Source organism: Taudactylus pleione, unplaced genomic scaffold (assembly GCF_031769625.1).
Source record: "Taudactylus pleione unplaced genomic scaffold, aTauple2 ptg000238l, whole genome shotgun sequence".
Classification (NCBI taxonomy): domain Eukaryota; kingdom Metazoa; phylum Chordata; class Amphibia; order Anura; family Myobatrachidae; genus Taudactylus; species Taudactylus pleione.
Window position 1 is genome coordinate 2,431,861 of NW_028284640.1, and position 144,179 is coordinate 2,576,039.

Consider the following 144,179-nt stretch of genomic DNA (forward strand, 5'->3'; position numbering starts at 1 on the left):
AGAGGCAATGGGTGATTGGGGAGGTAGAGGGTGATAGGAAGAGGCAGTGGGTTACAGCAGGAAGCAATGGGTGGCAGCGGGTAACGGAGAAGTAGTGGGGACTGGGGAGGCAGAGGGTGACAGGGAAAAACAGTGGGTGACAGCAGGAGGCAGTGGGTGGCAGGGAAAGGCAGAAAGGGACAGATGGTGACTGGGAAGACAAATGGTGACTAGTGAGGCAGAGGGTGACTGGGTAGGCAGTAGGTGACAACCGGAGGCAATCAGGCTCAGTAGCGAGGGTGGAATGCCCAGACTTTAAGTGAGTTTGGCCACCATTCCTTATGTCCATTTACTTGAAAATATATATAGCTCAATCAATAAAATGTTTCAGCCAGAGAGAGAGAGTCCTGAGTTGCAGTTGTAAAGGAAGAGAACGAGCCATCATCTGCAATACTGTCAGTGAGACTAAGGAGACTGAGAGGAAAACTCATTGGCGAATGAGCAGTAGTGCTGAGAAGCTGTTGCAGTTTATCCATCATAGCTGTTGAAATACATGAAAGTGTATTTTGAAGTGTAGCAATGGTAAAAGAGATTTTGACTGATTCCTATGATGGATAGCATTTATTGGTTCCATGAGATGTTGGAAATTTACATGAGAACATGACATAAGAACTACTAAAGAGTGAAAATGGGTCACATAAGGATACTAGCTGGAAAATAAATTGTTACAGAATTGCAATATACAGTGAAACACTCGGGATGTAGTCAGCATCCCGGCATGTGAGATGCTGACGGGTGAAATACCGGCGCCGAAATCCCGACAGTGTCGGGAACCTGGCATCAGAGTCCCGACCACCAGCATCCCGAAGGTAAGTATCAGGCATTTTGAGGAGGGATTGGGTGCGGGGTTAGGCACTAGGAGGGAGGGTTAGGTTTAGGGTGTGGGGAGGGGGGGTTAGGTTTAGGCACTAGGGAGGGAGGTTAGGGTTAGGCACCGGGGGGGGAGGGGTAGGGGTAAGGGTTAGTCTTTCCTTATGGGTGTCGGGATTCTAACTATCGGGATGCCACTGTTGGTATTTTGACCAGCGGCATCACAACTGTTGGGATCTCATACCCAACCCGAAACACTCATAGTAGGGAACATAACATACAGATTAGAATGTAACCCAGGTTCACTTTCTCTGGGTGAAGTACTTTTCTCTCCAAGAGTTCTATTACTGCTATGGCTGATCTTCTAGGGATAGTGCTTCCACCTAAGTCCTTGTATATTACCAGCAAACCATCAGAGGTTGACTTGGGAAGGACCCCAATTCTTATAGAACTAAGGGGTAGTGATTTTTTTTCCAGTCACTAATAGTCACAAGAAATTAATATGTACCAAAGGAAAGATAATATTTATTACTTAGAATAAGGGTGAAGGGAAAGGTCTATCTAAACTATATACTGTAGCATATAAATTTGATACACATTACAGTTCAGGGTATTGGGTCAGAACTCTTATCCTGAAATTACGATAGGGCCTCAAGTAGCAACTATGACTGACTTCTTACATCTAATATATCAGGTTTACAATAAAAAACCTATTTACTTCCTGATAACAATACACTATTCTATAACCATTTGTCTCTCTTGTGATAGGGTTCCTATTCCTTATAGTAGAGGTTCCCAAACTCAAGCACCCTAATGGTCCTGGTTTTGAGGATATCCATGGTTGAGCACAGATGGTCAATCAAATTGAGATACTAATTAAGTCACATGTGCCCAAGCATGGTTATCCTTAAAACCTGGACCATTAGGGTGCCTGGAGAATCGAGTTTGGGAACCTCTCACTTAAGCTGGCCACACACTAGACCAACTTTCATCCAACCATCCAACTTGTTGATTGGTTGGAATGAAAATCTGGTAAGGCATGAAAGCAAATAACAATGGCTTGGGGGAACACTCTCTGGCACAGGGCACAAAAAAGTCGAGTTACGGCTCTGGTTGAAACATATACACAGAATTCCTTTGGTACCTTATGCATGAATCACTGAGCCGGGTACTAACTCTGCAGGGGAAAGCTAGTAGGAGATAGTCCTTTGCTATGACCAGTCAAAAGTAAATCCTGCTCGGAATGTTCCTGCACTAGCTCAGTGTAATGACTATGGGTCAATGGGCCTGATTCATTACAGATCGCAACTGCGATTACTCGCGCAATCGGCCAATGGTTGCATTCTGCATATGCATCACAGTGCGCGTGCACGAACTAGTCTCTGCGATTGCAGAGATTACGCACACCCATGGCAGTGTGATTGACAGGAAGTGCCATTTGTGGGTGGTGATGGGACGTGGTTGGCGAAATGCTGGCGTGCCAGTGCGTTCGAACGCCGTGCATAAATTATCCACTGCGATGCCATATGCAGCTCGAGTACACAGTGCGTGCGATGAAGTTAGCAATTCCTGAGTAAGGTCAGAGCTTGTGCAAGTGTGTGTGAGGCTCCGATTGTACTCGATGGTTTTGCAGTCTTGCTAAACATTACAAATGTGTATAAGGTAAGGTGGGCGTCCCTATGTAGTGCTGCGACGGCATAGCGATCGCAATCGATTAGCATATCATCGCACACATACAATAAGTTCTGGCCTTTATTATGTTACTGGAGGGGTTTGCACCATGTCTCTGGATATAGAAAACATCACAAATTTTATTAATCTGGCTTCATGTAGCAGGGGATTATGCTGAAATGTCAGGTACTTTAATGGAAAAGTAACAGTTCTCAGCCTATAACTATAATCTCAGGGCTGATTAAGTACAAAAATCACTAATGTGCTGTAAAGTAGGGTGTTACTGGTATTAGATGCTGCTGGAAGAAAACTCACTATAATGGAGGAAATACTGTATGGGAGTACACTGTGGTGACACCCTGTGCTGAAGCAGTTTCTGCACCCAGTCTCTCAGGTAGCACTGTCAGGCACTCTTCTCGCTCCTCTCAGGTAAGGGCTAAGGGTCTGATTCAGAGATGTACGTTTATCCGATGATGAACATGCATCTCCAATGTTTCCGGGTCTGCATCTGCGCAGAACCCGTTCTGCACATGTGCAGAACAGGTCCTGTGATTGCGCTCGAAGACCCCCACAGGCAGTAGCATGGTTGACATGCTGCAGCGTTTCGGGGGTGAAGCAGGGGACACAGCGGTGGGGGTCCCCAACCTCCCGATTTGACCACCCGTGGACCACTTCGAAATTGGGATGCTGGGGAGGGGTGTGCCCTCTAACGGTGGCGCCCCTGTGTGACCGCACTGGTCGAAAACCCCTAGAGCCGGCCCTGCATGGCTGGTCACTGTTCCAGAAAACAGGGGTTGGGCACGTCACCCCCTTTTTCCGGGAGGGACAAGCCCAGGATCTGCGTCAGTGGATGCAGATACCTGGCATCTTACGTGACCAGCAACTGGTCAGGCTGCAGGAAGCTTCAGCTCCAGCAGCCAGACCAAAGGAGCAACCATCGCGACCATCGGTTGGAATGGTAGCAATGGACATCGGTCTCAGTGCTGGGATCGCAAATGCAGCAAGGAGGCGTCTGACACCCCCTTTTGTATTTGCATCAGAGATGGACGGATTTGCACTGTCGCTTGTGTATGACTCTGCAAATCCGTCCATCTCTGAATCAGGCCCTAAGTCTGCATTGAAAAGGAGACAGGACCCTGCTCTCCCCACTGGAAGCCGCCGGACCCCTCCACTCTAGAGAGAGCAGAGGCTCCATCTCTGTCAACAAGGTAACTCAGCTCAGACTGACTCCCTCCTCTTTCAGCCGTTACCTCAGGCCAAATGGCGCCCTGCTCACATCACAGCTATATATCCTGCCTTCTCAGTTGCCATGGAAACTTCTCTTCAAATCGACCAATAACGGTTGCTTACATTAAACCCCTCATTGCTGCCATTAGTACAAATGACAATGGGGGTTACATGAACAAAAAATAAGCCCTTCAATAAGGCTAAAGTCATTACCACAGAATACCTCAGCCAGGGCCGGATTATAGGGAGGGCGAAGGGGGCGATCGTCCCGGGGCCCCCACACATAAGGGGCCCCCACACACTGCCCAGAGTCTCCGCTGCTATTAACAGCATCTAGCTGCCTCTGGCGCCGGCGCCGCTATTGTTCTTGTTGGCGGCTGTTCCCTAACAGCAGCCGCCGAGGAGCTTTCTACAGCCAGAGTCTCGCGAGATTTGACGTCATCATCTCGCGAGACTCTGACTTGTAAGAAGCTCCTCGGTGGCCGCAGTCGTCAGTGACAGTCAGAGGGAGCCGAGGCGCCGCTCCAACATAAAGCAGAGGTGAGTCATGGTTCCCTCTTGGTGCACCTCAGCGGTGCAGAGCGCTGACAGGCAGGTACTGTAGTCCTTAGTGTGTATATACACACACACATGTATATGTATATGGCCATATATACTGTATGTGTGTGTGTATATATATATATATATATATATTGTGTGTGCTTATATATATATAATGTATATAGTGTGCTTACACACACAGTATATGTATATATATATGTGTGTATATACACACACTAACACCTATATATGAGTGTGTGTGTATACTGTATAGTTATATATACAGATATACTGTGTGTGTATATATATATATAGCGGTTACATAGAGGCCCCCACAAGTTTGTTGCCCAGGGACCCCCACAGACCTTAATCCGGCCCTGACCTCAGCACTTGGGTGTTACAATTTCTCGAAAACAAATCCAGCTCCAACACATAAGATGCTGACTTTTCTATTAACCTGTATAATTTATAGTTTCCTGATCTTATCCTTGGAGCCCATCAATTAAACCCCCCAGAAGTTCTCTGATAAAGTAAGAGACCGGTTGTTATAAGGAACTCCTGACTTCTGATATATGAAAAATATCTATACTCTGGTCAATAGGTTAATTGAGAGCATTCCAACCAACACATACCCACATACATCCTTGTCATTGGCGTAACTATCATAGGTGTAAGGTGTACAGCTGCTATGGGGCCCAGAGCTGAGAGGGCACCATCTGCCTTGTCAAGGTTACATGTATTATATTAGGGGGGTGCACCGGCCACTTTTCGTGTTTTGTGTTTTGGTTTTGGATCTGGATCTTTCTTCGTGTTTTGGATCTGGATTGGTTTTGCCAAAACCACCCTTCCGTGTTTTGGGTTCTGGGTTTTGTGTTTTGGATCTGTATTTTTTTGAAAAAAAGCATAAAAACAGCTAAAATCACAGAATTTGTAGGTTTTTCTGCTCCTATGCTATTATTAACCTCAATAACCTTAATTTCCACTCATTTCCAGTCTATTCTGAACACCTCACACCTCACAATAGTGTTTTTATGTCCAAAAGGTTGCACCGAGGTAGCTGGATGACTATGCTAAGCGACACGAGTGGGCGGCACAAACACGTGACCCATCTAGGCGTGATACTGCAGTGGCAGACAGGATGGCAGTTTGAAAAACTAGGCCCCAAACTGTACATAATGCAAAGAAAAAAAAGAGGTGCAAGATGGAATTGTCCTTGCACCTCACACCTCACAATAGTGTTTTTATGTCCAAAAGGTTGCACCGAGGTAGCTGGATGACTATGCTAAGCGACACGAGTGGGCGGCACAAACACGTGACCCATCTAGGCGTGATACTGCAGTGGCAGACAGGATGGCAGTTTGAAAAACTAGGCCCCAAACTGTACATAATGCAAAGAAAAAAAAGAGGTGCAAGATGGAATTGTCCTTGGGCCCTCCCACCCACCCTTATGTTGTATAAACAGGACATGCACACTTTAACAAACCAATCATTTCAGCGCCAGGGTCTGCCACACAACTGTGGCTGAAAAGATTGGTTCGTTTGGGCCCCCACAAAACAAGCTGGCAATTAATGTGTCCCTGCACAAACTGGCTCTACGGAGGCAAGATGTCATCCTCATCCTCCTCATCCACCGATTCCTCACCCTCTTCAGTGTGTACATCCTCATCCTCACAAAGTATTAACTCGTCCCCACTTGAATCCACCACCACAGGTCCCTCTGTACGTTCTGGAGGCTGGTCTCCCTGGAAGAGCTGATAATTAATTTTGATGAACATCATCTTCTCCACATTCTGTGGAAGCAACCTCCTACGCCTTTCGCTGACAAGGTTCCCGGCTGCACTAAACACTCTTTCGGAGTACACACTGGAGGGGGGCAACTCAGGTAAAATAGAGCCAGTTTGTACAGGGGCCTCCAAATTGCCTCTTTTTCCTGCCAGTACAGGTATGGACTGTCTGACATGCCTACTTGGATGCTGTCACTGATGTAATCCTCCACCATTCTGTCAATGGTGACAGTATCATATGCAGTGACAGTAGACATGTCAGAAATTGTTGCCAGGTCCTTCAGTCCGGACCAGATGTCCAAACTTGGTCCTGCCCGCCCTGCATCACCGCCAGCGGGTTGCTTAGGATACCTAAGTTTTTTCCTGGCAGCCCCAGTTGCGGGAGAAAATGAAGAAGGAGCTGTTGACGTGTCACGTTCCGCTTCAGCTGACAGTGTGTTCACCAGCAGGTCTTTGCACCTCTGCAGGATTGTGTCGGCCGGAAAGAGAGACACCACATAGGCTTTAAACCTAGGATCGAGCACGGTGGCCAAAATGTAGTGGTCTGATTTCAACAGATTGACCACCCTGGAATCCTGGCAAAGCGAATGAAGGGCTTCATCCACAAGTCCCACATGCTGAGCGGAATCGCTCCGTCTTAGCTCCTCCTTCACTTTCTCCAGCTGCTTCTGCAAAAGCCTGATGAGGGGAATGACCTGACTCAAGCTGGCAGTGTCTGAACTGACTTCATGTGTGGCAAGTTCGAAGGGCTGGAGAACCTTGCACAACACGGAAATCATTCTCCACTGCGCTTGAGTCAGGTGCATACCCCCTCCTTTGCCTATGTCATAGGTGGATGTATAGGCTTGAATGGCCTTTTTGCTGCTCCTCCATCCTCTGAAGCATATAGAGGGTTGAGTTCCACCGCATCACAACCTCTTGCTTCAGGTGATGGCGGGGCAGGTTCAAGAGTGTTTGCTGGCGCTCCAGTCTTCGGCACGCAGTCGCTGAATGGCGAAAGTGGCCTGAAATTTTTTGGGCCACCCAAAGCGTCTCCTGCACGCCCCTGTCGCTTTTCAGAAAATTCTGCACCACCAAGTTTATTGTGTGAGCAAAACATGGGACGTGCTGGAATTTGCCCAGATGTAATGCACGCACAATATTGGTGGCGTTGTCAGATATCACAAATCCCCAGGAGAGTCTAAGTGGGGTAAGCCACTGGGCAATGATTTCCCTCAGTTTCTCTAAGAGGTTGTCGGCGGTGTGCCTCTTACTGAAACCGGTGATACACAGCGTAGCCTGCCTTGGAACGAGCTGGCGTTTCTGAGATGCTGTGACTGGTGACGCTGCTGCTGTTGCTGCGTAAGGTGATTCATCTACCCAGTGGGCTGTCACAGTCATATAGTCCTTAGTCTGCCCTGTTCCACTTGTCCACATGTCCGTGGTTAAGTGGACATTGGGTACAACGGCATTTTTCAGGACACTGAGGACACTTTTTCTGACGTTTCTGTACAGTCTCGGTATCGCCTGCCTAGTGAAGTGGAATCTAGACGGGATTTGGAACCGGGGACACACTACCTCCACCAATTGTCTAAATCCCACTGCACTAATGGCGGATACCGGACGCACGTCTAACACCAACATAGCAGTCAAGGCCTCAGTTATACGTTTTGCTTCAGGATGACTGCTGTCGTACTTCATCCTCCTCGCTAAGGACTGTTGGAGGGTCAATTGTTTAGTAAAAGTAGTGGTGTTCCTACTTCCTCTCTGGGAAGATGAACGACTCCCAGCAACAGCAGCAGCAGCAGCAGGAGGCGTAGCAATGCAGGATCCTCCGGAGGAATCCCCGATAGGATAGTCAGTCATGCCAGTGACATGGCCTGCAGGACTACTTCCGATCCTGACTAAGGAGGAAATTGACGAGGAGGGAGTTGACGGTGTGGTTTGCAGGCGCTTGGATACAACAGGACAACGGGATTTAGGTGTCCCTGGACTGCTTACGGTCTTAGCCAAAGTTTCTGAACTTGACAGTAACTTATTATGAACGCGCTGCAGGTGCCGTATAAGGGAGGATGTTCCTAGGTGGTTAACGTCCCTACCCCTACTTATTCCACCTTTACATAAGGTACATATGGCAAGACAGTTGTCCGGATTTGGATAGAAATATTGCCAGACCAAAGAGGTGGAATGTTTGGTCTTCTGCCCAGGCATGACCGTGATGGGCTTTTTCATCCCACGGACAACAACTGTCTCCCCCGGAGCCTGATTTAAACAAACCACATCACCATCAGAATCCTCCTCGCCAACTTCCTCCTCAGCGCCAGCTACACCAGTATCCTCATCCTGTTGTACTTCAACAGTGACATCTTCAATTTGCATATCAGCAAGTGGACTGTGGGGCTCCTTTCAGCACTTGCAGGGGGCGTGCAAATGGTGGAAAGAGCCACCTCTTCCCGTCCAGTGCTGGGAAGGTCAGGCATCGCAACCACCACCACACTTGGACTCTCCTTGGGGATTTGTGATATCTTCTTAGAAAGCACAGTTCTTCGCTGTGCTTTTGCCAGCTTAACTCTTTTGATTTTTTTAGTGGGAGGAGGGCTTCCATCGTCATGTGAAGCTGAACCACTAGTCATGAACATACTAGGGATCGACCTTAGCCGTTCCTTGCCACTCCGTGTCGATAATGGCATATTGGCAAGTTTACGTTTCTCTTCAGCTGTTTTAAATGTTTTTTTCAAGGTCATTTTCCTGAACTTTGTCATTTGGGATTGTATGTGCCCTCTATTATGACATTGGGCATCGGCCTTGGCAGACGACGTTGATGGCATGTTATCGTCTATATCATGACTAGTGGCAGCAGCTTCACCACTAGGAGGAAGTGGTTCTTGATCTTTCTCTATTTTATTTTTATCGGAGAAAGTTTGGTCCTCCATTTATGTTATATCGATTTATATCGATTTGATAAATACATGCGGCTAAACACAGAAAATATTTCTTTATTTTTGCTGGAGAGTAGTGCACTTTGTGGGTTACACCAGCCTTTAAGAAATGAGCCAGCCGGCCCTTTACTTATGGGACACAGGTGCACGCTTGGCGCTGCTCTTTTGTTGATGCACGTGCGACTACTGCGCACACAATTCACAAACACAGTAAATAATTTTTTTTTGGTTTGGACTGGAGTGTACTTTGGGGGTTACAGCACCCTTTAACGGTCAAGCCAGCCGGCCCTTTACTTATGACACAGGCGCACGCTTGGCACTACTTTGTTGATGCACGTGCGGCTACTGCGCACACAATTCACAAACACACAAAAAATATTATTTTTTTGGTTTGAACTGGAGTGTACTTTGGGGGTTACAGCACCCTTTAACGGTCAAGCCAGCCGGCCCTTTACTTATGACACAGGCGCACGCTTGGCACTACTTTGTTGATGCACGTGCGGCTACTGCGCACACAATTCACAAACACAGAAAATATATATTTTTTTGGTTTGGACTGGAGTGTACTTTGGGGGTTACAGCACCCTTTAACGGTCAAGCCAGCCAGCCCTGTACTTATGACACAGGCGCACGCTTGGCACTACTTTGTTGATGCACGTGCGGCTACTGCGCACACAATTCACAAACACAGAAAATTATTTTTTTTTTGGTTTGGACTGGAGTGTACTTTGGGGGTTACAGCACCCTTTAACGGTCAAGCCAGCCGGCCCTTTACTTATGACACAGGCGCACGCTTGGCACTACTTTTGTTGATGCACGTGCGGCTACTGCGCACACAATTCACAAACACAGAAAATAATTTTTTTTTTGGTTTGGACTGGAGTGTACTTTGGGGGTTACAGCACCCTTTAACGGTCAAGCCAGCCGGCCCTTTACTTATGACACAGGCGCACGCTTGGCACTACTTTGTTGATGCACGTGCGGCTACTGCGCACACAATTCACAAACACAGAAAATAATTTTTTTTTTGATTTGGACTGGAGTGTACTTTGGGGGTTACAGCACCCTTTAACGGTCAAGCCAGCCGGCCCTTTACTTATGACACAGGCGCACGCTTGGCACTACTTTGTTGATGCACGTGCGGCTACTGCGCACACAATTCACAAACACAGAAAATAATTATTTTTTTGGTTTGGACTGGAGTGTACTTTGAGGGTTACAGCACCCTTTAACGGTCAAGCCAGCCGGCCCTTTACTTATGACACAGGAGCACGCTTGGCACTACTTTGTTGATGCACGTGCGGCTACTGCACACACAATTCACAAACACAGAAAATAATTTTTTTTTTGGATTGGACTGGAGTGTACTTTGGGGGTTACAGCACCCTTTAACAGTCAAGCCAGCCGGCCCTTTACTTATGACACAGGCGCACGCTTGGCACTACTTTGTTGATGCACGTGCGGCTACTGCGCACACAAATCACAAACACAGAAAATAATTTTTTTTTTGGTTTGGACTGGAGTGTACTTTGGGGGTTACAGCACCCTTTAACGGTCAAGCCAGCCGGCCCTTTACTTATGACACAGGCGCACGCTTGGCACTACTTTGTTGATGCACGTACGGCTACTGCGCACACAATTCACAAACACAGAAAATAATTTTTTTTTTGGTTTGGACTGGAGTGTACTTTGGGGGTTACAGCACCCTTTAACGGTCAAGCCAGCCGGCCCTTTACTTATGACACAGGCGCACGCTTGGCACTACTTTGTTGATGCACGTGTGGCTACTGCGCACACAATTCACAAACACAGAAAATATATATTTTTTTGGTTTGGACTGGAGTGTACTTTCGGGGGTTACAGCACCCTTTAACGGTCAAGCCAGCCAGCCCTTTACTTATGACACAGGCGCACGCTTGGCACTACTTTGTTGATGCACGTGCGGCTACTGCGCACACAATTCACAAACACAGAAAATAATTTTTTTTTTGGTTTGGACTGGAGTGTACTTTGGGGGTTACAGCACCCTTTAACGGTCAAGCCAGCCGGTCCTTTACTTATGACACAGGCGCACGCTTGGCACTACTTTGTTGATGCACGTGCGGCTACTGCGCACACAATTCACAAACACAGAAAATAATTTTTTTTTTGGTTTGGACTGGAGTGTACTTTCCGGGGTTACAGCACCCTTTAACGGTCAAGCCAGCCGGCCCTTTACTTATGACACAGGCGCACGCTTGGCACTACTTTGTTGATGCACGTGCGGCTACTGCGCACACAATTCACAAACACAGAAATAATTTTTTTTTTGGTTTGGACTGGAGTGTACTTTGGGGGTTACAGCACCCTTTAACGGTCAAGCCAGCTGGCCCTTTACTTATGACACAGGCGCACGCTTGGCACTACTTTGTTGATGCACGTGCGGCTACTGCGCACACAATTCACAAACACAGAAAATAATTTTTTTTTTGGTTTGGACTGGAGTGTACTTTGGGGGATACAGCACCCTTTAACGGTCAAGCCAGCCGGCCCTTTACTTATGACACAGGCGCACGCTTGGCACTACTTTGTTGATGCACGTGCGGCTACTGCACACACAATTCACAAACACAGAAAATAATTTTTTTTTGGATTGGACTGGAGTGTACTTTGGGGGTTACAGCACCCTTTAACGGTCAAGCCAGCCTGCCCTTTACTTATGACACAGGCGCACGCTTGGCACTACTTTGTTGATGCACGTGCGGCTACTGCGCACACAATTCACAAACACAGAAAATAATTTTTTTTTTGGTTTGGACTGGAGTGTACTTTGGGGGTTACAGCACCTTTTAACGGTCAAGCCAGCCGGCCCTTTACTTATGACACAGGCGCACGCTTGGCACTACTTTGTTGATGCACGTGCGGCTACTGCGCACACAATTCACAAACACAGAAAATAATTTTTTTTTTGGTTTGGACTGGAGTGTACTTTGGGGGTTACAGCACCCTTTAACGGTCAAGCCAGCCGGCCCTTTACTTATGACACAGGCGCACGCTTGGCACTACTTTGTTGATGCACGTGCGGCTACTGCGCACACAATTCACAAACACAGAAAATATATATTTTTTGGGTTTGGACTGGAGTGTACTTTCGGGGGTTACAGCACCCTTTAACGGTCAAGCCAGCCAGCCCTTTACTTATGACACAGGCGCACGCTTGGCACTACTTTGTTGATGCACGTGCGGCTACTGCGCACACAATTCACAAACACAGAAAATAATTTTTTTTTTGGTTTGGACTGGAGTGTACTTTGGGGGTTACAGCACCCTTTAACGGTCAAGCCAGCCGGTCCTTTACTTATGACACAGGCGCACGCTTGGCACTACTTTGTTGATGCACGTGCGGCTACTGCGCACACAATTCACAAACACAGAAAATAATTTTTTTTTTGGTTTGGACTGGAGTGTACTTTCTGGGGTTACAGCACCCTTTAACGGTCAAGCCAGCCGGCCCTTTACTTATGACACAGGCGCACACTTGGCACTACTTTGTTGATGCACGTGCGGCTACTGCGCACACAATTCACAAACACAGAAAATAATTTTTTTTTTGGTTTGGACTGGAGTGTACTTTGGGGGTTACAGCACCCTTTAACGGTCAAGCCAGCCGGCCCTTTACTTATGACACAGGCGCACGCTTGGCACTACTTTGTTGATGCACGTGCGGCTACTGCGCACACAATTCACAAACACAGAAAATATATTATTTTTTTAGCACTTGGGGGGAGCACCCCTGATGGACAGAGCACCCCCTGGACAACACTACAGCACCCCTTTAGGACTGGGACACTGCACAGGACTTTGGAGTGGACACAGCCCCTATGGAGAACTGACTGCACAACACAGTCCAGCCAGCCCCTATGGACTTTGAAGTAGTGGACACAGCCCCTATTAACAACAGCAGCACAGCACAACACAGCCAGCCCCTATGGACTTTGAAGTAGTGGACAACAGCAGCACTACACTACACTACACTACACAGCCCAGCCAGCCCTAACTCCCACCCTCCCTCTTCACTGTCCACAGCCGAGTGAGAAAATGGTGCCGACGCGGGTACCTTATATAGGATCCAAAACCCGCGAGACTCGGAAGGCGGGATGATGACGTTTTGCCTCGATTTCAGATCCGAGTCAGGCGGGAAAAGTCGAGCCTGACTCGGATAGGACTCGGATCGGGGGGGCTCGGGGGGGTTCGGATTTCAGAAATCTGAACCCGCTCACCCCTATATTATATACCTTTTTCACCACTGGGTGGTACATAGGGGACTTTACAAACTTTTGCTATGGGGCCTTCAAATACCTAGTTACCAGAGGCATATCTATAATGGGTGTAGGGTGTGCGATGCCCACACCACACACCCTCCACCCATATAGTCTTATAATTACTTGTACGTAGTGCTGCTCTGTAGCGCTGAGCTGGCGCTGCAGAGCACCAAAAATCACTGGGAAAAGGGACGGAAGCCATTTTCCTGGTGACTCGCACATGCACAGTAGGTTCTGGTACTAAGTCAGAATCTACTGCACCACCAGAGTAATGAGGGGGACCCACACTGAGGCCCTGATTCCGACCCACTCGCTGCTGCAGACAGCTTGCAGGGTCTGTGGGTGTTTTTTTTTCTCCAGGCCGCTCACAGAGCTGTGGGTGTCCACCTACAGCTTGTGCGAGCGTGCTGGAGACAGTTGCGATTATCGCGACCATCGGGCTTGCGACGAGACCCTGGGGTGGGGTCCCAGCTGCCGCAAACCCAAGTGGACTCCCTGCTGTAATAAAGCAGGAAGTCCACTACTGACATCACTAGTGATGTCAGTAGGTCCTCCCACAAACGCCAGGCGTTCCTAAGGGAACGCCTGCGTTTGTGCAGCCACCCCCCCTTACCCGCCTACAAAACAAGGCGAGCTGTCACTCACCATCGACAGCCGCCCCGTCTTGTAGCGAGCCCCGCAGCAACTGAAGCACAGTCGCTCATAGCGGCTCGCGCATGCGCAATCCCGAAACATCGAGCCGCTTGCGAGCGGCTCTGAATTAGGCCCTGAGTCTGCACACGGGCCCCCTCCTCTCCTGAAACGCCCCTGCTAGTTACGCCCCTGATCTTTATTATACTGTACTATCATCAGACTTTATTGAATAAATGACACACACTCTTTATGATCCGGGTCAGTGTACCACCAATGATATACAGCAGCATAAACTGGGACTTGCTTCATTACAATTTACAAAGATGAAAATTGGGAATTATTATACCATCTATAATTGGATGTTTTTTGTGTTCATTCATATGTGACAGTGTAATTTCTACAACAAATCATAACAGAATTCAATCTTACTAAGTTTTTTAATCAACAAAACATTTTTGTCTGGCCCAATATAATTGTGTCTGATGCCACCATACCGATATATGTAAGACAGCATAAGTTTAGGTTGAGCCCTTCTACAAAATTGAAGTTAGGGGAACCCAAGCTGACTCCTAGTGAACAACCTATCGCCTGTTGGACTTCCCACTGCTGTCAGGAGGATGAAGACTCATTTGGAGACACAGTGGCTGCGAATGGATTAACGGTGAAGAGACAGATATCTTCTTTGGTGTGACCCTATCACTTACTGCCAAAGCAGGTCAGCAGGTGTTACATATGCAACTCTGCATCCACACCATTAAGCTTTGCTTATGTTTACCTGAATGTTGTCTATAGCATCCTTATTTAAAGTAGAGATGTGCACCCACACCCATGTGTTGGTTTTGCCAAGACCACCCCCAAAGATTTTGGTAAAATCAGCCTCAAGTGTTTTGGTTCTTTTCAGGTTTTGGTTTTCTGTACAAATTGATAAAAACAGCTAAAATCATGTAACTTGGACCGTGGTTTTGGGGGTGGGTGCACGGTCCAAGAGACTAGCTCTCTCTTGTTGGCGGCCCAAGATCACCACCCGGTTTTCTGGAACCTCCTGGCCATTCCGGAAGAGCAGGCAAGCTTATAACTGTTTCTTCCAAAATGACTGCTTATTGCCTATATTTCATGTGTCGCATTTGATCATTTTACTGTTTCATTGTGATTTCTGCATCCCATTAGTAGTAATGATAGGTACCAGATCACCTCAGTGCATGTTGACTGAGCTAAATTTGGCATGCACAACTCAGAATAGGTAGTAACTCTGACCAAGGGATGTAACTAGGGGTGTGTGAGCGGCACACAGTACAGCACCTCCGTTGCCCAACAACCCCAGTATCTGGCTAGTATGGTGCCGGGGTTGGCATCCTGCAGCCAATATCGCTGCTCCTGTGCCACCCGGAGCTTCCTTTGGACGTTCCAGACAGGCGCTCTGCAGTCTGAACAGCTGACCAGAGCGTCTTCAGGGCTCTACTGGTGGTGTCGGCCCCGCCCCCTCTGTGCGACAAAATGACCTCACGCGTGCTCCGTCATTACATCATGTGCAGTTGAGTCCTATTACGGCCCTGATCCGGACTACACACCCATGGCACATGGAACGTTTCTCCCTTGCACAAAAGTCCTTTTGCCGCACAATTGCCACCTAATAACGCCTATTCAGCCGTCACTAAGAAATGACTGAGATGCCTACGCCTCTGAATTGCTCGCAGGTTATTAAAGTTGCTCCTGGAGCCTTGCGAAGCATGCACAGTTTGATTAAAAAAAAAAAAACTAGTAGATGTGGCCGCTATTTGCGTGCAACTCAGAATTAGGCCCACTATTGATAAAATAAACTTCTGTATACAATCCTGTTATCGTAATATTGCCCAATGCTAAGGATATGTGCTGCGCTTAATTGTAGATTCACAGAATTAATTTCATCTCTTTTTTTTATCTTTTGTCAATTTCTGTATAATAGTTCCACAATGTGACAATTTCCTATAAAAACTACTGCAACGGCGCCATCTGGTGGTTAAAAAGCAGCATAGACGACCTGAAGTTTTGAAACATCAAAACTTGATGACTATTAAGTAGATGAGCACTGCGGATGAATATGTATTATGAAAATTTTTATAGTTGACTCATTTTGTCTTAGGATAGCAGCAGTAACAAAATGTATTTACTATGCTTCCATAAGTACCATCAGTTATATCCTTTATCTATACACTGAGCCCACAATTTCTATTATACAGTTCCTAACTCTAACTCTACTGAATTTGATAATAAACTAAGTAATGGCAAACAAATGTGGAACCCATATAATGATTATGCATTCTGTGGAAGGTAAGGGCAGGATGCATTTTAGCACAGTGGTTAGCATTGCAGAGTTGTAAATGCCTCTTCCACCCAGGAACTTGCACTTTGTTTTCTCATCTTTATTTACAATTTACAATACTAATTATCCATGATTGCTGCCATAATGGCTTCCAGTGACTTCATGGGATACGCCTCAGAGGCCGATTATTGCCTGCAGCCTCTGGTAATAATACCGCAATTGCGCTTATAAGCCCTACAGAATTATTTTGTTCATCTTTTTGGACCGAATAGGAGTGTCAGGTTGCGGCCTGGGATCGCCTGCCTCTCATCTGTGTTCCAGCGTCTTCGATCTCTGAGGTGGTCAGACGCCAGGCACGCGGGTGAGTAGTGGACTGAGTATTCTTCCCAGGGTCTGCTAGGACTTCCATGCTGCATCTCCATGTCATGATCACATTCATGGGCGCGGCCACGTTGGTCTGTGTCATCTGATCTGGCCCCTCTTGCGGTCACTCAGCTGACCTCTGCATCCAATGACCAGCTACCTAAGGGTATTTAAGTCCGACTTCGTGAACAGGAAATTGCCTGTGCAAATTCACTTCTCTATAGTGATTATTTGCTGAGACTGCGTCCTAGGCTACACACTATTCTCTACCAAGATATCATTCCTTGTGTTACCTATCCTTTGCTATACAGCGTCAGGATCACCGGAGCTGTTACCCATCGCTATTCAACGTCTGGATACAAAGTTACCTATCCTTAGCTATACAGCATCAGGATCACCAAAGCAATTTCCCATCGCTATTTAGCATCTAGATTCCCAGTTACCTACCCTTTGCTATACAGCGTCAGGATCACCAGAGCTGTTACCCATTGCTATACAGCGTCAGGATCACCGGAGGTGTAACCCATTGCTATTCAGCGTCTGGATACCCAGTTACCTATCCTTTGCTATACAGCGTCAGGATCACTGGAGCTGTTACCCATCGCTATTCAGCGTCTGGATAAACAGTTACCTACCCTTTGCTATACAGCGTCTTGATTACCGGAGCTGTTACCCATCTCTATTCAGCATCTGGATACACAGTTACCTATCCTTTGCTATACAGCATCAGGATCACCGGAGCCGTTACCCATTGTTATTCAGCGGCTGGATACACAGTTACCTATCCTTTGCTATAAAGCGTCAGGATCACCGGAGCTGTTACCCATCGATATTGAGCGTCTGGATATCCAGTTACCTATCCTTTGCTATACAGTGTCAGGATCACCGTAGCGTTTACCCATCACTATTCAGCGTCTGGATACCCAGTTACTTATCCTTTGCTATACAGCGTCAGGATCACCGGAGCTGTTACCCATCTCTCTTCAGCGTCTGGATACACAGTTACCTATCTTTTGCTATACAGCATCAGGATCACCGAAGCTGTTACCCATCTCTATTTAGCGTCTGGATACACAGTTACCTATCCTTTGCTATACATTGTCAGGATCAATAGAGCTGTTACCCATTGCTATTCAGCGTCTGGATACCCAGTTACTTATCCTTTGCTATACAGCGTCAGGATCACCGGAGCTGTTACCAATCTCTATTCAACGTCTGGATACAAAGTTACCTATCCTTTGCTATACAGCATCAGGATCACCAAAGCTATTTCCCATCGCTATTTAGCATCTAGATTCCCAGTTACCTACCCTTTGCATACAGCGTCAGGATCACCAGAGCTGTTACCCATTGCTATTCAGCGTCTAGATACTCAGTTAAGAAACCTTTGCTATACAGCAACAGGATCACCGGAGTTGTTAACCATCGCTATTCAGTGTCTGGGTACCCAGTTACCTATCCTTTGCTATACAGCATCAGGATCACCGGAGCGTTTACCCATCGCTATTCAGCGTCTGGTTACACAGTTACCTATCCTTTGCTATACAGTGTACAGTGTCAGGATCACCGGAGCTGTTAACCATCGATATTCAGCGTCTGGATACCCAGTTACCTATCCTTTGCTATACAGCGTCAGGATCACCGGAGCTGTTACCAATCTCAATTCAACGTCTGGATACAAAGTTACCTATCCTTAGCTATACAGCATCAGGATCACCAAAGCTATTTCCCATCGCTATTTAGCATCTAGATTCCCAGTTACCTACCCTTTGCTATACAGCGTCAGGATCACCAGAGCTGTTACCCATGCTATTCAGAGTCTAGATACTCAGTTAAGAAACCTTTGCTATACAGCAACAGGATCACCGGAGTTGTTAACCATCGCTATTCAGTGTCTGGGTACCCAGTTACCTATCCTTTGCTATACAGCATCAGGATCACCGGAGCGTTTACCCATCGCTATTCAGCGTCTGGATACACAGTTACCTATCCTTTGCTATACAGTGTCTGGATCACCGGAGCTGTTAACCATCGATATTCAGCGTCTGGATACCCAGTTACCTATCCTTTGCTATACAGCGTCCGGATCACCGGAGGTGTAACCCATTGCTATTCAGCGTCTGGATACCCAGTTACCTATCCTTTGCTATACAGCGTCAGGATCACTGGAGCTGTTACCCATCGCTATTCAGCGTCTGGATAAACAGTTACCTACCCTTTGCTATACAGCATCTTGATTACCGGAGCTGTTACCCATCTCTATTCAGCATCTGGATACACAGTTACCTATCCTTTGCTATACAGCGTCAGGATCACCTGAGCTGTTTACCATCACGATTTAGTGTCTAGATTCCCAGTTACCTATCCTTTGCTATACAGCGTCAGGATCAACGGAGCTGTTACCCATCACTGTTAAGCTTCTGGATACCCAGTTACCTATCCTTTGCTATACAGCATCAGGATCACCGGAGCGGTTACCCATTGCTATTCAGCGGCTGGATAGACAGTTACCTATCCTTTGCTATAAAGTGTCAGGATCACCGGAGCTGTTACCCATCGATATTGAGCGTCTGGATACCCAGTTACTTATCGTTAGCTATACAGCGTCAGGATCACCGGAGCTGTTTCCCATTGCTATTTAGCATCTAGATTCCCAGTTACCAATCATTTGCTATACAGTGTCAGGATCACCGAAGCGTTTACACATCACTATTCAGCGTCTGGATACCCAGTTACTTATCCTTTGCTATACAGCATCAGGATCACCGGAGCTGTTACCCATCGCTATTCAGCGTCTGGATACCCAGTTACTTATCCTTTGCTATACAGCGTCAGGATCACCGGAGCTGTTACCAATCTCTATTCAACGTCTGGATACAAAGTTACCTATCCTTAGCTATACAGCATCAGGATCACCAAAGCAATTTCCCATCGCTATTTAGCATCTAGATTCCCAGTTACCTACCCTTTGCTATACAGCGTCAGGATCACCAGAGCTGTTACCCATTGCTATTCAGCGTCTAGATACTCAGTTAAGAAACCATTGATATACAGCAACAGGATCACCGGAGTTGTTAACCATCGCTATTCAGTGTCTGGGTACCCAGTTACCTATCCTTTGCTATACAGCATCAGGATCACCGGAGCGTTTACCCATCGCTATTCAACGTCTGGATACACAGTTACCTATCCTTTGCTATACAGTGTCAGGATCACCGAGCTGTTAACCATCGATATTCAGCGTCTGGATACCCAGTTACCTATCCTTTGCTATACAGCATCAGGATCACCGGAGCATTTACCCATCGCTATTCAGCGTCTGGATACACAGTTACCTATCCTTTGCTATACAGTGTCAGGATCACCGGAGCTGTTAACCATCGCTATTCAGTGTCTGGGTACCCAGTTACCTATCCTTTGCTATACAGCATCAGGATCACCGGAGCGTTTACCCATCGCTATTCAGCGTCTGGATAAACAGTTACCTATCCTTTGCTATACAGTGTCAGGATCACCGGAGCTGTTAACCATCGATATTCAGCGTCTGGATACCCAGTTACCTATCCTTTGCTATACAGCGTCAGGATCACCGGAGGTGTAACCCATTGCTATTCAGCGTCTGGATACCCAGTTACCTATCATTTGCTATACAGCGTCAGGATCACTGGAGCTGTTACCCATCGCTATTCAGCGTCTGGATAAACAGTTACCTACCCTTTGCTATACAGCGTCTTGATTACCGGAGCTGTTACCCATCTCTATTCAGCGTCTGGATACACAGTTACCTATCCTTTGCTATACAGCGTCAGGATCACCGGAGCTGTTTACCATCACTATTTAGTGTCTAGATTCCCAGTTACCTATCCTTTGCTATACAGCGTCAGGATCAACGGAGCTGTTACTCATCACTGTTCAGCTTCTGGATACCCAGTTACCTATCCTTTGCTATACAGCATCAGGATCACCGGAGCAGTTACCCATTGCTATTCAGCAGCTGGAACACAGTTACCTATCCTTTGCTATAAAGTGTCAGGATCACCGGAGCTGTTACCCATCGATATTGAGCGTCTGGATACCCAGTTACTTATCCTTAGCTATACAGCGTCAGGATCACCGGAGCTGTTACCCATTGCTATTCAGTGTCTGGATAAACAGTTACCTACCCCTTGCTATACAGCGTCAGGATTACCGGAGCTGTTACCTATCTCTATTCAGCGTCTGGATACCGAGGTACCTATCATTTGCTATACAGCGTCAGGATCACCGGAGCTGTTACCCATCGCTATTCAGTGTCTGGATACCCAGTTACCTATCTTTTGTTATACAGCGTCAGGATCACTGGAGCTGTTACACATCGCTATTCAGTGTCTGGATACACAGTTACCTATCCTTTGTTATACAGCATCAGGATCACTGGAGCTTTTACCCATCGCTATTCAGAGTCTGGATAAACAGTTACCTACCCTTTGCTATACAGCGTCAGGATTACCGGAGCTGTTACCTATCTCTATTCAGAGTCTGGATACACAGTTACCTATCCTTTGCTATACAGCATCAGGATCACCGTAGATGTTACCCATTGCTATTCAGTGTCTGGATACACAGTTACCTATCCTTTGCTATACAGCTTCAGGATCACCGGAGCAGTTACCCATTGCTATTCAGCGGCTGGATACACAGTTACCTATCCTTTGCTATAAAGTGTCATGATCACCGGAGCTGTTACCCATCGATATTGAGTGTCTGGATACCCAGTTACTTATCCTTAGCTATACAGCGTCAGGATCACTGGAGCTGTTACCCATCGCTATTCAGTGTCTGCATAAACAGTTACCGATCCTTTACTATACAGTGTCAGGATCACCGTAGCGTTTACCCATCACTATTCAGCGTCTGGATACCCAGTTACTTATCCTTTGCTATACAGCGTCAGGATCACCGGAGCTGTTACCCATCTCTCTTGAGCGTCTGGATACACAGTTACCTATCTTTTGCTATACAACGTCAGGATCACCGAAGCTGTTACCCATCTCTATTTAGCGTCTGGATACACAGTTTCCTATCCTTTGCTATACATTGTCAGGATCACCGGAGCTGTTACCCATTGCTATTCAGCGTCTGGATACACAGTTACCTATCCTTTGCTATACAGCGTCAGCATCACCGGAGCTGTTACCCATCTCCCTTCAGAGTCTGGATACACAGTTACCTATCCTTTGCTATACAGCATCAGGATCACCAGAGCTGTTACCCATCACAATTCAGTGTCTGGATACCCAGTTTTCTATCCTTTGCTATACAGCGTCAGGATCACCAGAGCTGTTTCCCATCGCTATTCAGCATCTGGATACCCAGTTACATATCTTTTGTTAAACAGCGTCAGGATCACCGGAGCTGTTACCCATCGCTATTCAGTGTCTGGATAAACAGTTACCTACCCCTTGCTATACAGCGTCAGGATTACCGGAGCTGTTACCTATCTCTATTCAGCGTCTGGATACCGAGGTACCTATCATTTGCTATACAGCTTCAGGATCACCGGAGCTGTTACCCATCGCTATTCAGTGTCTGGATACCCAGTTACCTATCTTTTGTTATACAGCGTCAGGATCACTGGAGCTGTTACCCATCGCTATTCAGTGTCTGGATACACAGTTACCTATCCTTTGTTATACAGCATCAGGATCACTGGAGCTTTTACCCATCGCTATTCAGAGTCTGGATAAACAGTTACCTACCCTTTGCTATACAGCGTCAGGATTACCGGAGCTGTTACCTATCTCTATTCAGAGTCTGGATACACAGTTACCTATCCTTTGCTATACATTGTCAGGATCAATAGAGCTGTTACCCATTGCTATTCAGCGTCTGGATACCCAGTTACTTATCCTTTGCTATACAGCGTCAGGATCACCGGAGCTGTTACCAATTGCAATTCAACGTCTGGATACAAAGTTACCTATCCTTTGCTATACAGCATCAGGATCACCAAAGCTATATCCCATCGCTATTTAGCATCTAGATTCCCAGTTACCTACCCTTTGCATACAGCGTCAGGATCACCAGAGCTGTTACCCATTGCTATTCAGCGTCTAGATACTCAGTTAAGAAACCTTTGCTATACAGCAACAGGATCACTGGAGTTGTTAACCATCGCTATTCAGTGTCTGGGTACCCAGTTACCTATCCTTTGCTATACAGCATCAGGATCACCGGAGCGTTTACCCATCGCTATTCAGCGTCTGGTTACACAGTTACCTATCCTTTGCTATACAGTGTACAGTGTCAGGATCACCGGAGCTGTTAACCATCGATATTCAGCGTCTGGATACCCAGTTACCTATCCATTGCTATACAGCGTCAGGATCACCGGAGCTGTTACCAATCTCTATTCAACGTCTGGATACAAAGTTACCTATCCTTAGCTATACAGCATCAGGATCACCAAAGCTATTTCCCATCGCTATTTAGCATCTAGATTCCCAGTTACCTACCCTTTGCTATACAGCGTCAGGATCACCAGAGCTGTTACCCATTGCTATTCAGCGTCTAGATACTCAGTTAAGAAACCTTTGCTATACAGCAACAGGATCACCGGAGTTGTTAACCATCGCTATTCAGTGTCTGGGTACCCAGTTACCTATCCTTTGCTATACAGCATCAGGATCACCGGAGCGTTTACCCATCGCTATTCAGCGTCTGGATACACAGTTACCTATCCTTTGCTATACAGTGTCTGGATCACCGGAGCTGTTAACCATCGATATTCAGCGTCTGGATACCCAGTTACCTATCCTTTGCTATACAGCGTCCGGATCACCGGAGGTGTAACCCATTGCTATTCAGCGTCTGGATACCCAGTTACCTATCCTTTGCTATACAGTGTCAGGATCACTGGAGCTGTTACCCATCGCTATTCAGCGTCTGGATAAACAGTTACCTACCCTTTGCTATACAGCGTCTTGATTACCGGAGCTGTTACCCATCTCTATTCAGCATCTGGATACACAGTTACCTATCCTTTGCTATACAGCGTCAGGATCACCGGAGCTGTTTACCATCACGATTTAGTGTCTAGATTCCCAGTTACCTATCCTTTGCTATACAGCGTCAGGATCAACGGAGCTGTTACCCATCACTGTTAAGCTTCTGGATACCCAGTTACCTATACTTTGCTATACAGCATCAGGATCACCGGAGCCGTTACCCATTGTTATTCAGCGTCTGGATACACAGTTACCTATCCTTTGCTATAAAGCGTCAGGATCACCGGAGCTGTTACCCATCGATATTGAGCGTCTGGATATCCAGTTACCTATCCTTTGCTATACAGTGTCAGGATCACCGTAGCGTTTACCCATCACTATTCAGCGTCTGGATACCCAGTTACTTATCCTTTGCTATACAGCGTCAGGATCACCGGAGCTGTTACCCATCTCTCTTCAGCGGTTGGATACACAGTTACCTATCTTTTGCTATACAGCATCAGGATCACCGAAGCTGTTACCCATCTCTATTTAGCGTCTGGATACACAGTTACCTATCCTTTGCTATACATTGTCAGGATCAATAGAGCTGTTACCCATTGCTATTCAGCGTCTGGATACCCAGTTACTTATCCTTTGCTATACAGCGTCAGGATCACCGGAGCTGTTACCAATCTCTATTCAACGTCTGGATACAAAGTTACCTATCCTTTGCTATACAGCATCAGGATCACCAAAGCTATATCCCATCGCTATTTAGCATCTAGATTCCCAGTTACCTACCCTTTGCATACAGCGTCAGGATCACCAGAGCTGTTACCCATTGCTATTCAGCGTCTAGATACTCAGTTAAGAAACCTTTGCTATACAGCAACAGGATCACTGGAGTTGTTAACCATCGCTATTCAGTGTCTGGGTACCCAGTTACCTATCCTTTGCTATACAGCATCAGGATCACCGGAGCGTTTACCCATCGCTATTCAGCGTCTGGTTACACAGTTACCTATCCTTTGCTATACAGTGTACAGTGTCAGGATCACCGGAGCTGTTAACCATCGATATTCAGCGTCTGGATACCCAGTTACCTATCCTTTGCTATACAGCGTCAGGATCACCGGAGCTGTTACCAATATCTATTCAACGTCTGGATACAAAGTTACCTATCCTTAGCTATACAGCATCAGGATCACCAAAGCTATTTCCCATCGCTATTTAGCATCTAGATTCCCAGTTACCTACCCTTTGCTATACAGCGTCAGGATCACCAGAGCTGTTACCCACTGCTATTCAGCGTCTAGATACTCAGTTAAGAAACCTTTGCTATACAGCAACAGGATCACCGGAGTTGTTAACCATCGCTATTCAGTGTCTGGGTACCCAGTTACCTATCCTTTGCTATACAGCATCAGGATCACCGGAGCGTTTACCCATCGCTATTCAGCGTCTGGATACACAGTTACCTATCCTTTGCTATACAGTGTCTGGATCACCGGAGCTGTTAACCATCGATATTCAGCGTCTGGAAACCCAGTTACCTATCCTTTGCTATACAGCGTCCGGATCACCGGAGGTGTAACCCATTGCTATTCAGCGTCTGGATACCCAGTTACCTATCCTTTGCTATACAGCGTCAGGATCACTGGAGCTGTTACCCATCGCTATTCAGCGTCTGGATAAACAGTTACCTACCCTTTGCTATACAGCGTCTTGATTACCGGAGCTGTTACCCATCTCTATTCAGCATCTGGATACACAGTTACCTATCCTTTGCTATACAGCGTCAGGATCACCGGAGCTGTTTACCATCACGATTTAGTGTCTAGATTCCCAGTTACCTATCCTTTGCTATACAGCGTCAGGATCAACGGAGCTGTTACCCATCACTGTTAAGCTTCTGGATACCCAGTTACCTATCCTTTGCTATACAGCATCAGGATCACCGGAGCGGTTACCCATTGCTATTCAGCGGCTGGATACACAGTTACCTATCCTTTGCTATAAAGTGTCAGGATCACCGGAGCTGTTACCCATCGATATTGAGCGTCTGGATACCCAGTTACTTATCGTTAGCTATACAGCGTCAGGATCACCGGAGCTGTTTCCCATTGCTATTTAGCATCTAGATTCCCAGTTACCAATCATTTGCTATACAGTGTCAGGATCACCGAAGCGTTTACCCATCACTATTCAGCGTCTGGATACCCAGTTACTTATCCTTTGCTATACAGCATCAGGATCACCGGAGCTGTTACCCATCGCTATTCAGCGTCTTGATACCCAGTTACTTATCCTTTGCTATACAGCGTCAGGATCACCGGAGCTGTTACCAATCTCTATTCAACGTCTGGATACAAAGTTACCTATCCTTAGCTATACAGCATCAGGATCACCAAAGCAATTTCCCATCGCTATTTAGCATCTAGATTCCCAGTTACCTACCCTTTGCTATACAGCGTCAGGATCACCAGAGCTGTTACCCATTGCTATTCAGCGTCTAGATACTCAGTTAAGAAACCATTGCTATACAGCAACAGGATCACCGGAGTTGTTAACCATCGCTATTCAGTGTCTGGGTACCCAGTTACCTATCCTTTGCTATACAGCATCAGGATCACCGGAGCGTTTACCCATCGCTATTCAACGTCTGGATACACAGTTACCTATCCTTTGCTATACAGTGTCAGGATCACCGGAGCTGTTAACCATCGATATTCAGCGTCTGGATACCCAGTTACCTATCCTTTGCTATACAGCATCAGGATCACCGGAGCGTTTACCCATCGCTATTCAGCGTCTGGATACACAGTTACCTATCCTTTGCTATACAGTGTCAGGATCACCGGAGCTGTTAACCATCGCTATTCAGTGTCTGGGTACCCAGTTACCTATCCTTTGCTATACAGCATCAGGATAACCGGAGCGTTTACCCATCGATATTCAGCGTCTGGATAAACAGTTACCTATCCTTTGCTATACAGTGTCAGGATCACCGGAGCTGTTAACCATCGATATTCAGCGTCTGGATACCCAGTTACCTATCCTTTGCTATACAGCGTCAGGATCACCGGAGGTGTAACCCATTGCTATTCAGCGTCTGGATACCCAGTTACCTATCATTTGCTATACAGCGTCAGGATCACTGGAGCTGTTACCCATCGCTATTCAGCGTCTGGATAAACAGTTACCTACCCTTTGCTATACAGCGTCTTGATTACCGGAGCTGTTACCCATCTCTATTCAGCGTCTGGATACACAGTTACCTATCCTTTGCTATACAGCGTCAGGATCACCGGAGCTGTTTACCATCACTATTTAGTGTCTAGATTCCCAGTTACCTATCCTTTGCTATACAGCGTCAGGATCAACGGAGCTGTTACCCATCACTGTTCAGCTTCTGGATACCCAGTTACCTATCCTTTGCTATACAGCATCAGGATCACCGGAGCAGTTACCCATTGCTATTCAGTGGCTGGATACACAGTTACCTATCCTTTGCTATAAAGTGTCAGGATCACCGGAGCTGTTACCCATCGATATTGAGCGTCTGGATACCCAGTTACTTATGCTTAGCTATACAGCGTCAGGATCACCGGAGCTGTTACCCATTGCTATTCAGTGTCTGGATAAACAGTTACCTACCCCTTGCTATACAGCGTCAGGATTACCGGAGCTGTTACCTATCTCTATTCAGGGTCTGGATACCGAGGTACCTATCATTTGCTATACAGCGTCAGGATCACCAGAGCTGTTACCCATCGCTATTCAGTGTCTGGATACCCAGTTACCTATCTTTTGTTATACAGCGTCAGGATCACTGGAGCTGTTACCCATCGCTATTCAGTGTCTGGATACACAGTTACCTATCCTTTGTTATACAGCATCAGGATCACTGGAGCTTTTACCCATCGCTATTCAGAGTCTGGATAAACAGTTACCTACCGTTTGCTATACAGCGTCAGGATTACCGGAGCTGTTACCTATCTCTATTCAGAGTCTGGATACACAGTTACCTATCCTTTGCTATACAGCATCAGGATCACCGTAGATGTTACCCATTGCTATTCAGTGTCTGGATACACAGTTACCTATCCTTTGCTATACAGCATCAGGATCACCGGAGCAGTTACCCATTGCTATTCAGCGGCTGGATACACAGTTACCTATCCTTTGCTATAAAGTGTCAGGATCACCGGAGCTGTTACCCATCGATATTGAGCGTCTGGATACCCAGTTACTTATCCTTAGCTATACAGCGTCAGGATCACTGGAGCTGTTACCCATCGCTATTCAGTGTCTGCATAAACAGTTACCTATCCTTTGCTATACAGTGTCAGGATCACCGTAGCGTTTACCCATCACTATTCAGCGTCTGGATACCCAGTTACTTATCCTTTGCTATACAGCGTCAGGATCACCGGAGCTGTTACCCATCTCTCTTGAGCGTCTGGATACACAGTTACCTATCTTTTGCTATACAACGTCAGGATCACCGAAGCTGTTACCCATCTCTATTTAGCGTCTGGATACACAGTTTCCTATCCTTTGCTATACATTGTCAGGATCACCGGAGCTGTTACCCATTGCTATTCAGCGTCTGGATACACAGTTACCTATCCTTTGCTATACAGCGTCAGCATCACCGGAGCTGTTACCCATCTCCCTTCAGAGTCTGGATACACAGTTACCTATCCTTTGCTATACAGCATCAGGATCACCAGAGCTGTTACCCATCACAATTCAGTGTCTGGATACCCAGTTTTCTATCCTTTGCTATACAGCGTCAGGATCACCAGAGCTGTTTCCCATCGCTATTCAGCATCTGGATACCCAGTTACATATCTTTTGTTAAACAGCGTCAGGATCACCGGAGCTGTTACCCATCGCTATTCAGTGTCTGGATAAACAGTTACCTACCCCTTTCTATACAGCGTCAGGATTACCGGAGCTGTTACCTATCTCTATTCAGCGTCTGGATACCGAGGTACCTATCATTTGCTATACAGCGTCAGGATCACCGGAGCTGTTACCCATCGCTAATCAGTGTCTGGATACCCAGTTACCTATCTTTTGTTATACAGCGTCAGGATCACTGGAGCTGTTACCCATCGCTATTCAGTGTCTGGATACACAGTTACCTATCCTTTGTTATACAGCATCAGGATCACTGGAGCTTTTACCCATCGCTATTCAGAGTTTGGATAAACAGTTACCTACCCTTTGCTATACAGCGTCAGGATTACCGGAGCTGTTACCTATCTCTATTCAGAGTCTGGATACACAGTTACCTATCCTTTGCTATACAGCATCAGGATCACCGGAGATGTTACCCATTGCTATTCAGTGTCTGGATACCCAGTTACTTATCCTTTGCAATACACCGTCAGGATCACCAGAGTGATTACCCATTGCTATTCAGTGTCTGAATACACAGTTACCTATCCTTTGCTATACAGCGTCAGGACAAGCAGAGCGGTTACCCATCTCTCTTCAGCGTCTGGATACACATTTACCTATCCTTTGCTATACAGCATCAGGATCCCCGGAGCGGTTACCGATCTCTCTTTAGCGTCTGGATACACAGTTACCTATCCTTTGCTCTATAGCATCAGGATCACCGGAGCTGTTACCCATCTCTATTTAGCGTCTGGATACCCAGTTACCTATCCTTTGCTATACAGCATCAGTATCACCGGAGCTGTTACCCATCGCTATTCAGTGTCTGGATACCCAGTTACCTATCTTTTGTTATACAGCGTCAGGATCACCAGAGCTGTTACCTATCGCTATTCAGTGTCTGGATACCCTGTTACCTATCTTTTGTTATACAGCGTCAGGATCACCGGAGCTGTTACCCATCGCTATTCAGTGTCTGGATACCCAGTTACCTATCTTTTGTTATACAGCGTCAGGATCACTGGAGCTGTTACCCATCGCTATTCAGAGTCTGGATAAACAGTTACCTACCCTTTGCTATACAGCGTCAGGATTACCGGAGCTGTTACCCATCGCTATTCAGCGTCTGGATACACAGTTACCTATCCTTTGCTATACAGCGTCAGGATCACCGGAGCTGTTTACCATCACGATTTAGTGTCTAGATTCCCAGTTACCTATCCTTTGCTATACAGCGTCAGGATCAACGGAGCTGTTAACCATCACTGTTCAGCTTCTGGATACCCAGTTACCTATCCTTTGCTATACAGCATCAGGATCACTGGAGCGGTTACCCATTGCTATTCAGCGGCTGGATACACAGTTACCTATCCTTTGCTATAAAGTGTCAGGATCACCGGAGCTGTTACCCATCGATATTGAGCGTCTGGATACCCAGTTACTTATCCTTAGCTATACAGCGTCAGGATCACCGGAGCTGTTTCCCATTGCTATTTAGCATCTAGATTCCGAGTTACCTATCCTTTGCTATACAGTGTCAGGATCACCAGAGCTGTTACCCATTGCTATTCAGCGTCTGGATACCCAGTTACTTATCCGTTGCTATACAGCGTCAGGATCACTGGAGCTGTTACCTATCTCTATTCAACTTCTGGATACAAAGTTACCTATCCTTTGCTATACAGCATCAGGATCACCAAAGCTATTTCCCATCGCTATTTAGCATCTAGATTCCCAGTTACCTACCCTTTGCATACAGCGTCAGGATCACCAGAGCTGTTACCCATTGCTATTCAGCGTCTAGATACTCAGTTAAGAAACCTTTGCTATACAGCAACAGGATCACCGGAGTTGTTAACCATCGCTATTCAGTGTCTGGGTACCCAGTTACCTATCCTTTGCTATACAGCATCAGGATCACCGGAGCTGTTAACCATCGATATTCAGCGTCTGGATACCCAGTTACCTATCCTTTGCTATACAGCGTCAGGATCACCGGAGGTGTAACCCATTGCTATTCAGCGTCTGGATACCCAGTTACCTATCATTTGCTATACAGCGTCAGGATCACTGGAGCTGTTACCCATCGCTATTCAGCGTCTGGATAAACAGTTACCTACCCTTTGCTATACAGCGTCTTGATTACCGGAGCTGTTACCCATCTCTATTCAGCGTCTGGATACACAGTTACCTATCCTTTGCTATACAGCGTCAGGATCACCGGAGCTGTTTACCATCACTATTTAGTGTCTAGATTCCCAGTTACCTATCCTTTGCTATACATCGTCAGGATCAACGAAGCTGTTACCCATCACTGTTCAGCTTCTGGATACCCAGTTACCTATCCTTTGCTATACAGCATCAGGATCACCGGAGCAGTTACCCATTGCTATTCAGCGGCTGGATACACAGTTACCTATCCTTTGCTATAAAGTGTCAGGATCACCGGAGCTGTTACCCATCGATATTGAGCGTTTGGTTACCCAGTTACTTATCCTTAGCTATACAGCGTCAGGATCACCGGAGCTGTTACCCATCGCTATTCAGTGTCTGGATAAACAGTTACCTACCCCTTGCTATACAGCGTCAGGATTACCGGAGCTGTTACCTATCTCTATTCAGCGTCTGGATACCGAGGTACCTATCATTTGCTATACAGCGTCAGGATCACCGGAGCTGTTACCCATCGCTATTCAGTGTCTGGATACCCAGTTATCTATCTTTTGTTATACAGCGTCAGGATCACTGGAGCTGTTACCCATCGCTATTCAGTGTCTGGATACACAGTTACCTATCCTTTGTTATACAGCATCAGGATCACTGGAGCTTTTACCCATCGCTATTCAGAGTCTGGATAAACAGTTACCTACCCTTTGCTATACAGCGTCAGGATTACCGGAGCTGTTACCTATCTCTATTCAGAGTCTGGATACACAGTTACCTATCCTTTGCTATACAGCATCAGGATCACCTTAGATGTTACCCATTGCTATTCTGTGTCTGGATACACAGTTACCTATCCTTTGCTATACAGCATCAGGATCACCGGAGCAGTTACCCATTGCTATTCAGCGGCTGGATACACAGTTACCTATCCTTTGCTATAAAGTGTCAGGATCACCGGAGCTGTTACCCATCGATATTGCGCGTCTGAATACCCAGTTACTTATCCTTTGCTATACAGCGTCAGGATCACCGGAGCTGTTACCCATCTCTCTTCAGCGTCTGGATACACAGTTACCTATCTTTTGCTATACAGCGTCAGGATCACCGAAGCTGTTACCCATCTCTATTTAGCGTCTGGATACACAGTTACCTATCCTTTGCTATACATTGTCAGGATCACCGGAGCTGTTACCCATTGCTATTCAGCGTCTGGATACCCAGTTACCTATCCTTTGCTATACAGCGTCAGCATCACCGGAGCTGTTACCCATCTCTCTTCAGAGTCTGGATACACAGTTACCTATCCTTTGCTATACAGCATCAGGATCACCAGAGCTGTTACCCATCACAATTCAGTGTCTGGATACCCAGTTATCTATCCTTTGCTATACAGCGTCAGGATCACCAGAGCTGTTTCCCATCGCTATTCAGCATCTGGATACCCAGTTACATATCTTTTGTTAAACAGCGTCAGGATCACCGGAGCTGTTACCCATCGCTATTCAGTGTCTGGATAAACAGTTACCTACCCCTTGCTATACAGCGTCAGGATTACCGGAGCTGTTACCTATCTCTATTCAGCGTCTGGATACCGAGGTACCTATCATTTGCTATACAGCGTCAGGATCACCAGAGCTGTTACCCATCGCTATTCAGTGTCTGGATACCCAGTTACCTATCTTTTGTTATACAGCGTCAGGATCACTGGAGCTGTTACCCATCGCTATTCAGTGTCTGGATACACAGTTACCTATCCTTTGTTATACAGCATCAGGATCACTGGAGCTTTTACCCATCGCTATTCAGAGTCTGGATAAACAGTTACCTATCCTTTGCTATACAGCATCAGGATCACCGGAGATGTTACCCATTGCTATTCAGTGTCTGGATACCCAGTTACTTATCCTTTGCTATACACCGTCAGGATCACCAGAGTGGTTACCCATTGCTATTCAGTGTCTGAATACACAGTTACCTATCCTTTGCTATACAGCGTCAGGACAAGCAGAGCGGTTACCCATCCCTCTTCAGCATCTGGATACACAGTTACCTATCCTTTGCTATACAGCATCAGGATCCCCGGAGCGGTTACCGATCTCTCTTCAGCGTCTGGATACACTGTGACCTATCCTTTGCTCTACAGTATCAGGATCACCGGAGCTGTTACCCATCTCTATTTAGCGTCTGGATACCCAGTTGCCTATCCTTTGCTCTATAGCATCAGTATCACCGGAGCTGTTACCCATCGCTAGTCAGTGTCTGGATACCCAGTTACCTATCTTCTGTTATACAGCGTCAGGATCACCAGAGCTGTTACCTATCGCTATTCAGTGTCTGGATACCCAGTTACCTATCTTTTATTATACAGCGTCAGGATCACCGGAGCTGTTACCCATCGCTATTCAGTGTCTGGATACCCAGTTACCTATCCTTTGTTATACAGCATCAGGATCACTGGAGCTGTTACCCATTGCTATTCGGCGTCTGGATACCCAGTTACCTATCCTTTGCTATACAGCATCATGATCACTGGAGCTGTTACCCATCGCTATTCAGCGTCTGGATAAACAGTTACCTACCCTTTGCTATACAGCGTCAGGATTACCGGAGCTGTTACCCATCTCTATTCAGCGTCTGGATACCCAGTTACCTATCCTTTGCTATACACGTCAGGATCACTGGAGCTGTTACCCATCGCTATTCAGTGTCTGGATACCCATTTACCTATCCTTTGTTATACATCATCAGGATCACTAGAGCTGTTACCCATTGCTATTTGGCGTCTGGATACCCAGTTACCTATCATTTGCTATACAGCGTCAGGATCACCGGGGCTGTTAGTCATCGCTATTCAGCATCTAGATTCACAATTCAGCTACTCGTGACAAACTGTATCTGGATTTATGGAGTTGTCCCCATCGCTAATCAGTGTCTGATTCATTGTAGCAGATACTCCTCCAGTCATTCCTAGTTCTGTACCTTGTCTTCTTGCTTCTATTAGATACCTACTCTGGGGGCCACGACCTGTTCACTTGGTGCAGCGAAACCCATATCCCGCTTGGAGGGGTCACTGGTGAATACCATCAAGTGGATTAGACTCTGCGCCTCAGAGTAGGTCTCGTCAACATCTGAGAGTAGCCTATGAGGAAGACTTATATATTGCCCCCTCATCTGTTAACATCAACTCACTTAAGCCCACCGGCCACTGTACCAGCAACTGAGGTCAATCTACACTAGGGCCTGACAAGGAGTCTTATTTATTTAGTTTAATCTACCTGCATACACATTTTTTATTTTAGAGATATGAATATTACATTTCTGAGATGTTTTTATGAACAGCAGAAGACTTTGCGACCTAAAGGGAACTTTTTGATGAAGTCAGCGCCTCTCATGCTGGAGCCCTCTGGTGTGCATTCTTTGGCAGATCATGACAACATATCAGTGAGCTGGCAGCTTTTGGGTTATCGCTATACGTCAATGGGCGCTCATTTTGTGCATTAATGTTCTTCACACATACAAAGTCAGTCCCGATGTCTCCTTGTTCTCGTAAATCATAAATGAGGCTATACCAAGAGTAATTTTAGGATTAAAACAATATAATGGAAGGGTTGGTAATAGAGAGGTAGGAAGTTATCCTTTACATACAGTAACACTGACAAATTTGCACAATGATTTCCTTGAGATTATTCAGTCTCTGCACACACTAGGTGCATGTATAGTTTGTATTTGTAGCTGTTTTCCAAAAATATACAGAGTGTAGATGCACGCACTGGGCTATGCTGGGGGAGTGTATTTGGACTAGGGATGTGCAGGCTCGGATAGGTTCGAGTTTGCACGTTGAGTTCGGATTTTTCCCTCCAAAAAAACGGAACTCAGAAAGAGGCAAAACGTCATCTTGCATGGACGAACATCATCATTCCTGGACTTTTGTCCAGGAATGATGATGTTCGTCCATGCAAGATGACGTTTTGCCTCTTTCTGAGTTCCGTTTTTTTGGAGGGAAAAATCCGAACTCAACGTGCAAACTCGAACCTATCCGAGCCTGCACATCCCTAATTTGGACGCGCATTGTTCAGCACCTTCACTGCGCTTAATAACTGACCATTGTGCTTCTTACAGAGCCACCAGGACATGAATTTCTCTTAATGTTAATATTAACACGTTTGTTTCAAGCTTTCAGTAATTAGAAGGAGCAGAAGGATAAGAGAATGAAGACTTTATTTGTGCGTATCACAAAAAAACAGCAATGAAAATACAAAACAGTGCAGTTTCCAAAGTGCAAACCTACAATCAAACCAATTCTAAACAATGACTCCACACATGCAGCAATTGGGGTCATTGCTCCACCTGTAATTGCACCATACATGATGAAGCCCTATCACAAAGCACCATGGCAATGATCTGGGAGCCCAGGCACGATATACACTGATTGGTAAATATGGTGCCATTAATCAGATTGCTCTACAGTGGTCAATGCACTGTTTTCCATGAGCATTCGACCATTGTGATTAGCTAGAACGTACAATGGCAGAATGGAACCTAACTACTGTCTATATATCCACCAACTTCCAATAAGTATATTCTTATGAAATATTTATTTTTGTCAAAAAAGGTTTTGTTCTGCCAAGTCTTAGTACAAAAACACTGATAAAATAAATACATTACCTTAAACATACACTAAGAAATGGTGGGATTCAACGGAATCAATGGCACTCACTTATAATTATTAGCTCCCTACATATCAATCCATTCTCACTATACACATAAAATACACACAAACACACACTATAGCAGCACACTCACATGTGTATAAAACATGTAACTTCTGTCCTCAGAGAAGCCCACAGTCCACCATGCAAGGATATATATATATTGCTGTCTGGATTCCAGACACAAATACCCCCCATCCAGTTAACAATTCCTATTGATCTGGAAAATGTTTTTTTGTTTTAATTGCTCCTATGAATGATTTGAATGGATTATGAAAATTATAATAATTTAAATAAAACAACATTTGTGATAGATTTTCCAGGTTAAACTGTCTTTGTAATACTAATGAACATAATGCCACCCAAAAAACAAACAAAATATATACATGTAATAAGTATTGCAGACAAGTTATGTACATTCAGTGCAATAAATTAAAATGTCAGGATGTCTGAGGAATATATACATGCAGAGTAGAGCCAGGGTCACCATATATACATTAGAGAGGTATGACCAAAGGCAGCTGGGGATTTATGCAGTTAAGCTCTTGGACATTACTGTTCTCCATAAAAGGAAGTGCTGATTGCTTTCAAAATGATAAAGACATGTAATAGACAGATGTGCATTGTTACATGCCTTCCAACTTACGCAGGGTCATCAAGATCTTATTCTTTGCCTCAATCAGGCCAGGAGGTTGGGAGCTATGGCCCATTCATTGTTGCTCTGCATAGCAGGTCAGTGGTGAATGGGTGATGCATGCACAAGAGGCATTTAATGGGTATACTTAGGGAAGCGGGGTAAGCACTGGGAATGCCAGCCGGAGAAGACTAGGCATTCCCAGGAGGCATGTCATGATGTACTGTACATAGATCACACACGATAGTCTTCTCTCATTTCAAGATGGCATATGTTGTTTTCCCCAAAAATTCCCTTCAAGGTCTCTGGTTCCCATGGAGGAATGTTTGCACATCTGTTTTACCTACAACTAAGTCTTAGAAGAAGACGTACAAGCTATTCATTGGTGGTAACGCCTCGTCGCTACATGCAAACTAGCAAAGAAACATTCTCACTTTCATAGCTACTAGAGAGCCCATACAGCTCCATAAAACCCTGGTGAGCAGAGACCTCAGCATATGTGCAACAATGCAGAACATGGTTGCCAAGCATCAGTAAATTTGCTGACAGCTTATAAAATAAGGAGAAGGGGGGGGGGGAAGGAGCAGGCGCACACTATAAGCACTAAGAATACAAATGATCAAAATATCTATAATAGACTGCAATAATAATAGACTGCAGCCCAGCCCCTCCCAGCTTATAAAATAAGTCAAGTTCTGACGTGCCACCCAGAAAAAGAATAGCCGTGACAGGACTTAATATAGACTAACAATTTACAAAGCTCGTGGTCTAATACGGAGATGGGCAATGTTATGGGCTTCAGCTGTTGTGTGAGACAATATCTCCCGTTGAACGAGGCGAGGGGACGTGTTTTCTGCATGTCTGGTTAACAGGACATTGTGGAACATATACTGTAGGTATAAAGTCTAGTCCAGTCTTCCAGTGATCTCACACCATAATGTAGAACTGTCCGGTGTGAAGACCATTGTGTGCAATGGTCACCAATCCAACTTCAGGTCTGCTTTGCTCCACACGTACTTTCCCCCTCTTTTGAAGAACATCTTCTCATCGAAACCACTAAACTTGATGGCGTTTTCAACACCAACATCCAAGATGGATCTGGATGGATCTTTCCGGTTATTTCTGCAGTCCAGGAAACGCATCTGGCGGAAAAATGAAAGAAATTGTAAAGTTACCGAAATGGTAATAATTAAAGTAAAAACGAGCACATCGGCTACCTATGGCATATATACACTAAAATAACATCAACAGAAGTGCAGAGAAATGAATAACATGGACAACACGTTGGATGTATGAAAAATTACACTGGGTCGGCAGGAGTGTGGTTTATCTCACAACTTCTGCGTCACCTTTTGGCCGCTGCCTTCCTAGTCTTTTGTTCAGTTGGGCAGCGTGGTGTTCACCGATAGCAGCGGAAGAGTGAGCAGAACTCTGAAGCTGCTGGGAACTTGGTGTGTTTTGATCAGGGATGTGTGGAAAAGATAGGCAGGGGAGGCAGTGCCTCACCTGTCATACACTTTTTGCCTTAGAGTTTTGACTATAAAAATGATTAGAATAATGCAAAGAAGATATTATAATATTTTCTTTACATTTTTCATATCATTTTTATAGTCAATACTCTGGAGTATACCTAAGTATGACTGGAAAGGCTGTGCCTCACATCACTGGTAGAGGTTACGGCAGAAAGCCTCACCTAACCTATTGTGGCCTAGATGTACAGAAATGCACTGTGTAGATTATTCTCAGGGGCAGTGCTCCGATAATGAATGGGAAATATACCAAACATCTGTAAATGTATCAGCATCACAGTATTTGGCTCTCCTATGCCATATCTGACTTGTCACATATCGCTACTAAGCTCAGTGAAGCCCCACCCTGTTTTTCTTGCTGAGACGCAGAAAACGCAGGAAGCTAGAATATCCTGTGCGCCATTCTTTTACAAACAGGTGTTCTACTGAGTGCCACATTTACAATGGATTCATTAGCAAAAGCCTTTAAGAAATTCCTCTCAATATGTATTACAGTACTTTCATTATTACAATACTCATAATTATAACGCCAGAAATAACTGTAAAATACTGTATTATAAACTTACATATTCATCCAAAATGAGGTAAGAATCTCGCATCTAAAATTAGATAAAGAAAAGATCACAGTTTAAGAAAATTGCAATTACCACAAAATGGACAGTATTAATAATATGTAAAATATAGAATTTTTATGCGCAGCCAATTGAAGCTCATATACAGATCATTTATTTTATTTAATTTAGGCTGGTTACTGGCAATGGGAGTGGTGGAAATGTGCACTATGGCTGTTTCATTGGACAGTTCTGAAATTAAGATGTATTTGTGGGGCTAAAAAGGGGAGATAGTGACCACAGATTATGAGCGCTCGCAACTGGGTCGATGTTCCCCCACTGGGCATGCACACGTCGGAGCCGGCTCTGACTTGCGCATGCGCGAGACCTGGCTAGCGACGGGCGCTCCATCGCTAGGGGTCTCGCACCAAAGGGGGCGAGCTGTCGATGGTGAGTGACAGCTCGCCCCGTTTGGGAGGCGGGCAAGGGGCGTGGCCGGCCAAATGGAGGCGTTCCTGAAGGAACGTTTGCCATTTGGTGGCGGCCCCACTGACATCAGCAGTGATGTCAGTGGGGAGCTTCCTGCTTGATCAGAGCAGGAAGCTCCCTGGGGCTTGCGAGTGCCGAGATCCAACCTTAGGGTCTCGTCGCAAGCCCCGATGGTCGCGATGGTCTTGACCATCGCCACAATCACCCTAGTCGGTCGCCAGAGCTGTGGGTGGTAACCCACAGCTTAGCGATCGACCAAGAGGCGGCACTACAAGATACAAGCGGCCGCCCTCATTCAGAGCGACCGCTTGCATCTAACGACCGCCTCTGAATGAGGTCCTATATCCTATCACTGCTCTTATCCTACATCCAGTCCTCACACCTGTCCCCTCCACCTGCCCCATTACACCTGTGTCTGTCTCTCACAGCTTACAAGTACGTGACTTGTGGATGGATTTTTGTCATGTGTTGCGCAGGGGGAAAGGGATTTAATGTTATCTGTGGGGGTAGTTTTAAATGATGAAACGGGAGGCTTGGGGTGAAATATCAATGTTAAGTAACTATTAAATATGGAGGGTATTATCCTAATGTGGGGTTGGTAGGGCTGTTAATATATATACTGTATTTAAGAGCTGATAATGCTGTGGCCATTAATTCAATAATGTGACTGATTGAGGTCAATTGGTATATTAATTAAATGTGATTAACTTATGAAATATAAAAAATATATTGGATATTGTGGCTAATTGTTGGTATATGGTCTATTTATTAAACATGGTTACTATTAATTCAATGTCAGGACTGATGGAGGGAAGGGGGACTGCTTATTAAACATCAATGCTACTCATTAAATAGGTTCTGGAGAGAAGGAAGCATAATTAGTGTGGACGTTATTGATAAAATGTCAGGGCTGGTGTTGGCAAAATGCTGAACAATCCAGAAAATGAATAGAGACTATAATTTTACAAACAGGGCCCCAAAATTTCAGGATTCGTTATAGCAACAACTGAGCTTTAGATAGCAGCAGTCAGGGGCGCTGAGAGGGGCAGTAGGTTCAAATTACCCAGGCCTCTGTAGGGGCCCAGGAGTGCAAGGGAGGTGTAACCCCAGCTGCAACCTCCCCCCTTCCCCCCTCAATATTGGTGCAATCACACTCATGGGTGTAGCTGTGAGAATAGCATGGTCTGTCTGATTTTGATGGATTGTTCTGCATGACTCTTGTTACTGCTCTGTTTAAGTTAATACTTATGAGGGGACTTGGATGTGCTCAGGGATGGTCATAGTATTGAACTTAAAGAGGAGAAAGGAGAAATAATGTTGGTCAACGGCTGAAGTATGGAGTGGCATGGTGGAAAGGGCACACCTCCCAACTTTAGAGGGACAGTTCAAACTTGTGGACCTTAAAAGGAGTGGAGCTTACGTGACAGCAAGTGACCAAAAGTGTGGACGTGTTTTGACAGATCGGGGACAGGGATCAGTTTGTCACGATCATTTGTTTCAGATATGTTTGGAAGGTAAGGGTATCTCAGACAGGTATATTGCCTGGAGCCCCACTGGCCGTTACTCTGGCTCTGGCTTCTGGGGAAAATGAAGGGAGTTCTTGCTGCATCTTCAGAACAACCTAAATGAAAATAGTTTTCTGGAGATGTTGAAAGGGGCAAACCCATTTAAGGTTCTTTAAAATCTGTGTTTTTTATTGCCCTGATATAATTTATACATTTAATTCTATCTATTCTATCAAATCATGATTATGGTAAGTTGGTAACTAGTGTAAGTAACTTGGGAATATGATATTAGTAATATTGATATTGCTACATCAAATGGGGGGAAATACACACCTGCTGGTTAGATTCAGGCACCAAGCATTTAATGTTCTTATGACGATCCAGAAAACCTTTGAACTCATCATCAGCGATGACAAATTGCTCAGCTTGTCTCAACGCGTCTTCTCCACAATTTTCACCCTCAATAATGAGACACTGAAACACCTGGTGATACAATAAAATAGCGTTAATATAAATAAATGGAAATTTTAATTTAGGATGAATGTATCCATTTAGTAACCACAAGACATTTTATAAACACTCCATCTGTTTTTAAATTAAATTTGAAACGAAGGGTTGCCAGCTCTCCCTGCCAGACTGTCTGCAGAGTAACATATGCACAAAAGTGCAATAAATGAACTTAATTTCACTTTATGACACTTTTTATAATGCTAACCTCACCATAATTCCAGTTGTGGTGTGTATTTTAAGATTACATAATAAAAAGGAAAATCTGGGCTCGATCCTGAGGTGGACGCAGAGCAGAGACGCGTGCAGTTGACTGATGGTTTTTGTACTGAGTCCGAGACGCACCGCACATGAGTAATGATTATCTTTCATGGGCATGTCGCTAAAAAAGGCTGCATTCAAAAACGCACAGTAGCTAATACCAGAAGCCATACTCAGACACTGAAACTGCGCCTGCCGCAAGTTTCAATGGTGCGACTGGTGGTGTGTCAACAGTTGCATGTGAGCGTCTCGTTTGTTTGAAAATCAGCATTAGCAATAAATCGCAGGCGAGACTGCACAGAAAAGAACCAGCCGCATTTCCATCCACTGATGAATCATTCCCACTGTGTTATATTCATATTCATACGTGGAGTAATGCTGCATTACTTCCATATCCGTTTATATCCTACTGAACATTTATATGACATTGAATGCAGGATTATTTATTTACTTTTGTAGAGAGCCATATTACATAGATGTATAATATGCCTTTATATGTAATTCAGTTTGTACAATACAGTTAATAGTGTCCTTACCTTCCAGCGTATTGGATTGACCATTGCAATCTCCTTACTCATGTCCTCGTCGACATTGTATCGGTTGATAACAGAATTTATTTTAAATGCCACGTTATAGTCCTGGCACCATTTTCTGATGGTCATTAATTTTTCCACGTGGTTTTTTCTCCCTTGCCCTCGGCCAATGAGCTTGTTGACGCCCTCGTCAAAGCTGTCACAGGACACAGCAAGAATATCCAGATGTTCACCTGCAATATATATAATTAAAGTTAATTAAATTATGTGAGTCATTGAGATACATACACACAAGCTCACACATACCACATACACTCTACCTCTTTATCAGATATAGCCGGCGAGATGGGCAGGATCACATTAAGGCATTGTTGGAGAGATCACACAAAGAACTTGTGCCCCCTCTCCACCATCCATATGTTATGGGTGTGTAATATTGGCTAGTTACACATGGCATCACCATCATTGTGAAATACAGGACATAATTCACACTGGTCACATGGGGAAGATTTATCAAACCTTTCCGAAGAGAGTGGAGGTGTTGTCCAGAGCAACCAATCAGATTCTAGCTATCATTCACCTAGTACATTCTATAAAGTGATAGCGAGAATCTGATTGGTTACTATGGGAAACACTCCACTTGTCCTCTTTGAGGTTTAATAAATCTCCCCATAAGTGTCCAGCTGTGACCGGCATGGGATGCTGTTTGTTAATAGCATATTTTGTCTACAAAATATATTATATGGAACAAAACATTCTGTGGAAGACACTGTAATGCAGTTTTTTTGTACAGTCCCAAATAATATTGTTAATTGGGAGCACAAACTTGAAAAACATCGTTTTTATAACACAAAATTAATTTCAGCAAGCAAATGTCATACAAAACTAAACAAGGGTCATTTTGCAACAAAGCGGATTTTTGGACGCAAATCCCGTCACCGCTGCAGGAATTTATACTGAGATGCCTGCTAGCGTAGTCTCAAATCCGCCACTTGCCTACAAAGGCACACCATTGGTTGCACCCTATGGTTGCCCAGAATGTCCGGCGCAAGTAAGCCACCGGAGCCTTTACCTCTGCATACGAAGTTGCATTTGCAGACACCCCCCAAAACGGTCTTGCCACGCCAGTGCTTGCCTCGCCATCCCCAGTAACCTCCCACAAGCACTCCCTGACTAACGATCATACTGTGCCCAAGTCCTCGCTGCGACTTGGTAATCTAACTTGGAGCATGCACAGTGTCACTCATATGAATGCAGTGTGTAAAAAATCGCCCTGATCCACAAACATCGGCTTTGTGTGCACCCCTGAATCAGGCCCAAAATCCCTTTTTTAGCCATGTAGGGCCTGATAGAGAGGTGTTTATGGATCTGAATGATATTTTATACTGAGCATGTGTATCAGTCGCACTGCGCATGTTACAAGTTAGATAAACGGATGGCGGTTGCAGTGAGGACTTGGACGTAGTCTGATTGAAAGTAAAGGGAGCGTTTTGTGTGAGGTCACGTGGGGCGGCGAGGCAAACGCAGGCGTGTCCAGACCGTTTTGGGGGCGAGTGCAGTGGTAAAGGCTTCAGCGGGATACCAGCGACTAACAAGATCAATGGTGCGACCTATGTGCGACCGATGGTTTGTCTTTGTTCGCAAGTGGAGGATTTGAGACAGTAATAGTGAGCGTCTCAATACAAATTTCTGCGGCTGCATATTTTCACGCAATCGCTGTGTATGGAATCACGGCCGAGGCAGAAGATATGTGATACCAATAATACCATAACTTTCTACTGCATTGTGATTACAATTAGGAATTCCAGTTTATTAACTTAAAACATGACATATACAGTATACACGCTGCACTGCCACTGTTTCATTTCCTTACTGATTACCTGTAGTGTTTGTTATACTGACAAGGGGATGGGTACGGTATGCCAAAATCCCGACGCTGGCATCCCGACAGGGGCGTTTCTAGAGAGGAGGGAGCCCATGTGCAGTCTCCGACATGGGCCCCCTCCTCTCCACCCGGCGGCCGGCAGTGCATTGAGTGTGCCCAGAGTCTATAATGAATGCACTGGTCACCAGGAAAATGGCCACGGCGGCCATTTTACCTGTACTGCGCATGCGCAAACGATGGGAAAATGGCCGCCACGGCAATTTTCCAGTCGTTTTACTGCGCCGGACCCCCGCGCCGACGTGGGACTCCGGAAAGGTAAGTAATATTATTGGTGCAGGGTGTGCGGTGCAGGGCCCCCCTGAACCCAGGGGCCCCTGTTCCCCGCACACCCTGCACCCATTATAGATACACCCCTGCATCCTGACAGGTTTAGGATACTGACATCTGTTGGTAGCTTTCCTAACCCTCCCCCTCTCCCTACACCTACCCCTCCCTCCCCGATGCCTAAACCTAACCTCCCCTTCCCAGCGCCCTGAACCTAACCCTCCCCCTAGTGTCTACCCTAACCCTCCCCCTAGTGCCTACCCTAACACCAACACTAACCCTCCCCCTTGTACCTAACCCTCCCCCTAGTGCCTACCCTAACCCCACTACTTACCTTCGGGATGCCGGCGGTCAGGATGCCGGAGCTGGTATTCTGACAAGTGTTAGGATTCCGGCACCGGTATTATCAGCGCTGGCATTCTAAGCGCCAGCATCCCCTTTGCCGAGATCTTGACCGAATCCCACTAACAAGCAGCATGCTTTACACTAAGGGCCTGATTCAGACCCGCTCGCAAGTGCTATGCGCATGCAAGCGGGTCGGTGGTGGGGCATAGCGCACGCGCGGCGTGCGCAATGCACGTGCGCAAGCCCCTGGAGCGAGATAGAGAAATTCTCTTGCTCTGGGGCTCGCTACAAACGGGGCGGCTGTCGATGTTGTTCGACAGCATTTTGTAGGCGGGGGGGGGGGGTGGCTGGACAAACGGAGGCGTTCCTGAAGGAACGCCTGCCGTTTGTGGGCGGCCCTACTGACATCACAGCTCACTGGAGCTTGCGGCAGACGAGACCCTACCACAAGTCGCGACCATCACCTGGCCTCTTGCTAAAGCTGTGGGTGGTCACCCACAGCTTAGCGAGCGGCCAGGAGGCCGGGTTTTTTACAACAAAGCGGTCGCCCTGATTCAGAGCGAGCGCTCGCTTTTTGTGAGTGGCTCTGAATCAGGCCCTATATGCACTGCGACCATGCGGCTTGTCTATTATTGTGTCAAGACCCACATGGCAAAAATTGTAAACAGGAATAAAGAACACATGTAATGAATAATATATATATATATAAAACAGACTGCTATTGATCATTAGGTACGTGACACATATAGTCATACATAGTTCCATATGTGGCTGTATTCGGTTTGCAAGTATTTTGCTAATGTGAATACACACATGCCTAGATGCGTAAGCAGGCCATTATTACTATTGGGACTTATGCCTACCCTATGCTGGGTGCAAGAGATTAATCTAAAATACGCATCCCCCCAGCATACTCACAGTGCCGAAGCACGCTGCCGTCCTGTGCTGACCCCGCCCCTGAACCTGTGACATTACATCGGGGCGGGGCCGCTGGCAGAAGAAAGTCTACAGAAATCCGGACACTCCAGTCGACTCTACACACTGAAGGGATACTTGCCTGGAGTGTCCTTTGGGGTTCCAGGCACCCAGCTAGCCAGATGCAGGGGCTGTGGGTAGCGATGGTGCCGTTTCCAGGGCCCTGTATCCAGACGACTATACCACCGCTCGTACACCCCTCCCAATGATGTGCAGTCAGGTGAGGCTTTCCATACATATATTTATATAAACATATATATATATATATATATATATATATATATATATATATATATATATATATATATATATACTCCAGAGTTTTGACTATAACAATGATAGGAGAAATGTAAAGAATATATTATAAATATCTTCCTTGTATTAGTCTAACCATTTTTATAGTCAAAACTCTGGAGTAAGAAGTGTATGGCAGGTGAGGCGCTGCCTCCCCTGCTGCCTTTTCCGCACATCTCTGATCAAAACTCACCAAAAATCCAGCACTACATACTGCTGCACCTTTGTACAAAGCCCACATGAACCCTCGGGTTCATATATGTATGTGTATATCTGGTTCTGATACTAGCCAGTGCCTCCCCAGCCATTTACCTCACCGCACGTCACTGACCCCTCCCTACGGCCTGCATACACACATGGCTCAGAATAGGACACAACTCAAGCAGCGAGCGACTTCAAAAGAAAGTACATAAAATAAAAGGCAATAATTAATAACAGTTTTCAACAATGTCTGTGCAGCTACAGCTCTATACAGTAAATACTACTATGTTACATTCACTCACCATATGATTTAAACCACTTCTCTGTGATCAGACTGCCGTTGCTCACAATGCTGACACTGGGCAACCTCAGATCCTGCTTGCAGTACTCCACCAGCTTTCCAACAAAGTGCCCCCTGTCCTGCATGAATGGTTCACCTCCAGAAAAGTTTATTTTTTCCATACCTAGAAGACAGAATAAGAGTTATGAAGTGAATTGTAATAAAGTACAATAAATGCTATTTGGGCAGCTCCACTGTGACAACTATTAAATCCAATCACTTGCTTTATTAAAGGTTGGGAGGTAAAGCTGTCACTATACCATGCCAATACCACCTCTTACATACCTGCATCTCTTAGCATGGATAGTCCTTTCTTGGCTTCTAATAGGGGTAAGACAAATGAAGTCTTTGCAGTGTGAAAGCAGAATCCACACTTATAATTGCACTGCCTGGTGAAGTGATAATTCACACTGGTGGGTTTCACCGTGTCGGGGTCCTGGGTCACTTTGCCTTTTGAGAATGATACATTCTGTGCTCCAAAGACCTTCAGCCACCCCCATAAGGAGAGCATCTCCATAAACTGCAATATCAGCTTCATATTCCTCCATCCAGATGTAAGAAATTTCTTCACTGACAGCGAACACAGGGACAACATCTTGTCAAATTGTGTTTAGACTGACACAAGGCACCTTGCCTCCCTGCTTATATACTGTAGGCTGGCTTGTGTAACCTCCCACACATAATAAGTCAATGATGAGTTTTACTTTCCATTCACTATAAACAAAATCTGAAACCAAGAAAGAAAACCAGCACATACTGTATGTCTAACCCGTTCTTTTACTCATTAGTGCCTCTAGTGGTGAACTTCATTATTTCTCACTCAGACACAAATCTATTTACATGGGGTTTGCCAGAAGCAAACTAGTATAATTGAGTTCTTTATTCTTATCATCTTATCATTGTCTTGTTTTTATTCACTTATTGATCTATTTATTAAAATTCAGCGTTAACTAATAATCTGTATTGCCTCTTACTGCAGCGATGCAGATTTTAGCAGTGATGGAATTTACCAATCTGTCTGTAAGGGTTTCCTGCCCTTCACCTGCAGCCTAATGTCACAGTACAATGGGGTCTATTCATGAAGATTTACGTTTTTTAATTGTTACTTATCACTATACATCGCATCATTTAGATGCCCTTGGCTAAGTAGTAATTCATGTATACTTACCTATCCTGCGATGTGATCCGGTATACAGGGGTCCAGAGGTGCATGCAGTCTTCTCCTGGGGTCCTGTGGAATCAGAAAGGCTCTCCAATTCTGTTCATTGCGCTGGCTGTCGGGTCACCTGACATCAGTGCTGAGCGTGTGGGATAGTGTAAGAGGGGAGCAGGGGGCAGCAGGCAGTGTGAGGGGGGAGCACGGGACAGCAGGTGGCAGTAGAGATGAGCAGTTCGGTTCTACCGCTCATCTCTTGTTAAGAGGTGGTTACCCAGTATATGCATATGTCGGGTCACCTTACTAATGGCAGCAGGGGTAGGGCAGGGAAGCAGCTAGATCCCCTTCCGTAGATTGACCATGACATCATCAGCCAGTGTCCAACGTCATTCCCTACCATCCAAGTGGGCATAGAGGGGGAATACAACCATGTGACGAGCGCTGCGAGCCACCATGCCCGAAGCGTGACAAGCGCAGCGAGCCCGTGAGGGGTTAACTTTCTCTTTTTGGTGGGCTGTGTTGGCAGGAAACTACACTTCCGCCCTCACTGCATGTCACTTCCAGGTACAGAATCTGAAGTGGAAATAGTCTTTACCGAAGGGCAGAGCAAAGGGGCACTGGCTGGCCAGAATGACGTTGGACACTGGCTGATGACGTCATGGTCAATCTATGGAAGGGGATCTAGCTGCTTCCTGGCCATCAGGCAGTCAGTAGAAGGAGACCCGGCTTATGCATATGCCCTGGGCTCCACTGATTGGCTGCTATGACAGAAGGGTGCAGAGACATCACAGAGGAGTGCCTGAAGGACAAGGAAGTATTCCACTTACCTGTCCTTAACAGATTACACCGTCCACAGATGGTGACTCTGTTTCAGCAAACAAGATGGAAAACAAAGCTTTCTTAGTGAATCATACTCACCATACTAAAGTATGGTGATGCGATGCTTAAAGAACCAGAGGCGTTGAAGGAGAAAGAAATGTATGTATACTAGCTGAAGTACCGGGGCGTTGCCGTGGTTTAAATCTTCAATTTATTAAGTTTTATTATGTGATGTCGTCCAAATTCATACAGTGGAAGACCCAGAACAGGCTCCCTGATTCAAAGTTCTGCCTGGCGCAGTCCACCGTGAGGTCCAAATGGGACCCCAACCACTGCTATAGGCACCCCAGACCAATTGCCACCCCTCTGTGAAGTTTTCATCCAAGTCCGAATGCATAACCGGACAGAGAAACGAACAAACAGACACATTTTATATATATATATATATATATATATATATATATATATATACATACATATACATATTTATATATATATATATATATATATAAACACTGATTTTTATTATTAGATTCACTTTTTAATAGGAGCTGTACATACTGTTGTTGCTAGGCGCACTGCAGGATAGAATGCAGTTTTCATATTAGAGAAGGATTTTTGTCCATATAAGAATACTCAGAATTCTGAGATGGCATTATTATTATATACAGTCAGCTATTAGGGATGTTTTTTTTTTACGTTTTGATGCAGGCTGAATAGCAGAAATGTTAAAGTGCTGTAGAAAGCAATGTCTTCTTCTCTACAGTGCAAATTCAATATTGTAGAAGCGGCGTAATAACCAAGAAGATAATTATATTCTCTGTTAACCCATTGCTACATAACGGGAATACTTAAATTATGTGGTCCCCAGGATTTAAGTAAAAAAAAAAATCTGTGCTGGATACACCCATTTGTTTCTTCGTAAATTGCGTTAAGCCTTCTCCACATATAAGTCTATGGGGATGTGGGCAAGCGGCACAAGGCAGGTGAGCATGCCCGGCTTCTCCAGTGTAAACATTTTCAACAATTGGGAAAAGTTGATAAAGTCTTCTGTCTGGGGAAAAGACCACTAACTGTATTTTGTTGTTAATCTTTGTACAAAATCTGAATTAAGCCTTGAATATGAGTCAATGGTTACAAAGTGAAATGTTAAACCCACATTGATAATAAAACATATTTCCCTGATAAATTAAAAATGAGGCTGTGGGTGTGGACTGAGATTGCCACGTCACCTGGGGTCGTCTGGATGTTTACAGATTTATTCCCTACATATATTATATATTTAAAAATTAAGTTTTTGGACTTTCAGAGCATTTAGTAGGATTTCCGAATGTATGTTGACCACATCACAATGTGAGCGCGGGGAGACCAAAGTGGGCTAGAATTTGCCCTAAAGGATATGGGAGACTAAGAATGGACTAAATGTCCCAAAAAAATCGGAGCCGTGAAGCTGATTCAGACCAGCTCGCTAGGATGCATTCACTCGTAGCTGGCCGATTGTCGTTTTCTGCGCATGCGTATGCATCGCAGTGCACGTGCGTGAACCAGTGCGAGAGATCGGGAAGCGTTCACTCGTTACGCATAGACAGCCCAGCAGAGTGAGTGACAGGAGAAGCCGTTTGTGGGTGGTGACAGGGGCTGGCTGGTAGAAACGGGGGAGTGTAGATGCCAACACAGGCGTGCCTGAGCGTCTCAATGCCGTTTCAGAGGCGTGCATAATTAAGAGGCAGTGTCAATGTACACATCACCTGGCTGATTTTTACACTGAAGTGCTCGCAGTGCTTGCGGTAGGGTATGGTCAAACTCAAGCGATGCGATCGCATCCGATGGTACCCGATGCACCGATGGTTGCATACACTTCCTGGGGATGACGTGTGCAAGTGGGCATCTTTAAACAGGCTGGTGGGCATCTGCATACACACAGGCCCGCCGAGAGCCGCGGCAGGTCTGGGTAAAGGGGCGTGGCCTAATCAAGTTTTGCATGCTGGTGAGGGGTGTGCTCTGAGCCCTCAGCCCGGCGCATAACCAGTGGGGGGCGCGATTAGCTTGATTGCTTCCCCCACAGGCATAGGAGACTGCTGTGGCTGCTTTATTGCGGCCACGAGCAGTCTCCCAATGCAGCCCAGCACACAGCAGCATGTGCTGGTCTGCTGTGATGAAAGAGGGGGGGGGCGGTACCGGACCTGGGCCCCTGCCAGGCCCCTCCAGCAAGCCCGGGCCCGGGTAATTTGTACCCCCCCCTGTCTCCGCGCCCCTGCATACACAAGGCGATCGAACGCCAAGACATAGTGGGCGTGCTAATGCCTTGCTGTCACTTGGCTGAATTTGAATACGCTGGGTGCGAGCGTACGCATCTAGCGGGCGGGCCTGAATGAGCTCCTGTGTTTGGTGCAACTATACTTCTGGGCATTCCAATAGCTCTCTCTCTACTGTGAAGCATGGTGGAGGTAGCTTTGTTTTACGTAGATTATCCTCTCTTCCAGGGACTGAAAAATTTGTGAAATGGAAATGGAACAAGATAAACATAGATTTTGGATGAAAATCTAATTGGTAGAGGCAGGGAGTAAATTTCTTGCTGCTGTTCTGGAGCAGTGGATTATTACAAAAACCATCCACTTTCCACTAGTAGTGGCAGCAAGCACGGCGCTCATACACTTAAAGGAATTTCATGGTGGGCAAGAGGTTACTCTGAGGTAACTCCGAGGTAACAGGAGAGAACATCCTCGTGTTAGAGAGTGTGTCTTGTGCCAAGCCAAAGGGATTGAGAGTAGGGAAGGCCACCGACCATTGATGGTTAACAATCATCGATGGCTTGCCACCAATTATTGATGGTTTTGCCATTCTTTGCGGAGATCAGTGGTTCTCCTCCGTCGATGGCTGTGAGGCAGCAGTATTTTTTTTTGCCTCTCTGTGTTGGGGGCATGGAGCTTAGCCCTGCTCCCCGGCTGGGCCACTAGGCCCCATCCCCTTCCTTGACTGGCCCACCGACCGCCATTCATTACTGCAGGTTCCCAGTCAATGGTTTCATGCCATCAATGATAACCACCAATGGCCCCATCAATGGTGACCATCGATGGTTAACCCATCAATGGCCGTTTCTAATTGAGAGCAAGGACTTTCCAAGGCCAGGCAAAGGTAGGCTATGGGGCATTCCTCCCCATTGGTTATGGGATGGGTGATCTCAGTCCATGCTATTTGCTACACCCAGTGTTGTCATTGCAGGAGTTAACACCTGGAGTTGTACCTAGTTAATCCTCGCTAAAGTGGGCCGTGATGTGTGCCGTATTGGGATTGTGACCTTGTGTCATGTCCTCATTCTCGCCACGCTGGGGCTTGCCCAGCGCTCCAGGAGTTGCTGGGCAGCCCCCAGCCTCTCCCAACACGGGAGTGTGGATGATGTCCTGCTGCAGCGCTGTTTGGTGGCACCATTTGAGGGGGTGACCAGAATAGCAGAGCTGCTTCTTTGGTGTCACCCCCTTGAATGGTGTCACCCGGTGTGGCCCGCACCCCCCCCTAGTGACGCCACTGGCTACACCAGCCTTTTTAATCTTTCCACATTTCATTTAAAAAATGCTGTGTCTTAATTTTTGCCATAACAAAGTCTCCAAGTTGACTCTTGGCTGTGGCTCTCTTTGCTGGTTGCTAATTTTTGTGTGCTGCCATCTTAGGGCCTAATTCAGCAGTGCATGCAAGTGCATTGATGAACGCAGATTCCCGATGATCGAGAATCTGTGCAGGCACATGACCCGTTCTGTGCATGTGCAGAGCGGGTCTGCGAACCCTCATGCAGACTGCCAGCAGACTGTCAGTGATTGACAGTCTGCTGGCGTTTGTGGTCGGGGATGGTGCGACGATGGCTTCCGTTTCCCCAAACGGGGGCGTGTCGCCGCCGCTGGGGAGGGAGGGAAGAGGCCAGGATCTTCATTGGCTGAAGGAGATTTCCTGGCCTCTTACTTTAATCTGCATTGGCCGACTGCGGGACCCCAAGGGTCACGCAGCCGGCCGATATGGTCCGCAGAGTATGGACAACGCAGCTCGGATACGTAATGCAGCAGGAGGCGTAACTGTTTGGTGCGACCGATGGGGTGTCTTAACACGCACATAGGCAGATTAGCGCCACACCTCTGTATGAATAACACGGCATTAGCACAAAGACACAGTCGTGCTGCAGCAAAAGATACAGTCATGGCTGCAAGAGCGTGCACCTCTGAATCAGGCCCACAATATTGTATGCTGTTACGGAGATGTGCGGAGTTACGGCAAAATGTAGCAAGAATCGAATGTTGTTGGCGTAATAGGATATTCCATCTCAGCACTGCGGGGGGCGCGTCAGAGGTGGAGGTGGGGCCTGTCAAAGGCGGGTGGGTCTGGGGAAGTGATGACGTGATCGTAGCTCCACCCCCAGATTTGCAATGTTGCTATTACCGGCAAAGCAGGGGTCGGAGTCACGATGATGCAATTCCCATACTATTACTACGCATGCAATCTTGCTTACTGTGAATGAGTAAATATATATATATATATTAACGATATTACTACAGTCTCTTAATAACGGGTAACGGGATAGTGTTTTAATACACTTAAATGTTGATCAAGAGGCCATAGTAATGTCGTTATTGATCTGAGTGCCGCACCTCTTGATGTACTGTATATGTATATATATATATATATATATATATATATATATATATATAGTGTTCACTCTAGGTCCGGCACCGACCTAGAGAAAGGGCACTCTGGCGTGCCCCCTTTCCATCACTCTTGGGGGCGTGCCCGGCACTTGCGGACATGCCGGGTTGCCCCCAAGCGCTCATGTCTCTGCGCCCAGCATCCATACACTGGCAGTAATCGCTATACCCCTGGCTATTTTAGCGGGATGCCGTCAAGGGGGTCAGGGTGCATTCTGCCCTTTTGAAATCGTCAAGGGCGCGGCGCCCCGCTAAAACAGTCTGGTGGTAACACTAAAGATTGGGTGCTACTGGTGAGCAATAAACCAGAAATAGCAGCATGAGAAATAACTAAAAAAAAAAAGCTTCAACATACTATTTAAATTAGTGAATGCTCAAAACATTGATGCATGATACTCCACAAAGGCGCTGTTCCTGGTTAGAAGTCCACATGAATTTGGGTCAGATCATGGAAAAACTGCAAAAAACATAAGATCTCATGTATAGATTACATTACAAACACCAATGAGACCGTTTTTTAGTTCATAGTGTGTGTAGGACAGAAATCCCTGTAGGTTTTAAGAGGAGTAGAAAATTGCTCAACACCCTAAAGGTCGGTACGATGTCTAGTGTGTACCGACCTCGTTTGCGACGGACCCGGGGGGGGGAACACATACACATTTGGCGATGCCAGAGCGATGGCTTGGGGGTAGTGGGGGGCCATGCTGCATTCAGCAGCATGGCATTGCTCGCTAGCGACATCTTCAGATCTTTTTGCTCATACAGAAGATCTGAGGGTGCGATGGACGACCAGCGGGAGAGTGCATCGGGATCATGATAGTGGGTACACACCACACGTTTTGAACGGTTTGTCTTTCCGATGCATCGGAATCGGACAAATTGTTCCAAATATCGTGTAGTGTGTACCCAGCTTTAGGAAATCTCTTTACAATAAAAACCTTTGCTATGAGCTCATCACACACATGGTCAGCAAGATTAGATTGTCATCTTTCCCTTATAGTGGATTAGATGTCAATTCCGAAATGTGTAAATACGTATAAGTCACATGTAAAGAGCACCGATGTCCCGGCAACATCGGGTTCCTGGTTAGGCAGTTTTTCTGGTCACCCGGATACACAGGAGAGGTATTAGTACATTTGATCTGCATAACTCGTTTCGAACGATAGTTCCTCGGACGCAGCACTCGGATGTGCGATGCCAGCAGGAGACGTCTTTTTTCTTCAGGCGCCTCCGGCTGCATTAGCATATATTTGTATCGCTGCTGCGTCACTGCGATGCTAATACCGTGATACTCTGAATCAGGCACAGTTCAGCTGCACAAAAAACTTCTATTCCTGTTTCCTTGAAAATAAAACAAAACAAGGGATGATCAGGAGAGGAAACAGAAACCAATCCCGTGAAAGAAGCACAGGTTGTTTGTACATGTGAGTTTCGTTTCTCTTGGCCAATTTACTCTCATTTTCCCTTCTCCTCTGCAATAGCAGGGAAGCACAGTGTGGCTGTGTCATAGATATCACTGATGCTGGGCTGGAGCAGTCAGAGGCTCTGCCTGCAGCCCCTACTCACACATTAGATCTAGACTTACACACAGCAGAGTTATGGCCAGTTCTATCAGTCATTGCAGTGCAGGAAGGAAGTCTCGGCTGTTTGCAGTGGAATCTAATTGTTATTCTAATGGATTCTATTTTACTTCCACAGACAGTGGAGATAGTGGACAGCAGATTCCCTCTGTGACTGCGAATGACTGGCCCATGCTGGCTGATGGGGGTTGTGCTTATTCAGTATGTATTACTATAGGACCCCGAGTCAGGGCAGCAAGACTGCATAAGTCACTAGGGCAACAGCTGTCTGAATTGTTTCATGGGAGTCAGGTGTGTAATCTGGTCTCCTATGTACCAGGGAACCTCCATAGATCCCTAGAGAAGGGGTTTCTAGTCCTGGATCCCCGCAGTTGCCCTGACACAGAGAATAGGCTGTACGGCATCCTCAGGGAGTATAAGGAGGACATCCAGCTATGCAGTTACAGGGAAGGGGAAGGAGGCCAGGTCTGGCAATGCCTGTGGGAACTGAATGGAGGAGCGAAGGAGATGGAGAGGTCACCAGTTATGAGAATGGACAAAGCGATGCCATCTCCATTTGTGGACAACATCAAAGGCTCTGCTGTGTATTACTCTCTGGAAGATGCCTGCGTTGTACTGCAAGAGGTGAGTTACACAGTCACTGTACAAGGTGAAGGCTGTAGTGATTGGTGATACCTGTGTCTAACTTTTGTTCTGTAGTGTGTATAAGGAAACGCCTACATGTGAGATAACTTGTATTTTATATTTACTGGTCCCTTAACTCTTCAACTGCTGGGGGAAAGCAATATGTGGAAACACGTTGAGGGGTAGCTGACAAGTTTATTTTACAAAAAGGCTTAAAATGTGACACTGTACGGTTAATTGACGAGGCTGAAGTTGGCTTCTTATTCATTTCTTATTCATTTTCCAGCCTCTTATTCAGAAAATGTTATATTAAAACATTTAAATAAAGTTAGATCACGAAACTAACAATATGTAAACAAAGAATTGTGTCCCTTACACAGTTTTCAATTGTTATTTTCCTGGCACAATAAGGATTTGGGCATGAATAGGGCAGTAAAACGGGCACAGGCACCACATTTTGTCATTTTGAATAAGAAGCTGTAGTTGTGCAGGGGTTAACTAGCCTCGGTCATCAAATGTTACACTTAGAACCCACAGAGGGTGGTCAGGTACATATAACCCATTTGCCATTTGCCTTGACCAACAAGGATTTTGGCATGAATAGGGCAGTAAAGCGGGCACAGGCACCAGAGTTTGTCATTTTGAATAAGAAGCTGTAGTTGTGCAGGGGTTAACTAGCTTCGGTCATCAAATTTTACAATTTAAACCCATAGAGGGTGGTCAGGAACATATGACCCACTTGCCATTTCCCTTGATTAACAAGGATTTTGGCATGAATAGGGCAGTAAAGCGGGCACAGGCACCAGAGTTTGTCATTTTGAATAAGAAGCTGTAGTTGTGCAGGGGTTAACTAGCTTCGGTCATCAAATTTTACAATTTAAACCCATAGAGGGTGGTCAGGAACATATGACCCACTTGCCATTTCCCTTGATTAACAAGGATTTTGGCATGAATAGGGCAGTAAAGCGGGCACAGGCACCAGAGTTTGTCATTTTGAATAAGAAGCTGTAGTTGTGCAGGGGTTAACTAGCTTCGGTCATCAAATTTTACACTTGGAACCCACAGAGGGGGTCATGTACACATGACCCACTTTCCATGTGCCTTGACCAATAAGGATTTTGGCATGAATAGGGTAGTAAAGTGGGCACAGGCACCAGATTATGTCATTTTGAATAAGAAGCTGTAGTTGTGCAGGGGTTAACTAGCCTTGGTCATCAAATTTTACAATTTAAACCCATAGAGGGTGGTCAGGAACATATGACCCACTTGCCATTTCCCTTGATTAACAAGGATTTTGGCATGAATAGGGCAGTAAAGCGGGCACAGGCACCAGAGTTTGTCATTTTGAATAAGAAGCTGTAGTTGTGCAGGGGTTAACTAGCTTCGGTCATCAAATTTTACAATTTAAACCCACAGAGGGTGGTCACATGCATATAACCCATTTGAAATTTGCTTTGACCAAGAAGTTTTTGGGCATGAATAGGGTAGTAAAGCGGGCACAGGCACCAGATTTTGTAATTTTGAATAAGAAGCTGTAGTTGTGCAGAGGTTAACAAGCCTTGGTCAACAAATTTGACACTTGGAACCCACAGAGGGGGTCATGTACACATGACCCACTTTCCATGTGCCTTGACCAATAAGGATTTTGGCATGAATAGGGTAGTAAAGTGGGCACAGGCACCAGATTATCTCATTTTGAATAAGAAGCTGTAGTTGTGCAGGGGTTAACTAGCCTTGGTCAACAAATTTGACACTTGGAACCCACAGAAGGTGGTCAGGTACATATGACCCACTTGCCATTTCCCTTGATTAGCAAGGATTTTGGCATGAATAGGGCAGTAAAGCGGGCACAGGCACCAGAGTTTGTCATTTTGAATAAGAAGCTGTAGTTGTGCAGGGGTTAACTAGTCTCAGTCAACAAATGTTACACTTGGAACCCACAGAGGGTGGTCAAGTACATATGACCCCTTTGTCATTTGCCTTGACCAACAAGGATTTTGGCATGAATAGGGCAGTAAAACGGGCATAGGCACCAGATTTTGTCATTTTGAATAAGAAGCTGTAGTTGTGCAGGGGTTAACTAGCTTCGGTCATCAAATTTTACACTTGAAAACCACAGAGGGTGGTCACATGCATATAACCCATTTGAAATTTGCTTTGACCAAGAAGTTTTTGGGCATGAATAGGGTAGTAAAGTGGGCACAGGCACCAATTTTTTCATTTTGAATAAGAAGCTGTATTTGTGCAGGGGTTAACTAGTCTTGATCAACAAATTTGACACTTGGAAACCACAGAGGGGGGTCAGGTACATATAACCCACTTGCCGTTTGCCTTGACCAACAAGGATTTTGGCATGAATAGGGCAGTAAAGTGGGCACAGGCACCAGATTTTGTCATTTTGAATAAGAAGCTGTAGTTGTGCAGGGGTTAACTAGCTTCGGTCATCAAATTTTACAATTGAAACCCACAGAGGGTGGTCAGGTACATATGACCCACTTGCTATTTCCCTTGAACAACAAGGATTTTGGCATGAATAGGGCAGTAAAGCGGGCACAGGCACCAGATTTTCTCATTTTGAATAAGAAGCTGTAGTTGTGCAGGGGTTAACTAGCTTCGGTCATCAAATGTTGCACTTGGAACCCACAGAGGGTGGTCAAGTACATATGACCCCTTTGTCATTTGCCTAGACCAAGAAGGATTTTGGCATGAATAGGGCAGTAAAGCGGGCACAGGCACCAGATTTTGTAATTTTGAATAAGAAGCTGTAGTTGTGCAGGGGTTAACTAGCTTCGGTCATCAAATTTTACACTTGAACCCACAGAGGGTGGTCACATGCATATAACCCATTTGACATTTGCTTTGACCAAGAGGTTTTTGGGCATGAATAGGGTAGTAAAACGGGCACAGGCACCAGATTTTTTCATTTTGAATAAGAAGCTGTAGTTGTGCAGGGGTTAACTAGCCTTGGTCAACAAATTTGACACTTGGAACCCACAGAGGGCAGTCAGGTACATATAACCCACTTGCCATTTACATTGAACAACAAGGATTTTGGCATGAATAGGGCAGTAAAACGGGCATAGGCACCAGATTTTGTCATTTTGAATAAGAAGCTGTAGTTGTGCAGGGGTTAACTAGCTTCGGTCATCAAATTTTACACTTGAAAACCACAGAGGGTGGTCAAGTACATATGACCCCTTTGTCATTTGCCTTGACCAACAAGGATTTTGGCATGAATAGGGCAGGAAAGCGGGCATAGGCACCAGATTTTGTCATTTTGAATAAGAAGCTGTAGTTGTGCAGGGGTTAACTAGCTTCGGTCATCAAATTTTACACTTGAAAACCACAGAGGGTGGTCACATGCATATAACCCATTTGAAATTTGCTTTGACCAAGAAGTTTTTGGGCATGAATAGGGTTGTAAAGTGGGCACAGGCACCAATTTTTTCATTTTGAATAAGAAGCTGTAGTTGTGCAGGGGTTAACTAGTCTTGGTCAACAAATTTGACACTTGGAAACCACAGAGGGGGGTCAGGTACATATAACCCACTTGCCGTTTGCCTTGACCAACAAGGATTTTGGCATGAATAGGGCAGTAAAGTGGGCACAGGCACCAGATTTTGTCATTTTGAATAAGAAGCTGTAGTTGTGCAGGGGTTAACTAGCTTCGGTCATCAAATTTTACAATTGAAACCCACAGAGGGTGGTCAGGTACATATGACCCACTTGCTATTTCCCTTGAACAACAAGGATTTTGGCATGAATAGGGCAGTAAAGCGGGCACAGGCACCAGATTTTCTCATTTTGAATAAGAAGCTGTAGTTGTGCAGGGGTTAACTAGCTTCGGTCATCAAATGTTGCACTTGGAACCCACAGAGGGTGGTCAAGTACATATGACCCCTTTGTCATTTGCCTAGACCAACAAGGATTTTGGCATGAATAGGGCAGGAAAGCGGGCACAGGCACCAGATTTTGTAATTTTGAATAAGAAGCTGTAGTTGTGCAGGGGTTAACTAGCTTCGGTCATCAAATTTTACACTTGAACCCACAGAGGGTGGTCACATGCATATAACCCATTTGACATTTGCTTTGACCAAGAGGTTTTTGGGCATGAATAGGGTAGTAAAACGGGCACAGGCACCAGATTTTTTCATTTTGAATAAGAAGCTGTAGTTGTGCAGGGGTTAACTAGCCTTGGTCAACAAATTTGACACTTGGAACCCACAGAGGGCAGTCAGGTACATATAACCCACTTGCCATTTACATTGAACAACAAGGATTTTGGCATGAATAGGGCAGTAAAACGGGCATAGGCACCAGATTTTGTCATTTTGAATAAGAAGCTGTAGTTGTGCAGGGGTTAACTAGCTTCGGTCATCAAATTTTACACTTGAAAACCACAGAGGGTGGTCAAGTACATATGACCCCTTTGTCATTTGCCTTGACCAACAAGGATTTTGGCATGAATAGGGCAGGAAAGCGGGCATAGGCACCAGATTTTGTCATTTTGAATAAGAAGCTGTAGTTGTGCAGGGGTTAACTAGCTTCGGTCATCAAATTTTACACTTGAAAACCACAGAGGGTGGTCACATGCATATAACCCATTTGAAATTTGCTTTGACCAAGAAGTTTTTGGGCATGAATAGGGTTGTAAAGTGGGCACAGGCACCAATTTTTTCATTTTGAATAAGAAGCTGTAGTTGTGCAGGGGTTAACTAGTCTTGGTCAACAAATTTGACACTTGGAAACCACAGAGGGGGGTCAGGTACATATAACCCACTTGCCGTTTGCCTTGACCAACAAGGATTTTGGCATGAATAGGGCAGTAAAGTGGGCACAGGCACCAGATTTTGTCATTTTGAATAAGAAGCTGTAGTTGTGCAGGGGTTAACTAGCTTCAGTCATCAAATTTTACAATTGAAACCCACAGAGGGTGGTCAGGTACATATGACCCACTTGCTATTTCCCTTGAACAACAAGGATTTTGGCATGAATAGGGCAGTAAAGCGGGCACAGGCACCAGATTTTCTCATTTTGAATAAGAAGCTGTAGTTGTGCAGGGGTTAACTAGCTTCGGTCATCAAATGTTGCACTTGGAACCCACAGAGGGTGGTCAAGTACATATGACCCCTTTGTCATTTGCCTAGACCAAGAAGGATTTTGGCATGAATAGGGCAGTAAAGCGGGCACAGGCACCAGATTTTGTAATTTTGAATAAGAAGCTGTAGTTGTGCAGGGGTTAACTAGCTTCGGTCATCAAATTTTACACTTGAACCCACAGAGGGTGGTCACATGCATATAACCCATTTGACATTTGCTTTGACCAAGAGGTTTTTGGGCATGAATAGGGTAGTAAAACGGGCACAGGCACCAGATTTTTTCATTTTGAATAAGAAGCTGTAGTTGTGCAGGGGTTAACTAGCCTTGGTCAACAAATTTGACACTTGGAACCCACAGAGGGCAGTCAGGTACATATAACCCACTTGCCATTTACATTGAACAACAAGGATTTTGGCATGAATAGGGCAGTAAAACGGGCATAGGCACCAGATTTTGTCATTTTGAATAAGAAGCTGTAGTTGTGCAGGGGTTAACTAGCTTCGGTCATCAAATTTTACACTTGAAAACCACAGAGGGTGGTCAAGTACATATGACCCCTTTGTCATTTGCCTTGACCAACAAGGATTTTGGCATGAATAGGGCAGGAAAGCGGGCATAGGCACCAGATTTTGTCATTTTGAATAAGAAGCTGTAGTTGTGCAGGGGTTAACTAGCTTCGGTCATCAAATGTTGCACTTGAAAACCACAGAGGGTGGTCACATGCATATAACCCATTTGAAATTTGCTTTGACCAAGAAGTTTTTGGGCATGAATAGGGTTGTAAAGTGGGCACAGGCACCAATTTTTTCATTTTGAATAAGAAGCTGTAGTTGTGCAGGGGTTAACTAGTCTTGGTCAACAAATTTGACACTTGGAAACCACAGAGGGGGGTCAGGTACATATAACCCACTTGCCGTTTGCCTTGACCAACAAGGATTTTGGCATGAATAGGGCAGTAAAGTGGGCACAGGCACCAGATTTTGTCATTTTGAATAAGAAGCTGTAGTTGTGCAGGGGTTAACTAGCTTCAGTCATCAAATTTTACAATTGAAACCCACAGAGGGTGGTCAGGTACATATGACCCACTTGCTATTTCCCTTGAACAACAAGGATTTTGGCATGAATAGGGCAGTAAAGCGGGCACAGGCACCAGATTTTCTCATTTTGAATAAGAAGCTGTAGTTGTGCAGGGGTTAACTAGCTTCGGTCATCAAATGTTGCACTTGGAACCCACAGAGGGTGGTCAAGTACATATGACCCCTTTGTCATTTGCCTAGACCAAGAAGGATTTTGGCATGAATAGGGCAGTAAAGCGGGCACAGGTACCAGATTTTGTAATTTTGAATAAGAAGCTGTAGTTGTGCAGGGGTTAACTAGCTTCGGTCATCAAATTTTACACTTGAACCCACAGAGGGTGGTCACATGCATATAACCCATTTGACATTTGCTTTGACCAAGAAGTTTTTGGGCATGAATAGGGTAGTAAAACGGGCACAGGCACCAGATTTTTTCATTTTGAATAAGAAGCTGTAGTTGTGCAGGGGTTAACTAGCCTTGGTCAACAAATTTGACACTTGGAACCCACAGAGGGCAGTCAGGTACATATAACCCACTTGCCATTTGCCTTGACCAACAAGGATTTTGGCATGAATAGGGCAGTAAAACGGGCATAGGCACCAGATTTTGTCATTTTGAATAAGAAGCTGTAGTTGTGCAGGGGTTAACTAGCTTCGGTCATCAAATTTTACACTTGAAAACCACAGAGGGTGGTCAAGTACATATGACCCCTTTGTCATTTGCCTTGACCAACAAGGATTTTGGCATGAATAGGGCAGGAAAGCGGGCATAGGCACCAGATTTTGTCATTTTGAATAAGAAGCTGTAGTTGTGCAGGGGTTAACTAGCTTCGGTCATCAAATTTTACACTTGAAAACCACAGAGGGTGGTCACATGCATATAACCCATTTGAAATTTGCTTTGACCAAGAAGTTTTTGGGCATGAATAGGGTAGTAAAGTGGGCACAGGCACCAATTTTTTTATTTTGAATAAGAAGCTGTATTTGTGCAGGGGTTAACTAGTCTTGATCAACAAATTTGACACTTGGAAACCACAGAGGGGGGTCAGGTACATATAACCCACTTGCCGTTTGCCTTGACCAACAAGGATTTTGGCATGAATAGGGCAGTAAAGCGGGCACAGGCACCAGATTTTGTCATTTTGAATAAGAAGCTGTAGTTGTGCAGGGGTTAACTAGCTTCGGTCATCAAATTTTACAATTGAAACCCACAGAGGGTGGTCAGGTACATATAACCCACTTGCCATTTGCCTTGACCAACAAGGATTTTGGCATGAATAGGGCAGTAAAACGGGCATAGGCACCAGATTTTGTCATTTTGAATAAGAAGCTGTAGTTGTGCAGGGGTTAACTAGCTTCGGTCATCAAATTTTACACTTGAAAACCACAGAGGGTGGTCAAGTACATATGACCCCTTTGTCATTTGCCTTGACCAACAAGGATTTTGGCATGAATAGGGCAGGAAAGCGGGCATAGGCACCAGATTTTGTCATTTTGAATAAGAAGCTGTAGTTGTGCAGGGGTTAACTAGCTTCGGTCATCAAATTTTACACTTGAAAACCACAGAGGGTGGTCACATGCATATAACCCATTTGAAATTTGCTTTGACCAAGAAGTTTTTGGGCATGAATAGGGTAGTAAAGTGGGCACAGGCACCAATTTTTTTATTTTGAATAAGAAGCTGTATTTGTGCAGGGGTTAACTAGTCTTGATCAACAAATTTGACACTTGGAAACCACAGAGGGGGGTCAGGTACATATAACCCACTTGCCGTTTGCCTTGACCAACAAGGATTTTGGCATGAATAGGGCAGTAAAGCGGGCACAGGCACCAGATTTTGTCATTTTGAATAAGAAGCTGTAGTTGTGCAGGGGTTAACTAGCTTCGGTCATCAAATTTTACAATTGAAACCCACAGAGGGTGGTCAGGTACATATGACCCACTTGCTATTTCCCTTGAACAACAAGGATTTTGGCATGAATAGGGCAGTAAAGCGGGCACAGGCACCAGATTTTCTCATTTTGAATAAGAAGCTGTAGTTGTGCAGGGGTTAACTAGCTTCGGTCATCAAATGTTGCACTTGGAACCCACAGAGGGTGGTCAAGTACATATAACCCCTTTGTCATTTGCCTAGACCAAGAAGGATTTTGGCATGAATAGGGCAGTAAAGCGGGCACAGGCACCAGATTTTGTAATTTTGAATAAGAAGCTGTAGTTGTGCAGGGGTTAACTAGCTTTGGTCATCAAATGTTGCACTTGGAACCCACAGAGGGTGGTCATTTACATATGACCCCTTTGTCATTTGCCTAGACCAACAAGGATTTTGGCATGAATAGGGCAGTAAAGCGGGCACAGGCACCAGATTTTGTAATTTTGAATAAGAAGCTGTAGTTGTGCAGGGGTTAACTAGCTTTGGTCATCAAATGTTGCACTTGGAACCCACAGAGGGTGGTCATTTACATATGACCCCTTTGTCATTTGCCTAGACCAACAAGGATTTTGGCATGAATAGGGCAGTAAAACGGGCACAGGCACCAGATTTTGTAATTTTGAATAAGAAGCTGTAGTTGTGCAGGGGTTAACTAGCTTCGGTCATCAAATTTTACACTTGGAACCCACAGAGGGGGTCAAATACATATGACCCCTTTATCATTTGCCTTGACCAACAAGGATTTTGGCTTGAATAGGGCAGTAAAGCGGGCACAGGCACCAGATTTTGTCATTTTGAATAAGAAGCTGTAGTTGTGCAGGGGTTAACTAGCCTCGGTCAACAAATGTTACACTTGGAGCCCACAGAGGGTGGTCAAATACATATGACCCCTTTATCATTTGCCTTGACCAACAAGGATTTTGGCATGAATAGGGCAGTAAGGCGGGCATAGGCATCAGATTTTGTCATTTTGAATAAGAAGCTGTAGTTGTGCAGGGGTTAACTAGCTTCGGTCATCAAATGTTGCACTTGGAACCCACAGAGGGTGGTCAAGTACATATAACCCCTTTGTCATTTGCCTAGACCAAGAAGGATTTTGGCATGAATAGGGCAGTAAAGCGGGCACAGGCACCAGATTTTGTAATTTTGAATAAGAAGCTGTAGTTGTGCAGGGGTTAACTAGCTTTGGTCATCAAATGTTGCACTTGGAACCCACAGAGGGTGGTCATTTACATATGACCCCTTTGTCATTTGCCTAGACCAACAAGGATTTTGGCATGAATAGGGCAGTAAAGCGGGCACAGGCACCAGATTTTGTAATTTTGAATAAGAAGCTGTAGTTGTGCAGGGGTTAACTAGCTTTGGTCATCAAATGTTGCACTTGGAACCCACAGAGGGTGGTCATTTACATATGACCCCTTTGTCATTTGCCTAGACCAACAAGGATTTTGGCATGAATAGGGCAGTAAAACGGGCACAGGCACCAGATTTTGTAATTTTGAATAAGAAGCTGTAGTTGTGCAGGGGTTAACTAGCTTCGGTCATCAAATTTTACACTTGGAACCCACAGAGGGGGTCAAATACATATGACCCCTTTATCATTTGCCTTGACCAACAAGGATTTTGGCTTGAATAGGGCAGTAAAGCGGGCACAGGCACCAGATTTTGTCATTTTGAATAAGAAGCTGTAGTTGTGCAGGGGTTAACTAGCCTCGGTCAACAAATGTTACACTTGGAGCCCACAGAGGGTGGTCAAATACATATGACCCCTTTATCATTTGCCTTGACCAACAAGGATTTTGGCATGAATAGGGCAGTAAGGCGGGCATAGGCATCAGATTTTGTCATTTTGAATAAGAAGCTGTAGTTGTGCAGGGGTTAACTAGCTTCGGTCATCAAATGTTGAACTTGGAACCCACAGAGGGTGGTCAAGTACATATGACTCCTTTGTCATTTGCCTAGACCAACAAGGATTTTGGCATGAATAGGGCAGTAAAACGGGCACAGGCACCAGATTTTGTAATTTTGAATAAGAAGCTGTAGTTGTGCAGGGGTTAACTAGCTTCGGTCATCAAATTTTACACTTGGAACCCACAGAGGGGGGTCAAGTACACATGACCCACTTGCCATTTGCCTTGACAAACAAGGATTTTGGCATAATAATTTGGGCAATGGACAAATTTTCTGGATCTCGGTACCTGCACATAAACACAAAAAAACAGCGACCCACACGGCTTCACTATACTGACTTCTCTCTTTAGTGTGTACCACACACACCAACCTGACTACTCATACATACACCAGCACCCTGCCAACAGCAATACAGGCTGGATGTAGTGCAATCCATATCACCATGCTACTCCTATGCTCCCCAACAATGCATCTACACCAATAATGCAATAATTGTTACAGGACAATGGAGTAATACAGTTACAAAGCATTACAATAATCACACACAGGTACCTTACTACAGCATACCTTTTAATGGAGGCCTGATTGCAGTAGCTGAGATGATGAGGTAACTAGGTTACAAACCACAATACATTCTTATAAAATCAGAACAACAGTACTACAGGGCTTAATGATCTTCTGCTGCCTCAGGCCTCGTGCATGCCTTCTAGGGGATCAATGACACTATGTAAGGCCTATTGCCCACCTAACAATGGGTTAATGATGTGGATCCCAAATGAACACTATAGGGCCTAATGCCCCTTAGACCTTGTGAGACTAGTGCCCTGGCTCAGGCTTATTTTCCACCTAACAAAGGCCATCCCTGCTGATTAGAGCTTAACGCCCACAGTGGCCAGGGACCTAATGCCTGACAATTAAAATAGTAATTAGACTTACCAGTACAGTAGTCTTCGGCTGAACTAAGCCTAGTTCATCCACAATTACTATGTGTTTTTCACCCGAGGTGGGCCGACTCCCATGATCTCAGTGCTTCCTGTAGTCTTCCAACTTGAGCTGGCAATCTCACACTGCCACAGCAGTCTTCACCCAGGTAGCACTGACCAAGGTCCAGGGGCATAACTATGGTGTTTGGCATCCAGGGTAAGATGAGAAGTTGGCACCTCACTTATTTATGTGACCTGGGCCTATTGCCCAGGGTCAATTATAGCCTTAGGAGCACGGGCCTAATGCCCACCTTTTTGTGCCACAGGCTTAAGGCCTGATGACCCCTTTGTGCTTACTGCCTGACAAACTGGTGGTCTAGGGAGGGTTAATGATGGTAAGGCCTCAAAGAGGGTCTACCTGTCCGGTGGGAGAGGCTGCAGTGAGGAGCTTCTTTCACTCTTTTACTTCCCAACCACTGCAGTACTCTCTAGTTCTCAGTTGCATTCTTCTGTCTCTGGCACATTCTGGCCAGCAGCGGCGCCGCAGGAGCACTTCTCTATTGAGCCTGGCGTCTTCTGCAGCTGCTGGAGCTCTTCTCTTTTGAGCCCGGTGTCTTCTGGACTCTTCCACGGCCACTAGAGCTCTTCACCCATTTCCACCAAATTGACTCTCCCTCCCAAAGACATCTGACGTTAGACGCCACGGGCGTAGCCAGCCATGACAATGATTGGCTCACTGTGGCTGCTTTCTGTTGGCTGTCGGTGTGCGCTGTGATTGGCTCAGATTGTAAAAATTGTCACCACTGTGATTGGCTCAAATTCAGATTGTCACCCCTCTTCAATGGCCGACGGTTCATGAGCTGCATTCAGCTAGCAGCCGGCGCCATATGTCAGCCGCTGCTGGTCCTTGACCAGCGCTGAAAACAGACATACTGTCCCAGCACCGGCCATTATGTGTCCTGCTGGGGATCCATCTCTCCGGACAGCAGGACTAAAGCGCTGGGATCAAGCACTTGGTCACAGCACTGGCAGTGGCGTAACTAGGGTATATAGAGCCCAGGACAAATAAAAAAATTGGGCCCCCCCTATGTACGTGTGCCAAAAAATGGGCGTGGACACTTAAAAATGGGGTGTATCAACATGACACACATCCCTAGCTCATCACTCTGAACATTCCTTTCCATTCCATATGCACCTTAATGCAGTGCCCCTTATACAGTCCCCCCTATGCAGTGCCCCCAGTAGTGGTCCCCCTTATGCAGGCCCCCAGTAATGCCCCTTATACAGTACCCCCAGTATGCAATGTCCCCAGTAGTGATCCCTTTTATGCAGGCCCTCAGTAGTGCCCCTTATACAGTACCCCTAGTAGTGGTCCCCCTTATGCAGCCCCCCATCAGTTCCCCTTATACAGTGCCCCCAGTAGTGGTCCCCCTTATGCAGGCCCCCAGTAGTGCCCCCTATACAGTGCCCCAGTAGTGTCTCCCTTCTGCAGGCCCCCAGTAGTGGTCCCCCATATGCAGTGCCCCCAGTAATGCCCCATATACACATACACTGCCCCCAGTAGTGGTCCCCCTTATGCAAGCTCCCAGTAGTGGTCCCACTTATGCAGACCCCCAGTAGTGATCCCCCCTATCCAGTGCCCCTTATACAGTGCCCCCAGTAGTGGTCCCCCTTATGCAGGCCCCCAGTAGTGCCCCCTATACAGTGCTCCAGTAGTGTCTCCCTTATGCAGGCCCCCAGTAGTGATCCCCCTTATGCAGTGCCCCATGTATGCTGTACCCCCAGTAATGCCCCATATACACTTATACACTGCCCCCAGTAGTGGTCCCCCTTATGCAATCCCCCAGTAGTGGTCCCACTTATGCAGGCCCCCAGTAGTGATCCCCCCTATCCAGTGCCCCTTATACAGTGCCCCCAGTAGTGGTCCCCCTTATGCAGGCCCCCAGTAGTGGCCCCTATACAGTGCTCCAGTAGTGTCTCCCTTATGCAGGCCCCCAGTAGTGATCCCCCTTATGCATTGCCCCATGTAGTGGTCCCCCCTATGCAGTGCCCCCAGTAATGCCCCATATACAGTTATACACTGCCCCCAGTAGTGGTCCCCCTTATGCAAGCCCCCAGTAGTGATCCCCCCTATCCAGTGCCCCTTAGACAGTACCCTCTGTAGTGGTCCGCCCTATTCAGTGCCCCCAGTGCACTCACTACGGTCGGCACTACACTGGCTATCTAGGACAAGCCAGCGGTGCGAGGGGCGCCGCCAGTCGCGGCGGCCCTGCCCTAGTTACGCCACTGAGCACTGGACATCACCCTGGCCATCAGCTTCCCCCTCTGCCATGCCTATCAGATGGTGCCCAGGGCAAGGTGCCCCACACGAGCCCCCTTATTACGCCACTGCCGGTGTACCAGCTTTCCGAGAGATTCCAGAAATGTGCTGAATAGTTTTGGGCTGGTTAATGTGATGACAGGAGGATACCACTCTAAGTGTGTCTCCCTGCTATAGTGTTACCCCCTTCCTTCCTATAACCAGCCTAGTGCTGGTTAACAAAATAAAAGGTGAACCCCACACCGATTTTAAATCCTGTATTCCAATAGCAGACCATGCTCAGAAGTGTGGGGCTTTTACTGATTTAGGGAAAGACCCCAATTGTCAAATTTGTTGACCAAGGCTATTTAACCCTTGTAAAACTACAGGTACTTATTAAAAATGAAGAAATCTGGTGCCTGTGCCCACATTACTGCCCTATTTATGCCCAAATCCTTGTTGGTCAAGGCAAATGACAAGTGGGTCACATGTACCTGACCACCCTCTGTGGGTTTCAAGTGTAACATTTGATGACCGAGGCTAGTTAACCCCTGCACAACTACAGCTTCTTATTCCTAATGACAAAATGTGGTGCCTGTGCCCACTTTACTGCCCTGTTCATGCCAAAATCCTTATTGTGCCAGGAAAATAACAATTTAAAACAGTGTAAGGGACACAGGGGGTCATTCAGACCCGGTCGTTAGCGCTGATGCGCTCGGACCGGGTCGATGGCCCCCCACAGAGCATGCGCACGACGGCGCCGTCGTGCGCATGCGTGAGACCCGCTACGACCGACAGCGCCGGTCGTAGCGGGTCTCGATCCAATGGGGGCGAGCTGTCGATGTTGATTGACAGCTCGTCCCATTTGGACGGCGGGCCGGGGGGTGGCAGCCCAAACGGGGGCGTTCCCATGGGAACTAGTGATGTCAGTGGAGAGCTTCCGGCTCAGACAGAGCCGAAAGCTCTCCGGGGCTTACGACAAGGGAGACCCTACCCTAGGGTCTCGTCGTAAGCCCTGATGGTCGCGATGGTCTTGACCATCACCTTAGGCGGTCGTAAGGCTGTGGGCGTCCTCCTTTGTTAACACCCACAGCCTTACCACCGCAAAGGAGGACGTCTTGAAAATTCAAGACGTCCTCCCCTCATTCAGACCGACCGCACGCTCTGTGCGACCAGCTCTGAATGAGGTCCACAATTCTTTGTTTACATAGTGTTAGTTTAGTGATCTAACTTTATTTAAATGTTTTAATATAACATTTTCTGAATAAGAAGCTGGAAAATGAATAAGTAGTGAATAAGAAGTTGGAGCTTGAATAAGAAGTGAATAAGAGGCTGGCCGAATAAGAAGCCAACTTCAGCCTCGTGTTAACTGGAAGATTTGGAATAATTGGATGATCATAAAATAAGGATGGCCATCGACCATCAGTGGATAGAAACCATCGATGGTTTTGCCACCAATGACCGATTGTTTTACCAGCGATTGTGTAGATCCAATAGTTATTTGCCATCGATAGCAGAGAGGCAACAATCTATTTGTTTTGCCTTCCCCGTCACAGGGACCAGAGGCGGAATTAGCGGCGGTGCAGCCGGTGCATTGCACAGGGGGCCGATGTGGTGCAGGGGTCCATAGCCGTCGCTGCACCGCTGCTAGTGTCCCCGGGCCCAAGTGTAGGGCAGACCGCAGTGAGAGCGGTCTGCCCTACACAGTTTACAAACACACAGCCGCCAGTGGCGGCTGTGTGTTTGTAATAGCAGCCAATGAGAGTCAGACAGACTCTCATTGGCTGCTGTGTCGTCTACGGCGGGAGCCAGCTGTAGCTCATTCACGCGTTCTGCCTGCTGGCTCCCTCCGCAGCGAGTGATGAGAAAGACGTCATGACGTCTCTCCCATCCCATGGTGCAGATCGAGAGCGGGTCCAGAGGAGCGGACAGCGGCGGTTGCTGGCAGGAGCGGCGAACAGGTAAGTTGGGGGGGGGGTTTGTATGTGTGTGTGTTTGTGCGTAAGGGGGAACAGCATACGGGGGGCGCACTGGGGCCACTATATGGGGATGGTGGCTGCCTCTTTGCGGTACTGTATATGGGGGGCAGCTACTGGGGACACTATATGGGGAGGGTGGCCGTCTCTTTGCGGCACTGTATATTGGGAGGCGTTACTAGGGGCACTGTATAAGGGGCAGCTACTGGGGGCACTGTATTGGAGGACTACTACTGGGGGCAATGTATATGGGGACTACTACTGGGGGCACTGCATAGGGGGGATTACTACTGGGGCCACTGCAGGGGACTATTACTGGGGGTAATGCATAGGGGTGAATACTACTGATGGCACTGCATTGGGGGATTACTACTGGGGCAATGCATAGGGGGATTACTACTGGGGCAATGCATAGAGGGGATTACTACTGGGGCAATGCATAGAGGGGATTACTACTGGGGCAATGCATAGGGAGGATTACTACTAGGGCACTGCATGGGAGGACTACTACTAGGGCACTGCATAGGGGGGATTACTGCTGGGGGAATGCATAGGGGGGACTACTACTGGGGGCACTGCATGGGGTGGACTACTTCTGGGGGCACAGCATAGGGGGACCACTACTGAGGGCACTGCATAGGGGGCCCCAAAGCATATTCTTGCACCTGGGCCCACCACTCTCTGGTTCCGCCACTAACAGGGACCATGGCACTTAAGCTGGGTACATATGGTATGATGTAGGTAATGATCCAATCTCGTTAGCGTTTTCCCTTGAACTCCTGAACACTCCCAGACAAACGATATTGTAGATACACATGGAATGATTGTACAAACGATATAGATGGGAAGTTAACGACTGCAAATCATTAACGATATATCAATAGGACACTGCCATGCAAAAATATTTCCAATCTCTCATTTCTGCCCAAGCCTCCTACCCCAAGCAACTTTTTAATACATTTAAATAACGTCTTACTCCGCCCTCACCCAATGCACCGAAATGAAATGGTAGGCTCTTCCCCAGCCAGTGACCTGCTCAATTACCTACCGGAACCCGCTGCACATTCTCTTAATTTGACCCCACAAATGAAGATGAAGTATCTACACTCATCTTATCCTCCTACTCTACTTCCTCTCCTATGGATCTTATACCCTCACAAATCAGTAAATATTTGTCACCTGTGCTCATCCCATCCTTAACTAAAATCTGCAATCTCTTTCTCTACTGGTATCTTTCCATCACTGTTCAAGCATGCAGTAATTACTCCCATTTTGAAAAAAAAAATTCTGACCCTAACTCTTATCTCAAATTACCATCCTATCTCCCAGCTCCCATGCCCCTCCAAGCTATTGGAGAGACTTGCCTACACTCGCCTCACACACTTTCTCAACTTGCACAATTTATTGGATCCACTTCAGTCAGGCTTTCATTCCCAACACTCCACAGAGATAGCACTGACTAAGGTAGTGAATTATCTGGTCACTGCCAAGGCTAAAGGTCATTACTCCTAATTCTTCTAGATCTCTCTGCTGCTTTTGACACTGTTGACCACTCTCTTCTCAAACAAACACTACAATCCCTAGGTCTTAAGGACAAAGCTCTTTATTGGTTCTCATCCTGCCTATCTGATCGCTCTTTCACTGTTCGCTTTTCTGATTCTGCCTCCTCTTCGCTACCTCTATCAGTTAGAGTACTGCAAGGCTCAGTCTTAGGTCCTCTGCTTTTCTCAATCTATACCACCTCTCTTGGCAAACTAAACTAAAACTCTTTTGGTTTTCAGTATCATCTGTAGGTGGACGATACTCAAATCTACCTATCCTCCCCAGATTTGTCACCATCTGTGCTGGTCCGTGTCACTGAATGTCTGTCTGCCATTTCATCTTGGATGGCATCTTGCCACCTCAAACTTAATATATACAAGACAGAAATAATCATATTTCTACCGGCCAATTGTAGTTACCAACCTGATATCTCTATCACTGTTGACAACTCGACAATCAAACCCACCCCACAAGCTCTCTGCCTAGGTGTCATCCTTAACTCTGAACTGTCCTTTGTTCCCCACGTTCATTCAATCTGTCTCAAAATCATGTTACATACATCTAAAAAACATAGCTATAATTTGACCCTATCTTACACAAGACACTGCAAAAACTCTAAACCATGCATTAATTATTTCCCGCATTGACTATAGCAATAGTCTCCTAACTGGTCTTCACAAAAACAGGCTCTCACCACTACAATGCATAATGAATGCAGCTGTGAGGTTGATCTTCCTCGCCAAACGTTCATTGACTGCTGATCCACTCTGTCAGTCCCTCCATTGGTTACCGGTCTTGTACCGTATTCAATATAAAATACTTACACATGAACATAAAGCTATTAACCAAACCACACCAACATACATCTCTTCACCTATCTCAAAATATCTTTCAACCCGACATCTCCGCTCTGCACAAGAACTGTGTCTCTCATCCACATGCATAACTTGTTCCCATTCACGGTTATGGGACTTTTTTCGGGTTGCACCCTCCCTGTGGAATGCCCTCCCATGCACAATAAGACTTTCCGCTAGTCTCCAAACATTCAAGCGTTCCCTGAAAACTCACCTCTTCAGACAAGCTTATTAGAATCCAGAAATGCCCACATAACCTTCATAGCTTCCCTATCTAATTACATCCCTTCTTACAGTATACATTTAACCTCACATATTTTCTCTTTCTTCAGTTTTACATCCTCCTGACCCTAGGTCAACATTCCTGTGTGACTGGATCATACAGCCCACCAATAACCTCTGCAATCTGTCTGGACCAATATGTAGCACCTATCCTTGTGTATCAACACCTATTTCCCTATAGTTTGTAAGCTTGCGAGCAGGGCCCTCTTAGATTTATGTCTGTCTGTTACTACCCAGTTATTTCCATTTGTAAAGCGCAATGGCATATTGCGCTGTATAAGAAACTGTTAATTATATATATATATATATATATATACACTACTCCACAGTCTGCCGGCACTCTCTGTTCAACATACACAGCTTCCACCGATGCACAGATGTACAGATGATAGCATATCCAAAGATCCAAAGAAAACCCAGCACTCAGAGCTTTGTAAAAAACAACAATAAATGTGTATTGGTCTACGACCGTTTCAGGGCCAGAGCCCCGTCTTCAGGACCACATCATTTACAAAAACACTTAAGTGTTTTGTACATGATGTGGTCCTGAAGATGGGGCTCCGGTCCTGAAATGATCATAGACCAATACATGTTTATTGTTAATTTTTACAGAGCTCTGAGTGCTGTGTTTTTCTTTGGATAGGGGCTGGCTGGCATCTTTCAGCCTGGGGGCCAACACAAGCAAGTGGCTCGGCTTTCTCCAAAAAAAAAAAAAAAAAATCAACCTGTGAAGTACTCTCATCGTGCAATATCAGAAAACAATAGGTCATCTTAATGCCAAAGTTTGAATCTCCCTTATTTATTCATTATTTAGAGTCCTTGAGGAAGCTTTCCAATAAAGGAGATTGAAATTAAGCGATATATGAGGGTGACACGGGGCTGGATTTGGGACCAGGGGCGTATCTATAATGTGTGCGGGGCACACGGGCCCCTGGGTCCAGGGGGGCCCCGCACCGCTCACCCTGCACCCATAGTTTGACTTACCTCTCGGAGTCCCACGTCGGTGTGGGTGTCCGGCGCTGTAAAAACGACTGGAACATGGCCATCACGGCCATTTTCCCGTCGTTTGATCATGCGTAGTACAGGGAAAATGGCCGCCGCAGCCATTTTCCCGGTGACCTGCGCATACTCTACAGACTCTGGGTGCACTCTAGTGCCCAGAGTCTATAACTCCGGCACTGGCCACGCACAGCTCAGTGCGCTGCCGGCTGCCAGGCAGAGAGGAGGGGGCCCATGTCGGAGACTGCACACGGGCCCCCTCCTCTCTAGAAATGCCCCTGTGTGGGACAGTGCGATGGGGAGGAACAAAAGGCTGAAGAAAGGTGGACACTATGACTGGAAAGGCTGGGGGTCCTAGGTGAGATGTGGACTTGTTGGGAAGGGGGGAGACACTGGGCTGGTTAGGTGGGATACACTGGCATTTGGGGGTACAGTTATAGATGATAAGGGACACTGGGCTGGACAAGGGGAAGACACTGGGTGGGCACTGGACTGGGGGAATAGGAGCACTGACCTGAGATTGCTGCTGTTCCTGTAGACGACATGCCTGGTCCTGCACACGCTCTCCAGCACTTCACATGCTGACAGCTGCATCCTGAGCAGCCCCTGCTTAGTCTCCATCTCCCTGCTGCTGCTGGTGGAAGAGGTAGCACTGCCACACTTTTCTGTAGGAGCGGGGGAGGGGGGGGGGGCGCGCGGGGTGTGTGTCAGGCTGGCTTGGTTGGAAGAGAGGACTAGAGGCTCAGTTATGCCCAGCCAGCCCAGGCGTGCAGCTAGCCACCAACCGTCAGAGGCAGAGCTGAGGAGACTGGAGAGTGAAGGCTGGAGGCGGGGCCTCCCTCCAGCTCTCTGTCTCTAGTTGTCATCACTGAGGGCCAGCTCCTGATCAGCGCTGGCCAGGGCAGAAAGGGCACGTTTAAGAAGAAGAAAATAAAACAACGGCCCCAAACTCCCGCTGAGGTCTACAGGCAATCTGCCCCTGGCCGGGAGACATGCAGAGGACGCTCCCAGGCTGCTTAGTTTGTTAAAAGGGCTTCAAGGACGGCCGCACTGATTATCCTTGTTACACAAACTGAGTGGCCGGGGAGCATCCTCTGCATGTCTCCTGGGTGCCAGACGTGCATGGAACGTAAGGCAACTGGCGGCCCCATAACACTGAAATTATACCGGCCCGGGGGGCAGATGGCCCAGCCGCCACTGTATATATATATATAATGTATTTTACTGTATATATTTCTACTGTTTTTTTATTATAGAGTTCAACGGTTATACCAGAAGCTAAAATGGTTTTAAAGTTAATGGACCAGATTAAGACTCCAGGGAGAGGACACTTTCCTATCATTGTTTTAGAAGGACTTGATGCTACCGGTAAGAAACAATGGATGTTTATATTAGCAACTTATCTTCATTATCATTAGAGCATAGGTCAGTGGTTCCCAAACTCGGTCCTCAGGCACCCTAACAGTCCAGATTTTCAGGACATCCATACAGGTGACTTAATTAGTACCTCAGTCAGTTTGATTATACCATCTATGCACAAACATGGATATCCTTAAAACATGGCCTGTTAGGGTGCCTTGAGGACCGAGTATGGTAACCCCTGGAATAGATTCTCAAACCCGGTCCTCAGGACCCAAAACAGGGCATATTTTCCAGGTGTCCTCACAGAATGACAAGTGGAATTATTAGCTCCACCTGTGGATCTTTTGAAATGTGTCAGTGAGTATTGACTACACCTGTGCACATGCTGGGTGACCTGGGAAAACATGAATTGTTTTGGGTTCTTCATAATACCCCTTTCACACAGAAAACTAAATTACTGCGTAAAGCACTTTTACCAAGTAATTTGCAGATCAACATGAGTTATTTTTCTGTGAGAAAGGGTCAACCCGGGTCGAAATTGCTGGGTCTCCAACCCAGCCTTTTCCCAGGGTCGGAGACCCAGCAATTTTGACCCGGGTTGACCCTTTTACACAGAAAAAAACCCTGTGTTGATCTACAAATTATCGGGTAAAAGTGCTTTACCCGGTAATTTGATTTTTTTGTGTGAAAGGGGTATAAGCCTAGAACCGGCAAACCCACCTCGGCACTCAAATGTTGGGTAAAAGCCGGTGTTTTAGTGTGAAAGCGGTATTAGAGGATAAACAATATATTGCAGTATTTGTTACAAGTTATTTATACCTCTTTTCCACCTAAATTCCGGGTCTGACCCGGAGTTGGAACAAAGTTCCTATCCGGACCAGACCCGGAATTTTGCCGGCGCCGACTCGGGATATTCCCGAGTCAGCGCCGCTCCCACTGCAGTCGGGTCTGCATAGACCCGGCTTTTGCGGAGTGAAAGTGGTCGCTTGGAGATGACATCATCTCCAAGCGCCACTGAAGCCGGACCAGTCGGCCGGCTAGCAGCGCACTCCAGGTCATCGTGACCCGGAGTGCGCTGTTCTCACAGCAGGGTTTCACGGGCTATGCCCGTGTTAAACCCTGCTAGTTACCTGGGTTGGATTGCCGGGTCACTCGACCCGGCGATCCAACTCTCTCCCCTTTTACACCAGGGAGCTGCAAGGGTTAACCCTTCAAAAACCCGGGTTTTAGCTCCGGTGTAAAAGGGTATTATATAGCGCATATATATACCGCAGAACTTTACAACTTTACAGATAATATTTGGCCGTTCACATCAGTCCCTGCCTAAGTGGAGCTTACAATCTATATTCCCTACCGCATGTACATACACACTAGGGGTAGTTTTTCATCAGGAGCCAATTAACCTACGAGTATATTTTTGGATGATTTTTGGATTGTGGGAAGAAATCTGAGTTTCTGAAGGAAGACTACACAAGCATGGGGAGAACATACAAACTCCATACAGTTAGGGCTCTGATGGGAATTTAACTAATTTCTAAGCATTACACCAACTCCGCTGCCAATTATTTCCAAGTAATAAAATCTAGATAAGTTGAAGCTTACTCAATTTTGGGATGATTTGGGCCAGTTATTTGATTTCTGTTGACAGTAAAAAAAAAAAAATATGATTTATTATTTTGTTTTTTTTGCAAATAATTTTAAATGTGCGCTGTTTAAACTGTAATTTAACTTTCACCTTTCAGGTTTTCAACTGATATACAAAGTACTTACCAAACTCCCCAGTAGATGCTCTTATTCTGAAACATTTGTTTTTGCCATATTTAATATGATTGCTTATTATACGCCTGCACTTCAGAAAGGAGATATGTAATACCTACACAGTTAGGGTTCCCTGAGGACTGGAATTAGCAAACAATGGTATAAGCAATTTCTCATTTTGTTCTTAAAGGAAAATCTACACTAGCAGAGGCTCTCATTAGTCAACTGAAAGCTGTATTGCTTAAATCACCACCAGAATGCATCCAACAGTGGAAAAAAACTTTTGTTGAAGAGACAACACTGATAAAGAGAGCATACTACGCCTTAGGTAACTACATTGGAGCTGTGGAAATAGCGAAAGCATCACAAATGGCTCCAGTTATTATGGACAGGTTGGTTTAAAATAATATTTAATTCTATGGACCGTTCTGTCTGAAGATGTTATATAAAGTATCTATGTGATCTTTGTAGGTTCTGGCATAGTACAGCTGCCTATGCCATAGCCACGGAGCTTGGGGGTGGTGTCCACAACCTACCTGATCACCACCATGAGATATACAGTTGGCCAGGTGATCTTCTGAAACCCGACCTCGTCATTTTATTGACTGTCTGTGACGAAGAACGAATCCGTCGTATTCGCAAGCGGGGGCGTCCAGAAACACCAGATGAAATTAAATTAGAGGCTAACATGACATATCGTCAGAAGTAAGTGTAATAAATACCCTTTATATCGGTTTCTCTGTACTTGTATTATGTACTAAGGGCAGTGGCGGCTCCAGAGGTGGGGCTGCAGCAGAGTCCAAAATTCAAATAGGGGAGCCGCACCAACTGCCCTTTTCAAACGCTTCTAAACATCGCCGGCTGGGACTCACTGGTGGTTGGTGTGGCTCCCCTGCCACTGAGGATACATTAAACCAGTATGGATGGCTGTAGGTGTGGCTCCCCTGCCATTGGGGATACATATAACCAGTGTGGATGACAGTTGGTGTGGCTCCCCTGTCAGTGAGGATATAACCAGTGTGGATGGCAGTTGGTGTGGCTCCCCTGCCAGTGAAGATATAACCAGTGTGGATGACAGTTGTTGTGGCTCCCCTGCCAGTGAGGATATAACCAGTGTGGATGACAGTTGGTGTGGCTCCCCTGTCAGTGAGGATATAACCAGTGTGGATGGCAGTTGGTGTGGCTCCCCTGCCAGTGAGGATATAACCAGTGTGGATGACAGTTGGTGTGGCTCCCCTGTCAGTGAGGATATAACCAGTGTGGATGGCAGTTGGTGTGGCTCCCCTGCCAGTGAGGATATAACCAGTGTGGATGACAGTTGTTGTGGCTCCCCTGCCAGTGAGGATATAACCAGTGTGGATGACAGTTGGTGTGGCTCCCCTGTCAGTGAGGATATAACCAGTGTGGATGGCAGTTGGTGTGGCTCCCCTGCCAGTGAGGATATAACCAGTGTGGATGACAGTTGGTGTGGCTCCCCTGCCAGTGAGGATATAACCAGTGTGGATGACAGTTGTTGTGGCTCCCCTGCCAGTGAGGATATAACCAGTGTGGATGGCAGTTGGTGTGGCTCCCCTGCCAGTGAGGATATAACCAGTGTGGATGACAGTTGGTGTGGCTCCCCTGCCAGTCAGGATATAACCAGTGTGGATGGCAGTTGGTGTGGCTCCCCTGCCAGTGAGGACATAACCAGTGTGGATGGCAGTTGGTGTGACTCCCCTGCCAGTGAGGATATAACCAATGTGGATGGCAGTTGGTGTGGCTCCCCTATTTGAATTCTGGACCGCGCTGCAGCCCCACCTCTGGAGTCGCCAATGACTAAGGTTTTTTTTTACAATTAGACACATTTTCGATCAAAGCGCAGTTGCACAATGCTGCTAATAAAGGGGCGTTTTCTTGTGCCGCTTGCAGAGCTGGATGTATCTGAAGATGTGCCAAGCTCTGCAATGGTGGCATATGTGCAATTAAACATGGTATGTGTGCCAGGTTGACACAAGAATAATACAGCAATGCATACACCTAAGTGATATGGTTTGACAGTGGTACTACTTCTGTAAATGGTAAAATGACAGAAGACATATGAAAATGGCGCATCTGTTAATATTATAAATAAAAGCTGCACAGATTATTGTATTTTCTTAAAGGCGGAATATTATGTTATATTAATCAGAGGTTAATTTTATTATTTTACATTAATAAGGGAGGGCGTAGTTATTATTTTAGATATAATGGTGGCACAGGGATTAATTTTTATTATAAAAATGGGCAAATATATTACTTTCATTATGAAGAGGGCACATAAACTAATAAAGGCAGTTCCAACAAGCAGGAGTTGAGTGTAGATATGCATTTTTGCACTATTCTATATTATATTTACCATAGCAGGAGGCATAATTACAGTGGATGCAGATGGTGCCGTTACTATGGCCCCCGGGGGCTTAGGGGACCCCACCTTTCTGAATATATCATGAAAGGAGAGGAGGCTCTGCTGTGAAAGGTTGACACCCACTGCAGGTAAACCACCCAAAATCAGCCTGTGTCTACATTTGGAGGCTTGTCAGTGTGATTAAAAAAGTGTTTGAAAAAGTAAAAAGTTGTCACTTTCAAAACCCTGCCTACAGCTGTTTATGTAAAGTTCATTAATGAAGCTTCAGTTTTTCTCCGAAGATACTGCTTGATTAAGCCTTATTTAATCCGAAATGAATCGTGAGAGTCAGGGGACATGGGAGTTCTCTTTATAACCTATGTCACTTTTATGTGTTTGAATATTTTTATTCTGTGGTTATTTATTGATTCATACATAAAATGTGTGCCCCCCTCACTCCAAGAAGGAAAATGTATAGGACTACCTCAGATGACCAGCACCTCCTGTGGGCTGTAACTCATGTTCTTCTGAGGGACAAGGCGGCTCTATGGCCACCACAAGTCAGGTAATATTCCCTTAATGTCACCTGTTGATTTTCATCTAAACCGCTTGTTCCACAAAATAAAATCTTGCATCTTAAAGTGGACCCAATTCATGCTCTATTGGCTAGAAGCTCTCTCAGATCCTTTTATCACGAGATGCACATTTTTTCACACCCATAAATTCTGTTATCTTGACAAGAACATTTACAAAACATAAAAACTGCTGGCACTTTTCTACTTTACCATTAACTCTATAAGACATACAGTCAGGGGTGTATTTATAATGGGTGCAGGGCTTGTGGTGCACATGACATTGGCCCCTGGGTCCAGGGGGGCCCTTCACCGCACACCCTGCACCCTTACGTTTTTTTATACTTACCTCTCCAAAGTCCCACGGAGTAGCGCTACACAAAACGCCGTTATAAGAAATTAACCTGGAGCCAGTGGGGATCAATGGAAGCATCCCCAGGTCCCCCATTGGGTATAGGAAACTCCATTCCATAGATGGTATTACTTATGCTGGGCATACACAGCCAGATAAAATGTCTGTCAGACCGACAGACATCTTATCTGGCCGGCTGCCAGCCGCAGATGTCGCCGGCATACACTGTGAGAGAAATCTCACAGTGTATAGCCCGACATCCGCGCTCTGCCCCCGGGGGAGGAGACATTTCCCTGTTCCTTCCGTAGGAAGGAACACAGGAAATGTCTGTCTGTCGGCCGCGCTGGGCATACACTGCTCGATGCGGCCGACAGTTACCGGGTAAATATTGCATCGGACGGGCATGCTGGACAATCCTGCATGCCCGACCGAGCAATATTTAACCCTCGGTCGCCCGCACACACGCTACAATTATCGGGGCGATCCGCCGATATCAGGCGGATCGCCCCGATAATTGTAGCGTGTATGGCCAGCATAAGTGACGGAAAGCTTTGTTAAATTGAGCAGACACAGCAGGTCCCACAGCAGGATGTGGGGATGCAGTAAACTGCGCAAACACAGGAATTGTGTGAGATATAAATGATTTCTCTGGGCTCTCCCTGATGTTAAAGAGGAGAAAGCTGATAACCTCTTTCTTTGGAAAAAAAAAAAAAAAATGCAGTTACCATTGCTTCATGAATAGACCCCTTATTCGGACTTTATTTACTAAAATTAGGGATTTTAGAAGTGGAGATGTTGCCCATAGCAACCAATCAGACTCTACTTAACATTTACTAGCCCCTTCTAGAAGATAATAGCTATAATCTGATTGGTTGCTATGGGCAACATCTCCACTTCTAAAAACTCTTACTGTAGTAAATTTACCCCATAATTCATTATAAATTGCATTATACATTATATTATGCATTATAATGTGTTATGGTATTAGAGAATGAGTCCAGGTACCAGGAATGAATTAGGAATAAGACTACGTAAATGCAGGTAGAGATGGAGTGGGTCAAGTCAGGTACAAACCACAATAGTCCAGCAAGGGCAATGGAAAGCTGTTGAGTTTATATAACCTCTGATTAGTCATTGATTAGGAACAGGCAAAGTTAATACAGTATTTAGAATTCCATGCAAATTGTCCCTCAAAAATAATAATGTTAATAATGGAGCCATTGGCAGACATGTCCCTGGGAGATTCAGTTCCTGACATTATTCCCATCTCTAGGGACCTAATTCCATTTTTGTCAGTGAAATGTTGACGTCTCACCCGGACATTTTATCAGGACTAGAGCTAGGTGTCTCGGCACCCAGTGTCGTCCTGTGCTCCCCTCCTCCCCTTCTCTCATTGCGCCCTCCCCCAGAGCATAAACTAATAACAGAAGCAGGTTCGAGGAGGGCGGGGATCTTCTGCAGCCGGACCCAGGCGCCCCTGTGCAGCCGGACGCACGGAGTGTGCCTGGAGCCGGCCCTGCATTATATCTTGGCCTCCACAGGGAGATGTTTCAAGCCTTTGGGGGAGATTTGCCAAACCTTGGAGAGAGACAAAATGGAGAGAGAAAAAAAATACCAACCAATCGGCTTCTACTTGTCAATTTAGAGGTTGTGTTTGAAAAATTACAGTTAGAAGCTCATTGGTTGGTACTTTATCTCTCTCCAAGTTTATCCATCTCCAAGGTTCGATACATCTCATCCATGGAGAGAGATAAAGTGGGGGTAGATGCCCAAAGCAAACAACTTCTGTTATTTCAAAGACTGTGCTAGGTAAATAAGAATTATAAGCTGATTCAGTGCTCTTTTCAACTTGTCCACTTTACTTCTATCGAAGACTTGACCCCCCCTCCTGCCCCCAATGTCTATTCTCTGGGCCTCCATCCACTGCACAAGTTTCTATAACTTATTTTGACACCATTTTGAATTAACAGTTCTTTCCAACAGATACTCATCTTCTCCATCAACCCTTTCTGGATCCGGTGCAAGATTTAGGCACCCAAGAAATGGACTCTCCCGAATCAAAAGAGCTGAGTGAAAAACTGTGTTTCTTCATGGAATCAGGGTGCTTAACATGAAATGTCACTGGCTGTATTTGTCTTGAGATCTCAGAAGGCCCTGTAAACTTTTCATGCAATTTTGAAGAGGGAAGCTTTAATGTCGTGTGATCTGTGGTCGGCTAGTCTTTTATTCCCACATGGTTACCAGAGAGATTTCTTTGTAGTCTTCATGCTGCCATTCTACAGTATATACCTGACCTCTTCAAGTGTTGCCGGCAGAGTTCCTTTTGTAGGTCTGTCAGTAACAGCTGGAACAGAGGTGGCAATGGCTAGATCAGAAATGGAATGCCAGAATCTTTGCTATCTACCAGTGTAGCACATACTTGCCAACAATCCTTGGCAGCCTTCCGGGAGCAGCAGGAGGGGACCTGCTGCTCTCCTCTTTGGGGGGCGGGGCCAGATAATAGACATAATTAGGCCCCGCCCCCTTTTAAGAAAACACCCGCGATTTGCGCCATTTAGCCCCGCCCTTCTCTACGCACCTGAAAATTCCATGTAAAATCTCCCCATCCTGCCCACTTCACTAGGCATTGGGTGGGATACGGGAGATTTGCCTACTCTTCCGGGGGTGCGGGGGGTAACCCGAAAAATTGTGAGCCTCCTGCGATTCTCGGGGGAGTAGGCATGTATGGTGTAGCATAGGGGCAGCGGCAGATTTCTGGCTCACTCTTCACATGCAGACAGGGGAGTCAGACCAGTCAAAGGCATTGATTGGTCTGAGTCCCTGACCACCATAAATATGGCAGTGGCTGTCACACTTCTGGGTGCATGGTGGGTGGCATAGTGAACCCTTGACTCATGGGTCCGTGTGCACTGCACACCCTGCGGTGCATTGTAGATGCGCCACTGCTTTGGGAAGTGGAACCCTGCAATAGGTAAGATTTCCATCGAGTCATCCTGTAGGTAATTAGTAAAGCATTGGAAATATTGGGCACCATTTAAGAATGTTCCTAAATACCAGTGGCATATTTTGTTTAGTATCGCAGTGATACTATTGCATATGCCACTTGTATTCAGCATTACTTCCTCTCCAGTGAGGTTCGGCGAGGTCCAGCAATGATCCCCCTCCACAGTAGCATCATCTGCTCTGTTGCTGGCTGCCTGTCGCTGTGAGTGACGGTTGCTGTGCCATGCGCATGCTCATGACACTTTCCTCTGGTGGGGTTCTAACAGTGGCAGGAAGTTTTCACTGAAGCCAGAAAGGCTGCTGCAGGGTCCCCATTGCTGGTCATAAACTCCAATAAAACAGGGCCCGGATGCACAAATACCCACATAACCGGTGGGAACACTTGCTCGGTATTGACAATTGGGGTCAGAGTTATAGTTAAGAACAAATCAAGGAAAGGAGCAAATAAATTAGCCATTAACACTTTGGCAAAACCATGCTGCACTGCAGACCTTTAAAATGCAGAGAGCGTTAGAACTGGTATGGGCTGTGTCCTTAATTAATTCTCTATTTCAGTGTAAAAACAAAGCTGCCTGATATTTATATGCAAAAAGCAGTCACTATTTTAGCAGCATGCAATAAAATAAATGCATTTGTACCTCTTACACTGCAACATAGTTTGTTCCAGGAGCAAATTGCTTGTTTTATTTTTTTATTGCTCCTGTGATTGTATCAGGCCCTCAGTGACACTTTGGATGTATCAGAGTTATATCAGACGTGCTTTGCAGGGCAGTGGTTAGACCAGGCACAGGCAATGGCGATCTTTGTGAGTGTATCATGCTAAATAAAAATGATGTAGAAGTAAATGAAATAATAATAACATGGGTAAGCTATAAATAAACTGAATAAATAAAAAGTGATACATCATTGCAATGTTCTGCATGGTGGAAACAACTTCTGCGTGATACAATAGAACCCTGATGCTGTCCTCCATGTATTGTAAATAAAAAAATGCTGTAAAACCCATGGTCTCTGGGGACAAACAATGTCTCAATAGAAGCTGGATATTATGTAAAAACCTGAGAGTGCTGCTTGAGTTTCTTCCTAGGGGGCAGATGTACTAAGCTCTGGAGAATGATAAATTGGAGAGTGATAAACTATCAACCAATCAGCTCCTAACTGTCATTCTTCAAACACAGCCTGTAACATGACAGTTAGGAGCTGAGTAGCTGGTAGTTTATCACTCTCCAATTTATCACTTTCTAGAACTTAGTACATCTCCCCCCTAGAGGTCATGGGAGTTACATATTGCAATACCAACTACACCACAGTCTTCCCCATCTGGCCAGTCCTAGACTGTCACTCAGAACATGACAGAATGACCTATGCTTTCAGGATTGAGGCTTAGCTGTACAAAGGCTTTTAAAGACCAGACCTAACTCAAGCACGGCTGCTTTAATACAGCTAAGAGAATCATTTGACTGAGCTGCAATCAGGGCAGTACTGGGATATGGGGCCTGTACTTATCAGGGGGCTGTCCACTGGCCATTGCTCCCAGGCCTAGCAGCGCCTCCTGCAGCATGTAAAGTGTAACTATATATTTTCAATGGCTCATGGCCACATCCTCCCAGTGTAAGGCCCTGACATACTGTAGCTCCAGGCGTACTTGTAGGTTGTATTTAATACGTTAAAATTAGGGTGGCCACAAGAATTGTAATAAACAAAGGCATTAATTCACTGCACTCTACTGTTCTGTGGTGTAAGAGGGATGAGATCACATTGCTTTAACAAAGAAATTATAGAAATTCTGTACTCAGCAAGTATACCATAAGCACTCCAGGCTATATTCCAGGACAGCAAACCAGATGCGGCACAGTATTAAGTGGTAGAGTACACCGAGGGTTTGGAAGACTTACCAGCAAGCCAACTTCCAGGCTTAAATGTAGAGCCTCAGAATGTTATAATTAATAGATCAAATTGTTTATTTATTCAGTTGCAGATAGCAAACAGTACCAATAAACCGAGTGATTTACCTATAAACTCAGTTGGTGCATTGGTCTTGCCGACTGCCACCAACATTTTGATCCTAGAGATCTCACTACTTTGCCCACTTAAAATGTGTTACATATTTTCTATAATTAGCTGGCACGCTGATAGCAAAAGGTTGCCGACTTGCTATATGCTATATAAAAGCAAGGAGTGTTAGTTCCACACATTGAAATATATGTTAAGCTGACCAACTACACCAAAGTCTGTTTTTCATCCCCAACTTTTCTCTTTGCGGCTGTAGAGTGGAAGAAGCGTACAGGAGAATGGAGAACCCTGGATGTGTGGTCATCGATACCAGCTCATCAATGGAAAATGTTCTACAGGAGGCGTTGTGCATTATAAAGAAGCACTGTGGGATCTAACTGAGGATATTTAGGGGCTGTATACAAATCAGGATGTAGAGATGATACTTGGGCATCTGACTCCAAGCAGATGGAGCCCCTTTTGTTACATAAATCAGAAATGTGTGTTTTGTGCCATGAATAATATGAGTGCTGTAGTATTAATTATAGTTGAGCTACCAAGAAGGCAAGTAAGCCCAATCTAGTGTTTGCAGTAGGAAAATTGGCTGCCCTAGGTCCCAAACCCCTGATGAAGTTATCACACTGTATCTCAATATTTTGTGGTCAGTTTTTCGATCAGTAGTGCACTTTTTCTTTTATCAGTCATTATTTCTTAGGTGTAAGGTTTTACATAAATAAGGAAACATAAAGACATACTGTAGCAATAGTGAGCAGTGACATGATATATTATATTACAATTATACTAAAACTATTTAAAATCAAGTAGATGAAGTGAAGTTGGGGACAGGACTTTACAGAGGATAACTCCCCTAGACTGTAAGCTCTTAGGCTTACTGGCTCTGATTCTTTCTGGGCACAGGGTCATTGAATGCTGCTGCTATTATCTGCCACTGACATGGTTGTATAGAAATCTCACTGTTTGATGTTTTCCCTTTGCGGTCTGTTTGAATATATTGTATTATATGTGTGTTTTGTAATTTTCCCTGCATGGTGCCACAGACACTTTTGTGGTGCCATATGCATAAAAGATATTACTATTATTAATTATAATAAAACTTTGCTGCTATTTACAGTTGAAATTGTTGCTGATTTGGGCCAGCCATAGTCCAGAAATACCATCAGTTATTTCATAAGTTTGTCTAAAAATAATATTCTTTTTTTCTCTGAAATGTTAAACTCTCTTTTTGTGTTTTGTGATCATATAATCCAAAAAGTTGTATGATTATAGTAAATGCTGAGGCTGAGAGAGAATGGGCTGGTTGCCGCTAATTATGAACAGAAATATATATACGGTATATACTTGCCGACATTCAGCTCCCTCCTTACGGGAGTGAGCTGAATGTCAGCTTACAGCGGGGGCGTGGCCGGACGATAGTGATGTGTTGGGGGTGGAGTCGGGGGCGGGACTGCAAGATTGTGTCATCATGGCCCCGCCCCGTCTTCACAATGCCGGAATAAATGTGTTGTGAAGCAGGGGGCGGGGCCACGATGACGCGATTACGGGGGTTTCTCTATTTACTCTGGGGTGGGGGGGGGGGGGTTGGGAGGCTTGCCTGTTTTTCCGGAGGGCCAGGAGCGGCACCCGATATTTGGGAGGCTCCCGGCCAAATCGGGAGGGTAGGCAAGCCTGATATATATATATATATATACATACATACACACCTACTACCACCGGTGCAGCAGGTGCATCACACCCCTCACTGCTGCTCAAATCATCATCATTCGCTTTGGACAGTCTAGCCTGTCAGCAATCCAGAACGTGCTGGGCTACTGTGAACACGCTGCCTGCTGGGGACTCGCGGAGGTGATCTTGGGAGGAGAGGGAATCTTTGCATCCTCTGTCCAGCCTATACGCCACCCGCATCTCCCTGTCACCCTATGTCTGTCACCAGCACTACCTTGCCAATATATGCCCACCCCTTCTCCCATTGCTGTATAATATCATACTATTGTGATTTTTATTTATTGTGTGCTACCATTCTGGGGTCCTGAGATTGTGGTGATATAATCTACATGCATTTATAAGTCATACCAGACCAAGTGCTGAGGCGGCAGCTATATATGAAAAATAACACTATATACTGGGGATCCGGATGAAAGATAAGATCAACAGTCAGAAGGTTAATAAAAAATAGGTCGAAAAAAGGTTGACAGGGTTTAAAGGCTGACAGGTTCAAATGGTCAACACACCATTGGTCGACACAAAAATGGTCGACATACATAAACAGGTCTGATCCTGGAGATACTTTTGAGTTGAAAATAGCAGGACTGCTAAAAATACTGAATGTGAGGTTTAAAGGAGAGGGAGGAGTCAAGAATAACTCCAAAACAGCACATTTCCGAGTTAGAGGAGATGATGGTACTGTCAATAGATAATGAAATTGAGGGATGTGAGGTTATTCGGGAGAGTGGGAAGATTATCAGCTCAGTCTTAGATATGTTAAGTTTAAGTAAGCTCTGGGACATCCAGTAGGGAATAGACAGGAGACAGCTGGACATATGAATGAGGAGAGAGGTGGAAAGGTCAGGGGAGGAGAGGTAGATCTCAATGTCATCAGCATAGAGATGATACTAGGGGCCATGGCAGCTGATGAGGTCACCTAAGGAGGAAGTATAGAGGGAGAATAGGAGAGTTCCAAGAACAGAACCTTGGGGAACACCTACTGCTAGAGGAAGTGTGAGAGAACTGTGCAATAATGAGAGGGGATAAGGAAAGAATGGTCAGAGAGGTAAAAGGACATCCATGAGGGTGCAGTAAACTGACGGAGTGCATGATTTGCAGGTGGAGAGGGTGGTCCTATTGAAATATATGGAGTGCGCTTACGAGACGTCTCCATGAATGCTCATTAGATGAAACATTCTAACTAACCAGGATGGCTGCTGTTTGGTCTTCTGCACATGCCAGGCACCATCTTTTCACTGTGTATGAGCACCATAGTGGGACACGGATCTAAAGACTCTGCCAGAATATCCTGCATACTGGCCTGTATGTACAGTGCATCCTGCCCAGTGGCGTAACTAAGGGGGGTCGAGCAGGGTGTGTGCCCTGGGCGTCGTAGGACCGGCGGTGCGGGGGGCATCCAGCGAGCGTACGCATATAGCGAACGGGTCTGAATCAGGCCCACAGTTCCAAGAATGTGTGATAGTTTAGTTAACAAACTAAAACTAAGGGCTTGATCTAATTAGGTGCGAGTTAGTAAATGCGAGTTTGTTTCATAAAACTCATACACTGGGCCTGATTCAGACCCGCTCGCTAAGATGCATACTCTCGCTGCTGCCGATGGTATGCAGTGTGTATGCATTGTGTGCATGAGTATGCATCGCAGTGCGTGTTCGCATACCTTAGTGAAAGTTCACAATGCATTCGCTCGCTGCGCATAGAGGACCTCATTCAGAGGCGGTCGCTAGGGCACGATCGATCGCAACAAGCGATTCTTTGTCATGTGCACATGCGTGTAGTCGGCATTGCGCGTGCGCAAGCCAGTTCTTGTGAGCTAAATGGAGTCTGTGATCAGTCACTACTAGGTCGTAGCTCTGATTGACAGATAGTTCCGTTTGTGGGTGGTAACGGGATAGTGCATGTGAACGGGGGCGTGGCGCAGCCAACGCAGGCGTGTCTGTCGTAAAAAGAGAGATTTCAAGGCATGCATAAATTACTGAGCGGGTCATCGCACACGTCATACCGCAGCCTTTAAGATGCTACTTCTAGTAGTGCTTGAGGGCCTGATTCAGAGCCGGACGCTATTTGCGCTCGCTCGTTCAGAAAAAGGGGCCAGCTATTTAAATTGAGCGCTCGCTCTTTGCGGTCTTTTGACGCCTCTATGTCTGAGCGGGCGAACGAAACATGCGCTCGCTATTTTGTAAAGACGCCCCCTGGCCGCTCGCATCCTACGTCATCTCCGCTATATATTTGATTAATCGAGTACATCGAAAGGCATCTGAACTGCTCGCAGTGCTTGTGGTTGGATTTTCCTACCACAATCATGCGAACAGTTCAGGCTAAGAGACAACCAAGTGACGTGGCCGATGACGCTGCTTTGTTAATTATGCACACCCTTAAAACGCCCGTTTTGACCTTTTGGCACGCCTGCATTCGGATCACCACTCCCCGTTTTCAAGCACCTTCCCCTGTTTCCACCCACAAACGCCTCATCCTGTCACTCAAATTAGCAGGCACTCGCTATTTTGCGAGCGCTCGATTTCCGACTGCAATGACTGGTTGGCGCATGCGCATTACGACCCATACGCATGCGCAGATGTGCGAACATCGCTCGGAGTGAACGAGCGGCCGCTTACGAGCGGCTCTGAATCAGGCCCTGAGTGAGCCCAGGGTCTACCTCAAGCACTGCGACTGCAGGCAATGGTTTCTGCCTCTGCCGATGTCTGGAGTCAATTAACAAAGTAACAGGTGTTTGTCATTGCAATGTATATTAGCAAAGTAGTTGTGTTAATTGGCTTTTTTTTCTTTTTAAATGGACATTACATTTGGTTGGTCTCGGTATGTGATATTTATATTACATTTGTTTGCAAAACCATTTAAAATGCATTTAATAATCATAATTCCCTTTTTTTAGTTCAAATGCTAAATACATGTTTTTGTAGATGTTTTTTTATATTTTTTTAGGTTTGTGGTACTGCACATCCCAGCATGCTTTGTTTTTTGTTTTTTTTATTAATAAAGCCCATAGCCAGATTTCTTAAACCAAACATCAAAAAAACATGCTAAATTTACATTAGAAGAATAGACAAAAAAAAAAAAAAAAAAGCGATTGCACGCTGCTTGCATCTGCATCGAAATAGGCAAAAGAACCATCGAAAGTGCAGATGTGGAAACTTGACTCTGCCAAAAACCACGATGGTCACATAGCTTGGCGGGGGAGTGGAGGTGCAAACGCAGGCGTGCCTGAGCATCTCAATGGTGTTTTAGAGGTGTGCATAACTAAAAGACAGCATCATAGTACACGTCACCTGGCTTGTTTTTATACTGAAGTGCTCGCAGTGCTTGCAGCAGGGTATGGTCAACCTCAAGTGCTGCGATAGCATCCGATGTACCCGATGTACTGATGGTTGCATACACTTCCTGGACATGAGGTGCATAAGTGGGCATCTTTAAACAGGCTGGTGGGTGTCTGCATACACTATGTGATCGCTCTCTAAGAAATACTGAGCGTGCTAATGCATTGCTATGCACTATCACTGCCTATGCAATTTGCATACACATCGTGTGAGGGGCCCGGCGGGGGCCCGCTGCAAAGCTTTCTTTTTTCCCGGGAAGGGGGCATGGCCCTGCGATTAGGCTATGCCCCCTGTTACCTGGGCCCACCGCAGCTCTTGGCGGGCCTGGGTATATTGACTCAGGTGGTACAAGACATTTCAGTTGTAATAAAGAGTAGTTGACTACATTGAAGACGTATGATCCTATAACAATCAAAGGAATTGAAAAGGAAGTGCTAACAGCTACAAAAGTTGTGACAATCACTAACCACTTTAAAAATAGGGACTAGAACCAAAGTCATAGAGATCCAAGATGTGCTTTATGTACGGGGACAAACCTCATACCCATAAGTGTACTCGAACAAAGAGGATACAGACTAAAGTTTGCAAAAGAAAAGTATATTGTATGAAACAAAAGAGGGAATGTGATAGCTGCAGGTTGACCATTGCATACATGCCAGAGCAGAATGGTGTAAGTGAGCTTGCAAATCATACTTTAGTGGGGAAAACCCATGTATGCTGAAAGATACTGGCATAAGCAAGTGTTTTTGGGTAGAAGCAGGGTCCACAGCAGCCTATCTAAAAAAATTATGCTCCCACAGTTGCCCTGAAAAACAAAACACCAATAGAAGCGTTTTCTGGAAGGAAACCAAGTATTAGACATCACAGAGTTTTTGGGTGTACTGCCTATGTACATGTACCCAAAGACAGAAGATGTCAGTGGATCCAAAGTTCATGATATGCAATTGGAATTATTTGAAATGATATGTTCTTTTTTGTCTAACACTCAAATTTCTTACAGGTTTCTGTATCAAATGTATAACAAATGTTTGTGTAACATGGAGAAGCTTGCAGTGAGGGGGAAGGGGGAGGTGGTGAAATACTATGTGCTATGGTGTGCTACTATGCTGCTTCCATGAATGCCCTTTAGATGACGCATTCTACCTAACCAAGATGGCCGCTGTTTGGTCTTCTGCACATGTGCAGTGCCATCTTGTTGCTGTGTATGAGCGACACAGTGGGAAATGAACGGGTAACACTTAGCTCCAAAGACCCTGCCAGAATATCCTGCATACTGTCCTGCATACTGTCCTGTATGTACAGCGCATCCTGCCTATACTTGCTCCGCTACCTCCATACATCACCGGCTAGTGCTCTGTATGTCCTGCTCAAGCTCTTTTCCATCCAGACAACAAGTCTGTGTATGGCTGCACCAGTAACTACTACTACACTTCAATAAACCTGACATCTGCTTAAGCACCTGGACTGTTTGGTGTATCTGCATTTCTGCTTGTGTTGCTATTAACTCTGCATATAACAACCAAATAGCACACACATATCAACAGGTCCACCATGTCAAAAGCAGCACCGAGGTCAAGGAAAATGAGCAGAGAGGAGTATTATCAACATGTTACTCATCTCTGCACTAAGGTATATTGCCAGCAATTTTAAACAGGTGCTGAAAAAAAGAGGGTATCACAACTTGATAAGTATATCCGAGGGAATGGGATTGAAATACCGGCGGCTGTTTAGCCAGTTTAAATCCTGACAGCGTATGCTCGACAGGATCAATATCCCGACAGAGGCAGGCAAGTTATGTATAACAGTTTTCACAGTATTCTTTGAATCTATCTGAGGAGATTCTGGGCTCCGAAGTACAAAACACTATTACTGTCAGTCAGGGCCGTAACTAGACTATTTGGTGCCCTGTGCCAGAGAGATCATTGGCGCCCCCCCCCCCCACACAATTTTTCAAATAGGGACAAAAGATGTGCACCCGAAAAAGGGTGATGGCCTCATGGGTAAGGGCCGGGGAAGAGATAGGGGAAGCCAGGAGATGCTGGGGATAAAAGAAGAGGAAGCTACAAGTGAGACTGATAATAAACAGAAAATTGACAGGCCCAAACAGCGCCCCCTGCCCTGCGGTGCCCTGTGCCATGGCACTGGTCGCTCCACTCTAGTTACGGCCCTGCTTTCAGCACACAAATAAGAAATTCAACAACCTTGATCGTCCGTTTGGCATCCTTCATGGTTTGGCCAGGAAGAATGTTGAAAGATTCACAAAGACCATAAAAAGATATAAATACTTTAATTTTATTTTTCAGAAAATACAAAGACCTTGAAAATTCCCTTGTTTTGCCATTAGCAGATCTCCGTTAGCTGTTTGTGACCTTAGCAAAGGTGACCCTATGAGTATACAGATGAGTCTGTTCCGCTACCGCCTGATAGGAATGAAGTTAGTAACACAGATGAGACGTTTCCCTGCCAAGTGAACAGAAACAAAACTCCGCCCAGCTGTTAGCAAAACTGCAAATAAGACTAGACATTACAGTCTAGATACTATCATGACTGAGCGCAGTGAGCACATCAGTGACGTGCGGTGAGGTAAATGGCTGGGGAGGCACTGGCTAGTAACAGAGCCAGATATACACATACATATATGAACCCGAGGGTCCATGTGGGCATTATACAAAGGTGCAGCAGTATATAGTGCTGGAAATTTGGTGTGTTTTGATCAGGGATGTGCGGAAAAGGTAGACAGGGGAGGCAGTGCCTCACCTCCCATGCACTTATTACTCCAGAGTTTTAACTATAAAAATAATTACAATAAAACAAAGAAGATATTTATAATATTATCTTTGCATTTTTCTTATAATTTTTATAGTCAAAACTTTGGAGTATACCTAAGTATAACAGGAGAGGCACTGCCTCACCTGACAGCACATATCACTGGAGCACATACACCCATAATGCAATGTTTACCTCTGTGCTCGCTCTGTGAATAGCTACATCAATAACCTCTATGGTCAGTGATGGAGTTTTAAAATTCATGAGGTATTTGCACATCTTATCTGATATTTGCTCTTAAACTTTACATACATATTTATATGTCTAATCCCCAGTAGCGTCACAAGAGGGGTGTGGGCCGTACCCGGGTGTCGCCCACCAAGGGGTGACACCAAAGTGCCAACTCCTCCTACACAGTAGCATTACATGCAGCACTCGGCTCCAGACACAGTGAAGGAGCCGGCACTGCACACAGACTGGTCCCTGGGGGCAGACTGCATCTCCGGTTCCCCCGGAGTGAATAAATGGGGTTTGGGGCTGCGAGGCCATGCCCCCTACACACGAGGCCACTCCCCCTTGCTTTACAATCTTGTGCTCAAAGTGTGTCACCAAGGGGAGGAATGTCACTGCTAATCCCTATGTTGTTATAACAACATCATCTCTTTGCATTGTAAATAGTAAAACAAATATATAAATGATAAATACATTCTAAACCAACTACATTATATAGGGGCCTATTCATCATCCCTAATGGGCCATTACATATGCAGAACTGCTAGTTTTGGCTTAAGTAAAGGGGGCAATCGTTGTTAGGGGTCCGATAGGGCCGCCTAGCATTCAGCAAACTGCAAAAACTATTTTCAGTTACCGGAGTGTGCCAGCAGGAACGAACGCCATCTTCCTGGAGCCCTGTTCCTTCCTATGAGGATGTCTGGAGTTGCAAAGAGGGATCTGAGCAGATCTGCCCTGTGGCCACCTCAGTGCCTGATTCAGAGCTGGACGCTCTAAAAGAGCGCTCGCTCTGAATCAGGGCGTTTTGTTTTTTTTTTGGTGCGGCCTCCGGGTCTACTGCATAGCTGTGGGTGACCACCCACAGCAATTGCGAGCGGCCATCGCGACCATCGGGGCTTGCGACGAGACCCTTGCGGTAGGGTCTCGTTCCCGCAAGCCCCAGGTGAGCCTCTGGCTGTTAATAGAGCCGGAAGCTCACCACTGACATCACTCGTGATGTCAGTGGGGCCGCCCCCAAATGGCAGGCGTTCCATCGGGAACGCCTCCGTTTGGCCAGCCACCCCCCCTGCCCGCCTCCAAAACGGTGCGAGCTGTTGATCAAAATCGACAGCCGCCCCCTTTTGGTGCGAGACCCGGAGCGACGGAGTGCCCGTCACTAGCCAGGTCTCGCGCATGCGCATGTCGGAGCTGGCTCCGGCGTGCGTATGCGCAGCGGCCAAACATCGACCCGCTCACGAGCGGGTCTGAATCATGCCCTCAGTTCACACATGCGCACAAGGTCGGCACGGCAGGAGTATACTGCTACTTCTGTAGCAGTGGTAACGATCGCAGGGACAGCTGCTTGTCAGATCAATGCTGAATTGCTACAGTAATTAAGTGTCAATCATACGGCCCCCATGATGAATAGATCCCACAATCTTTTGTAATAAATCAAAGTCATTGAATTATATAATTTTTTTTTTAAGCTACTAAAAGGGAATAATTCATGACATTGTTTTCTCCCACCAACATAGATTGTAGAATGTAAGCTCTTGCGGTCAATGTCCGCTCTCCTTCAATGGTCTCTACAAAACCATGTAATTTCCAGATTTTAATTATGTTATTATGTATTTTTGTACATCTGTAGGCAGCACGGTGGCTCAATGGTTACCTTGCTGCCTCATAACACTGAGGACCTGAGTATGATTCTTCCCAGTTCCTATTGTGCATTTTTATGTTCTCTCGTGTTTGCGGGACTTTCCTGTGGTAACGCCCCACAATCCAAAAACATACTAGTAGGTTAGTAGCCTTCTAAAACAGCCTATCGGGAACACTAATTACAATATATCTAGAATCCAAGTGGCCGCCATACAATACATTGATCACGACAGTGACCGCATTCAATACATAGAACATCCCAGTAACCGCAATAGAATTTACAGAGCATTCCAGTAACTGCCATAAAGTACATCAATAATGGCTTTAACCTACATATGGGGTCAAACACTCCGATAATCCCCAAAACATCTTAGTTAACTGGCAAAATATAATAGTAAAAAATGATGCACCCTAAAAGCCCTTTAGTCTATACCAAATATATCACATCTTGCACATTTGTAAGTACCATTTACAAGAGTATATAACTATAAGCACACACTAAATAATATATATCACATTTATACTAATTAAAAATATCCACATAGAAGATTTATAAAAGTCAGACTCCTTTTATAAATCTTCTATGTGGATATTTTTAATTAATATAAATGTAATATATATTGTTTAGCGTGTGCATATATTTATATACTTTTGTAAACGGTATTATATGGTAATGTACCAGAAGTAATGTAACGTAATGAAATTGCTCTATATCCCAAATCTCAAAAGCATATTCATATCCAGATATGTTCAATTGGAAATAAGCACCAGTAGAACCAAATTGCCTACACAAGACAAAACAAAGGGTGTGGGTAAGACAGATCCATACAAAGCATATTAAACAAAGCCTGATCCATAGGAAGTATATTGAAAAAGCTACACTAACTGGATCCATACTAAATATATAGGAAAAACTGGTTCCATATGAAGGGCCTGATTCTGAATCCCATGTTATGCACATATGCATGGAAATAGCCAATGTTTTTCGTCTGTGCATACATCTGAGTGGCACCGCGTATTGCGTCCTGATTGTCTGCGCACAGAGACACAGTACAGATTCAGATGCAGGGTGTTGGAATCATATTGGGCTTCTCTGTGTGGCACCTGGGAAGTACCAGGGAGGAGGCGAATACGACGCACACAGGTGCTACATCTTATGGGAGTGTCCCAGCGTGTCGCTGAAAGCAGCTAGGCACAGAGACGCTCAGCAGCTCACATAGGAGGCCATACTCTGATGTAGAATGGGCGTCTCAGTTCTTGCGCATTCGGAGGCAGGCTTGTACCCCAGGGAAGGGCTTTGTACCAGCATGAGCATAAAGTCACAGACGTAACTGAGGCAAAAGATGCCAGGACAGCTGCGACTGCGTCCAGCTCAGAATTAGGCCCTAAGTATATAGAAAAAGATGGAATCATACTAAATACATTGATAAAGAACATTTAGGGCTCTACTTACTTCCCAGCAGGTTGGAGGTGAAAATTAAAATGGCACACACGGCATAAAGCAATCCGGGTGCTGAGTGCCAATAAGAGAAATTCAAACTAATATGAACTTGCGATATTTTGACCATAAGAACCGAATAAAACCGAACCCGTACATATAATATACTTACAGTATATATATCTATATCAGGTACGTGCAGTCCCCTATCATACTCCCTGTCATGCTCCAGAGTTTTGATATAAAAACTGTGCTTATATACATGTGTGCCTCCCCAGCCATTGACTTCACCGCACTTCACTGATTATATATATATATATATATACAGTGCTCGAAGTGGGAGTTTAGAGATGGACGTATAGAGATTGAGGGGGTCATTCAGACCCGGTCGTTAGCGCCGATGCACTCGGACCGGGTCAATGGCACCCCACAGAGCATGCGGATGACGGCGCCGGAGCCGGCGTGCGCATGCGTGAGACCCGCTACGACCGCGCCGTTCGTAGCGGGTCTCAATCCAAAGGGGGCGAGCTGTCGATGTTGATTGACAGCTCGCCCCGTTTGGAAGGTGGGCCGGGTGGGTGGCAGCCCAAACGGGTCTCGTCGTAAGCCCCAATGGTCTTGACCATCGCGACCATCACCTTAGGCGGTCGTAAGGCTGTGGGTGTTAACCCACAGCCTTACCACCGCAAAGGAGGACGTCTTGAAAATTCAAGAGGTCCTCCCCTCATTCAGACCGACCGTACGCTCTGTGCGACCGGCTCTGAATGAGGTCCTGAATCCCCCCCCCGTTCGGCCCCTGCTTCCATATCACTCCATTGTGCTTCTCACCCCCTCACTTCTCCCTGCCTGCTCCCCTTTCTCACTGATTTCCTCTCTCCCCCTACAATACTAACTGCCTGCCCCTCTCTTTATTCCCTCTCTCACACCCTCCCCTCTTTCTACTTCCCTCTGACCTGCGCTGCTGGAATGGAGCCGCCGGGAGCATCGGGTCTTCTTGGTTGCTGCTGCAGTAGTGCACTGCAGTTTACACTGGCCACTTGGCAGCTTCTCATTGGTTGGCTGCCCGCAAGCCCCGCGATTGGCTGGCGGTTAGTGCGTGCTGCTTACAGTGCAGCTGGGATCCGATGCTCTGTCCCGGCTACATGCCAGCACCTATACACCTCTACACATTGCAGCCGCTGTTCCAGCACTGAGATCCCTTACTGGATCCCAGCGCTGGTACATTCTCTTCTGCGGCTAAAATGAAGTGGGTCCGGGAAGTGGCTGTATGTCATACTGCCGTATGCCGCCCCACTTCGACAACTGTATATATAATATTATATATATATATATATATATATATATATAATGCAGGCGGTTTGGCACTCCACTATTGTGAATCAGTCTGCTCCGGTGCCCTCAGTAACAAGGTAGATTCAGGTGAAGCAAAAAACTGCGGCACTCGGAGACTAGTAGAAAAAGCTGTATTAGGTGTCACATAAAACTCCAACGTGTCGGAGCTTGAAGCCCCTTTGTCAAGGAGTTCACGTATATATATAAAACCAATGGGCTCAGGAAAACAACCAGTCCACGCATGGCACCCCTGCATAAGATATAGTTGTATTTGCATAATCAAAACAGCATAGTAAAAGCAACGTTTCTGGGTGGTGTAGGACCCTGCCCTCAGGCTGCTGTACACAAGAGCAATAATAACAATGACCAAATACCTTCTACCTTATATCACCCCTGTGCAAAGTACATGCCCAGTGACGTCAGTGTGGCATTCCCAGCTGCTGCTAAGCAACCTGGACGCTGTCTCTCGCTTCGGGAGTCAGCTGTGAGTGAAAATGAACAAACCATAGTATGAATACCAAAAAGCAACAAGTATCAGTAAATAGTTCATGACCCGATCAATCTTGCGGCATAATAGCGGTCATCATGATAATGATTATTAGTAGGGCACTACTACTATTGTGGGCAGTGTATAAGGGCACTACTACAAGGGGCATTACTACTATTGTGGGCAGTGTATAAGGGCACTACTACAAGGGGCATTACTACTATTGTGGGCAGTGTATAGGGGCACTACTACAAGGGACATTACTACTATTGTGGGCAGTGTATAGGTGCACTACTACAAGGGCCACTACTACTGTGGGCAATGTATAGGGCCACTACTACTATTGTGTGCAATGTATAGGGGCACGACTACAAGTGGCACTACTACTATTGTGAGCAATGTTTAGAGGGCATTACTACTATTGTGGGTGATGTATAAGGGGTACTACTACAAGGGGCATTATTACTATAGGGGGCACTGCTACATGAAACACTTCTACTATTGTGGGGAATGTATAAGGGCACTATTACAAGGGGCACTACTACTGTGGGCAATATATAGGGGCACTAATACTATTGTGGGCAATGTATAGAGGACACTACTACTGTAGGCAATGTATAGGAGTCACTACTACAAGGGGCACTACTACTATTGTGGGTGATGTATATGGGGCACTACTACAAGGGGCATTACAACTGTGGGCATTGCATAGGGGCACTACTTTTGTGGACATTGTATAAGGGAAACTACTACCGGGGGCTTTGCATAAGGGGCACTAGTACTATGGGCATTGTATAGGGGCACTACTACTGTGGGCATTGTATAAGGGGCACTACTATTGTGTGGCATAATGTGTATAAGGGGTACTACAGTGTATTACACTACACTGACAAAAAACAGGGGTACGCCTTAAGGACACGCCCCCTTTTAAATGGCCATGCCCATTTTACCGGAGGGTGCAGAACTACAACCTTAGATTTTCCATACCCCCACTTCAAAATTTCCACTTTACCACTGCTAGCAGGTGTAAGTCAGATCAAATATCAATGTGCACCTTATGATAGGTTCAGGTAAAAAATTCCCTACTAGGCCTCCATTGAGGTCGTCAGTTAGATGACTTTGGGCCTGATTCAGAGCCGGACGCTATTTGCGCTCGCTCGTTCAGAAAAAGGGGCCGGATATTTAAATAGAGCGCTCGCTCTTTGCGGTCTGTTGACGCCTCTATGTCTGAACGAGCGAACGAAACATGTGCTCGCTATTTTTTATAAAACGCCCCCTGGCCGCTCGCATCCTACGTCATCTCCGCTATTTATTAGATTCATCGAGTGCATCGAAAGACATATGAATTGCTCGCAGTGCTTGTGGTTGGATTTTCCTACCGCAATCATGCGAACAGTTCAGGCTAAGAGACAACCAAGTGACGTGGCCGATGACGCTGCTTTGTTAATTATGCACACCCTTAATACGCCCGTTTTGACCTTTTGGCACGCCTGCGTTCGGATCTCCACTCCCCGTTTTCAAGCACCTTCCCCTGTTACCACCCACAAACGCCTCTTTCTGTCACTCAAATTAGCAGGCATTCGCTATTTTGCGAACACACAATTTCCGACCGCAACGACTGGTTCGCGCATGCATATAACAAACCATACGCATGCGCAGTTGTGCGAACATCGCTCGGAGCGAACGAGTGGCCGCTTACGAGTGGCTCTGAATCAGGCCCTTTGTGCACAGATCATCCATACCGAAATAGTTATACATCTTATTTACTTCCTTTCATTTTAATTAAGAATCAAATATTAATTTGCATCCTATTTATTATTAGGTGCATAGAGCCTAGTAAATAAACAAAAAACATAAAGGATAGGCAGTCGTGGGAAAAGAATTCTGCAGTATGTCTGACAAATAACTAGGAGGTCATTAATCTTGGCTTATTTAAACTCTAATTAGTCCACTAGCATATAAACAAAAATGTGTATTGAGGTCCAAGATAATACAATTTCTCCCACATTATAACCCTTCACAATGCAAATGTCTTGTTATACCCAAATGATATTATATTATTCCCACATAATCCCTACTGCAATATAATACCTCAAGGTGTTAATAGTCTTAGTAAATTATATATTATTCGGATTATACCGTCCCTTTTTATCCATAATTCCTAATCTATTATAATTGAACGCCCGGAAAAATAAAGAGTATACTTATACAAAATTATAGATAATAATGGATGAAATAATCCGAATTATATAGCAACAAGTATTATACAGACAGTCTATAAGGAGGTTACGCTATAGAGTATATAACATCAACATTGTGGAGTAAGGGCCTGATTGACTACTGTACGATTACGCATGCAGTTCAGCAGCGAAGATATGCTAATCCACTGCAATTGCTATGCCGCCCACTTTAGCTTACAAACAATCGTAAAGTATAGCAAGACTGCGAAACCATTGGTACCACCGAGTACCAACCTTGGCCTTACTCAGGAATTGCTAACAACCACGTACGCTATCGTAGGCTGCGTAGGCCATCGCAGTGGATAATTTATGCACGCCCCTGCAACGGCGTTGAATCGCACTGGCACGCCTGCATTTGCCCGACCACCCCCCCTGTCACCACCCACAAATGGCACTTCCTGTCAATCACTCGGCTGATTGCGTGCATAATAGAAGTTGTGTACGGTAGTGAATCAGGCCCTATATTCATATGCATAATAAGAGGCAGACCAGAGAATAATATAAAAAAAACACAGTAGGAGCTTTTGTATTAATCACACATTTTTTATGTGTCTTTATGTCGTGTTTTTTAAAATATTTTGCTGTCTGAATTTATATTTATTATTAAGAAGAAATAAAAGATATCTTTTAATTCAATTTAGTGCGTCACAAGAAAGACAACTCCTGTTTTCTCTCTAGGTACAAGTGTTTTAATCAGTTGTCATTAGGCTGCACCCCCAACATAATACGACTATAACAATATTGTGAAATATGCATACTGCAGTTATAACCACATAAGGTTCATTCACAATACATATATCTTTTAAATAAGACTTGTGCAGTAGTCATTCTCCCTGTTTCATTTCCTTTAAAAGGGTAATTCCACACTTATGGACCAGGGCCGTAACTAGGGCATACTTGCCAACTCTCCCCGATTGTCAGGGAAACTCCCTGAAATTACAGCAATCTCCCTGACTCCATGAAGAGTACAGTAATCTCCCTGATTGCACCTTACCCCCATGATCTATACATTCAAATTGGATCATTAGTATAATTTCCCTGCATTGGTTATAAGGTACAATGATCCCTATGGTTACATGCATTTTCTGAAAAGTATCAGTGTACTTTCATCAACAAGTAGATCTTACTGACTGCTTTGGGGCTCATTTACATTTGGATTTAAATCCAAATGTAAATGAGCCGTGCTTATAGGTGCTACTTTCACAATCTCCGTGAAATGCATTTTCAAAAGTAGGCAAGTATGAACTAGGGGTGTACGGGTGGTGCAGCCACACACCCTGAGGGATCTTCCCTTCATACATCACAAACAAAAAGGTGGGAAAGATAGAAAGAGAGAGAGAAAACTCTGTTACTATATCAGCACACAGACAAGGGTTTCAGGGGTTTCTGAAAGGACAGTCTTCTCACTATCTACCCCATCTGTGTCCCCCCTCTCTGCCCACCCCTACCCTTTAGCATGTAAGCCCTCTTCCCTGTGTGCTTTTTCTTCCCTTACTACTTCAGCACCTAACCCTGGAGTTCTGCCACAGTACTACATATTTGAGGGTTATGATCGCTGTTGCAGTAATGTATATATACCATGTACTTGTCCTGTATTGTCTTGTACTGTAAATCACTGTTCTCTTGTTCTGCTCCCTTGTTTATGTACATGTAAGCATTGCACAACCCTTGAGGCGGAATGGGAACCCTGTCAGCGGCAGGCCGACATCAGCAGAGTTCCGAGCAGCGGAAGGCCGACAGCGCTGGAAATTCCGATCGTGGATAGGTGAGTATCTACTAACCTAACCTAACCCCCCTAACCCTCCATAGGAGTGCCTAACCCTAACCTACCCCCCAAGTGCCTAACCCTAATCCCCCCTCTAAGTGCCTAACCCTAACCACCCCCCTTCCCCGCTGCCTAAACCTAAGTCCCCCGGGGGGTGCCTAACCCTAAGTCCCCCCCGGGGGGTGCCTACCCCTAACCCTCCCTCCCCCTAGCCTAACCCTAACCCTCCCGGGGGGGTTGCCTAACCCTAAGTCCCCCCCGGGAGCTCTAAACCTAACCCTCCCCACACGCTGCTGTCCGCTCGCGGCGCCCGGCACCACTACGATCGGGATGCCGGGCGCCGGACTCCCGGCGTCTGGGAAATGAGGGTGTCTACATCTAGACGCCCGGCATTTCACCCTTGCCGGGATATGACAGTCGGGAAGCCGGCTACCGGTATTTAGGCAGTCGGCTTCCCGATTGCTTCCCCTTGTGGCACCATAGAATAATGGATAATAGCAATATAGTTATGGCAGGGGGGGCAGACAAGTTACTGTCTTGCCCGAGGTGACAAAATCCTAGTTTTGTCCCTGCCTACACCCACTTTATTCTCTCCCTTTCTCTCCCCCATCTCTGTATCACTCAGCCATGCCATTTGCCTCCCTCTTTCACAATGTGGAGAAGATTATGTGATGACTACATCAGGGTGCTGGTGAGATGCACCCACTATTTTCTATCACATCTCCTCATGGTAAATAAACTTTCTAATAAAGTCTGTAAATCCTTTATATCATACCTGCCAACATGACCCATTCCAGGAGGGACAAAATGCTCTGGTCCTGGACTTCCCTCTTAATTTATGATTGCCGTCACCTGTGTTGAACAGTTAATTGATAAGAGAGGTGTTTCCTCACAGGTGATGGAAATCATAGACTAAGAGGGAAATCCTGGAATAGAGCATTTTGCCCCTCCTGGAATGGGTCATGTTGGCAGGTATGTTTATATTCATTGGTGAAATGCAGGCAATGTGAGGATGACTGTGACAGACAGCTTTGTGATGTCACTAAGCTAATAAAAGTCACTGCCTGGCATAGGACACTGAGTTATTTGCTGAGTGCAAGTTGTATCTATATCTATAGATTGTTCTTATCGCTATAACTCTTTCCGTATATTTGACATCTTAAAGTCTCAGGTAAGTTTATCTTAACCTAAATAATGTTACTAGCTATTAGCCTACCAGGCTGCAAGCGCTGGTGCCTGGATCAGTTTGGTGATTGTGATGGTGGTGGAGGGGGATTACTTTAATTTTTATTTGTTTCTCACTATCTTACATGCCAGTCATCATTTTTTTTTTAATTTTACTATTTTGGGGCTTTTCACCCTTATAATTTTAAAATGACCCATAAAATGTATTTTAGCAGTTTCAGCTCTTAATTTGCTCTTATGTTTAGTCAGTCTAATTTTGATTTGATCGCTTTTATGGCCCTTTATAATCAAGTCCACATGGACATTTTAAAAGCTAAAAAATAAAATGTATACTGTTACACATATATAATGTACTGTATGTAGAGAAGATGGGCTGCTTCATAGTTTCTTCTGCAAATTGTAGTCTAAATTGTGAAACCATAAATTAAAATATTAATGTGTTATCTGTGTTAATAAAACATTTGCCATTCTCTATATCATGGTATTATCTTACATGTAATTATATTATCTTAACATACTGTAATAATTACATGTATTGTAATGTGCTTCGGTTACCTACTAACATTTAATAGGACTCAATCATAGAGGGAAGTTCATTAAAATCCCCCGTCTATTAGAAGTGAATATTTACTTTATGTGGATTTAGTAAACATTAAAAAAGATGTATTATTAGTTTTTACTTCACATTAACTTCTATTAATGTATCTCATATTATTTTAAGTACTTGTTGCAATTCAAAAATAAGGTGAAAAAAGTTTATTATAATGCTATTAAAAACTAGTTTAATACTATTGAAAAGCAGCTGGCCTGGGAACTTTATAATTGAACATCATTAAATTGATTTGATCTGCCAATCAGTATATTTCTTCATTTTGTAATGTCAGATTTTCATTTTATATGAATGAATGTTGTAGATTAAAATAAAACATAAAATGCAATGTTATTTATATGTGTAAAAGAATTCCTAGCAAACCACCTGCTTTTCTGAGTGCTTCTGCCGGCAAGATCAGGTGATGCGGCTGACGATCCCATGCAGCGCTATGCGGCTGGGACCGGCATATCGGGTGGTTGGGCACCAGATTGCCCAGTATGTACGGACCGCCCGATATGTCAGCCCGTTAGCGCTGGGGTCGTGGGTCACATCGCTGGGTACACCGTCGTTTAGTGTGTACCCAGCATAGGTTTTGACCGTCTGTATGATGACTGCATCCCACTGTAATATTTCCCAGCAGTTTGTGAGCTCACTGACACTATTCAGTTGCTGTGCTGCAGTGTCCTCCGCTCATTGTACATTGCCTCAGCATCATGTAATATGTGTCTTGTTTTATGTCCACTAGAGAATGGATTGAAAATGCATGTATATATGTAATGTAAGTAATTAGCCAAGTACATAAATAGGTTATAGCAGCTCACATTACATTTTACTTGTTTTATTTACTTGGCAACTATCATGTTTATCTTCCAGAAGAGAATTTACCATCAGTTCCACAAATTCTGTGCGCTATTAAATAGCCATGACTTTAAGAATTCCTTTTAAGAAGATGCTTCAAGAGCATCCAGTATTCTTATTATGCCTATATGGTTTCTTCTTTAACCTGAGACCTGCAGAACCCTTTTACACATTATATATGACTGGGCCTAGCAAAAAGTTCACCATGGAAGAGGTAAGAGAACATAATTCTTAGTTATTATTATATGTTATAGTAACATATAAATAGCGTGAAATTACAATACACTTTATGGGTGAGTTGTATGTAATCACTTAGTAAAACGTACCATAGATAGGATCAATAAAAAAGTATGCAAACTAAAAAATACATACATTACATATGGCCACAATCCTAATTATTAAAATTCAGATACAATACAAGGAAAGTCTGTGTTACTCAGGCTTGCCTACCCTCCCGACACCCGCCAGAGTGAGTATAGAAACTCCGACAGCGGGGGGGAACCCAGTGACGCGATTCGCGCTGAATCGCGTCATTATGGCCCCGCCCCCTGCTTCACAACACCGTTTATTTCGGCATTGTGAAGAGGGGGCAGGGCCGTGATGACGCGATCTTGCGGTCATGCCCCCGGCTCCAATATGGCAGTATTGACCGGCCACGCAGCCCACTAAAAGCAGACAGTCAGCTCCTTCCCGGAAGATGGGAGCTAAATGTCGGCAAGTCTGTGTTACTGACATCTCTGGCACTGTACAAATACTCACACTGGCTTCTCTTTGGATGACAGCATGGAGTTGGCTGCGCATGCACAGTAACACTGCCGGGACAGAACCCATCAGTGGAAACGGTCACTACTATTAATAATTAAAGTACAAGCTTGGAACTTCTCACAGACAGCTGATTATTGGAGCAGCTATCTGTCTAGGGGGTCATTAAGAAATTGCTCAAGAACCAGTTCCAGAATATATTTATATGTAAAGCTTTCATAAAATAATAACATTAATAATATTAATAATATGTCAAAATGAAACTTTGCCAACACCAGTAACATATGTGCCAGGTTGATGTCAGGGTACATACACCCAACAAAGTCATAGGCACAGGAAAACATTTTTTAACACTTGATTGATCATGAAAAAATAATTTGCTATTAAATTTAATTTCATTTGAATAATAACAAAAAAAACACCTATTCTACAGCAATTATAACCTCTCATGTATGGATAAAAGTAGCTAATCTGCAATCAGCCAATGAGAAGGCACTAGTTAGTGCTGGGAACTGTCATCCTCATCATCAATGTGTATGCATCCCAAGTGATGCAGCTACTTGCTGGAAATATGTGTGCACAGGTTGGATGATGTAGCAGTTACTGTACACACATGACTTGAGACAATGAACAGCCCAGTTGCTTAACCAGTGGAGTGGTTTATTGATGTTACATGAGCTACATGTACTCACTGTTATAAACACTGGTTGGATGGAGCTGAGCTTGAGCAGAGTCATACAGCTCACCAGCCGGAGTTTGTATACAGGTACTGGATAGTGGTGCAGTATCACTGGAAAGTGTGATTATTGCATGTAATCTTTCAGGTCACTAGGAGTTAAGTGAAAGACTTGCGTGTCCCAATGTGACACTCTAACACAGTGAATAAGGTGGCATTGTGTATCCGTAGTAGTAGCCTCGGCAGCCATCTTGGTACAGGGAATGAAGCCTGCCTGGAGTAATATGTAATGTACACAGTAGCGTTCTCCATCTTCAACACTACTGACTGGCGTATATGCACCTCTGTGAAGGTTTGCCTCATCCATAGTAACATGGACATGCCCTTTCTGTCCCTGGACTGCATGTGACCTCCTCTTGACCTCCCCTTTCCCTGTTCCTCCACTCTAAACATAAGGAGGCGGAGGTGTAATATGTGACCAAGGGGTCTAGTTACTAAGTAGTGTTAGGAGACAGAGTGAAAAGTGATAAGTCTGTGATAAGGTGCCAGCCAATCATCTCCCAACTGTCATTTTTCAAACACAGCCTGTGAGATGACAGTTGGGAGCTGATTGGCTGGCACCTTATCACTTTCTTATCACTTTTCACTCTGTCTCCTAACACTGCTTAGTAACTAGACCCCTAAGTCTGCATACAGACATACTGTATTCGTGCACTTTATTGTGGACAAGCGTAGTATAAATTTGCATATTTTACACAAAACAAATGGGTGTATGATTATATCTGTGATAAACTTATAATGGAAATATAAATCTACTAAGGATATTGGCCCTCATTCAGAGGCGGTCGGAGAATGCAAGCGGTCGCTCAGAAACTGGGCGGCCGCTTGCATCCTGACCGGCCGCCTCTGTTTCGGTCGTTAGGCTGTGGGTTTACACCCACAGCTCTAACGACCGCTAGGGTGATGGTCGCGATGGTCATAGACCATCGCGACCATCGGGGCTTACGACGAGACCCTAGGGTAGGGTCTCACTTGTCGTAAGCCCCGGAGAGCTTCTGGCTCTGTCAGAGCCGGAAGCTCTCCACTGACATCACTAGTGATGTCAGTGGGGCCTCCCCCAAATGGCAGGCGTTCCCATGGGAACGCCTCCATTTGGGCTGCCACCCCCCTGGCCCACCTTCCAAATGGGGCGAGCTGTCAATCAACATCGACAGCTCGTCCCCTTTGGAAAGAGACCCGCTACGACCGGCGCTGTCGGTCGTAGCGGGTCTCACGCATGCGCACGAAGGAGCCGGCTCCCTCGTGCGCATGCACACTGGACAAACATCGAGGTGGCCGTGCAGTCGTAGACCGTACGGCCGCCTCTGAATGAAGCCCCTTGTCTCCTGGTCATACAGTTTGTCAATACCTAACTTGCTTTTGAAAATATGACAACTTATACTCAAACTCTGTTTTAACACTAACAGATTGCTGATCATGTGTCTTCTTTCTCCCCAGGTCATGAATAAGCTCTCCCCTTTATGGACATACAGTGTGCTGCTTCTCCAGCTGCCAGTGCTCCTCTTTACTGACCTCTGCCGTTACAAACCAGTCATTGTGTGTCAGGGCCTATTCCAAGTCATCAGCTACAGCCTACTGTGCTTTGCTTCCAGTTTCCGGGCCATGCAGTACCTTCAGGTTACCTTAGCCATGGTCTCTGCATGCGACATTGCCATCTCTTCATATGTACACAGTGTGGTGACCGCTGATCGATATGAGAAGGCCTTGATCTATTTCCGAGGGTTTAGCCTGCTGGGATACACCATAGGTGCTGTGTGTGGTCAGCTCATGGTGTCAGTTGGTCATTCCTCTTACTTTTACCTGAACACCCTTACCTTGGAATGTGCAGCAATAGCTTTCATAATCGCCATTCTTTTGCCCATGCCCAGCAAGGAGCAGCCATGTTCAGAGTGTACAAATGACCACATCAAACACAGACACATGAATGCTGTGCACAGCTGTTGTAAGACAGTGGCCAAGTTCTTCAAGCAGCAGTGGCTGGACCTGCGTGAGTGCTATTCTTGCAGCATCGTTACCTGGTCCTCATTGTGGGCACTTGTGACAGCTGGATCCTACCAAGTGATTGGCTCTTCCGAAATGCTCTGGGATAGCTTGGAACACTCTGACAGCGTCTATGTGCTTACTGGAGGCGTGGAAGCTGCTGCAGCTATGCTAGGTATGACAGATTACACAGTGTGGGTAATTATGTGTCTCCATCACACTAATCTCTAACCCTGCACACTAACTAGGACAAGGTCCTAGGCAAATATCCCTTTCTCATTATGGCATTTCAAATTAAGTTTCCATTGGCTAAACAAAACGGAGGAAGAGCGTACAAAGCCATAGGAAAACATTTTCACAATTGTTTTTTATTACACTATAAGTCATATTCCCCACTCTCTTTTCAAAAGACTGATGGTTAATATCCCTGGAAAAGGAAACAGACTGTGTGTATTCCATTTTTCTGTGGTGCTTCTGGACCAGTGAGCTCTCAGCTAAATATAACATATATCCTGTATATTTTATAATAATTAATTATCTGTATTAGGTGGATTCATAGAAAAAACATATTCGAGTGGTACTGTAGATGGTCCAAATGCTTGATTTTAGGGTGTGTGTGGCCAGTTCATGAAGAGGGCACATAATTAGCACTTAATAAGCTATAGTCTGCCTCAGACAAAGTATTTGTAATACTTCAGGCTTATACAGGACAAGCTATCAACATAGGCCATTAGATGTGACAGGACTAGCCAGCCTGAGCTGTAAAAATTAAACATCCCATAATAAATTTACATACTGTACATTACAGAACTGAGCTTTCTAAGCACACAGTCCCCCATCTCATGGTGAGTAACCTGTTTCTACTTGTTGGCAGCTGCTCTCTGGTCTCTCTGGACTAGTGCACTGATTGAGTACTCAGATCCACACCCACGGCACAACTGGTAGGAGAAACTACTACCACTGGCCATGTACAGCAGCTTTGTACTGTCCCTTAAACTGCACGTTGTATTAAATCATTTCATATACTTCTGCTATTTTGACAACTGGAAACCCCACTGCGTTTGCCAATGTGCTATGCCAAATATATGTTTTATAGTGAACTGAGTTCTGTTCATTGAACTTGTTATACATTCTTAAAACTCATTGATTTTGCACTCAACAGAATTCAAATAAGATGGATGAAATATCATCATTGGATATTTATAATAAAGATTATATTTCCCTTATGTATCAAGAACGGGTGATAACATTCATTTTACGTTCGTGTGCTCATATCAGTTCAGTAAAATACATTATGACACCTGATAGCTACTCTGCACCTTTATGTTTCCTGCAGGTATATTTGGATTCTCTGTGATGGGCTGCATGAAGACAGACTGGAGCTTCTGGGGAGAGCTGGCTCTGTGTGTCCTCTGTGCCGTGTACAGTGCTGCCATATTCGCCATGGCCTCCTTTAACAGTATCTGGGTGGGCTATGCTGGCTACATTGTATGTAAGGCCTCCTATATGATACTTATCACAATAATAATGTAAGTATGCACTCTGTACCACTACTACTAAGATGCCTATAAATGTCATATTTCATATTTCTACCATGTACAGATCTATAACAGTCACTGACTATTTAGTTTCCTTTGCATCAGGGGCATTTTAAGAGGGGGGGGCCATGTTCACTCCCTGTCTGGAGGCTCCCTCCTCTCTCCCCGGCTGCCGTCAGCGAACTGACGGCAGCGGTAGACTCCGGGCACTAGCGTGTGCCTGGAGTCTACTGCACATTCGCATTTCACTGACGTGCTATTTTCCCGGTGATTTCCTACTGCGCAAGCGCAAAACGCTGGTGAAATTAGCCACGGCGGCCATTTTACAGGTGTTTTCAGCAGCGCTACTTCGTGGGACATTGGAGAGGTGAGTATGAAAAAAGTATGGGTGCAGGGTGTGCGGAGCGGGCTCCCCTTGGACCCAGGGACCCGTGTGCGCTGCACACCCTCCATCCATTATGAATACGCCCCTGCTTTGCATGTAAAACCATCAACTTGATTTTTATTCCCAGTTCTTTAATGGTTTGTCATTATAGGCCTCAATGTGCTGCGTACAATGGCCCTGACTCAGAGAGGGACGCTAATTACAATAATTTTTTAGTTGAAAAATAATTGTTTTTATAAAAAAAATATATATATTTTTCAAGGTGCCCACAAAGTACCCCAAAATCACCCTTTTCCTACTTTTTTTTTTTTGCATTTTTCGTTTCATTCATTTGAGATTAAACTAAAAAAGTTGACACCAATTCAAAACCTACAGTAACTTCCTAATGGCCACAAACAGCCTTCTATACGGTCCTAACAATATTATCAATTTTGGGGGGTCCAGGATGGTCTCCCCACTTTTCATGCATTTCTCGCAAATCTCATTTGGCAGTTATTTTGCACCCCTCTGCTATGAGTAGTGCGAATAGTCATTTTTAATTGGATTGGAGAATTCTCCGGTGCACGCTTCGCTGCGAAGTGTGTGAGTTTCAAGAAACAAATTTGCTACGCTCAAAACGCACCTAATAGGATTGAGCCCCAAGTGTCCAAAGAACGATCCAGACAAGCACCTTGCAGCCTGTGGAGCTGCCGAAAGCATCCTTAGTGCGCTGTGTACTGATCTATTTCCTGGACCTGGCAGCCCCGCCCCTAGGCATGACATCACAGGCCCTGTTTCGCCCCTGTGTAACACAATGGTATCTCGTATCTCTGTTCACACTCCTATGACTTACAGTACCCACAGTATCACCATGTCTTGTTCTGTGTTATATAACTGATGCATGTCCCACTCCAATCCTAGGCTGAATATTGCTGTGACGGTGAGAAAGGAAAGATTCGCTTTGGTATCTGGGATAAACAATTTTGCATCCCTGCTGCTGCTGGCAATTGTGAATGCAGCAATGTCTGGTATCAAGCTAGATATCCACAGTCAGGTAAGGACACCCTGGCCACTATCATTTTGTTTCCAGTATGTACTGTACGTGTAAACTATTAGGCATACTTGCCGACTATCTGGCTGCCCCTTCCGGGAGGGAGCAGCCAGATCGGCATTACTGGGGGGGCGTGGCCAGCAAACGGGCGGGGCCGACCAGATGACACATTTTGTGGGCGGAGCCACGCGAGCGTGTCGTTTTGGCCCCGCCCCCGCTACACTGACGATATTACAGGCAGTGTGATGCAGGGGGCGGTGCCAAAATGACACGAATCGTGTCACCGCCCTCCTTCGCTGCCGGGGGTTTTACAAACAATTGGGATAGGCCAGGAGGGGTCGGCGGCAGCCGGGAGACTTGCCTGCCTTCCCGGGAGGTCGGGAGCGGCACCCGATTTTTGGGAGGCTCCCGACCAAATCGGGAGGGTAGGTAAGTGTGCTATTAGGTATATTATTGTGTCCTGTATAAAAAAGTAAGTGTAAATCAAGTGTTTTTTACTATGACATAAATGCAGACTTTGCTTTTTATGCTGGCTTATTTCCAGTATATGTACGTATAACAATCCCATGGTAAATGTATGGTAACACTACTTTGCAAAGAAAAGTGAAGCTTGATGAAACACTGTTTCCATGGATGGATGGAGCTGTCCCCATGGATCCTTATGGGCAGAGCCATAACTAGACTTTTTGGTGCCCTGTGCCAGAGAGAGCATTGGCGCCCCCCCATTTTTTCAAATTGGGACATAACACATCCAAAAAAAGGGCCATGGACTCATGGGGAAGGGCCAGGGAAGAGATAGGGGAGGCCAGGAGATGCTGGGGATGAAACAAGAGGAAGCTACAAGTGAGAATGATAATAAAAAGAGAATTGACAGGCCCAAACAGCACTCCCTGCCCTGCAGTGCCCTGTGCCATGGCACAGGTCGCACCACCCTAGTAACGGCACTGCTTATGGAGATGGTGTTAAACTGCACAAAGGAGGTAAAGGACGAAGTAATCTCTCATTTCCTTGATGTTAACGATTTAATAAACTGAACAGGCTGCAGAGATAGCCGTTCTATAGAGAAAACTGCTTTCTTTGGCTTATCACTGTACAATAAACATACCTCATATTCTGAGGATGGGACCCAGGATTCTGTGCAAGGGGCGTAACCTTGTTGGAAGGGGTGTTGCCTCATGACATTCCCCCATTTTCATCGCTCTACTGGTATGCCCAGGACTCCCTAAGAAGCTGGGCTGCCCCAGGCTCTTGGAGTGTTCCCCCTGAACTCCCTCCCCCTCATCCGTGGAAAACTGCGACCCTTGAGTGGGACAGCAGGACAGTCCTAGAAAAGCGGGACAGTTGGGAGGTATGCAATAAATAGGCCCCAGACTACTTGCTATAATAATTTCCCTGCTCATACTGTAACTTTACTTTTGTGTAATTATATTTTCTCTATTGTGTTTCTTATAGTTTGTCATCTATGGCGGCTATTTCCATATATTATCAGGGATTTGTGGTTTCATCGGAGTCTGCATAATGATTATCAAAAGGAAGAAAAACATCAGAGACCAGCAGACCACCGATAACAGCGCAGGATGTCCATAAGACAATGCCATCAGATATTTCTGGTGGGTGGTCCCAGCACCCAGCGTATCTCAGCAGAGCTTCTCACCCTCTGGGTGGCTTAAACCATCTTGGCACCCAGAGGATACCATCAGGCAAGAGCAGCCATGCTGACATGGTGCCTGCATCTGTCGCTGCCTCCAAGTCTGCAAGGGTGGGGTGCTGCCCCGGTCCCCATTCCCGATCAGCAGCCTCGTGTCTCCCAGCAGCTGTACTGAGTAGATGGTGCAGCAGTCCCCCCTCCGGCACTGAACACCTTCCTGGCATCTAGGCTGGCGACACTTGGGGAAGGCTCACCAGCAGCGACAACAAGTCACCAAAGTCATCTAACAAGAGGTAATAAGCGCTATTACTGTATCAATGTGGGAACAGGGAGGTTACTAAACAGTAGTGTAGAAGCTATCAGCAGTGATGTTAAGCGAGTTTAACACTTGTGGTAGTTTAGCAGTTACTGATGGTCATGATAAAAAGGAAGGAGCCGTGCAAAGCTCTTCTCACTAACCTGCATGTCATCTAGTTGCTGAAGCTGGACAGCATAGTTTGAAACAGCAATTAAGCTTTGCTGCAGTGCTGGTCTGAGTCATGTCATCATGACATTGTGCAGTATATGATGACCCGGCCTCCAAGAAAATCATCTCCCATCAATGTAACTTCGCATGCACTGTCCAATCAGTGTGGAGCATGCAGCACATATACTTCTCTCCAGTCCTCGACTGCTGGGGACTGGTGCCCCTCCTCTGTGTACCATGTGACAGGGGCTTTGAAATTGTGACATGTCCAATGGCCAGCGTGACAGCATCCAGCTATTGATCATTGATTACTACTACTTGTAGTGTTTGGAGCCTCCTCTGGGTGAATGTGATCTATGCTGACAGCGCTGCCCAATGTCTGCCAAGCCACAGGCCAGCACCCTCCCCTGTACTAGCACCCAAGTCACATGACGTCCCTGCACTGACCTCACCCACATTACAGCACTGGCCATCATACATATTCTAATCTATAAATACAATACTTCAAGTTTTCACAAGTAATCACAGTCACATTTGTTTTCATAATCTCCACATGGTCTTTTCCTTCCCCTCCTTACAGTATAGAAAAGGCAGATTGCTGTGGGTTTGGGGTGGCAGGAGGTACTGAGACTTGGGTGCATGGAGGCAGAGTCACTTGGGTGGCAGATGTAGCTTCATCTGTTTTAGCCACTGTCATTGGGGGAAAAATACAAATAACTGAAATGTATGTTCTAACAAATCATTGTGTTCTTGGGCTCTATTTATTAACATTATTTTTACTAAAATAAAGTGAAAAAGGGTGTTTTCACACACTTTTCACATTATTTTAGTTTCACCTGTAGTTATTACAGGGCAATTGGAGTAGAATTAGTAAAATTCTACTCCAACCCCAAGTATCACTTATTTTTAGTAAAGCAGATCGCATTTCCCATAATTGTAATGGGAAATGTGATCTGCCCATAGTTACTAAAAATAAATTGTAAAAAAATATCGGGGGAAGCCCTGTGATAATAACGCCACCTGGAGGTGGCGTTATCCAGGGTCTCCCCCGGTTACCGGGCTCCCACTCTGCTCTAACGGGGAGAGCAGAGGCGGGAGCCGGGTACCAGTAATCAGCTATGTGGTCTAAGCAGACCGCAAGCTGATTGCTGTAAAAAAAAGAAAAAAAAAATTAAACATTTTTTTTTTACTTACCTGACTCCAGGGACCGGTGATCGGGCCTCCGGTGTTGGCTCCTCTCCGGTCAGCTGGTCTCCCACAGTGCACTGGGGCCCGGTCATCAGGTGATCAAGCCCCAGTGCAGTATGGGAGATCACCTGATAGGGAAGCCCGGAGAAGATCACCGGAGGCCAGGAGGATGCAGGTAAGTGCAATGAAGGGAGGGGGGGAGAGGGGGTCACGGGGGTCCACGATCGTGGGAGGCGGGGCTTAGCGCCAGGGGTGGGGCTTAGCGTCGGTGGGGGGGTAGTAGCGGTGGTCGGTCGGCGCATGCGCGGGCTCTTAGTCGCGGTATTTTTTCCAAAAATACCGCGACTAGAGTGCGGATGGGATCCGCAGGGACAGAGCTTTATCGCAAGCTCTGTCCCTGCAAGGGATTTATAGTAAATCCCTGTGATATTGCCTGAATTCGCAATGCGAATTCACTCGGTAATATCACACTACAATCCGCATTCAATATGCGGATTGTAGTAAATAGAGCCCCTTGTCATTTAACATTTACATTTTGTCTTTACATCAGCTCCGAGGCATGGCCTGCAATGGCCCATTTTCTGGATTTTCCACACTGCAATAAATATGCGCCTTGATAAAATCTTCATGGCAAAGCCTCAACCGTGCGCAGTACAACATCCTGTTTTGATGACATTGCAGAATATCCAGAAGATGTCGTAGGATTTACACCACTGGAGCCACGTGGAGTGTGAAACATCAGTGTTGAGGCAAATTAAACAGGGAGCAGTATTTTAGTTACTGCAATGGTGATCTATTGGCCCTGTTCTTGCAATGTTTCCATATTATACATATATCTTGTATATGGTTTCTTTAATAAACATTACATCCAAATTTGTCATTATTGTTTGTATACGTGCTATGCCACTGCAAGCTATTATATCCATGTAAAAGAAAGAATAAAAAGGATGTGCACCTCTCAACCAGTCAAAACAAATCTTCAAAACTGGCAGCTCCAAACAAGCAGGATCTGCTACCTGCTATAGGAAAAAATTGCAAGGTATAGTAGGAGCGCTGGTTTTTGAAGAGAAAGCACAATGATGAAAGAGTATAAAAATGTAATAACATTCAATATAAAACAATAATTAGATAAAACAATGTGAATCTTTCAGCTCTAAACAAAAACAGAAGATTCCCTTCCTGTGCTCTAGAAGATCAAAAAAATGTGTTGATGTCTCTACAATGAACAGATGATCCACACAAAAGAAATGTCCTGCTGTGTTTAAATAAGAAAAAACTGATCTCTTCTCACAACAGTCTTCTCACTGCCCATGCGGAACTCCAAGAGGAACTCTCAGTGGTGAAGGATAAGCTGGCTGACATGTACTGTAGGACAGATCTCAACAGAGTAACAATAAAGTGCGTGGCATACCAAACTCTAAGCCCAATTCATGTACGCAATGGCGATGTTCACGCAACTGAGTGATCAGCCGACTGCGAATTGTGCTGCTTTCGCATTGCGCACGCATCAAATTACCATTGCAATGTTGCTAGCAGTGAGGATGTAATCGCAAAGTGATTGATATTTATTTATTTATTTATTACCAGTTATTTATATAGCGCACCCATATTCCGCAGCGCTTTACAGAGAATATTCGGCCATTCACATCCGTCCCTGCCCCAGTGGCGCTTACAATCTATGTTCCCAACCACATGCTCTCACACACATACACACTATGGGTAATTTTGTTAGGAGCCAATTAACCTACCAGTATATTTTTGGAGTGTAGGAGGAAACCGGAGTACCCGGGGGAAACCCACACAAGCACAGGGAGAATATACAAACTCCACACAGTTAGGGCCGTAGTGGATATCGAATCAACGACCTCAGTGCTGTGAGGCAGTAATGCTAACCATTACACCGTCTGTGATAGAAAAGGGACTGTTTGGTGGTGTAAACAGAGAGTGGTTATAAAACACAGGCGTGTTATGGCCGTGTTCGGGGCGTCTATCTGCCGTCAGCTGCGATCGTGTACGTAGAAAAACATGGCACCTACATCGCTACTGCCGCGGCCAGTCTGCATATCCATAGGGTATTCTAAGCGGTCTATGTTCCTCATTCTGGCAACTAGTCTGTGTATGCATACTGTATGCAGTTGTAAGTGAATATGTGATGGCTCTGGTGATCGTCTATCTTCTTAGCAGTTCAGAAGCGTAAAAAAATGCAATTGTGGATGCGTACAAACATGAATTAGGCCCTCTGTCTCTAATGCAGAACTGTCAGACTATTGGGCATATATAATTGGGTGCGAGGTTTAGCGAGGAAAAAACATCACGCCCATCGCGCCCAATTTAGGACTACCGCTGGTATGTGCGCTACCGATACCTGCGGTATCCAATGAAAAAATAGTGATCGCAGGGTTTTTCAAAACCATGCGCTGCATAAAAAAAAAATTCTTCACTTACCTGCCCGGGGGTCTCTGGTGGTCGCCACGACTCCCGGTGGCCTCCCCTTTATCTTCTTACTGGAGAGGGGGCTGCTGGGCGTCCCGGGGTCTCCAGGGGCTGGTGGGAGGGGCAAGGGTTGCTGGGAGATATAGTTCTCCCAGCGCCCATTCCGGAGGCCACACAGACACTAGGGGGGCACACTGGCAGTGGGGGGCACACACACACTCATACACACAAAAACCAGATACACTGACATACTCACCCTGCTGCAGAAAAGCCGGCTCCTGACGCTGGATGCAGAAGACAGCGCTGCCGAAGGTAAGTAATTATGGACTTATTAAGCTAATTGGAAACTTCCAATTGCTTAATTAGTCCTAAGGGGGGGTGTCGCCGGGGTGCCAGACAGTGGCGTAACTAGGGGGGGTCGGGCAGGGTGCGTGCCCTGGGCGCCATGGGACCGGCGGCGCGGGGGGGCGCCGCTGGCCACGGTCCGGCCTGCCCTAGTTAGCCACCAGTGTAGCGCCGACCGCAATGAGTGCGGTCAGCACTACACATTTACACAGGACCGGCGCTAGGCTTCCAGCGCCAGTCCTGTGCTGCACACCTGAGCCCGTTCCCTCCCCCTGAGCGCTTGCCCAATAGCGCCAGGAGGTGGGCTCAGGCTGTGCATAACACACGCATCGCCACCAGCGCTGGAGGCGATGCGTGTGTTAAACAGCAGCCAATGAGAGTCAGATAGACTCTCATTCACTGCTGCAGCACCCACTGTGGGTAATGGGACAGACGTCATGATGTCTGTCCCATTATGCTGAGCGCGCCAGCCCGGGAGGACTGACGGGCGGCGGCGGGAGCGTCGTCGCGGACTGGAGAAGCAGCAGCAGCGTGGATTCAGGTAAGTATGTTTTTATATATATATTTTTAAAAACCTGTCAGCACTACTGGGGGCACAACGGGGGTGGCTACCACTGGGGGGACCTCTACTGGGGTGGGGGCACACCGGGGGCGGCTACTACTGGGGGCACCATTATTAGGAGTACCTCTACTGGGGGGGCTATTACTGGGGGCACCATTATTAGGAGGACCTCTACTTGGGGGGCCTATTACTGGGGGCACCATTATTAGGAGGACCTCTACTGGGGGGGGCTATTACTGGGGGCACCATTATTGGGAGGACCTCTACTGGGGGGGGCTATTACAGGGGGCAATTAATCAGGAGGGGGAACCTCAACTGGGGATCACTACTTGGGGGGGGGGAACTACTACTGGGGGCATTATAAAAGGGGCCTACTACTAGGGGCACTGCACTGGGGGGACCACAACTGGGGGCAATAACAGGAAGGACCACTACAGGGACCACTGGATAGGGGGGGTCACTACTGGGAGCCTGCATCAGGGGGACCACTACTGGGGGCACTGCATGGGAGGGGGGGGACTACTGCTGGGGGCACTATATAAGGGGCTTACTGCTAGGGGCACTGCGGGGAGCACTACAGGGGGCACTAGATAGGGGGGATCACTACTGGGTGCCTGCATAAGGGGGACAACTACTGGGAAACCTGCATGGGGGGGACTACTGCTGGGGGCACTACATAAAGGGCACTGCATAGGGGGGGACTACTACTGGGGGCACTATATAAAGGGCACTGCATTAGGGGATACCACTACTGGGTGCACTGCATTGTGGGGACTGCTACTGGGGGCACTGCATAAGGGGGAACACTACATAGGGCTCTCCATTTGGGGGGACCACTACTGGGGGCACTGAGTAGGGGGAACTAATTGGGGGCTGTATAAGGGGGACCACTACTGGGGATACTGTATAAGTACACTACTATGGGCCTGCATAAGAGGGACCACAACTGCATACTGGGGGTACTGTATAAGGGGTACTACTGGGGTTAAGGTGCATATGGATAGGAATGTTCAGCGTGAAAATAAAGGGGTGTGTCATGTTGACACGCCCCATTTTTAAGTGACCACGCCCATTTTTTTCTGCACATATTGGGATGGTTGGGGGGCTCCCTTTTCAAATTTGCCCTGGGCTCCAAATACCCTAGTTACGCCACTGGTGCCAGAGCAAGTCCCACTGATTGTTCCTAAAATTAATGTTTTTAGGAAAACACTTGCTCTGGAGGTGCGTGAAAAAAAAACTCCTGGCGCGCACCACAAAAAAAAAACCACGCACCTAATTGAATAGCAAAAAACCCGCACCTGCAGGAAAAACCTCGCTGGTGCGGGTTTTTTGCTATTCTCGCACCCAATTGAAAATGCCCCTATGTTTCCAAAGTGTTTCAGAAGCTTCTTCCTTCAGCTTCCCCACAAGACCTTCTAATTACCCAAATACAAAGGTATAAGAGATAGTGGTACTGAAAACCGGGGAGCCAACTTGAAATTGGAAAGACAAGACTGCTCCCTTTTTTGGGCTCTCTCACTATGGTAGACGAAATCTGTATAGGATTGAGGATAGATAAGATTGATGGTTTCTGCAAGGTGTTTTTGTGTATGACAGCCTGGTTGCCTGAGTGAATGGTTTGTGTCAGGTGGCCAGATCATCCTATAGGCAGAGGGATAGGAGGAGTTAAATGGAGGATATATAAGGAAGGGTTAGAGGGCAGCTCAGCCTCTTTTGCAGTGGAATTTCGGAAAGGCTGAGTATCACTTGCATATTTATTCCTATCCATTTACACCAACTGTCTCTATCACCATGTCCCGTCCTCGTCGCGATGCCCCCCCTCCCCGCAGGCTTGCTGAATTTGCTTGTCCCCTGCGCGCTGTGCCAGCCCGAATATCTCCCCCATCCTCCCCTTCCCAGATATTTATGTCTTCCCCGAGCGGCTCTGCCCCGCTTACCGTCGGCTCCCCAGCGGCTGCTGGGTCCGCTCCCTCATCTTCCTGCACGCTTTGCCCAGGCGCGTCAGTATCTGGCCCGGCTGCATCCCCACCACGCCCCGGCGCCAGCTCTCCTTGCAGCATCACGGCCCCTGCTTCTCCGGCGCGTGACGCGCACGGACGTCCCCTTCCATGCACCCTCACTCCGGTCGGCAGCACGTCTCCTCTGGCGCCGCTGGGGTCCCCTACCATACCGGCTTTGTCCGCGGCTTCTGCGGGGGCTCTCGGCAGCGTCGCGGAAGTGCACGCGGCGTTCTCAGCTGGTCTGCCCCATGCAGTCAGCAGGGGTCACCTGACCTCAGCCCCGTCCTGGCCTTATGCGGGGTCCGGTGGGGGTATATACACCGCGGCTGCGACCTCCGCCGCTCTGCTTACCAGTGGCCCAGCCGGCCTGGACCATGCGGCGGGCCCGGCGGCCATCTTGCCTCAGGCGGCCATTTTAGGTGCGGGGTCTCCCTATTTCCCCGGCACCTTTTCACATTTTTCGGGGGGTTCAGTGCAGCGGTTAAGCTCCCCAACTTTGCCCGCAACTCCATTCGCTGGAGTATCATTTGGGCACATGGTGCCGGTTTCGATTCAACCCCCATGGTACACCCCAGCTGGCAACCAGGCACCATCCTTTAATGTGCCACCTCCTCTTTCTGTGGCTGACCCTTCTTGGGGTCAGACTTCTTGGAGCTCAGGCGTAGCTCCTCCGATTTTGTCATCTTCTGTTGCTGTTCCTCCTGCCCACTTTTATTCTCCCCATTTCGCGACCCCTCCTTCGGCATATCCTCCTGCTTTTCAGCATGCGCAGTTTCAGTACCCGTACCTGCCAGCTTGGCAAGTTTACCCACCTGCAGCGGGTGCGGCTCTGCCTTTGCCCCCAGTTTCCTCGTTCAGCTCACACTCCGGCCAAACTTCCTCTGTTTTTCCCCCGCCCAGTTTGTCGCCTCCTCCGCGGGCGCCAGCCATTCCGCCTCCTAAGCCGGTCACCCTGTCCCTTCCCACCCCGGAGGTTTCCGGGTCCGTTTCTGCGGTGGCTCACACGTCTTCCTTAGTTCCAGGCCTTGAAGTATCTGATGGTCCAAGTGGTGAGGCGTCCGCAGTTCTTTCATTGCCTGCTTCGGGACAGGAAGATTCGGCACCGGTATCTGAAGCTGTGGCGCCGTCAAGGGAGAAGTCTGCTGAAGCGGGTCCGCTTCCATCTGGTTCTGGTGAGTATGAAACTCCTTTGTCTTCTTCTGACTCTTCTTCTTCTTCATCCCACTCTTCTGGTTCCCCCGCTCGCCCCCGTAAAATTGCTAGACTGGTTGCGCGGCGGCTGGCGAAAAAGTCAGGCGGCGAGTCTAGGAGATCTGATGAGTCAGGGGCAAAAGCGCAGGAAGCAGGGGCAGATACAGTGCATTGCGCGAATACGGCGGTGCTACGAGGCTTGCGAAAAAGTGTAAAAGGCAAAATTCGCAAAGGGAAATTTGTAGACCTGTTTTCACTCACTGATGACATGAGGAAGGGCTTGGTGCAGGCTAAAAAATCGGGAGGCATAGGAGAAGATGCTTTTTGCAACTTTAATACGTGGTTGAAAGGCATGCTCATATTTGCGACATGTTATTTGGAGACCAGGGCGCAAGAGCACGTTAACATTCTCAGGTATCTATTTTTAGTGCTCGACATGTTCGTCAGGTCTCGTAACTTGGCATGGCGTGAATATGATTCACAATTTAGGAAAAAACATGACGGTTCTTTAGTTATTCCTTTCGGGGTTAAGGATGTTGAAGTCTGGTTAGAGGTCTCTCAACAGCGTCGGCCTCCGTTGGACGGTGCGCCTCCTCGGAAAAGCTATGCTGCCAACAGACAGGGGTCGGCAGGAGTGGGGAGAGGAAAATGCTTTGCCTACAACGACTCCAAATGTACTAGGGGGTCGGGGTGTCGTTTTCGCCACTCCTGTCGTCTCTGCGGAGGTGAGCATCCGGCCAAGGACTGTCGACGTGGGGCAGGAGGTATTTCCCAGGACCGTGCTGAGGGCCCCAAGAGTGCTAGTTAAGGCTTGTTCTCCAGTCCGTTTAGATTCTCTTATTAGATGGTTACATTTATACCCATGTAGAGAGGATGCACTTTTTCTTTACAAAGGTTTTTCAGTAGGTTTTCGTTTACCCATTGACAGGCAGTTGATTGTTAGGGCATCCCAGAATTTGCGCTCTGCCAGGGATTTTCCAGGGGAATTGAGGGTTAAGGTGTGTGCGGAGGTTTTGCTGGGGAGGATGGAGGGTCCTTTTCCTTGTCCTCCCTTGCATAATCTCTGTATTTCTCCGGTTGGCGTAGTTCCTAAAAAAGTACCGGGCAAGTTTCGGTTGATTCAGCATCTTTCATACCCGCAGGGAGGTTCTGTTAATGATGCCATACCAGAGAATTGTCGTAGGGTCGTCTACCAATCATTTGACGATACCTTGAATTTAGTTCGTAGTTTTGGACATGGCGCTTTGTTGGCTAAATTAGATATAGAATCAGCTTTTCGTTTATTACCAATGCATCCTGAGGCCATGAGATTTCTGGGTTTTAGGTTAGATTCGGGCTATTTTGTAGATAAGTGTTTACCTATGGGCTGCGCGGTTTCCTGTGCCTATTTTGAGAAATTCAGCTCCTTTCTTCAGTGGTGTCTCCATGCCGGGACCGGACAAACGGGCATAGCACACTATTTAGATGATTTTCTCTTTATGGGTCCAGGAAGAAGTGACGTTTGTGCTGACCTCCTTTTTTCTGCGCAGTCCTTATTTAGAGTTTTAGGTGTTCCCGTTGCGAACGAGAAGACAGGGTCCGTCTGTTTGTTTATCTTATTTGGGAATTGAGATAGATACGATAGAGGGCTGTTGTAGACTTCCCATTGATAAGGTTGAGAAGCTGCGTGGTCTTATTGAGGTCTGCTTAGCAGAGGATTCAGTAAGGTTACGTAGAGTTCAGTCTCTCCTCGGCTCTTTAAATTTTGCTTGCCGTATTATTCCTGTGGGTAGGGTCTTTTGTAGAATATTGGAGAGGGCAACAGCTGGCGTGGTTCGGCCGCATCACTACATTCGCCTGTCCGCGGAGATAAAGGAGGATCTTCGCATGTGGAATAGATTTTTGATACACTTTAATGGTGAACGCATCTGGCCTTCGCCTCCATTAGCGAACAGTTCGTTGCAACTTTTTTACGGATGCGGCCGGATCATCTGGTTTTGGGGCCTTTTTCAATGGGGAATGGTGCGCGGCTCCATGGCCGATAGCTTGGCGTGAAGAGGGTTTGACGGATAACTTGTTGCTGCTGGAACTGTTTCCAATTGTCGTATCAGTTGAAGTTTGGTCCGTGCGACTGAGCAATTGTCATGTAGTATTTTGGTGCGACAATTTGGGTGTGGTTCATGCCATCAACAATCAGCGTTCGTCTTCGCATTTTGTTTTACGTTTGCTCAGACATTTAGTTTTGCGCTGCTTGGAGTTTAATATTAGATTCAGGGCAAAGCATGTGCCAGGGGTGTGTAATGACATTGCAGACGCGCTGTCCCGATTTCAATTTGATCGCTTCCGGGCGCTGGTGCCGTCGGCTTCTAACGTTGGTTTGGTCTGCCCCTCGTTTGTGTGGCAGATTATCAGGCCGGCTTAGAAGGTTTGGCGTTAAAGTCGCTTGCTCCATCGACTTTCCGGGCTTACTCAGCCGCTTGGCGGGATTGGTGCACGCATTGTGCTCTCCCAGACGTGGAGGGTAAGTCTCCGGAACAGTTGATTTCATCTTTTGTTTGGTTTCGTTATCAGCAGGGCAGATCTAGAGCGTTTATAGGTTCCGCGCTTGCTGGTATCTCCTTTTTCTGCAAATTAAAAGGTTTGCATGACCCCACCAAGGCTTTCGTGTTAGTGAAGGCTTTGAGGGGTTGGGCTAAGGGGTCGCCAGCTCGTTCAGACTCTCGCCGGCCAGTCGATTTGCAGCTTTTGTCTGGCTTGTTGACTTCAATGGGAAGGATAGCGGTTGATTTGTATGAAACTTTTCTTTTTAGGCTTGCTTTTGCGGTAGCATTTTTTGGGGCGTTTCGGGTTAGCGAGGTAGTGTCTACCAATAAAACTTCCACAGTTTCTGGTCTTTTGTTAAAAGACATTGTTTTTCGTGACTCAGCGATACTTTGCAAGCTGCGTTTCTCCAAAACAGATCAAACAGGCAGGGGGAAATGGGTTACTCTGCATAAGAATAGGGATTTAGACATCTGTCCAGGTCAGTTAGCTGCCAGGTTTATGGGGTTACGTCCTAGTGGGGGTGCGCAGTGGCTAATTCATGCGGATGGCACTCCTCTGACCAAGTTTCAATTTGCAGCGGTTTTTAAGAAATGTTTGTTAGAATTGGGTTTGAATCCGTCAGAGTATGGCACGCATTCTTTTCGTATTGGCGCTGCTACTTGTGCGGCCCTCTCAGGGGCGTCTGTGCAGGACATTCAGAAGGTGGGGCGCTGGAAGTCAGCTGCATATAAAAAGTACGTGCGATGCGATAAGGTATAGGGGCGCACCCTGCGTTAACCCGAAAACGTTGCTTACCCGCCAATTGGTCAACGGTTAGCGTTGAGCAATTGGGGGTGTGAAGGGATTTTTAATTTTTCCTCCCGTTAGCCATGATTTGACCCATTTGGTTCACGGGCAGGTTTTTTGGTTTTTCTTCTTCACTCGGGTTCCTGTTTTCCCCAGTTCTGCATCCCTGCTAGTCAGTTGCTATGTGTTACTAAAGTTGTGTCCGTTTGGAATTGGGTTTGGTGCGGTTCTCACGGTTAGGTTCTCTCTTTTTCCACAGCATTGACGGAAGAAGAGGGGCAGGTGTGGCTTCTTGGTCACTCATATATTTTTTGGGCGGAAAAATATGTGTTGTCCCAAAAACAGGTTTTGTGGCCTCGCAGGTTTAGAGTGCGTTGGATTGGTGTAAGGGGCTTGCGTGTGGCATCTGTGTTGGCACTGATAGTTTCATCGGTGGCTAAGTGGGGAGTTCCGAATATATTGGTTTTACATGTTGGTGGCAATGATGTGGGCCAGTTGAAAGGTGTGGAGCTGATTGTCAGGATTCGTGAAGTGATGGACGAGATACGTTTGCAGTGGCCCAATATTCGGATTGTATGGTCTGAAATTATGCCTCGTTTGACATGGAGGGGAGTGCGCAAGTATGGTGCTTTGGAGAGAGCACGTAAGAAAGCGAATGTTGCAATTGCCAAGCATGTGGAAAAAATTGGAGGAATTTTGGTGAGTCATGGCTTTTTGGTTGGTGATATTGGGAAGTTCCTTCGTCATGATGGTGTGCATTTGAATGCTGTGGGGACCAGTTTGTTTGTGAAGGATTTATTCTCATTTTTGGTGTAGTTTTTGGGTGGCGGGCCAGTCTTTCCTTAGGGCCTGGCTTTGGCGGGAGTTCGCTGCAACTCAGTGGCTTTAGGTGGCGTAAGACAACTTTGTGGGGGCACTGTCCCTCATTGCCCCTGGCGAATTTGTCCTTCTCTTTGCGGGGGGACCCGGGTGCTGTTTTAGTGCGAAAGCACCTCGGATTGGCCCAGGAGGGAAGTGAGACTCTTGCATCGTTAGTACGTCTTGAAGGGGGGTCGTTTAGTCGTCCTCCGAGTATTGAGCAAGGTGAAAGCTAGAACTGAGTTGCAGCGTCTCTTGGCCACCCTGGTTAGGTTGATTGAATTTAATTTATAAATAAAAAGCTGTGACCTTTTTTAGCCAAGCTCTGGTGTCCGTGTCGTTATTTATTTGTAACTTAAGTTAAGTAAGCTAATCAGGTGTTAAAGTATTGTAAAGCAGTAAACCAATACAGATCTTATGGTAGACGAAATCTGTATAGGATTGAGGATAGATAAGATTGATGGTTTCTGCAAGGTGTTTTTGTGTATGACAGCCTGGTTGCCTGAGTGAATGGTTTGTGTCAGGTGGCCAGATCATCCTATAGGCAGAGGGATAGGAGGAGTTAAATGGAGGATATATAAGGAAGGGTTAGAGGGCAGCTCAGCCTCTTTTGCAGTGGAATTTCGGAACCCACCATCCCACCCACATTTAAGTTGTGTTCACTAATCTGCTTTTTTCCAATTTAGGTGAGGCACAGCATGGCGGGAGTTCGCTGCAACTCAGTGGCTTTAGGTGGCGTAAGACAACTTTGTGGGGGCACTGTCCCTCATTGCCCCTGGCGAATTTGTCCTTCTCTTTGCGGGGGGACCCGGGTGCTGTTTTAGTGCGAAAGCACCTCGGATTGGCCCAGGAGGGAAGTGAGACTCTTGCATCGTTAGTACGTCTTGAAGGGGGGTCGTTTAGTCGTCCTCCGAGTATTGAGCAAGGTGAAAGCTAGAACTGAGTTGCAGCGTCTCTTGGCCACCCTGGTTAGGTTGATTGAATTTAATTTATAAATAAAAAGCTGTGACCTTTTTTAGCCAAGCTCTGGTGTCCGTGTCGTTATTTATTTGTAACTTAAGTTAAGTAAGCTAATCAGGTGTTAAAGTATTGTAAAGCAGTAAACCAATACAGATCTTAAAACCGGGGAGCCAACTTGAAATTGGAAAGACAAGACTGCTCCCTTTTTTGGGCTCTCTCACTATGACGAAGGTTTACTTTAATACTGAGGGTTATTAATACCCATTTCACATTGCAAACCCGTCTCTGGGTTTTGAACACAGGTCCAACCTGGCTGCGACCCGGGTCTGACCCCTTTCACACTGCGCCTTCAACCAGGGTTATTCCCGGGTTGGGCCTGTTCACACAGATCCCAGGTCAGCCCTGTACAACCGTATATGGATGTAATTAAAAATGTACTTTTTCAGATTCACAAAGATAAGATCACAAAAGGAACACAAGGGAGGGATGGGGATTGCTCACAGCATTGCAGGAATCATGGCTGATGGATTATCACTGTGTAGCCCTGAGTTCATAAGTGTTTGTGCTTTGCTGCTATTTGATTCAGCCAGTGAGAGCATGATGCAGCTTCTGACAGCATAGTGTACAGTTCACTTCTTCACTGTAATGACAGTAGTGGTATTAACCCCTTTCAGGCTGCTGCCTCTACTGTTGTCTGCAGTGTGCTGCCTGTGTGTCTGGCTGCTGACATCATCAAGTGAGACCCAGGAACATCCAATCAGCCTTGTTTGCTGAGTCCCAGCTTAGATAACCCGGGTAGGGCCTGTTCACACAGCACGTCAACCCGGCTTGTTCCCGTTCTCACCCTGTAGAAATGCCAGGACCCAGGATTTTTTTTAGTGGCGTGTTCACCCTGCACCTCGACCCGGGTCTACCCAGCAATATCCCGGGTCATTTTTGCGATGTGAAAGGGGTATTAAGTCATCCAACAGCGATGGTAGCTCCCTAGAAGCCAGCTCGTCCTTAACATGGTCTGATAATCCCTTTCAAAAGGTGACAATACGGACTTTGGTTGTTCCAATTAATCTCTAAAGTGAGAGTTTATAAAAGCACAGTGTATTGACCATTGGACTGAGTTTCAAGCATAGCATGGAATATAAAAGAAATAAAAAATGAAAAGTCCCAAAGCACTCAAATAGAGACTAGCAGCCACTTGCAGTGAGGACCACTATCTTTGACAAAGATGAAATGCAATGGAGAAGAGGGTGAGCATAGATACCATCGGTGTATACATTTAGATGGGTTGGGTATTATATGCCGGGGGTTAGAATCCCGATGCCAGAAGCCCGCTGTTCACAATCCCAACTATGACTGGTTAATATCCTAACCCTTCCCCCACGTAACCCGCCTTTTGGGTGCCTAACCCTAACCTTCCCAGAGGGTGCCTAACCCTAACTTCCCCCCAATGGTGCCTAACCCTAACCCCTCCTGTCTGTAGCCTAACCCTAACTTCCCCCTCCAGCAGCCTAAGCCTAAGTCCCCCAGAGGCTATTCCAGCATTGCCATCTCCAGGCGATCAGGATTCTGGGTGACGGCATCTTCAGCTGATCGGGATTCAGGCAACGGCATCCCTGCCGTTGGTCAAATGACCTCATCCTATTTAGACTTATGCCCTGGTTATTTTTCTTATGTATTATTACACGTCTTTTGTCATCATATTGGCTGGATGTGGACTACCACTCTTTTTATGTTGTATGATATATAGTTGTAATAAATAGTTTTTATTATATAATATTGCATGCTGTGAGGATTACTGGAGATTCTAGTCTAGTAAGCAGATGACCAATAGGGGACGGGGTCCCTATCTTCTCATTTTCATCACTTTCTCGGCACTATTCATTCCTATGGGGATACTATTTTCATTATCACCTAAGGTTTCGTCATAAGTGGGATTCGCCTTCATATGGACCCTCCATTTATACAGGCTATGCTATGATGTCCATTTTTATTTGTATTTCATTAGTGTTTGAGCAACATCCATATCGACACTGAAAAAGCTTTTTCATCCATACAGTGACATAAAGAGGGACTGGGTATCCAGGTGGAGTTCTTCCCCCTACTTATTGAAGACCTTTTTAAAGGCGTCATAGAAATTTGCACTACTGTGCACCAGAGGATTATGTCTTTCCTACAGGAGGGAGGCCCATCTACAAGGCCGGTCCTCACGATAAGGAGATTATAGAAGCCTTCTTCATTCTTTCAGTTGAGCAATTGGCAGCTCAAATATCAAATTGTATTGAGTACTGGTTCAGGAAACCCTGACAACTTTGGTGTCCTTATCAACTTCGAGGGGTTCGGGATCCGCAGATGAGATGAAGCTCCTGCATCTTGAACCGGCACTACAGAGGGTGGCGCAGGCTGCGTCCGTAGAGACTGAATACAGTAAACCTGTTGCATGAGAGTCTGCAGATACTGCATGATCTAGGTCCTGTCCTGCACTTGTTTCTCCATTCTAGTAAACAGGTGTTCAAGGATTACCAGCGGAATCCTTGAACACCTGCAGATATATCGTTTAGGTGTGTACCCACTTTAACTGATTTACAAACTGCCATACTCACTGGTTATATCCTCACTGGCAGTTGGTGTGGCTCCCCTATCTGAATTTTGGACTGTGCTGCTGACTAGGGCGGTGAACAGTTGGCCCTCACTTCGCGCGTGTGTGATCAGCTGGCCTGGATGCTAATGGCGAACACTTTCACCACTTGCTATGACTCATGTTTCTCATAGACCAAGGTATGTCTGTGTCACATTTCACTAAATTACATCAATTACTTTAAAAGTTATAAGAAAAACTTTGGTGCCATTAGCGAGTGAAACACCCTGTATGTCCCAAATACATCTATGGGCTACTTAACAGTCAATTTAGTCCCCATGTTGTCGCATATAGCTGACTTTGTGGGGTGTTGGTTGGGTTTTAAGGTCTCATGGTTGGTCCGATTAGCGGCGTTTAAAATGATGAATTTACCAAAACTTATGTATCTATTTAGTACTATTCCATACGCTATTTCCAAAACATATTAACTCGTGTACACAGGCTCATTCTCTTACATATGAAAGGGTAAAACCATTTGCTTGGCTTACTCTCACCTTACTCAAACTAGAAGTCAGGGTGGACTGAAAGTCCCCAAATTGTCTGCTTATCACTTGTTGAATAACCCAGATGGGTGGCTGGGATCTTCCTCCAAACACTAAGCTATGGGTAGACCTGGAAAGGGCTTTGTTACCTAAATATTCACTTAGTGATTTATTTTGGACACCCAACCAGATGCGCCCCACTATGCAAGATACTCCTGAACCAATTTGGGGCTCCCTCTAGGTGTAGCATATGATAAATATATCTAAGTGTGTCTCTCCCTGCCCTCTAACACCCTCTCCCTATCAGTGCTTTCTTGCCTGATCCCAGACCTGAGCTAGAGTCTGGTGCACTAGGGGGATCACCTGTATTGTGAACCTTATGGGTTTCACTACTATACTCCCTTTCTCTTATCTACAAACCAATTTTAGCAACTACTTTCCAGTTAGCTATTTTCAGATTACCGTATGAGGCATTGGGGTAACTAGTTTGGTAAAAGTAAGCGGATCACTCCGTTGGCCTACACCACAATTTTCTATGCTTTCCTGAAGTAACTGTAGGGGGCACATTCAGTTTTGGTATTCTCATTGTCTTGTTGACAAGACCAAGGGATTTATATATGAAGTGTCTGGTTGTAAAACCCGAAACTTCTGCTCGTGCTTATGCCTTATATTTAAAAGGGCAGTGATTTTACTATAAAGATATGGCTAGCAAAAGCATTGCCTTTTTAAGTATCGGGTATAAACACAAGCAGAAGTGTTGGGACAATAAATAAACCTCCAAATCTCAGCTTCTATTGGAGGCTGACCTTTAAACCACTTCCACTCCCCAGCAGTGTGAATCCCCAGGGGCGCCGAGAGGGGGGGGTGCGGGTACTAAGTATCCAGGCCCAGGCTTGCTGGAGGGGCCTGGCAGGGGCCCGGGTCCGGCACCCCTCCCCCTCCCTCTTACGTCACAGCAACCCAGCACACGCTGCTGTGTGCTGGGCTGCACTGGTAGACTGCTCGCGGCTGCTAAAGCAGCAGCTGGAGCAGTCTCCTATGCCTATGGGGTGAGCAATCACGCTTATTGCGCCTCCCATTGGCTGTGCGCCGGGCTGAGAGGCACACAGTGCCCCCCCTCCCCAGTGTGCAGCGCTGCTTTTTTTCCTAAGGGGGCGTGACCACGCCTCCCGCAATTAGGCCACGGCCCATGTCTCCTGGGCCCGATGCGGCTGTCGGTGGCCCTGAGAATCCCTTTACTTGCCAGCCCATCAGTTGTCTAAATGCTACAACCATTTAGAGCTCCAATTTAAACTACTTCATCGGTTATACGACATCCTGGCCAAATTACATGCTATTCGTTGTGGTGTAAAAGATAGACACCAGATATTAGACAGGCAATAGGTTGACAGGGACAAAAGGTCGACAGGGGACAAAAGGTCGACACACTTTTAAAAATGTTCAATTAAAACTATTAATGAAAATGAGACATTTAATTCAACATCATCTAAAGGGGCAATTCAATTGTTTTGGGCAACGGGCCCTGAGGCTGCACTTATCGCCTAGTTCTGCTCACATCCTCCTGAGGTACGAGCAGAAATCTGTGTAAAGTAGACCTTTGGGACTAGTCGCAAGTGCCGGGCGTGCCGTAAATGCACCCGGCACTTAGCACAGGAGGAGCTGCTTAACACGGTTAATCCGGTGCATTGGAGGTTCGGAATGCGGCCATCACGACCAGCGTGCGGGGCTGGTTGTGAAATAATTGAATTAGTTCTCGGCCACTTTAGACGGTAGCTAATTCTCCCAGACAATTCAATTGCCCCCCTAAATGGGCTTTATCCCGTACCAACATACATCCAGTTAACAATAGTGCATACAGTATGTAAATGGGTTCCCTTTAATTACTGAACACTATGCAACTACAGGTCACCGTCACACCCTTACCCCCATTTCTCTCATTGTGGGAATTCTATTCACGCGATGATGAATAGCTACTGGAGGGAGCTCAAGCAGCTATTCAATTCAAAGCGCTGTGTGCCTTGTCGGGGTCTCGTTGCCGCAAGCCCCAGAGTGCTTTCGGCTCTAACAGAAAGCACTCCCACTGACATCACTCATGATGTCAGTGGGGCCGGCCCCAGACGGTAGGTGTTCCCATGGGAACGCCTCCGTCTGGGCAGCCACGCCCCCGGCCCGCCCACCAAAGGGGACGTACTGTCACTCAACATCGACAGCACGCCCCCTTTGGTACGAGACCCGGAGCGATGGATTGCCCGTTGCTATCTGGGTCTCGCGCATGCACTTGAAGGAGCCGGCTCCGTTGAGCGCATGCGCACTGGGCCACCATCGACTCACTTGCGAGCGCATAGCGCTCGCGAGCGGGTCTGAATCAGGCCCAGAGATCACCAGAGGGGTGAGTCACAATAAAACCTCTCCAATTACTCTTTTTAAGACACTTCAGGGCTAAAGCTCCTCTAAACAGTGATGCAGGATGTCTTTCATGGGTGGGTCAGGTGCACATGTGGGGCTGGGGGGAGTATGCTTGTGGAGCATATTAGTAATGTGGGGGGGTCTGGCGCACATGTGGGGCTGGCGGGAGCCTGATAGTGGTGCAAATTATTAATGTGGGAGGTTCGGGGGGGGGTCTGGCACACATGTGGGGCTGTGGGGAGCCTGCTTGTGGACCATATTATTATTGTGGGGGGATCCAGGGGGGAAGTTAGTATTATTCTTAAACTGCCCCACCTAAAAGTAAAGTCTAGATCCGCCACTGATACCAAATACTGTAAATTATCTGTCAATGTCTGCAATCAAGATTTCCTTACATCAATCTCCTCTGGAATAGTCTCTTGGTTGCATTGCTGCAATATGTGAAAAGACAAATAACTCCTCATAGTGTACTATCTTTAACAAGTTTAATGAGAATGTTCAGGCGCAAGTGTGAACCTCATGACATCGGAAGCCCGGCATCAAATGGTTCATGAGATGCGATGGCAACTAGCCAACGCATTGCAACCATCAAATAGTATAACCATCACAATGGTTATATTAACGTAGAAAAAGGAGGTGTGGTCAATGTAAAAGAGGGCGGAGCCTCACTGCTCCCCTGTATATGTCATTGTGGGGACGTGCCCCCCAGGCTCCCCCTACACTGAGAATAGTTGCCGCGTGCATGCGCATGATATCTATTCTCCTTCTGCTCACCCGCTGCTATGCAGTGCAGTGGTGTGTGCTCCTCTCTACAGCCAGCCATCGGATGGGTATCAGAATGCTGCATCCTATTTTTCCATCAAATTCCCGGTATTTGATGGAAAAAGTACATCCATAGAATCAGAAACAATGATGGTTGCTAACTATCGATTTCCGATGTCTATCCCTAGACCAGATACATCGTAGGCTGGCTGGTGATACTGTCGCTCAGACATTCAGGACTGCCACCAGAAATTGTGGGGCCTGGGACTGACAAAATATGCAGGGCCCTCCCCCCCTCCGCATGTATTTGCAACTCCAACCTGGCAGCGTCTCCCCTGCCAAGACCCCTTCTGTCCCGTACAGACATGTAGCTTCTCCTGTGTCTTCTTCGCGCAAACGGCCAGATCCTCTGTCAGTGGTGTGGTGCGCATGATGTAATGACGTCACGCATGCCTTGCCTCAATGAAAACAAAAAAACGTTATTGTACCGGGGAGCTGTAATACCCCCACATTTCTCTCTCTCAGCGCTCCCTCTACATTCCCCCCCATGTCAGTGACACCCCTGTACATCTCCCCCTCTCTCAGCGATCCTCCCACATTCCCTTCTGTCTGTCAGTGCCCCCCCCACACACATTTACCTCTGTATATCAGTAACACCTAACACCCCCTTCTGTCTGTCAGTGCCCCCCCCACACACACATTTACCTCTGTATATCAGTAACACGTAACACCCCCCTTCTGTCTGTCAGTGCCCCCAACACACACATTAACGCTGTATGTTAGTAACACCTAAAACCCCCCTTCTGTCTGTCAGTGCCGGCCCCACACACATTAACTCTGTATATCAGTAACACCTAACACCCCCCTTCTGTCTGTCAGTGCCCCCACACACAGACATATTTACCTCTGTATATCAGTAAGACCTAACACCCCCCTTCTGTCTGTCAGTGCCCCCCTCAAACAAACATATTTACCTCTGTATATCAGTAACACCTAACACCCCCATGCTGTCTGTCAGTGCCCCCCCACACAGACATATTTACCTCTGTATATCAGTAACACCTAACACCCCCTTCTGTCTGTCAGTGTCCCCCCCACACACACATTTACCTCTGTATATCAGTAACACCTAACACCACCCTGCTGTCTGTCAGTGTCCCCCACACACATTTACCTCTGTATATCAGTAACACCTAACACCCACTTCTGTTTGTCAGTGCCCCCACACACAAATTTACCTCTGTATATCAGTAACACCTAACAACCCCCTTCTGTCTGTAAGTGCCGCCCCCACACACATTAACTCTGTATATCAGTAACACCTAACACCCCCCTTCTGTCTGTCAGTGCCGCCCCCACACACATTAACTCTGTATATCAGTAACACCTAACACCCCCCTTCTGTCTGTCAGTGCCCCCACACACATATTAACTCTGTATATCAGTAACACCTAACACCCCCCTTCTGTCTGTCAGTGCCCCCCCACACAGACATATTTACCTCTGTATATCAGTAACACCTAACACCCCCCTTCTGTCTGTCAGTGCCCCCCCCAAACAAACATATTTACCTCTGTATATCAGTAACACCTAACACCACCCTGCTGTCTGTCAGTGCCCCCCCACACAGACATATTTACCTCTGTATATCAGTAACACCTAACACCCCCTTCTGTCTGTCAGTGCCACCCCACACACACATTTACCTCTGTATATCAGTAACACCTAACACCACCCTGCTGTCTGTCAGTGCCCCCCACACACATTTACCTCTGTATATCAGTAACACCTAACACCCCCTTCTGTTTGTCAGTGCCCTCACACACACATTTACCTCTGTATATCAGTAACACCTAACACCCCCCTTCTGTCTGTCAGTGCACCCCCATACAAACATTTACCTCTGTATATCAGTAACACCTAACACACCCCTTCTGTCTGTCAGTGTCCCCACACACACATATTTACCTCTGTATATCAGTAAGACCTAACACACCCCTTCTGTCAGTCAGTGCCCCCCCACACACATATAATCCTCTGTATGTCAGTAACACCTAACACCCCCCTTCTGTCTGTCAGTGCCCCCCCACACATATTTACCTCTGTATATCAGTAACACCTAACACCCCCTTCCGTCTGTCAGTGCCCCCCCACACACACACATTTACCTCTGTATATCAGTAACACCTAACACCCTCCTTCTGTCTATCAGTGCCCCCCACACACAAATATTTACCTCTGTATATCATTAACACCTAACACCCCCCTTCTGTCTGTCAGTGCCCCCCCACACACACACACATATTTACCTCTGTATATCAGTAACACCTAACACCCCCCTTCTGTCTGTCAGTGCCTCCACACACACACATATTTACCTCTGTATATCAGTAACACCTAACACCCCCTTCTGTCTGTCAGTGCCCCCCATACACACATATTTACCTCTGTATATCAGTAACACCTGTCGAAGCTGAATAATTGCCTGAGACAAGTTCAGTTTAAAATTTAATCGCGACGACGCCATTTTGCGACTGGCCTTAGAAAAGATAGCTTACACAAGCGCCATTTTGTCAAAAATACATAGTACACAATCCACAGTGCAAAATTGCTAAAAGTAGCAATTTTGCTACTCACAACGCAAAGTTGCTAAAAAGTAGCACGAACAGCTTTTTCACAATCTTCCCCAAACACCTACCGACGGTGTTTAGCAGACATAAAATAACTTTGCAACACATTAAAATCACCACAAACATATTTGAGCAGTAGCAAAGTAGTGGTGTTTTCCCCTGCATTCACATTAACACATACGCGATGTAGCAAAAAGTAGCAAATTAGTGGTGTTTTCCCTGCACTTCATGTTAAACATAGGACAACGCAAAATAGCTATTTAGACGCACAGCCAGCTTTTTAGTGATCTTTCCAAAACCCATACTGGCATGCTCACACACATACACAGAAGCCTTTCCAACTTAGTGCTGGTCGCTAAGTGCCCCACAGACCCTTAAACGCACAACACAATTTAATGTCATTTCTCCCCGCATACACATTTAAAAGCAATGGTCCCGCAGCACGAAAGGAATGATTATTATTTGGTTTAATCGCAATGTCAGCATATAAAGAAATGAATGTTTTCTGTAACTATGGTTTAGTAAATGGCAATTGGACCGTGATTGGTGCCGTACTGATCTACTCTATTCCCACAGCGTTACGGTGGCATCGGTGAAAAGACCAGAACATGCGGCTATGAAATATGAATGATAGAGAGAATAACTCCTTGAAATGTTGTATGCCATAGTTTAGACTAGATTTATTATGCAGCGGGAAAGTGGACACAATCAGGCTGTTAGAGGCTGGTTTGAGTCTTTGCACTGACCTATGAATTGTACCGTAACGGAAGAAGCAAGAAGAGGAACCAATGAGAACCTGCCAACGTATTCTATTGTATTGCTTATCCCAGTACGGGTATATGTGTGGGTGCTCTGAAACAAGATGCCAGTCTGCGGTGGTCCTGTTATGCTGTTTTGACGAAGGTTTCATTACTGATGCCGGTATCTGGTCCCAGAGCGCACGCGTATGTATTGACTGTACCTTATGACCTAATGTTTGTACAATTTAGTTTGCGCTCATTGTCAGATCATAGCGTGGTAACATCTGTACTTTTACCTGAATAATAATCTTTAGCGCGTTGGACCGCTATTCCACTGTCTTAGAGTCTTATTAATGGTATATTTATAACACAGCGCTAATTAGTGACACCTTATGGTTTTAGGAGGTATAGGCAGGTTTTGTCAGAGGTTCTAGGCAGGTGAATCTTAGAGGTTTATAGGCAGGGATGTACTAAAGGTTCAGTTTTACGATTCAACACACCTAACACCCCCCTTCTGTCTGTCAGTGCCCCCCCACACACACATTTACCTCTGTATATCAGTAACACCTAACACCCCCCTTCTGTGTGTCAGTGCCCCCCCAGACACATATTTACCTCTGTATATCAGTAACACCTAACACCCCCCTTCTTTCTGTCAGTGACCGACCCCACACACATTTACCTCTGTATATCAGTAACACCTAACACCCCCCTTCTGTCTGTCAGTGCCCCCCCCACACACATATTTACCTCTGTATATCAGTAACACCTAACACCCCCCTTCTGTCTGCCAGTGCCCCCCCACACACATATTTACCTCTGTATATCAGTAATACCTAACACCCCCCTTCTGTCAGTGCCCCCCCACACACGCACACATTTACCTCTGTATATCAGTAACACCTAACACCCCCCTTCTTTCTGTCAGTGACCCACCCCACACACATTTACCTCTGTATATCAGTAACACCTAACACCCCCCTTCTGTCTGTCAGTACCCCCCACACACACACATATTTACCTCTGTATATCAGTAACACCTAACACCCCCCTTCTGTCTGTCAGTGCCCCCCCCACACACATATTTACCTCTGTATATCAGTAACACCTAACACCCCCCTTCTGTCTGCCAGTGCCCCCCCACACACATATTTACCTCTGTATATCAGTAACACCTAACAAGCCCTTTCTGTCTGTCAGTGCCCTCCCCACACACATTTACCTCTGTATATCAGTAACACCTAACACCCCCCTTCTGTCTGTCAGTACCTCCCACACACACACATATTTACCTCTGTATATCAGTAACACCTAACACCGCCTTGTCTGTCAGTGCCCCCCAACACACACACATTTACCTCTGTATATCAGTAACAGCTAACTCCCCCCTTCTGTCTGTCAGTGCCCCCCCCCCACACACACATATTTACCTCTGTATATCAGTAACACCTAACACCCCCCTTCTGTCTGTCAGTTCCCCCCCACACACACATTTACCTCTGTATATCAGTAACACCTAACACCCCCCTTCTGTCTGTCAGTGCCCCCCCACACACACATATTTAGCTCTGTATATCAGTAACACCTAACACCCCCCTTCTGTCTGTCAGTGCCCCCCACACACATATTTACCTCTGTATATCAGTAACACCTAACACCCCCCTTCTGTCTGTCAGTACCCCCTCCCCCACACACATATTTACCTCTGTATATCAGTAACACCTAACACCCCACTTCTGTCTGTCAGTGCCTCCCCCACACACATATTTACCTCTGTATATCAGTAACACCTAACACCCCCCTTCTGTCAGTGCCCCCCACACCCGCACACATTTACCTCTGTATATCAGTAACACCTAACACCCCCCTTCTTTCTGTCAGTGACCCACCCCACACACATTTACCTCTGTATATCAGTAACACCTAACACCCCCCTTCTGTCTGTCAGTACCCCCCACACACACACATATTTACCACTGTATATCAGTAACACCTAACACCCCCCTTCTGTCTGTCAGTGCCCCCCCACACACACATATTTACCTCTGTATATCAGTAACACCTAACACCCCCCTTCTGTCTGCCAGTGCCCCCCCACACACATATTTACCTCTGTATATCAGTAACACCTAACAAGCCCCTTCTGTCTGTCAGTGCCCTCCCCACACACATTTACCTCTGTATATCAGTAACACCTAACACCCCCCTTCTGTCTGTCAGTACCTCCCACACACACACATATTTACCTCTGTATATCAGTAACACCTAACACCTCCTTCTGTCTGTCAGTGCCCCCCGACACACACACATTTACCTCTGTATATCAGTAATAGCTAACACCCCCCTTCTGTCTGTCAGTGCCCCCCCACACACACATATTTACCTCTGTATATCAGTAACACCTAACACCCCCCTTCTGTCTGTCAGTTCCCCCCCACACACACATTTACCTCTGTATATCAGTAACACCTAACACCCCCCTTCTGTCTGTCAGTGCCCCCCGACACACACACACATATTTAGCTCTGTATATCAGTAACACCTAACACCCCCCTTCTGTATGTCAGTGCCCCCACACACATATTTACCTCTGTATATCAGTAACACCTAACACCCCCCTTCTGTCTGTCAGTGCCCCCTCCCCCACACACATATTTACCTCTGTATATCAGTAACACCTAACACCCCCTTCTGTCTGTCAGTGCCCCCCATACACACATATTTACCTCTGTATATCAGTAACACCTAACACCCCCTTCTGTCTCTCAGTGCCCCCCCACACGCACACACATTCTCCTCTATATATCAGTAACACCTAACACCCCCTTCTGTCTGTCAGTGCCCCCCCACACACACATATTTACCTCTGTATATCAGTAACACTTAACACCCCCCTTCTGTCTGTCAGTGCCCCCTCACACACACATTTACCTCTGTATATCAGTAACACCTAACACCCCCTTTCTGTCTGTCAGTGCCCCCCACACACACATTTACCCCTGTATATCAGTAACACCTAACACCACCCTTCTGTCTGTCAGTGCCCCCTCACACACATATTTACCTCTGTATATCAGTAACACCTGTCGAAGCTGAATAATTGGCTGAGACAAGTTCAGTTTAAAATTTAATCGCGACGACGCCATTTTGCGACTGGCCTTAGAAAAGAAAGCTTACACAAGCGCCATTTTGTCAAAAATACATAGTACACAATCCACAGTGCAAAATTGCTAAAAGTAGCAATTTTGCTACTCACAACGCAAAGTTGCTAAAAAGTAGCACGAACAGCTTTTTCACAATCTTCCCCAAACACCTACCGACGGTGTTTAGCAGACATAAAATAACTTTCCAACACATTAAAATCATCACAGACTTATATTTGAAAAGTAGCAAAGTTGCTAAAAAGTAGCACGAACAGCTTTTTCACAATCTTCCCCAAACACCTACCGACGGTGTTTAGCAGACATAAAATAACTTTGCAACACATTAAAATCACCACAAACATATTTGAGCAGTAGCAAAGTAGTGGTGTTTTCCCCTGCATTCACATTAACACATACGCGATGTAGCAAAAAGTAGCAAATTAGTGGTGTTTTCCCTGCACTTCATGTTAAACATAGGACAACGCAAAATAGCTATTTAGACGCACAGCCAGCTTTTTAGTGATATTTCCAAAACCCATACTGGCATGCTCACACACATACACAGAAGCCTTTCCAACTTAGTGCTGGTCGCTAAGTGCCCCACAGACCCTTAAACGCACAACACAATTTAATGTCATTTCTCCCCGCATACACATTTAAAAGCAATGGTCCCGCAGCACGAAAGGAATGATTATTATTTGGTTTAATCGCAATGTCAGCATATAAAGAAATGAATGTTTTCTGTAACTATGGTTTAGTAAATGGCAATTGGACCGTGATTGGTGCCGTACTGATCTACTCTATTCCCACAGCGTTACGGTGGCATCGGTGAAAAGACCAGAACATGCGGCTATGAAATATGAATGATAGAGAGAATAACTCCTTGAAATGTTGTATGCCATAGTTTAGACTAGATTTATTATGCAGCGGGAAAGTGGACACAATCAGGCTGTTAGAGGCTGGTTTGAGTCTTTGCACTGACCTATGAATTGTACCGTAACGGAAGAAGCAAGAAGAGGAACCAATGAGAACCTGCCAACGTATTCTATTGTATTGCTTATCCCAGTACGGGTATATGTGTGGGTGCTCTGAAACGAGATGCCAGTCTGCGGTGGTCCTGTTATGCTGTTTTGACGAAGGTTTCATTACTGATGCCGGTATCTGGTCCCAGAGCGCACGCGTATGTATTGACTGTACCTTATGACCTAATGTTTGTACAATTTAGTTTGCGCTCATTGTCAGATCATAGCGTGGTAACATCTGTACTTTTACCTGAATAATAATCTTTAGCGCGTTGGACCGCTATTCCACTGTCTTAGAGTCTTATTAATGGTATATTTATAACACAGCGCTAATTAGTGACACCTTATGGTTTTAGGAGGTATAGGCAGGTTTTGTCAGAGGTTCTAGGCAGGTGAATCTTAGAGGTTTATAGGCAGGGATGTACTAAAGGTTCAGTTTTACGATTCAACACACCTAACACCCCCCTTCTGTCTGTCAGTGCCCCCCCACACACACATTTACCTCTGTATATCAGTAACACCTAACACCCCCCTTCTGTGTGTCAGTGCCCCCCCAGACACATATTTACCTCTGTATATCAGTAACACCTAACACCCCCCTTCTTTCTGTCAGTGACCGACCCCACACACATTTACCTCTGTATATCAGTAACACCTAACACCCCCCTTCTGTCTGTCAGTACCCCCCACACACACACATATTTAACTCTGTATATCAGTAACACCTAACACCCCCCTTCTGTCTGTCAGTGCCCCCCCCCCACACACATATTTACCTCTGTATATCAGTAACACCTAACACCCCCCTTCTGTCTGCCAGTGCCCCCCCACACACATATTTACCTCTGTATATCAGTAATACCTAACACCCCCCTTCTGTCAGTGCCCCCCCACACACGCACACATTTACCTCTGTATATCAGTAACACCTAACACCCCCCTTCTTTCTGTCAGTGACCCACCCCACACACATTTACCTCTGTATATCAGTAACACCTAACACCCCCCTTCTGTCTGTCAGTACCCCCCACACACACACATATTTACCTCTGTATATCAGTAACACCTAACACCCCCTTCTGTCTGTCAGTGCCCCCCCCCACACACATATTTACCTCTGTATATCAGTAACACCTAACACCCCCCTTCTGTCTGCCAGTGCCCCCCCACACACATATTTACCTCTGTATATCAGTAACACCTAACAAGCCCCTTCTGTCTGTCAGTGCCCTCCCCACACACATTTACCTCTGTATATCAGTAACACCTAACACCCCCCTTCTGTCTGTCAGTACCTCCCACACACACACACACACATTTACCTCTGTATATCAGTAACAGCTAACTCCCCCCTTCTGTCTGTCAGTGCCCTCCCCACACACACATATTTACCTCTGTATATCAGTAACACCTAACACCCCCCTTCTGTCTGTCAGTTCCCCCCCACACACACATTTACCTCTGTATATCAGTAACACCTAACACCCCCCTTCTGTCTGTCAGTGCCCCCCCACACACACATATTTAGCTCTGTATATCAGTAACACCTAACACCCCCCTTCTGTCTGTCAGTGCCCCCCACACACATATTTACCTCTGTATATCAGTAACACCTAACACCCCCCTTCTGTCTGTCAGTGCCCCCTCCCCCACACACATATTTACCTCTGTATATCAGTAACACCTAACACCCCACTTCTGTCTGTCAGTGCCTCCCCCACACACATATTTACCTCTGTATATCAGTAACACCTAACACCCCCCTTCTGTCAGTGCCCCCCACACCCGCACACATTTACCTCTGTATATCAGTAACACCTAACACCCCCCTTCTTTCTGTCAGTGACCCACCCCACACACATTTACCTCTGTATATCAGTAACACCTAACACCCCCCTTCTGTCTGTCAGTACCCCCCACACACACACATATTTACCACTGTATATCAGTAACACCTAACACCCCCCTTATGTCTGTCAGTGCCCCCCCACACACACATATTTACCTCTGTATATCAGTAACACCTAACACCCCCCTTCTGTCTGCCAGTGCCCCCCCACACACATATTTACCTCTGTATATCAGTAACACCTAACAAGCCCCTTCTGTCTGTCAGTGCCCTCCCCACACACATTTACCTCTGTATATCAGTAACACCTAACACCCCCCTTCTGTCTGTCAGTACCTCCCACATACACACATATTTACCTCTGTATATCAGTAACACCTAACACCTCCTTCTGTCTGTCAGTGCCCCCCGACACACACACATTTACCTCTGTATATCAGTAACACCTAACACCCCCCTTCTGTCTGTCAGTGCCCCCCCACACACACATATTTACCTCTGTATATCAGTAACACCTAACACCCCCCTTCTGTCTGTCAGTTCCCCCCCCCACACACATTTACCTCTGTATATCAGTAACACCTAACACCCCCCTTCTGTCTGTCAGTGCCCCCCGACACACACACATATTTAGCTCTGTATATCAGTAACACCTAACACCCCCCTTCTGTATGTCAGTGCCCCCCACACACATATTTACCTCTGTATATCAGTAACACCTATCACCCCCCTTCTGTCTGTCAGTGCCCCCTCCCCCACACACATATTTACCTCTGTATATCAGTAACACCTAACACCCCCTTCTGTCTGTCAGTGCCCCCCCACACACACATTTACCTGTGTATATCAGTAACACCTAACACCCCCCTTCTGTCTGTCAGTGCCCCCCCCCACACACACATATTTACCTCTGTATATCAGTAACACCTAACACCCCCTTCTGTCTGTCAGTGCCCCCCCACACACACATATTTACCTCTGTATATTAGTAACACCTAACAACCCCCTTCTGTCTGTCAGTGCCCCCCGCCACTCACACATATTTACCTCTGTATATCAGTAACACTTAACACCCCCTTCTGTATGTCAGTGCCCCCCCCACACACATTCACCTCTGTATATCAGTAACACCTAACACCCCCCTTCTGTGTGTCAGTGCCCCCCCCACACACAGATATTTACCTCTGTATATCAGTAACATCTAACACCCCCTTCTGTCTGTCAGTGCCCCCCACACACACACATTTAACTCTGTATATCAGTAACACCTAACACCCCCCTTCTGTCTGTCAGTGCCCCCCCTCACGCACATATTTACCTCTGTATATCAGTAACACCTAACACCCCCTTCTGTCTGTCAGTGCCCCCCCACACACACTTACCTCTGTATATCAGTAACACCTAACACCCCCCTTCTGTCTGTCAGTGCCCCCCCACATATTTACCTCTGTATATCAGTAACACCTAACACCCCCCTTCTGTCTGTCAGTGCCCCCAAACACACACATTTACCTCTGTATATTAGTAACACCTAACACCCCCTTCTTTCTGTCAGTGCCCCCCACACACACACACATTTACCTCTGTATATCAGTAACACCTAACACCCCCCTTCTGTCTGTCAGTACCTCACACACACACATATTTACCTCTGTATATCAGTAACACCTAACACCCCCCTTCTGTCTGTCAGTGCCCCCACACACACTTACCTCTGTATATCAGTAACACCTAACACCCCCCTTCTGTCTGTCAGTTTCCCCCCCCCACACACACACTTACCTCTGTATATCAGTAACACCTAACACCCCCCTTCTTTCTGTCAGTTTCCCCCCCCCACACACACACTTACCTCTGTATATCAGTAACACCTAACACCCCCCTTCTTTCTGTCAGTTTCCCCCCCACACACACACACTTACCTCTGTATATCAGTAACACCTAACACCCCCCTTCTGTCTGTCAGTTTCCCCCCCCCACACACACACTTACCTCTGTATATCAGTAACACCTAACACCCCCCTTCTTTCTGTCAGTTTCCCCCCCACACACACACATTTACCTCTGTATATCAGTAACACCTAACACCCCCTTTTGTCTGTCAGTGCCCCCCCCGCACGCACTGCCCGGCTATTGACCCGCTTGCGAGCGCTATGCACTTGCGAGTGGGTCTGAATCAGGCCCATAGTGCGGACACACTTGACGATTTGTCGTACCGATGTGTTGGAATCGGTCAAATCGTTAAAAATATCATCTAGTGTGTAGGACGGGGCCTTAACTGTTTGTGTAGAAGGAGGTGAATTTTTCACAAAAAAGTTTTGTCAATTGTTGTCATCTCTTCTCTATGTGCTGCTGTGTGTACAGGACAAGGAATAGATCATCAGTTTAACAACTGCAGAGACAACTAACTTCTGTTTCCTTGAAAAATTCATGATCAGCTGAGGAAACAGAAACCAATCCTGTAAGAGACACTCAGCTTGTTTGTACATGTGAGTTTCGTTTCTCTTGGACGATTTTGCTTTCATTTTCCCTTCTCCTCTGCAATAGCAGGGAAGCACAGTGTGGCTGTGTCATAGATATCACTGATGCTGGGCTGGAGCAGTCACAGGCTCTGCCTGCAACTCTTGTCACACATTAGATCTA

The 144,179-nt window shown here is 46.1% G+C and overlaps 4 protein-coding genes across 4 annotated transcripts in view; 3 read left to right on the forward strand and 1 right to left on the reverse strand.

The window, feature by feature from the left end:
• Positions 1 to 34,831: 34,831 nt before the first annotated feature.
• On the reverse strand, positions 34,832 to 46,872 carry RSAD2 (radical S-adenosyl methionine domain containing 2). The gene is made up of 6 exons (XM_088479518.1): positions 45,998 to 46,872; positions 45,675 to 45,836; positions 41,352 to 41,581; positions 40,381 to 40,530; positions 38,069 to 38,101; positions 34,832 to 37,115 (listed from the first exon to the last, which is right to left on the reverse strand). Exons 1-6 carry the CDS (start codon positions 46,305 to 46,307, stop codon positions 36,951 to 36,953), a joined length of 1,050 nt encoding a protein of 349 aa, XP_088335644.1. The 5' UTR covers positions 46,308 to 46,872; the 3' UTR covers positions 34,832 to 36,950.
• A 7,086-nt stretch (positions 46,873 to 53,958) lies between these two features.
• On the forward strand, positions 53,959 to 86,023 carry LOC148516814 (UMP-CMP kinase 2, mitochondrial-like). The gene is made up of 5 exons (XM_088479519.1): positions 53,959 to 54,579; positions 74,728 to 74,839; positions 76,782 to 76,983; positions 77,063 to 77,296; positions 85,150 to 86,023. The coding sequence occupies exons 1-5, from the start codon at positions 53,974 to 53,976 to the stop codon at positions 85,268 to 85,270; spliced, it is 1,275 nt and encodes a 424-aa protein (XP_088335645.1). The 5' UTR covers positions 53,959 to 53,973; the 3' UTR covers positions 85,271 to 86,023.
• Positions 86,024 to 104,543: 18,520 nt separating this feature from the next.
• LOC148516815 (thiamine transporter 2-like) lies at positions 104,544 to 112,497 on the forward strand. The gene is made up of 5 exons (XM_088479513.1): positions 104,544 to 104,693; positions 107,415 to 108,132; positions 109,294 to 109,486; positions 110,781 to 110,913; positions 112,363 to 112,497. Exons 1-5 carry the CDS (start codon positions 104,544 to 104,546, stop codon positions 112,495 to 112,497), a joined length of 1,329 nt encoding a protein of 442 aa, XP_088335639.1.
• Positions 112,498 to 144,056: 31,559 nt separating this feature from the next.
• LOC148516816 (UMP-CMP kinase 2, mitochondrial-like) overlaps positions 144,057 to 144,179 on the forward strand; it is a 12,681-nt gene continuing 12,558 nt past the window's right edge. The window contains exon 1 of the mRNA XM_088479520.1: positions 144,057 to 144,179. This exon is cut by the window's right edge and continues 626 nt beyond it. Coding sequence (XP_088335646.1) covers positions 144,122 to 144,179 — 58 coding nt within the window. The 5' untranslated portion in view covers positions 144,057 to 144,121.

Excerpts from the sequence above, each read along its gene's own strand:
- LOC148516814 (XM_088479519.1), top strand. The coding sequence starts at position 53,974 with ATGGCCAGTTCTATCAGTCATTGCAGTGCAGGAAGGAAGTCTCGGCTG. Across the intron at positions 76,984-77,062 it reads GCTCCAGTTATTATGGACAG|GTTCTGGCATAGTACAGCTG; the intron begins GTTGGTTTAAAA and ends TGATCTTTGTAG. Across the intron at positions 77,297-85,149 it reads AACATGACATATCGTCAGAA|AGTGGAAGAAGCGTACAGGA; the intron begins GTAAGTGTAATA and ends TTGCGGCTGTAG.
- LOC148516815 (XM_088479513.1), top strand. The coding sequence starts at position 104,544 with ATGACTTTAAGAATTCCTTTTAAGAAGATGCTTCAAGAGCATCCAGTA. Across the intron at positions 108,133-109,293 it reads AGCTGCTGCAGCTATGCTAG|GTATATTTGGATTCTCTGTG; the intron begins GTATGACAGATT and ends TGTTTCCTGCAG. Across the intron at positions 109,487-110,780 it reads ATACTTATCACAATAATAAT|GCTGAATATTGCTGTGACGG; the intron begins GTAAGTATGCAC and ends CTCCAATCCTAG.
- RSAD2 (XM_088479518.1), bottom strand. The coding sequence starts at position 46,307 with ATGTTGTCCCTGTGTTCGCTGTCAGTGAAGAAATTTCTTACATCTGGA. Across the intron at positions 45,837-45,997 it reads ATCCATGCTAAGAGATGCAG|GTATGGAAAAAATAAACTTT; the intron begins GTATGTAAGAGG and ends TCTGTCTTCTAG. Across the intron at positions 40,531-41,351 it reads TCAATCCAATACGCTGGAAG|GTGTTTCAGTGTCTCATTAT; the intron begins GTAAGGACACTA and ends TTGTATCACCAG.